The following is a 129,593-nucleotide window of genomic DNA, read 5'->3' as shown; positions in this document are numbered from 1 at the left end:
TGTGTGCAGAACTTCCAGGTTAAGATACCTTTAGACGGCGATATACGAAGTTCGTGTCGCGGGCGCTTGCAGGAATTGCTGTTAGACTGACTGCACATAGTGGTACTACTGGCATTGATGCGCTATATCTTAAATTTTCTCGCAATTACTGAGTTTCAAGAACTGTCCTTTTGCCAGCTTGTTGGCCTCATCACAAGCTTCCGAACAAGGTATAGTTTGTGCAGAACTTCCCAGGTTAAGGTACTTTAGACCGCGATATACGAAGTTCGTGTCGCGGGCGCTTGCAGGCATTGCTGTTAGACTGACTGCACATAGGGTACTACTGGCATTGATGCGCTATATCTTAAATTTTCTCAGCAACCACTGAGTTTCAAGACCTGTCCTTTTGCCAGCTTGTTGGCCTTATCACAAGCTTCCGAACAAGGTATAGTTTGTGCAGAACTTCTCAGGTTAAGGTACCTTTAGACCGCGATATACGAAGTTCGTGTCGCGGGCGCTTGCAGGCATTGCTGTTAGACTGACTGCACATAGGGGTACTACTGGCATTGATGCGCTATATCTTAAATTTTCTCCGCAAACCTGGGTTTCAAGACCTGTCCTTTTGCCAGCTTGTGGCCTCATCACAAGCTTCCGAACAAGGTATAGTGTGTGCAGAACTTCCAAGGTTAAGATACCTTTAGACCGCGATATACGAAGTTCGTGTCGCGGGCGCTTGCAGGCATTGCTGTTAGACTGACTGCACATAGGGGTACTACTGGCATTGATGCGCTATATCTTAAATTTTCTCAGCAACCACTGAGTTTCAAGACGTCCTCCTTTGCAGCTTGTTGGCCTCATCACAAGCTTCCGAACAAGGTATAGTTTGTGCAGAACTTCCCAGGTTAAGGTACCTTTAGACCGCGATATACGAAGTTCGTGTCGCGGGCGCTTGCAGGCATTGCTGTTAGACTGACTGCACATAGTGGGTACTACTGGCATTGATGCGCTATATCTTAAATTTTCCAGCAACCACTGAGTTTCAAGACCTGTCTTTTTGCCAGCTTTGGCCTCATCACAAGCTTCCGAACAAGGTATAGTTTGTGCAGAACTTCCCAGGTTAAGGTACCTTTAGACCGCGATATACGAAGTTCGTGTCGCGGGCGCTTGCAGGCATTGCTGTTAGACTGACTGCACATAAGGGTACTACTGGCATTGATGCGCTATATCTTGAATTTTCTCTGCAACCACTGAGTTTCAAAACCTGTCCTTTTGCCAGCTTGTTGGCCTCATCACAAGCTTCCGAACAAGGTATAGTTTGTGCAGAACTTCTCAGGTTAAGGTACCTTTAGACCGCGATAGACGAAGTTCGTGTCGCGGGCGCTTGCAGGCATTGCTGTAAGACTGACTGCACATAGGGGTACTACTGGCATTGATGCGCTATATCTTAAATTTTCTCCTCAACCACTGGGTTTCAAGACCTGTCCTTTTCCAGCTTGTTGGCCTCATCACAAGCTTCCGAACAAGGTATAGTGTGTGCAGAACTTCTAAGGTTAGGATACCTTTAGACCGCGATATACGAAGTTCGTGTCGCGGGCGCTTGCAGGAATTGCTGTTAGACTGACTGCACATAGTGGTACTACTGGCATTGATGCGCTATATCTTAAATTTTCTCAGCAACCACTGAGTTTCAAGACCTGTCCTTTTGCCAGCTTGTTGGCCTCATCACAAGCTTCCGAACAAGGTATAGTTTGTGCAGAACTTCCCAGGTTAAGGTACCTTTAGACCGCGATATACGAAGTTCGTGTCGCGGGCGCTTGCAGGCATTGCTGTTAGACTGACTGCACATAGGGGTACTACTGGCATTGATGCGCTATATCTTAAATTTCTCCGCAAACACTGGTTTCAAAACTTGTCCTTTTGCCAGCTTGTTGGCCTCATCACAAGCTTCCGAACAAGGCATAGTTGTGCAGAACTTCCCAGGTTAAGGTACCTTAGACCGCGATATACGAAGTCGTGTCGCGGGCGCTTGCAGGCATTGCTGTTAGACTGACTGCACATAGGGGTACTACTGGCATTGATGCGCTATATCTTAAATTTTCTGCAATTACTGGGTTTCAAAACCTGTCCTTTTGCCAGCTTGTTGGCCTCATCACAAGCTTCCGAACAAGGTATAGTGTGTGCAGAACTTCCAGGTTAAGGACCTTTAGACCGCGATATACGAAGTTCGTGTCGCGGGCGCTTGCAGGAATTGCTGTTAGACTGACTGCACATAGGGGTACTACTGGCATTGATGCGCTATATCTTGTATTTTCTCCGCAACCACTGAGTTTCAAGACCTGTCCTTTTGCCAGCTTGTTGGCCTCATCACAAGCTTCCGAACAAGGTATAGTGTGTGCAGAACTTCCAAGGTTAAGATACCTTTAGACCGCGATATACGAAGTTCGTGTCGCGGGCACTCGCAGGCATTGCTGTAACTGACTGCACATAGGGGTACTACTGGCATTGATGCGCTATATCTTAAATTTTCTCCGCAACCACTGGTATCAAAACTTGTCCTTTTGCCAGCTTGTTGGCCTCATCACAAGCTTCCGAACAAGGTATAGTGTTGTGTGCAGAACTTCCAAGGTTAAGATACCTTTAGACCGCGATATACGAAGTTCGTGTCGCGGGCGCTTGCAGGCATTGCTGTTAGACTGACTGCACATAGGGGTACTACTGGCATTGATGCGCTATATCTTAAATTTTCTCTGCAATTACTGATTTCAAAACCTGTCCTTTTGCCAGCTTGTTGGCCTCATCACAAGCTTCCGAACAAGGTATAGTGTGTGCAGAACTTCCAGGTTAAGATACCTTTAGACCGCGATATACGAAGTTCGTGTCGCGGGCGCTTGCAGGAATTGCTGTATGTAGACTGACTGCACATAGGGGTACTACTGGCATTGATGCGCTATATCTTGTATTTCTCCGCAACCACTGAGTTTCAAGACCTGTCCTTTTGCCAGCTTGTTGGCCTCATCACAAGCTTCCGAACAAGGTATAGTGTGTGCAGAATTTCCAAGGTTAAGATACCTTTAGACCGCGATATACGAAGTTCGTGTCGCGGGCACTCGCAGGCATTGCTGTTAGACTGACTGCACATAAGGGTACTACTGGCATTGATGCGCTATATCTTAAATTTTCTCCGCAACCACCTGGTATCAAAACCTGTCCTTTTGCCAGCTTGTTGGCCTCATCACAAGCTTCCGAACAGGTATAGTTAGTGCAGAACTTCCAGGTTAAGGTACCTTTAGACCGCGATATACGAAGTTCGTGTCGCGGGCGCTTGCAGGCATTGCTGTTAGACTGACTGCACATAGGGGTACTACTGGCATTGATGCGCTATATCTTAAATTTTCTCTGCAATTACTGGGTTTCAAAACCTGTCCTTTTGCCAGCTTGTTGGCCTCATCACAAGCTTCCGAACAAGTATAGTTTGTGCAGAACTTCTCAGGTTAAGGATACCTTTAGACCGCGATAGACGAAGTTCGTGTCGCGGGCGCTTGCAGGCATTGCTGTAAGACTGACTGCACATAGGGGTACTACTGGCATTGATGCGCTATATCTTAAATTTTCTCCGCAACCACTGGGTTTCAAGACCTGTCCTTTTGCCAGCTTGTTGGCCTCATCACAAGCTTCCGAACAAGGTATAGTTTGTGCAGAACTTCCCAGGTTAAGGTACCTTTAGACGGCGATATACGAAGTTCGTGTCGCGGCGCTTGCAGGCATTGCTGTTAGACTGACTGCACATAGGGGTACTACTGGCATTGATGCGCTATATCTTAATTTTCTCCGCAACCACTGGTATCAAAACTTGTCCTTTTGCCAGCTTGTTGGCCTCATCACAAGCTTCCGAACAAGGTATAGTTTGTGCAGAACTTCCCAGGTTAAGGTACCTTTAGACCGCGATATACGAAGTTCGTGTCGCGGGCGCTTAGGCATTGCTGTTAGACTGACTGCACATAGGGTACTACTGGCATTGATGCGCTATATCTTAAATTTTCTCTGCAACCACTGGGTTTCAAACCTGTCCTTTTGCCAGCTTGTTGGCCTTATCACAAGCTTCCGAACAAGGTATAGTTTGTGCAGAACTTCCCAGGTTAAGGTACCTTTAGACCGCGATATACGAAGTTCGTGTCGCTGGCGCTTGCAGGCATTGCTGTTAGACTGACTGCACATAGGGGTACTACTGGCATTGATGCGCTATATCTTAAATTTTCTCCGCAACCACCTGGTTTCAAAACTGTCCTTTTGCCAGCTTGTTGGCCTCATCACAAGCTTCCGAACAAGGTATAGTTTGTGCAGAACTTCCCAGGTTAAGGTACCTTTAGACCGCGATATACGAAGTTCGTGTCGCGGGCGCTTGCAGGCATTGCTGTTAGACTGACTGCACATAGGGGTACTACTGGCATTGATGCGCTATATCTTATATTTTCTCCGCAACCACTGGGTTTCAAGACCTGTCCTTTTTCCAGCTTGTTGGCCTCATCACAAGCTTCCGAACAAGGTATAGTGTGTGCAGAACTTCTAAGGTTAAGATACCTTTAGACCGCGATATACGAAGTTCGTGTCGCGGGCGCTTGCAGGAATTGCTGTTAGACTGACTGCACATAGGGGTACTACTGGCATTGATGCGCTATATCTTAAATTTTCTCAGCAACCACTGAGTTTCAAGAACTGTCCTTTTGCCAGCTTGTTGGCCTCATCACAAGCTTCCGATCAAGGTATAGTTTGTGCAGAACTTCCCAGGTTAAGGTACCTTTAGACCACGATATACGAAGTTCGTGTCGCGGGCGCTTGCAGGCATTGCTGTTAGACTGACTGCACATAGGGGTACTACTGGCATTGATGCGCTATATCTTGAATTTTCTCCGCAACCACTGAGTTTCAAGACCTGTCCTTTTGCCAGCTTGTTGGCCTCATCACAAGCTTCCGAACAAGGTATAGTTTGTGCAGAACTTCTCAGGTTAAGGTACCTTTAGACCGCGATATACGAAGTTCGTGTCGCGGGCGCTTGCAGGCATTGCTGTTAGACTGACTGCACATAGGGGAATACTGGCATTGATGCGCTATATCTTGAATTTTCTCTGCAATTACTGGGTTTCAAAACCTGTCCTTTTGCCAGCTTGTTGGCCTCATCACAAGCTTCCGAACAAGGTATAGTTTGTGCAGAACTTCCCAGGTTAAGGTACCTTTAGACCGCGATAGACGAAGTTCGTGTCGCCGGCGCTTGCAGGCATTGCTGTAAGACTGACTGCACATAGGGGTACTACTGGCATTGATGCGCTATATCTTGTATTTTCTCCGCAACCACTGGGTTTCAAGACCTGTCCTTTTTCCAGCTTGTTGGCCTCATCACAAGCTTCCGAACAAGGTATAGTGTGTGCAGAACTTTTAAGGTTAAGATACCTTTAGACCGCGATATACGAAGTTCGTGTCGCGGGCGCTTGCAGGAATTGCTGTTAGACTGACTGCACATAGTGGTACTACTGGCATTGATGCGCTATATCTTAAATTTTCTCAGCAACCACTGAGTTTCAAGATCTGTCCTTTTGCCAGCTTGTTGGCCTCATCACAAGCTTCCGAACAAGGTATAGTTTGTGCAGAACTTCCCAGGTTAAGGTACCTTTAGACCGCGATATACGAAGTTCGTGTCGCGGGCGCTTGCAGGCATTGCTGTTAGACTGACTGCACATAGTGGTACTACTGGCATTGATGCGCTATATCTTAAATTTTCTCAGCAACCACTGAGTTTCAAGACCTGTCCTTTTGCCAGCTTGTTGGCCTCATCACAAGCTTCCGAACAAGGTATAGTTTGTGCAGAACTTCTTAGGTTAAGGTACCTTTAGACCGCGATATACGAAGTTCGTGTCGCGGGCGCTTGCAGGCATTGCTGTTAGACTGACTGCACATAGGGGTACTACTGGCATTGATGCACTATATCTTGAATTTTTTCTGCAATTACTGGGTTTTAAAACCTGTCCTTTTGCCAGCTTGTTGGCCTCATCACAAGCTTCCGAACAAGGTATAGTGTGTGCAGAACTTCTAAGGTTAAGATACCTTTAGACCGCGATATACGAAGTTCGTGTCGCGGGCGCTTGCAGGAATTGCTGTTAGACTGACTGCACATAGTGGTACTACTGGCATTGATGCGCTATATCTTGAATTTTCTCAGCAACCACTAAGTTTCAAGACCTGTCCTTTTGCCAGCTTGTTGGCCTCATCACAAGCTTCCGAACAAGGTATAGTTTGTGCAGAACTTCCCAGGTTAAGGTACCTTTAGACCGCGATATACGAAGTTCGTGTCGCGGGCGCTTGCAGGCATTGCTGTTAGACTGACTGCACATAGTGGTACTACTGGCATTGATGCGCTATATCTTAAATTTTCTCAGCAACCACTGAGTTTCAAGACCTGTCCTTTTGCCAGCTTGTTGGCCTTATCACAAGCTTCCGAACAAGGTATAGTTTGTGCAGAACTTCTCAGGTTAAGGTACCTTTAGTCCGCGATATACGAAGTTCGTGTCGCGGGCGCTTGCAGGCATTGCTGTTAGACTGACTGCACATAGGGGTACTACTGGCATTGATGCGCTATATCTTGTATTTTCTCCGCAACCACTGGGTTTCAAGATCTGTCCTTTTGCCAGCTTGTTGGCCTCATTAAAAGCTTCCGAAAAAGGTATAGTGTGTGCAGAACTTCCAAGGTTAAGATACCTTTAGACCGCGATATACGAAGTTCGTGTCGCGGGCGCTTGCAGGAATTGCTGTTAGACTGACTGCACATAGGGGTACTACTGGCATTGATGCGCTATATCTTGAATTTTCTCTGCAATTACTGGGTTTCAAGACCTGTCCTTTTCCCAGCTTGTTGGCCTCATCACAAGCTTCCGAACAAGGTATAGTTTGTGCAGAACTTCTCAGGTTAAGGTACCTTTAGACCGCGATAGACGAAGTTCGTGTCGCGGGCGCTTGCAGGCATTGCTGTAAGACTGACTGCACATAGTGGTACTACTGGCATTGATGCGCTATATCTTAAATTTTCTCCGCAACCACTAAGTTTCAAGACCTGTCCTTTTGCCAGCTTGTTGGCCTCATCACAAGCTTCCGAACAAGGTATAGTGTGTGCAGAACTTCTAAGGTTAAGGTACCTTTAGACCGCGATATACGAAGTTCGTGTCGCGGGCGCTTGCAGGCATTGCTGTTAGACTGACTGCACATAGGGGTACAACTGGCATTGATGCGCTATATCTTGAATTTTCTCTGCAATTACTGGGTTTCAAAACCTGTCCTTTTGCCAGCTTGTTGGCCTTATCACAAGCTTCCGAACAAGGTATAGTTTGTGCAGAACTTCTCAGGTGAAGGTACCTTTAGACCGCGATAGACGAAGTTCGTGTCGCGGGCGCTTGCAGGCATTGCTGTAAGACTGACTGCACATAGGGGTACTACTGGCATTGATGCGCTATATCTTAAATTTTCTCAGCAACCACTGAGTTTCAAGACCTGTCTTTTGCCAGCTTGTTGGCCTCATCACAAGCTTCCGAACAAGGTATAGTTTGTGCAGAACTTCCCAGGTTAAGGTACCTTTAGACCGCGATATACGAAGTTCGTGTCGCGGGCGCTTGCAGGCATTGCTGTTAGACTGACTGCACATAGGGGTACTACTGGCATTGATGCGCTATATCTTGCATTTTTTCTGCAATTACTGGGTTTTAAAACCTGTCCTTTTGCCAGCTTGTTGGCCTCATCACAAGCTTCCGAACAAGGTATAGTTTGTGCAGAACTTCCCAGGTTAAGGTACCTTTAGACCGCGATATACGAAGTTCGTGTCGCGGGCGCTTGCAGGCATTGCTGTTAGACTGACTGCACATTGGGGTACTACTGGCATTGATGCGCTATATCTTGTATTTTCTCCGCAACCACTGAGTTTCAAGACCTGTCCTTTTGCCAGCTTGTTGGCCTCATCACAAGCTTCCGAAAAAGGTATAGTGTGTGCAGAACCTCTAAAGTTAAGATACCTTTAGACCGCGATATACGAAGTTCGTGTCGCGGGCGCTTGCAGGCATTGCTGTTAGACTGACTGCACATAGGGGTACTACTGGCATTGATGCGCTATATCTTGAATTTTCTCTGCAATTACTGGGTTTCAAAACCTGTCCTTTTGCCAGCTTGTTGGCCTCATCACAAGCTTCCGAACAAGGTATAGTGTGTGCAGAACTTCTAAGGTTAAGGTACCTTTAGACCGCGATATACGAAGTTCGTGTCGCGGGCGCTTGCAGGCATTGCTGTTAGACTGACTGCACATAGGGGTACTACTGGCATTGATGCGCTATATCTTGAATTTTCTCTGCAATTACTGGGTTTCAAAACCTGTCCTTTTGCCAGCTTGTTGGCCTCATCACAAGCTTCCGAACAAGGTATAGTTTGTGCAGAACTTCTCAGGTTAAGGTACCTTTAGACCGCGATAGACGAAGTTCGTGTCGCGGGCGCTTGCAGGCATTGCTGTAAGACTGACTGCACATAGGGGTACTACTGGCATTGATGCGCTATATCTTAAATTTTCTCCTCAACCACTGGATTTCAAGACCTGTCCTTTTCCAGCTTGTTGGCCTCATCACAAGCTTCCGAAGAAGGTATAGTGTGTGCAGAACTTCTAAGGTTAAGATACCTTTAGACCGCGATATACGAAGTTCGTGTCGTGGGCGCTTGCAGGAATTGCTGTTAGACTGACTGCACATAGTGGTACTACTGGCATTGATGCGCTATATCTTAAATTTTCTCAGCAACCACTGAGTTTCAAGACCTGTCCTTTTGCCAGCTTGTTGGCCTCATCACAAGCTTCCGAACAAGGTATAGTTTGTGCAGAACTTCTCAGGTTAAGGTACCTTTAGACCGCGATATACGAAGTTCGTGTCGCGGGCGCTTGCAGGCATTGCTGTTAGAATGACTGCACATAGGGGTACTACTGGCATTGATGCACTATATCTTGCATTTTTTTCTGCAATTACTGGGTTTTAAAACCTGTCCTTTTGCCAGCTTGTTGGCCTCATCACAAGCTTCCGAACAAGGTATAGTTTGTGCAGAACTTCCCAGGTTAAGGTACCTTTAGACCGCGATAGAAGAAGTTCGTGTCGCGGGCGCTTGCAGGCATTGCTGTTAGACTGACTGCACATTGGGGTACTACTGGCATTGATGCGCTATATCTTGTATTTTCTCCGCAACCACTGAGTTTCAAGACCTGTCCTTTTGCCAGCTTGTTGGCCTCATACAAGCTTCCGAACAAGGTATAGTTTGTGCAGAACTTCTCAGGTTAAGGTACCTTTAGACCGCGATAGACGAAGTATAACGCTTGCAGGCGTTGCTGTAAGACTGACTGCACATAGTGGTACTACTGGCATTGATGCGCTATATCTTAAATTTTCTCCGCAACCACTGAGTTTCAAGACCTGTCCTTTTGCCAGCTTGTTGGCCTCATCACAAGCTTCCGAACAAGGTATAGTTTGTGCAGAACTTCTAAGGTTAAGGTACCTTTAGACCGCGATAGACGAAGTATAACGCTTGCAGGCGTTGCTGTAAGACTGACTGCACATAGGGGTACTACTGGCATTGATGCCCTATATCTTAAATTTTCTCCTCAACCACTGGGTTTCAAGACCTGTCCTTTTTCCATCTTGTTGGCCTCATCACAAGCTTTCGAACAAGGTATAGTGTGTGCAGAACTTCTAAGGTTAAGATACCTTTAGACCGCGATATACGAAGTTCGTGTCGCGGGCGCTTGCAGGAATTGCTGTTAGACTGACTGCACATAGTGGTACTACTGGCATTGATGCGCTATATCTTAAATTTTCTCAGCAACCACTGAGTTTCAAGACCTGTCCTTTTGCCAGCTTGTTGGCCTCATCACAAGCTTCCGAACAAGGTATAGTTTGTGCAGAACTTCTCAGGTTAAGGTACCTTTAGACCGCGATATACGAAGTTCGTGTCGCGGGCGCTTGCAGGCATTGCTGTTAGACTGACTGCACATAGTGGTACTACTGGCATTGATGCGCTATATCTTAAATTTTCTCAGCAACCACTGAGTTTCAAGACCTGTCTTTTGCCAGCTTGTTGGCCTCATCACAAGCTTCCGAACAAGGTATAGTTTGTGCAGAACTTCCCAGGTTAAGGTACCTTTAGACCGCGATATACGAAGTTCGTGTCGCGGGCGCTTGCAGGCATTGCTGTTAGACTGACTGCACATAGGGGTACTACTGGCATTGATGCGCTATATCTTAAATTTTCTCTGCAATTACTTGGTTTCAAAACCTGTCCTTTTGCCAGCTTGTTGGCCTCATCACAAGCTTCCGAACAAGGTATAGTTTGTGCAGAACTTCTCAGGTTAAGGTACCTTTAGACCGCGATAGACGAAGTTCGTGTCGCGGGCGCTTGCAGGCATTGCTGTAAGACTGACTGCACATAGGGGTACTACTGGCATTGATGCGCTATATCTTAAATTTTCTCCTCAACCACTGGGTTTCAAGACCTGTCCTTTTTCCAGCTTGTTGGCCTCATCACAAGCTTCCGAACAAGGTATAGTGTGTGCAGAACTTCTAAGGTTAAGATACCTTTAGACCGCGATGTACGAAGTTCGTGTCGCGGGCGCTTGCAGGAATTGCTGTTAGACTGACTGCACATAGTGGTACTACTGGCATTGATGCGCTATATCTTAAATTTTATCAGCAACCACTGAGTTTCAAGACCTGTCTTTTTGCCAGCTTGTTGGCCTTATCACAAGCTTCCGAACAAGGTATAGTTTGTGCAGAACTTCTCAGGTTAAGGTACCTTTAGACCGCGATATACGAAGTTCGTGTCGCGGGCGCTTGCAGGCATTGCTGTTAGACTGACTGCACATAGGGGTACTACTGGCATTGATGCGCTATATCTTAATTTTCTCCGCATACACCTGGTATCAAAACTTGTACTTTTGCCAGCTTGTTGGCCTCATCACAAGCTTCCGAACAAGGCATAGTTTGTGCAGAACTTCCCAGGTTAAGGTACCTTTAGACCGCGATGTACGAAGTTCGTGTCGCGGGCGCTTGCAGGCATTGCTGTTAGACTGACTGCACATAGGGGTACTACTGGCATTGATGCGCTATATCTTAAATTTTCTCTGCAATTACTGGGTTTCAAAACCTGTCCTTTTGCCAGCTTGTTGGCCTCATCACAAGCTTCCGAACAAGGTATAGTGTGTGCAGAACTTCCAAGGCTAAGATACCTTTAGACCGCGATATACGAAGTTCGTGTCGCGGGCGCTTTCAGGAATTGCTGTTAGACTGACTGCACATAGGGGTACTACTGGCATTGATGCGCTATATCTTGTATTTTCTCCGCAACCACTGAGTTTCAAGACCTGTCCTTTTGCCAGCTTGTTCGCCTCATCACAAGCTTCCGAACAAGGTATAGTGTGTGCAGAATTTCCAAGGTTAAGATACCTTTAGACCGCGATATACGAAGTTCGTGTCGCGGGCACTCGCAGGCATTGCTGTTAGACTGACTGCACATAAGGGTACTACTGGCATTGATGCGCTATATCTTAAATTTTCTCCGGAACCACCTGGTATAAAAACTTGTCCTTTTGCCAGCTTGTTGGCCTCATCACAAGCTTCCGAACAAGGTATAGTGTGTGCAGAATTTCCAAGGTTAAGATACCTTTAGACCGCGATATACGAAGTTCGTGTCGCGGGCGCTTGCAGGCATTGCTGTTAGACTGACTGCACATAGGGGTACTACTGGCATTGATGCGCTATATCTTAAATTTTCTCTGCAATTACTGGATTTCAAAACCTGTCCTTTTGCCAGCTTGTTGGCCTCATCACAAGCTTCCGAACAAGGTATAGTGTGTGCAGAACTTCCAAGGTTAAGATACCTTTAGACCGCGATATACGAAGTTCGTGTCGCGGGCGCTTTCAGGAATTGCTGTTAGACTGACTGCACATAGGGGTACTACTGGCATTGATGCACTATATCTTGTATTGTCTCCGCAACCACTGAGTTTCAAGACCTGTCCTTTTGCCAGCTTGTTGGCCTCATCACAAGCTTCCGAACAAGGTATACTGTGTGCAGAATTTCCAAGGTTAAGATACCTTTAGACCGCGATATACGAAGTTCGTGTCGCGGGCACTCGCAGGCATTGCTGTTAGACTGACTGCACATAAGGGTACTACTGGCATTGATGCGCTATATCTTAAATTTTCTCCGGAACCACCTGGTATCAAAACTTGTCCTTTTGCCAGCTTGTTGGCCTCATCACAAGCTTCCGAACAAGGCATAGTTAGTGCAGAACTTCCCAGGTTAAGGTACCTTTAGACCGCGATGTACGAAGTTCGTGTCGCGGGCGCTTGCAGGCATTGCTGTTAGACTGACTGCACATAGGGGTACTACTGGCATTGATGCGCTATATCTTAAATTTTCTCTGCAATTACTGGGTTTCAAAACCTGTCCTTTTGCCAGCTTGTTGGCCTCATCACAAGCTTCCGAACAAGGTATAGTTTGTGCAGAACTTCTCAGGTTAAGATACCTTTAGACCGCGATAGACGAAGTTCGTGTCGCGGGCGCTTGCAGGCATTGCTGTAAGACTGACTGCACATAGGGGTACTACTGGCATTGATGCGATATATCTTAAATTTTCTCCGCAACCACTGGGTTTCAAGACCTGTCCTTTTGCCAGCTGTGGGCCTCATCACAAGTTTCCGAACAAGGTATAGTTTGTGCAGAACTTCCCAGGTTAAGGTACCTTTAGACCGCGATAGACGAAGTTCGTGTCGCGTGCGCTTGCAGGCATTGCTGTTAGACTGACTGCACATAGGGGTACTACTGGCATTGATGCGCTATATCTTAAATTTTCTCCGCAACCACCTGGTATCAAAACTTGTCCTTTTACCAGCTTGTTGGCCTCATCACAAGCTTCCGAACAAGGCATAGTTTGTGCAGAACTTCCCAGGTTAAGGTACCTTTAGACCGCGATATACGAAGTTCGTGTCGCGGGCGCTTGTAGGAATTGCTGTTAGACTGACTGCACATAGGGGTACTACTGGCATTGATGCGCTATATCTTAAATTTTCTCTGCAATTACTGGGTTTCAAAACCTGTCCTTTTGCCAGCTTGTTGGCCTTATCACAAGCTTCCGAACAAGGTATAGTTTGTGCAGAACTTCCCAGGTTAAGATACCTTTAGACGGCGATATACGAAGTTCGTGTCGCTGGCGCTTGCAGGCATTGCTGTTAGACTGACTGCACATAGGGGTACTACTGGCATTGATGCGCTATATCTTAAATTTTCTCCGCAACCACCTGGTATCAAAACTTGTCCTTTTGCCAGCTTGTTGGCCTCATCACAAGCTTCCGAACAAGGCATAGTTTGTGCAGAACTTCCCAGGTTAAGGTACCTTTAGACCGCGATGTACGAAGTTCGTGTCGCGGGCGCTTGCAGGCATTGCTGTTAGACTGACTGCACATAGGGGTACTACTGGCATTGATGCGCTATATCTTGAATTTTCTCTGCAATTACTGGGTTTCAAAACCTGTCCTTTTGCCAGCTTGTTGGCCTCATCACAAGCTTCCGAACAAGGTATAGTGTGTGCAGAACTTCCAAGGTTAAGATACCTTTAGACCGCGATATACGAAGTTCGTGTCGCGGGCGCTTTCAGGAATTGCTGTTAGACTGACTGCACATAGGGGTACTACTGGCATTGATGCGCTATATCTTGTATTTTCTCCGCAACCACTGAGTTTCAAGATCTGTCCTTTTGCCAGCTTGTTGGCCTCATCACAAGCTTCCGAACAAGGTATAGTGTGTGCAGAATTTCCAAGGTTAAGATACCTTTAGACCGCGATATACGAAGTTCGTGTCGCGGGCACTCGCAGGCATTGCTGTTAGACTGACTGCACATAAGGGTACTACTGGCATTGATGCGCTATATCTTAAATTTTCTCCGGAACCACCTGGTATCAAAACTTGTCCTTTTGCCAGCTTGTTGGCCTCATCACAAGCTTCCGAACAAGGCATAGTTAGTGCAGAACTTCCCAGGTTAAGGTACCTTTAGACCGCGATGTACGAAGTTCGTGTCGCGGGCGCTTGCAGGCATTGCTGTTAGACTGACTGCACATAGGGGTACTACTGGCATTGATGCGCTATATCTTAAATTTTCTCTGCAATTACTGGGTTTCAAAACCTGTCCTTTTGCCAGCTTGTTGGCCTCATCACAAGCTTCCGAACAAGGTATAGTTTGTGCAGAACTTCTCAGGTTAAGATACCTTTAGACCGCGATAGACGAAGTTCGTGTCGCGGGCGCTTGCAGGCATTGCTGTAAGACTGACTGCACATAGGGGTACTATTGGCATTGATGCGATATATCTTAAATTTTCTCCGCAACCACTGGGTTTCAAGACCTGTCCTTTTGCCAGCTGTGGGCCTCATCACAAGTGTCCGAACAAGGTATAGTTTGTGCAGAACTTCCCAGGTTAAGGTACCTTTAGACCGCGATAGACGAAGTTCGTGTCGCGGGCGCTTGCAGGCATTGCTGTTAGACTGACTGCACATAGGGGTACTACTGGCATTGATGCGCTATATCTTAAATTTTCTCTGCAATTACTGGGTTTCAAAACCTGTCCTTTTGCCAGCTTGTTGGCCTCATCACAAGCTTCCGAACAAGGTATAGTTTGTGCAGAACTTCCCAGGTTAAGGTACCTTTAGACGGCGATATACGAAGTTCGTGTCGCTGGCGCTTGCAGGCATTGCTGTTAGACTGACTGCACATAGGGGTACTACTGGCATTGATGCGATATATATTTAATTTTCTCCGCAACCACCTGGTATCAAAACTTGTCCTTTTGCCAGCTTGTTGGCCTCATCACAAGCTTCCGAACAAGGCATAGTTTGTGCAGAACTTCCCAGGTTAAGGTACCTTTAGACCGCGATGTACGAAGTTCGTGTCGCGGGCGCTTGCAGGCATTGCTGTTAGACTGACTGCACATAGGGGTACTACTGGCATTGATGCGCTATATCTTAAATTTTCTCTGCAATTACTGGGTTTCAAAACCTGTCCTTTTGCCAGCTTGTTGGCCTCATCACAAGCTTCCGAACAAGGTATAGTGTGTGCAGAACTTCCAAGGTTAAGATACCTTTAGACCGCGATATACGAAGTTCGTGTCGCTGGCGCTTTCAGGAATTGCTGTTAGACTGACTGCACATAGGGGTACTACTGGCATTGATGCGCTATATCTTGTATTTTCTCCGCAACCACTGAGTTTCAAGACCTGTCCTTTTGCCAGCTTGTTGGCCTCATCACAAGCTTCCGAACAAGGTATAGTGTGTGCAGAATTTCCAAGGTTAAGGTACCTTTAGACCGCGATATACGAAGTTCGTGTCGCGGGCACTCGCAGGCATTGCTGTTAGACTGACTGCACATAAGGGTACTACTGGCATTGATGCGCTATATCTTAAATTTTCTCCGGAACCACCTGGTATCAAAACCTGTCCTTTTGCCAGCTTGTTGGCCTCATCACAAGCTTCCGAACAAGGCATAGTTAGTGCAGAACTTCCCAGGTTAAGGTACCTTTAGACCGCGATGTACGAAGTTCGTGTCGCGGGCGCTTGCAGGCATTGCTGTTAGACTGACTGCACATAGGGGTACTACTGGCATTGATGCGCTATATCTTAAATTTTCTCTGCAATTACTGGGTTTCAAAACCTGTCCTTTTGCCAGCTTGTTGGCCTCATCACAAGCTTCCGAACAAGGTATAGTTTGTGCAGAACTTCTCAGGTTAAGATACCTTTAGACCGCGATAGACGAAGTTCGTGTCGCGGGCGCTTGCAGGCATTGCTGTAAGACTGACTGCACATAGGGGTACTACTGGCATTGATGCGATATATCTTAAATTTTCTCCGCAACCACTGGGTTTCAAGACCTGTCCTTTTGCCAGCTGTGGGCCTCATCACAAGTTTCCGAACAAGGTATAGTTTGTGCAGAACTTCCCAGGTTAAGGTACCTTTAGACCGCGATAGACGAAGTTCGTGTCGCGGGCGCTTGCAGGCATTGCTGTTAGACTGACTGCACATAGGGGTACTACTGGCATTGATGCGCTATATCTTGTATTTTCTCCGCAACCAGTGAGTTTCAAGACCTGTCCTTTTGCCAGCTTGTTGGCCTCATCACAAGCTTCCGAACAAGGTATAGTTTGTGCAGAACTTCTCAAGTTAAGGTACCTTTAGACCGCGATACACGAAGTTCGTGTTGCGGGCGCTTGCAGGCATTGCTGTATAGACTGACTGCACATAGGGGTACTACTGGCATTGATGCGCTATATCTTAAATTTTCTCCGCAACTACTTGGTTTCAGGACCTGTCCTTTTGCCAGCTTGTTGGCATCATCACAAGCTTCCGAACAAGGTATTGTTTGTTCAGATCTTCCCAGGTTATAAAGTAATTTCAATATTTTACCCCATTTGTGTTTTAAAGTTTTGAATTTTCCTTTTATTTAACTGCCACTTAAACTAAAAACTCACAAAATCTCTACTTATTGAAAAAATGTATATATGTTATTATATTCATCTGGGTACAGAGTCAGGCTCTGTAGACGGTTTCCATGACGATTCAGCAAGATTGGTAAAGGTATGGCCATGTATCTGGAAGATGGACCTGACACCTACCAACCCAAAGGCTAAGAATAACAGAACCTTGATTCAGCAGGACGTTGTTTAACTTATTAAAAATGTAAATAATTTTCAATTTGCCAAGACCTACCAGCTCAACAGAAGTTGGACAATCATAACTTAACTTCTGTTTTATGATTTGGCCGATGGCTTTTCAAGACGAGAAATAAGCTGTAACGTTAATGATGAGCAACTTTTCGGAAAAATTTCAAAATAAACATGTACAAGTATATATATTTTGTTTGACAGTAGCGCCCTCTATAGTTGGTTTCCATGGCAACCCACGGTGGCGGTGGGTTTGGGGGAGTGCACTAGGACCCCCTTTAACCTACGGACTAATGTACTTAATTTTTTTAATCTTGCCTTTAATTTGCATCGGCGCGACTCTAGCACGCCTGTCTGAACCAAGGGTAGCCTAGTTTGATGGATCTGAACGGTTTCCTTTTTTGACGATAGGTGAGACGTTAGCCATAAGCCAGTCGCCTGGTAATTCCCCGGTATGATGGACTTCTGGAAAAATTCGTTGTATGAGTGGAGCAACACTGTCAGCACATTCCTTCTGAATCGTTGGAAAGATGCCATCGGGGCCTGGTGCTTTCTGTGGTTTTAACTCTCTCAACAGCTTTTTGATGCTCGCAGTTGTAATATTAAAAGAAGATATTTGCTGAAACTTTAGACTGTCAAGGCTTGGGATAATGTCACAGTTTTCCTTTGTAAAAATGGACTGAAAATGGCTATTTAAGGCATTCGCTTTGTCAATGGGAGTTGTAGCAATACCATTAGCAGTGTTGAGTGTTGAAACAGACGACTTTGCCTGAGACCCTTAACATATCTCCAAAAGGGCTTGGCGTTTTTGATGTAAAGTTTTCACCAAAATCCAGCAGATGGTCACGTGATTTTCTTAAATTACAGTCTAAGAAACGACGCAGCAGTCTGAATATTTACCAGTCAGAGGTAGCACACGTGCTTCTGGCTTCATCGTAGGCTTACTAAAAGGGCTGGGGCGACTCCCTGCCCCCCCCCCCCACCTCAACTTTTTCCGCGATAGCCTTGATTTTTTTTTTCGCGACCCGAGCTGTTTTAGCTGACTTTTTAGCCTCGAGCCTTGCGCATCTTTTGATACCAGATACACACACACAAAACTTTCCCCTATACGTCGTGTACACAGAGCACAATTACAATTCTGACATATGCATAATATTAGCCATAATTCCAAAACCCTTTGACCTATAGTCATGAAATTTCTTGGGTATGTTCTTGATGAGTTGTTCTATGCATGTACCGACCCCCCCCCCCCCCTTCTGAGAGGTGGTCAAAATAACCCGGCTCTTTTAGGGTTAATTTACGCTTATCATGCTGCGTTTGTGGGAATGTTTAAGCCAAGAAAGGCTGCTGTTGGTACTTGTTGGTTGAAGTAACCGACTTAGTTTTACAAAATGTTGGGCGAATGGGTTGTTAGTTTTATAATAATGCCGGTCAGCATATATATATATACCAATCGCCTACACTCTTGGGCAAATTCTGGCCAACATATTGGGCAAATAACATTGGCTATTTACCCATTTTTTTTAGTGAACTGTTCTCATGTTCTGGGCGGGGTCCGGTCATAAGTCTGACGCCTCACATGTGCGATATATAAGCCTTCCGACAAAATCGCATCCCCTAACCAAATAAAGGCCCATAAGTCCGACCCCCCCCCCCCCCTTCTGAGAGGTGGTCAAAATAACCCGGCTCTTTTAGGGTTAATTTACGCTTATCATGCTGCGTTTGTGGGAATGTTTAAGCCAAGAAAGGCTGCTGTTGGTACTTGTTGGTTGAAGTAACCGACTTAGTTTTACAAAATGTTGGGCGAATGGGTTGTTAGTTTTATAATAATGCCGGTCAGCATATATATATTCCAATCGCCTACACTCTTGGGCAAATTCTGGCCAACATATTGGGCAAATAACATTGGCTATTTACCCATTTTTTTTAGTGAACTGTTCTCATGTTCTGGGCGGGGTCCGGTCATAAGTCTGACGCCTCATATGTGCGATATATAAGCCTTCCGACAAAATCGCATCCCCTAACCAAATAAAGGCCCATAAGTCCGACGCCTCATAGGTCCGACGCTTCATAGCTCCGACACCTCGTAGGTCCGACAAATTAAACGCCTTGTTTTCCGACGTCGGACTTATGAGGCGTCGGATCCATGAGGCGGAATAAATAAATATTATGCCTCATAAGTCCGACGCCTCATAAGTCCGATGAGGCGTCGAACCTATGAGGCGTCGGACTAATGATACGGCCCCTTTTTTAAACGAGCAGCAGACATTGAATCGTCGACTTCAATTTAATGGAGTGAAGTGTGTAAAGTTAAACTATTTTGACCTTTTCGGTTCACTGTGGTACCCGTGTAATCATACCCTGTTCAAAGATCAAGTCCCCCATCAAAGGTCCCCAATTTTTTATCCGTGCACTGTACAAATTAATGTTCCAGTATCCCAGGCAAACACAAATATTCAGTCATCAGGCGTAGCAAACGTAGTGTGAAAAAGAACTAAATCTGATAATGTGAGGGTTCTGGACAATTCGAATTTCCAACTTTTATCAATGTTCAAAGGGCCCAGAGCAGTTTTTGTTTATCCAACTGCACTGCCTAAGATAACGACCAGCACTTGACATTAATTCAATTCAAAATCCAGAGCCAGTAGTAATGATTTCTATTGCCATGTCGAAAATCCTTTGCTTATTAACACCTTAAATGATTTTTGATTGCACAAAACATAAACAGAGGGTCTGATGTGTTTAGATCCCACACTGTCTGAAGTATAACTGAGAATTCCTGGTAGTTGGGACGCCAGGACCATCATCCTGCAAAAAAACCGTAGAGACAAACAGTAAAACCACTGGCGTACTTAGGGGAGCATTAATTGTGTCATGCCCTCCAAGGCCTCAACGTCGATAGGGTTCAAACAATACGTTTTAAAACAGGTGATTCACAGCTTTGCGTGAACAAGCATTTCATTCACTGTGTGGACTTCCTAACAAAAGAGGCCCACATAAACCAGGTAGCAGCGACGTTGCGTGGACTTGCCCACGTCCACACAGTGTTTCCCCCTCTCTGGAACACAGGTTTAGAGGACATTTTTTGGTTAGTTTTTATCAGTGGCAAAATGAAGAGAAACACTAAAGGGAATCAAAGAAACAACATTGGGTTGAAAGAGTTTTCACAGTGTGCGCAAACTTCTTTTTTTTCCACAGGCTGTTCTTAACTACACGAAAACAAAGGAATGTCCACACTACGTATGTAACGTAAACAATTCTGCGTTTGCGTGTGTTTGATAGGTTTTACCCAGATCCGTGCAGAATGATTGTGCTGACGAGAGGGGGGGTGCATGCAGCCCACAATCTAGCAGACGCAATCAGTCGTGTTTTACTCATTCGGACCGGCCCCTTCATGTCCCTTTTGTTTGGGCCCATTGTTGTCGCACACACCCCCATTGTCCCAAGTCCTCAGTAGTACAGGATAACCTTTATACACAAATACTTCAGCACACACACAAGAAGAAAAAAAAGTTCAACTTGAGGGAGTTCGATCGTGTACAATTTCATTTTTCCCCATGTAATTGACATTAAGCAGTACAAAGTACACAAACTGTGAAAAAAGATACAAAATTAAAAACTATTTTTGACATTACAAACTTTTTACGGACATGTTTTTTTTTTACAGTACAGCAAGATACAACATTTCGTCGGACAAAGATTTGCCTCCCCACTGAGGTGACCTCGATGCTCCAAAGTTGACACCGGCGCACTTTTTGCGATAAAGTATCGATAAAAATAGAACAAACATTAACTCTTAGGGATAGAAATATCCACCTTGGGCAATGTCCGTTCACGAATGTCTTCGCTTCATGTCAGTCAGTGCAGTGTCTGATACAGATCCAGCACACAGGAGACGTCGTACACCGTTTCGAATCAAAATGGCGTTGTGGATATTCGGTGATTCTTTTTCCGTGACTTGGACCCTCGCAATTGGTGCCATCCTCATCTTTTTGGCGTAAGAGTTTTTTAAGCTTTTGAATTTTAAATGAGTTTCCGAAGATTTAAATTGTTAACCGATTTGTTTTAATCCTGTTTGATATTTTTTTGCTTATCCATGGCAACTTCGGCATATATGTGATCCTTTGCAATTTATCCCAAAAGTAGCCTACCGAATTGTTACCAAAAAGACTTGGATTAAACATCGCACTGGTACTAAACACCCCGTGAAATTATTCCATCTGGCTTTAGCTATCATTTAGAAGAAATCAAGAAATGTAGGTGATTTCCAACTATCTGTCAACTGACAGATTTTTGGAAATAAAGAGTGCTTTAAACGAATTTGTGTTTCTTGATCAAAAGATTGTGCATGGTTTTTCAGTTTTCTCGAACAGGATTAATGTGCACTGAGCTGAAACTTCAATGTGTTATTGGGAACGAACAAAATGCATGAAACGCAAATGATCATATATATGCCTTTAATTTACTTGTCTTTATTTTAGATATGGAACTTACTTGACCATTACCAGTAATTATACAGACTACAGTGGTTTGTGTTGATCCCATGCTCAACACATTTTTTTCACATGCAGCTATGACTGGTGGTGCCATCAGTTTTTCCAAAGGGCGGGAATTCCTGTGGTCCCATACTACCCTATCGTGGGCAATGCCATCGACTGGTTGAGGGTAAGTTAAACAAATTGATTAGCACACGGCATACGTTTTTAATAAATACGCATAGTAAGTTAAGGGTAGGAGGGGGGAAAAGAAGAAAACTAGACGTATATGGCGTTTGTTTTTGTGACAAGCGCAGAGTGATGGGGGTGCGACGACAGTGTTGTACGGTGTTTCAGTTCAGTTATGAATGACAATGTCAATCCCGGTTTTAATAGTCCAAGTTGATCAGTTTTGACCAAAGACATCGAAAAGAAAATATTTTTCTTCGAATTACATGAGCGTGTGTTTGCATGCATTGATGGGCATTTCACTTTTGGTTTGATGACGTCACATGCAGCATTTGGATGCCCAAACAAACAGCAACAAAATTTAATGTTGATGATATCCACATTAATTTGGTTTCATATTTATCGATTGATGAATTTAAATTAAAACAAAACTATATACTCCTTTCAGAAAGGCAACAACCTCTATGCCGAGGAATGCGTCATAAAATATGGAAAAGTAGTTGGGTAAGATTAATTTTGTTCCCATTCGTTCTGCGAAGAATCTACTTCCATATAGACCTGATCCTAAATGTAACTCGAACGAGACAGAATACACATGTATGGCTTTGTGATAGAGGACAGACAACACAAAGGGAAAACAAAGAGATCCTTTCAGTCTTCGAGCGTTTGGTCTTTTGTTGAAAACGGTCCTCGATCGAACGGTTATGTGCTTACAAGGACAACAAGAAACACAAAGCATTGTCCTCGGTTATTTTGATCCCGCTATTTTTGGCATTGCTCAAAAGCAAAGGCATTAGAATCTCTCTGGAATCCAAAGGCCTGTAAGTACTAAGATGAAGTAGAAAATAAAACCAAAGAATGTGTTGAAGCTTAATTGTTGAAGGAGTGAGACGTGCAGTATTAAACTGGACTTTTCTTCTCCTTGCAGAATATACAAATTCCAATACCCGATTCTCTTTGTGTCGGATATTGACATCGCGAAAAGGGTTCTGGTGACCGATTTCAACAAGTTTCCGAACCACTGGGTAAGATTAATTGGGCCCAAATAACAAACTGAATATTGCTCAAAATTATCCAACATGTCGTATAGTTTCCGAATCACAGGTTAAACCTTAATTGAACCTCTAGATATCCAACTGAATATCATTCAAATATCCAACCCGTCATGTTCCCGAACCAATGAGTAAGATTAATAGGGCCTAGATAAACAAATGAATATCCTTTCAATATCTAACCTGTCCTGTAGTTCCCGAGCCACTGGATAAGCCTAAATTAGGGACTAGATATCCAACTGAATCCGACAGATATCTAACCTGTACCTTAGTTTCTAAACCACTGGGTAAGATAAGGCCTTTATATCAAACTGAATATCGTACAAATACCTTTGACCAGTGTTGTTCCCGAACCACTAGGTAAGCCTAATATAGGGCCGAGATATCCAAATGAGTATCGTACAAATACCCAACCTGTAGTTCCCGAACCACTGGGTAAGCCTGATAGGGCCTAGATATCCAACTGAATATCAGACAGATATAACCTGTCCTGTAGTTCCCGAATCACTGGGTACAGGCCTAGATATCCAACTGAATATCGTACAAATACCTAATCACATTTTTAAATTTAATATATATTCCTTTTAGTAAATAGTTTGATTGTAAAGCGCCATGGAGCATTTTTTTAATGGATTCGGCGCTATAGAAATTTACATTATTATTATTATTTATTATTATCCGTCCTGTAGTTCCCGTTCCACTGGGTAAGCCTAATGGGGCCTAGGTATCCAACTGAATATCATACAAATACCTAACCCGTCCCGTAGTTCCCGAACCACTGGGTAAGCCTAAAATAAAGCCTACATATCCAAATGAATATCGTACAATATAAATACCTAACCCGTCCTGTAGTTCCCGAACCACTCGTTAAGCCTAATATAGGGCCTAGATATCCAACTGAAAATCGTACAAAATTAGTACGAGATGAAAGAGGGTTTTTTTTAATGTATTTATTTCTTTGCATACTGCATATAGAATGTATACTGCATATAGAATGTATACTGCAATACATCTGTTGGTCATTTAACTCTGTTGACCCATAACAGGACATTCCTGCTGCCGGTTTCCCACTGAATGGTACTTTGCTTTACATGAAAGGCCGACGATGGAAAGACGTCCGTGCCATCATCACACCAGCATTCACAACAAGCAAGCTCAGACAGGTAAACCTAGGTGGATACGTGCACTTTGTAAATACACATTATATATGATTAGGCCCTATTATTATTATTTATGCCTAATTACACGCATGTTCAGGTACAGAGGTTGTACCTACTGCGAGTGCAACTTCAAGTAATATGGTCGACAATCTGCCAACATCTATGGGGAAAAAGTTTAATATGTAGTAGATCATTTTTTTTTAAAATGCATTCAGCAGACATCTTAGGGGTGTGTTTTGCTAAGTCAATGCACTTACAACGACTGCACAAGAGTATATCCCTGGTGAGCAAAAGCACACACCTCAAAGATGGCAGCAGTACAAACGATCTATTGAGCGATGTGTTTAGTCGAAAGGTATACAACCCACCGTTGTTGCCCAATAGAAACGTTCGATAGAAAGGATATTTTGGATTGGTGCAACTAGATTCCAGTCGGACAAACTGGTTGGCGTACAAGACATACACCATAATCACTATGGAATGGTGTCATACTTAATTATTTTGCTACCTTTCTGGACTTATACTCAGATGGTGGAAATATTCAGCGATTGTTGCGGCCCTCTTCTGGACAACATGGGAAAGTCTCACGCCGAAAACAAACCGCTCAACACAAAGAAGTAAGTGCGGGTCTCTTCCAAGAACAGAACAAGTTATCTAGTTCCTTGGATGGACCAATTCTTCAACCAATAAAACCAAAGCATTTTTCTCATGCAGTTAGTTTAGATAATCCACTACTCAACTTTTTAACGTCTTATTTAAAAACAGGGGTTTTTTTGCTGAGATGAACTCTTTTTGGCAAACAAAAATAAAAAGAAAACAGCAAAAAGCAAAAAAAAAGCTAATTGGTTTACAATGCATTTTTGTGCCCTGTAATGTTTCACTTACCATTTCTGTCTGTATTCCCAGGAATTACCTGGGCTTCTTCATCCAAACCATCATGGCTATTATCTACGGTCTGGATGTCCAGTGTCAGGCCAATCTTGACCATCCTTTCGTGACCAAGGTGGAGAAAGCATTCCAACCATCCATGGTCACGTTGATCCCAAGTAAGTATTAGTTTTTCATAGGAACCGTGCAGACTACAGACACAAAACTTGGTAAGCCGTGTCTGAACTACTTTGATACGGCTTGCAATTACACACACGTCAATGTGAAGTGGCTACAGCCGGCTGCACTGCTTCCCATAGAAACGTGTGTATACATGTAATTGCAAGTAGCCAATTAATATTGTAGACTAAGTACGTCAACCTAGTCTCAAAACAAAGAGGTTCAAATCTTCATTTTTACCATGGGCTATTCAGATTTTTACTCAATTTTCGCCAGATAGTTTTATCCCTACACCTGTTGTGTTTTTATTTCTTTCAAATGCCCTACAGATAAGTGGCTTTTAGCTATTTAACTATGTTTTGCTATACCTATTCTCAGCCCTGCTCCTCCCTACACTACCCTACCCTGTTCCAATGTTTCCCTTATCAGGCTCCCCCCCCCCCTTTCCCTTCTCACCCCCCCCCCTTTACCCTCAATCCTACCCTACCCTATACATGACCCAACTGTTTCCATCCTGTCCCGGTCCTATTTCCTCATTTCCTTCCCTAATCAACCCTCGGCCTGAAATCCTACTTTACTGCTCCAATAGTTTTCATGATTGTATAGTCGTAATTGTGTTTTTGTGTATATAGGGCCTACATGTAGTAATATATTTCTGGCTTTGTCATATTTTTGGGTGTATTTTAAATTATTGTATGTATACCTACTTTTTAATTGTACACTGGGAAGTCAATTTCATCTAATTTTGAGCATGACAATAAAGACATCTAAATCTAAATCTAAATCTAAATCTAAAACCTCTCAGTGTCTTTACTCATATATTAGATAAATCCAAAGCGGTCGGACGACATAATTATTGGAACATATTCCAAAATTAGTTATTTCCTTTAATAACTCGCCAATAATTGGTGTTTTTCCTTCTTCTCTATTTACAGTAATCTTTCCAATACTGGGACCACTTTTCGAAATGATGGGGTCCAACATTATCCCTAAAGACGCGGTGAACTTCTTCAAGCAAATCATAGAGGATTCCTTTCAAGGAGGAGTCCAGATACGACAGCGGCGCGAGGGTGCCGCAGGGGTAGGTAACCCCCCCCCCCCAAAAAAAACTAACAATGATGACCAAATTGATGCCGAAGTGACTGTTAGTTACTTGACAAAACAAAGTCACGGAAAGCCACACTGACGATGTCATAAGACGACATCATCTCTTCAGTATACGCGTCTGAGATAATGTATTGAGGGGAGTTCTCACTGTCGGTATGCGAGATATATAACGTTCTCTGAGCAAAGCTTCAAAGTGACCAGAACTTTACTGTCACCTAAAAAAGAATTGCTGCATGTAGCGTTTTCCAAATCTAGGATATGAAAGCCCAATTGACAAGCTTTGTTTTGGTTAAAGAATCATTCAAATCGCTCATGTACTTTTCCTAGTTATGGAATTTTGAACACAAACACCGTTTTAACCTTGTCCACGGATCACATTTGATGTACGTGATATTTCAGTACAAATGAACCATGTCGTATCCTGAAAATTATATCACAATAATCCCATAGGTCTCCATGGTAGCCAAGTAGAAGGCAGGGCAAGTCTTTAAACCCTTGACATTGTAAAGCATGATATTTTAACATTGGAAGCAGCAGGTTTTTAAATAAATGTTATGATAAGTGCCAGTTATCATGGTTATGAAGGTGTTCTGCAGTGATATGGGTTTTTTTGGTGTGTAAATAGTTTTCATTTTGCTGAAATATCACCTTTATTGTGATCCGTGGACAAGGTTAAAAAAACGGTGTTTGTGTTCAAAATTCCATAACTGGAAAAGTTCACTTAAAGAAAACTTCACTAAAAGAAAGCTTCACACACAAAAAAGTTTTCTTTTTTGTTTTACTCACCCTGTACTCAGTCACAATTTGAATTACAGAACTTAACAATTTCGTTCCTGTATATCCAGTCTCATTGTTATGACTAATCAGTGAGGTGTCATCTGCATATTTTTGTATCATAGAACACATAGGGTCTGACTTTTATTATTTGTTCCTCTATCTTACAGTATGTTACCATGAATGAAATGTACCAGAAGAACACAGAGTTTCCAGGAGATGTTCCGACTGAAGAAGATCTGGCCAATGAGGCTGCCGGTAAACCGAAGAAACTTACCTACAACGAGTTCCTCTGCGCGGTAAATGTTCAATGAACCGACTTCAATTACAAATTGTGTCAATGGGCTGCTCATTTGGATAATGCAAAGTTTTCTTCTCCCAAGATCATTGTGACATTATTGCTACATAATAATGCATAAAATACAGTACAGTAGAATTTGTCTTGATTGCTCGCAAAAAAAAAAAAATCCCGATGGTTAAGAATTAAACATTTAAAATACACTGATTTAAAAAGTTAAGACACGCCAAATACCAAATATAATTTATATAACAGAAACATTAATTAAAACACAATTTACTTGAGTTAGACGACACACAAACATCACAGTTATTTAAAACTCCCATTCAAATATATAATCGCAGTATTATATAATGAGTGATTTGATCGCTTAGTCCGTCCCTTGAGTGATCTATATTTGTGTCTCATCATCTGGAAAAGCCATTAGCAGGATGAGATTCGTCTGCAGTTAAAGATTCGTCTGAGATTCGTTTGTACTTATCCAGTCAAATTCACCTTGCCGCTATGTAAAATGTATGTAAGAGTTTGCATCAAACAAATGCAGATAAACTGATATTGGACAAAAACAAACGGCAACACCAGCATAATCCACAAAATGCTAACTTTCCTAAAACAATTCCGCTCTAAATTTATTTTTTGTACGATCCTCAAAGAATCATGCCAAAAATCTCCTGTTTAATAACGCAAGCAAATTTTCTTCTTCCCTTTGCACTCTTGAATGCAATGCATTTTGTTCGTTTTCAATAATAACGCCGCTCAAAATCCAAAGAAGATTGTTCCAAACCTAACCTGTTGACATTTCAGCCCAGTGGATATACATGTGTTACATTTTTTCGAGACAACTGTGCATTACCATGCACAACCTTTTTAACCAGAAAGCATTTGTCCTTATTTCCAAAAATCAGTCGATTGACTAATCCTTTGGATTCACCTTTAAATCATGCCTTTAAAAAAAGATTCAATGCACTGGTGGGACTTTTTTTGCCATTGTCGACAGAATGTTCTCTTACTGTCTGGCGGTAACGAGGCAACGTCGACATTCCTGCTGTGCGCCACCTATCAGCTCGCACTGAGTCCCGAAGTACAGGACAAGATGATTGAAGAGATCGACAGGCTTGCACCGACACCCGCCGACATAACCTACGAGACCATGAGCAAAATGACGTACCTAGAAATGGTGATACAGGAGTGCTTCCGCATGTACCCACCAACCTTACTGTGAGTCCCTTGCCATTTTTCAGAGGCAGTAGGATTTAATCCAAATTTTGGGTCCCAACAATTACGAGATGGTTTTCTGATTCTAGATGCTCTGTGGTGCGATCTGAGTCAATTTCTGACCACTTTAACCAAATCGTTTGAGGAAAAGATGGTGGTGTACGCAGTGCCTGCCTTTATTGCGACGTTATTTTGAAAAACAACTTTACGAATTTTTACAAACAATTTTTTGTGAAGTATTTCATTTCTTTTGTTTGCTTTTTTTCTTTAAATTAAAGTTTGGTAGTTGTATTTAATGGGAAACGTAGGGGGCCCGTTTTTGGTCAATTTTCCGGGGACAGATCTACCGACCGACCGACCGACCGACCGACCGACCAACCGACCGACCGACAAGGAAGTGACCGTAGAAGCTCCTGCCAGAGCTTAGATATACAATTTTCAATATAATTTGTTTTTCTGATTATTTTTTATTGTCGCTAGAGCTGACCGTGTCTGCGCAGAGACTGTAACCTATGGCAAGTACACCCTGAAGAAAGGCCTTCTGGTCAACATCCCGTTTTATCCCATTCAACATGATGAAGAAATCTGGGCAGATCCAGAGAAGTTTGATCCGGAAAGGTACGGAAACCGAAGAAAAATATGAAACAATGAAGTAGCAAACTGGGTTTTGGGCAGCAGCGTATCCAGGTTTTGTGTCGGGGTGGAGAGTGGGGGGAGCAAATCATAGGCATCGCCTGACCAATAAGCAAGATACAGGGTGAGTAAAAATAGTGGAACCCAAACCCCAAAAAATATATTTCATATTTTAAAAAAAGTATGTAGCACCAAACACAATAATGACTGGAAAGCCAATTTCATAAGGTACTTTTAGGTAAAAAAAAATAACTGAAATTGCTCAATCCGTTTAAAGAATATCACCATAAACGCAATGACCCTCAAACCTGTTTCGTCCAAACAAGCAGTTTAGTGTGTATTCCGACTGTTTGGAACAACAAAGAAAATGACTCAGAATAGTTGTTTCAACAACTGTAGTACACAATATCTTTATTAACAACCCTGGTTAGGCAAACAATAACTATAATTTATAAAATCCACCTTTTTTTTTAAAGACGGGCCTTCAAAAGGACTTTGTTGAGTATTTTTATCTTTTAAACTGAGATTTTATCGCTGGTGATGTTTAAAGACAATCGTGACGACGATTCTTGAAATCGCATTTTTGGACGAAAGAGGTTTTAGGGTTCTTGTGTTTAAATGGTGATACTCTTTGAACGGATTGGGCAATTTCAGGAATATTTTCATCTAAAAGTAGCTTATGAAATTGGCTTTCCAGTCATTATTATGTTTGGTGCTACACATTTTTTTAAATATGAAATATAATGTTTGGGGTTTGGGTTCCATATGTTTTGACTCACCCTGTATGACAAAACAATTGTTGGCTGTTGTGATGTGGGATTTGGTGTTTTTTAACGCCCCTCCGGGCGCATAGCGTTCACCTCGGATGCTATATGTTTTGAAAACCCTAAATCACAGCAGTCAACAATTATTAAATAACACTGTACACTACATGATGCCATAGGGCAACGTAGGATTACGTCAGCCGGTGAAAACATATTTTCATATAAGCACGTGTACTTTTACATGTAGCTATGTGTACAGAACTCCAGAATTCAGTTTTATAAAAAAAAAATCGGTCTAGGCACAAAATAAGGAGATTTCAGAAGTTTCTGAATGAAACTATTCCCCGTTTCTAAATTTTCAGGTTCAGCCCCCAGAATAAGGACTCCGTTCACCCTCTGGGTTGGATTGTCTTCGGCGCCGGTCCGCGTATCTGCATCGCCGTCAAATTCGTCATGCTCCTGGCAAAGGTCTTCATGACCCGCGTCTTCCAGAAATACCGCTTCGAGGCATGCCCTGAAACGCCGGTAAGTTAGGATATGCTTTCCTAAAATACCAAATAGCTTGTCAGCAAATTTGCTAACTGGAAAATGACTCATTTCTCACGTCTTGAACATTGTACTGCTTTGAGAACATCATTATTGTGGTCTACAACTCTTGGCCATTACTCGCAACTCAGTGTTCACTCATTACTTTCAAAAAGTATTTTCCGGTAAATTTGCTTACAGATTCGAGGCCTTTTTTAGCAGCGGGTAGCAGCTCATCATCATGTCTCTCCGTTAGTTAGTTAGTTATAGTTTAGTTGACATTAGCTATATTGCTCCTTGACCGATTTCAACCAAACTTTGTCAAAAGTATCAGTAGCCCAGCTGCAACATGTCACATGACCAAACTGGGGTCAGTGGTCATCATGAGGTCACTGGGGTCAAAAGCCTGATTTTTTTTTTACTCCGAACTTACATTTCTTAATGTTGATCCCCATCTCATGACTACGAAGTCACGATGACGATATTAAAGCAATTGGCAGTGGTACCAGACGGCAATTGGTAGCAATTGTTGCCTGTCTGGCGTTAATTGATACAGTTCAAGACGTATCAGTCGTTGAAAAAGAGACTGTTCACGGGAGAAGGGCCCACATATAATTTTTATTCCTATGCGGTTCCGGCAGCCATCCAAATTCCACCCCCTCATCTCTCGTCTTAGTGTTCAGTGCGATGTGCTTCTTAAAACCAAATACAGCTGTATGTTTTAACTAAAAAAGGGCAGTATCAAATAAAAGGGTTTGGTAAAGACGTCATCACGCGAACACTGCATTCAAGTTTGTAAACAATAATTGTCTCATGATCTAAAACAACATATGACTTACCGGTACCTTTTTTTCCTCCTTTTCATGTAGATTCCTCTGACGTTCGGGAAGATGACAATGCTGGAGCCACAAAATGTCTTTGTTCGTGTGATGCCAAGAAAGGATCGTTAAGACTCTCCGAATTCACGGGAAAAGTCTAAGACGCGACGGATGAGATGGCAGACGAAAGATTAAAAGATTGGGTTACCTATACTACAGTGTGTAATATTTTTCAATGAGAACAAATCAATGCATATTGATACAAGGATGTATCTTACCTATGAAAACACTTTTGTTAAAAATTAAATGGTTATGGATTATGAAGTTTTCATTGATTTGTTTAGATTGAGCAAAAGGAGTGACGTATTACACTATTATCTGTCTCGTAGAAACTCCTTAAACTAGTGTCTAGAAAACAAATTCATCCCATTTTTGTTTTTGACTATGGCATGTGAGATGTCATCAGAAGCTTGTAACGTTGTAACGTTAGGGTAAACATTCAATTTTGTGTTCAATTTCGAGAAATTGACCATTATGCAAAATGTGTACACTACAAATGTTAGTTTTTACTTTTACATTTGCGAATTTTCTTTGCTAGTGATCATACACTCATACTGTGCCTTATTTTTAATGAAAAGTTGGCTGCCGTTTTAAATTTGTTGAAATAATCTGACCTTTGGGTTTATGCAGCTATTTAAAGAAAATATCAGCAAATCACAGGACTGCAAAAATGTTATGCAAAGTATAAATTACATGAGTGAAATGCTCAACTACGTTTTCCTAATTGAATGAATGTAAGTACCATGCGAAAAAAAAACAATCCTGAATCCTGTATTCATATTAACAAGTTTTTCGACTTGAAAATACAGGATGCGAGAAAACAATGATTAGGCCTAATCTCTTCCGATTTTTCTCAGAACTTGCTCAAATGTTTTGCCGTTGAGAAAGGTCCTGCTAATGACCGAAACAATTAAGGCCCTCTAATTTTGTTCTTGTCTTAATTTGCCCAATGTTATGTTTGAAATTGATAAAATTTTGTAGTTAAAATGTTTGCTCTAATCGGAGTAGTAAATAATGACGCACTCTCCTAACTTGTTTATGTGATCGAAATTTGAGTAATCGTTTCAAATACCGGCATGAGTAAACCTTTTGTGCATGCGTTATTACTCAAATAAAATAAGCCAAGAAAAGCATCTGAGATACCTGCAAACTACTGTAGTCTTCGCGTCAAACTTCTTAATCATGCACAATTTCAAACTTAAGCTAATTACACACTATCCCTTCCTCGTGGTCACTACGACGGACCTCCTCACAGGCACGACGGAGCTCCCCACACGCACGACGCTCTGCTCACAAACACGACGGACCTCTCCACAAACACGACAGACCTCCTCACAGGCACGACAGAGCTCCCCACACGCACGACGCTCTGCTCACAAACACGACGGACCTCTCCACAAACACGACGGACCTCCTCACAGGCACGATGGAGCTCCCCACACGCACGACGCTCTGCTCACAAACACGACGGAGCGCTCCACACGCACGACGATAACAGATAAGTGTCTTTTATAGAACACCATACACTACAACCAGTTTGTGAGCTGAGAGAAATCCAAGTAGGAAGATTTTTACCATTTGCCCCCAAATCTGAAAACTTCGCCATCACCAAAAAGGTCAATTTTGGATCAAAAAATAAAAAAAATCTCCAAATCCCCTCAAAGGTTCAAACATGCTACAGTGCAGTGAGGCCAGACATAAATCCAGGCTGGCGTCTCCTAGTTCCCGAGTTACATTACAATAATGCCTTAAATTCCATGTAATGCGCATGCATGGGAAGATTATTTATTTCATTCAACGTATAATAATTTATTTTATTCAACATAATGATACCCTAACCCTTTTTTAACTGGCTTTTGGGCTATCATCAATCCAGATGTAAATTTATGCACAACTAAAGAAGAAACTGCTGATCATGATGTCCCTTGTCAACGTGAGGACAGTCACGCTCCTCTATCATGTCTATTTTTGTACCGCTCGGGCAGAAGGGCGCCCTCAAACCTAAGCTTCATAAAGAATTTTTCAAAACTTCGGCTTGCTATGTAGTTTGGCTTCAGTTGGATTTGTTTTAGGCCACAGTTTCCCACAAATTAAGGAAATTAATAGGTCCCTTTGTGGTATTTAATGAGGCTCAAATGTACAGTATTTCTGTGTGGTTCGAGCTTTAAAGGCTTTAAAAAGAGTCTGAACCCTGAGAAGATCTGATCCGGCTTGCATGATGCGAAGCCATGGTTTGAAAAACCGCCATAGCGCTAAACAAGATGGCGCAGATTTCGTCTCCCGAATCGCCCACTAAGTTGGCAATAGACGATGAGTACGATATCATGCAGTATTATGTCGTAGACGGGGTAAGGTTACCCCCGTTTTGCAGAGGAAAGATGGAAGATGTGGCCACCTTCCCTGTAAGAAAAGATGACGTGTGGATTGTGAGTTATCCGCGTGCAGGTACGGAAGGGCCATGTCGAAAGATTCCTGATTTACTAGCTGGAGTTACCCAGCCCTGAGTTTTATCATTGGGTTGTCTATAAGGGCTGGAGCGAATTTTTCTCGTAACTTGTAGTATGTGCAAAAATTTTTGGAAAATGTTCAATTCTGTCCCCGTTACACACTAATTGCAACTGCAACTCACCCCAAACTTGCCTGGAATAACCATTACACAGGTCCTTGAAGTAAAAAACGATCCACGATGAAGATTCAGCCTACAATTGCAGTGAAAACAGGAGGAATAACCGCTAACTTGACAACCTTGCTGGATTGACCAGGACCGCCATTCGTTTGTGCACAAAAAAAATTGTGTACAATGAATGGCGGTCGATTAACAGGCACAGAGAGAGCGATCGCTGTCAACTACTCGTTTTGCCGGCTGCGCTGGCTGTTGGCGCATGACGTCACGCGGAAGCGTATGACCCGATGACTGTTTCATGCACTATTGGTTGCGGTTCCAGTACCAAAGCTGTGATGCGAGTGGTAAACCTCATATTAGTGCATAAAACAGTCATCGGGTGTTACGCTTCCGCGTGACGTCACGCGCCATCAGCCAGCGCAGCCGGCAAAAACGAGTAGTTGACAGCGATCGCTCTCTCTGTGCCTGTTAATCGACCGCCATTCATTGTACACAATTTTTTTTGTGCACAAACCAATGGCGGTCCTGGCCAATCCAGCAAGGTTGTCAAGTTAGCGGTTATTCCTCCTGTTTTCACTGCAATTGTAGGCTGAATCTTCATCGTGGATTGTTTTTTACTTCAAGGACCTGTGTAATGGTTATTCCAGGCAAGTTTGGGGTGAGTTGCAGTTGCAATTAGTGTGTAACGGGGACAGAATTGAACATTTTCCAAATTTTTTTGCAAATACTACAAGTTACGAGAAAAATTCGCTCCAGCCCTTATAGACAACCCAATGATAAAACTCAGGGCTGGGTAACTCCAGCTACTGATTTACCATGTTTAGGCCCTACCATGTTTCTGTTGTGCACTTTCTTGCAATTTGCGTAATCTTAAGAATGGGCGCGCATTCTTAAGAACGAGCGCACATTCTAAGAATGATCACTCAAATTTTAAGAATGAGCGCTCATTCTTTAAGATTGCGTGGAAATATTACGTGCGCAATTTACGAATTTTGCGCAATCTTAATAAACGTTGCACTGCATAATTTTTTATGTTAGGCCTTTTAATGTTTTAGGGGTTAGGGGAAAATGTTCATAGGCCTATATCGAGAAAAGAAAATGATCATCATGATCATTAGATGCTTCTGTATACTCCTAGAACTATGAGGCTCCACGTAGAGCCTCATAGTTCTAGGAGTAGCTTCTGTACTTGTTTAATTACGATATTATAATTTGACATAAATTAATGCTGTTATTAATGCTTTTTTCTGCCCCCCATAGGGAGTTTTGTAATAATTGAGGACTGGAAACTAGTCTGGGAAGTGCTTTGTTTAGTCTAGACAAGTTACAAGTCAATAAAACCAGCTGGCAGTCATGGCAGTTCTTCAACGCGAAACAGCGCCATTCCCCCCCCCCCCCTACTTTTGTTATCCCAAAAATCATAATTCTTTCCAGTACACTATCAATTATTATGTCTCTTTTATGATTTCTCCCCAATATGTGTTTATTATTACTTTCATCTCTCTACTTTTCAGCGTTACAACTTTTCCCTAGTGACCGTGCATTGCAACGGTATAATTATTTAAGTTCTGCCTAGCTGGAGTTGCCCAGCCCTAAATTTTATTATTGGGTTAAATGACAACCCAATGATACAATTTAGGGCTGGGTAACTCCAGCTAAGTACTGCCCAAGAATCAGTGAACAAGGATGCAGCTAGACTCTCCAAGCGCAGCCGGTGCTCGGCATCGAAAAGATCGCTTCTCTTGTTACGCATTCTTAAGAATGTGCGCTCAATTTGGAAGAATTTTTTTCGAAGATTGTGCAAGGATCCAGTTGCACAATCATTTCTTTGATTGCGCAAATCACAAGAAAGTGCACAACATTTACGTTATTGTTCTACATTTGAGTCGAGAGTAGGCCCTAGTGGACCATTCAATTTAAAACAATAAAGGAAGAAAACTCATACTTTTGGGAAAGTGGGAAGAAAAAAACAATATTAAAATGATTGGCACGGCCGGGTCGAACTCGGGTCACCGGTTCAGGCAATGTCGTTAGCTAGGACGTTTGCTTGGTTGGAGATGGTAACATTATCTCATGTGTGCATGTCATTGTGTAAATCTATACCTCCGCATGGCACTGAACAGAGAAAGTGCTGGCACAAGAGCTGAAAAAATGAGGGACTGGTTCACAGTCCTACGACGTTAATTGGCTTATATTTAGCCCCATGAATGTGTCACAAATATTGGACTTTCTCCGTAATTTGGTCAGAGATGAGATAATCAAATACAATGCGTTTGTTGACCTGTCAATCCCAAAACTAACTTTCACCAAATTAAATCAAGGTTCAAAGAAATAACCCTTTTTTCCCCCTGGTTTTTATTTGTTATGCCATTTCCAGATCCCCATGTGGTTGTGCTTGGCTCGATGGTTGCACGTGTGTAATTGTCTTTGTGCAGCGCCTGCTCCATCCATACAAGTGTATCCGTGTTGTTGAGTACCATGCATGATTGGAATTGTGCTGTATTTGTGGTAATGATTTGTTTTGGTTTATTTTATTTTCAAGTGATAGATTATTGTGTACATGTGTCATGTGTATTTAAAGTAATACATTCAAGGTATGTCAGATCATGCATGGTCAGATCATTTGCTGGTTGTGTATTGTTTTCGTTTGAAGCAACAAAATAAGTTGGGTGCATACAATGTAACACTAACCTGTTGAAGTGTCAACTCAGTGGATACTATACATTTTGAGAAAACAGACAGAACATAATTATTGCCATAACCAGGCAGCATATTGCAGTGGCCATAAGACTACTGTAATTATAAGCTCCCATTAGGCTTGCCTGCAATCTCGTTTTTGTTTTACCTGTAATTAATTATTTAGCGTTATATAAGATTATTATTGTTAATTATTATTGTCTGCAAGCTTGCATTTTGCCTTCAAGCTTGCTTGCATACTTGCCTGCAAGCATGCTTACAAGCTTGCTGTAAACAAGCTTGTAAGCATGCTTGCAAGGTTTCAAATATGTAAGTCAGGGCAAGCTTGCAGGCCTGCTCACCAGCAAGCTTGCAGGCAAGCTAACAATCTTGCCTGCAATCTTGCCTGCAAGCTTACCAGCAAGCTTACCCGCACACATTCTGGTGAGCTTGCCTACAAGCTTGCCGCGGCAAGCTTGCCGCAAGCTTGCCGCAAGCTTGCCGCAAGCTTGCCGCAAGCTTGCCGCAAGCTTGCGCAAGCTTGCCGCAAGCTTGCCGCAAGCTTGCCGCAAGCTTGCCGCAAGCTTGCCGCAAGCTTGCCGCAAGCTTGCCGCAAGCTTGCCCTAATTTACATATTTGCAACCTTGCAAGCTTGCAGGCATTCTTGCAGGCATTTCTGTAAGGGTATCATGCACAATTATTTTGGGGTCTCCTAATTGGATACCAAACTGACTACATGTACCTTAAGTCCATATATTTGCAAATTGTAGTACCACGTATGTGATTGTGATGCTTATTCTTGTGTAAATATTCTTGAATATTTCATTCAGTTTCTGCTCTTTAGCTGTGTCCACTTTTGTATTGCATCGGCCATACAGAATCCTCTTTTGTACCTCACTGAGTGACTGACTGTCACTTGTGATTCAAGTCTCACTTGGCCCACAATTTTGACTTTGCTGGTCCCAGAGAGCCAGACTACAGTTTTTTTTGCACCTATCTCTCTGACTGACCGATTGACTGACCATCACTTGTGAATTAGACTTGCATAAGTCTTTCACTCAGTAAACTATGTAGACACCTTAAACCAAAAAGACCTTTATCATGCTGCAACCATTGCAGTCATGTTCCCTGTATCCAATAAGAGTACTGAATGATGATGTTTTTTGTGCAAAAAGCAGCCAGACTATTTTCCCTTCCAGCCTCGCTTTGGTGGCATTGATTTGAATGGGAAAAAATCAAGATGGCCGCAACATGATAATGGTCTATTCGTCTGGGGACTGCTTTACTAGACTCGCTGCCTAGTCATTTTTAACCCATTATCAGCTGTACTACATTGTGTTAGTTCACTGAAGAATCAATAGAAACCATCCGGTTCGTAAGTGACTGCGTCATACACGTGCGTGCACCACTGATTACTTTTGGCTAAACACGCCACTTCGCACTACTTCCAGTTCTGTTGGTTCCAGTTCTACACCGTGTGCTGTGCGCACGGTTAAGTTGAAATAGTGTCACACTTACAAACCGGATAGAGTGCTCAGGTGGCTTTGGGCGCTACAGAGAAAAATAGGCAGGTCAGTTTCGGGAGCTACATTGACGAAAGGGTAAAACACTTTTCCTTTCCCAGGGGTGTGGCTACAGGACCTGATCTATCTGCTCCTAGAGGGGGGAGATCTCAACACGACAGACCTGAGCCTGGAGTCCGTGGAGGATTCCATCCCCTTCCTGGAGGCCCCGAGCCCCGGGATGGAGTTACTGAAGACGCTGCCCTCGCCCCGTTACATCAAGTCCCACCTGCCATACGGACTGCTGCCAGAGGGCGTCAGGAACAAAGAATGCAAGGTAAACAAAAGAAGGTAGTTCGTGTGTGTACTTCATAAGGATGCGAATGCCAAGTGACGTCGACGGCACAAATCACTCGCTGCGAAATAAGTTGAAGTTGAAGTGCGTTCAACTTGTGCAAATTTACAGTGCAAAAAACTTGCCATGGTGTCACTAATTCGCTTTCATGTTTGCTTTCATGCTGAGTATGAACTGGCCTGTTATGTACACCACACGAATATATCGTACTTTATGCGCCAGTGTGAAATGCATTGTAAATTGGCAAGTTTCATGTTTTTTCTGATAAGTCATTCAATCGGGTATGATTTGACTGAAAGGAGATGAAATGCTGTGACCATATATGTGCCATTTGTCGTGTTTAGGTTGGTTCATACCTCACATGAATGTGTATGCCAAGCAAATTTGACGTCACGAAGCATTCGCAGCAGAATTCACCAGAGTTGAAGTGTGTCAAGTTCGCAACTTCACCACGTGAAAACTTGAAAAGCGTTAGCGTTCACTTTTGCGTTGAATATGGAGGAGCCTTTTTCAAAGTAAGATTTGCAGCAGATACAAGGCTTTCATTGGAGGCTGCTAGTTTGGATTACTATTTTTATTGGTAACCTTTCCAATAACTAAGGGTATGCGTACAACATCAAATACAGTTAGGGATAGCTTAACGTATGTGCACACACATCCATTCGAATGTGAAACCTCTCTTAGCTGGCATGTGCAGGTGCGGCAAAGTGGATGTAATTGGTTTTGTTTTTTTAGGGTATCAGGTAGTGAAAGGGTTTTATCAAAGTTATCAATTTGTGTTTTGGCCCAGGTGATCTACATTACCAGGAACCCCAAGGACGTAATGTGCTCGTTCTATGACTTCCATCGCACTGTCCGCATGGTGCACTACAAGGGCACTTTCCATCAGTTCTTCTATCGCTTCATCAACAATAAATGTGAGGTTTGGATTCACCTTCAGGTTTTTGACTCAGAGCACCATGGATGTGAAGGGCTTACAGAAGAATTGAAGACTGTGCGAAGAAATGTTGTAAAAGAATAGAACAATTGAAATGGATCATCATTCTTTGCCAGTCTGGGACCAATTTCATTGAAACACAAATATTTGCTAAATAAATTATTTGCTTATGAAAATCTGGTTAATTTGTAATCAGCCAACTTTCAGTTATTGGCTAATCGTCCATCGAGTTATGATATTTGGTCCTGTGCTATGCCAAATTCACGGACAGGACACACATTTAGGTATCTGCCAGTCTATCATAGCACACAAGCATGGAGTCATTTTAGAGCTTGTCGCATTTAATACCGTATCGTGTATTGCGTACTGTGAACACTACCCTAGCTACACAAAAACATATGGCGAAACACGCACAGCATCGTTATGCCGAGATAACTGATGTATAACTTGACAACATTTTGCTAATATGTACGAGGTATTGTCAAACAAAATGAAACACGGTTTATTTCTGGTGGATAGTCCATATTAACTCTCCTCAGTTTGGGAAGGTTACAAAGTAGTTTCCTCAGCCTAGTTTGTCAACTTCCAAAATCTTGGGGAGCTATTAATGACTACTCACCCTCAAGCCATGTCATATTTGTATATTGTTGTCAGTCATGTCAGTGACCTGGTTGTTTAAAATTTGTTACCGTTTTATTTTTTTTAGTGGGGTATGGTTCCTACTTCAGACACGTGTTGGAGTGGTGGGAACAGCGAAAGGACAACAATTTGCTCTTCCTAAAATATGAAGATGTCCGTCAGGTGTGTAGATCAAGTCCGTTTTTGGAAATTAACCCATTATCACCTGTACTACATCATTTTACTTTATTAACCCTAACTCCCAAAGCGTCTTTTACTGGGAACTGGACCAAATCCATCAAAATCCATCAATCACTGTGCGTCTAATACAAAACTGTACATGACATAATGGAATCCACCACTGACGTACTGGTTGACATTCATGGACTTGCTACACATGGCTTTTATCACAATAGCAGTACAGGAAGCTAGGCAAAATCATTCGGATACCCCTAACACTGCTTCAGGCCCAAGTCCATCATGCTCCATCAATATTTAGTCACGCCAGGCCTTCTAGACCAAGTCCCCCAAAATCCACCAAAAAAAGAGGGGATGGATTAAGATGGAGTTGGGGTTGTTAGGGTTAATTCCCTGAGGAATCTATTTAGCCATACCTACTGGGATGGTTTGGGGAGTGACTGACGGGTTGAAAAACTTACTTTAATTATAAACTTTTTTTTCTTCCAAATACCTGCATTTCAGGATATCAGATCTAGTATTGAACAGCTGGCAAATTTCTTAGAGCGACCTTTGACCCCGGCCGCACTGAAAAGCATCTACACCCATTTTGAGGAGGAGGCAGCATACAATCGCAAAGGTAAGGTGGAGTTGAATTGAAAAACTGTGCCTTACGTAACAATTGAATGCAAGTTTCATATAACTTTGCAAAGGATATTAGTGGTGCTGCACTAAAAATGCCAAATATCCACGTATTTGATCTTTCACTTTCAGCGTACAGGGCGAGTCAGAATGATCTGGACCCAATTCAAAGTGAATATTAAAAATATGTAGCAATTATCAAAACAAGTGCAAATGAGATATGTTATAGGCTGGTATTTTGGACATATTTGGTGAAAGATTCATGTAATACCATTTTGAAGAAAAGTGCTAGCAAAGAACACGTGCTAAAAACACTATGACTACGATTCCATGTTTCAACAAATTTATTGAAATCGCGTACTGATGTGAAGCAGTGTAATATATTAAAACCTAGTCATGGTGACTGACTCACTTGAAGTTATTGACATACTTAAAAAAGGCAAAACCAATTCTGTGTGCAGACTGGAAAATGAGCAACTTTAATGAAAATGGCATATAACTCATCACCACAGCCACTAATTTGAAAAATTCAAAATTCCTGTGGAAGACAAGTTAATAACCATTCACATGAAATACTCAAGTTTTTTTCTCATTATACTCTATTTCCCACCAAAAAATTGTGAACTTGGGTCCAGATCATTCTGAATCACCCTGTATATCCAAATATCCCGTTACCAAATAGAATAATTTGGAAAAAGTGAGAAGTCTCGAGATGACGACAAAACAGAAGTGATGTAATTTTATTCATGTAAGTTGAGTGGTTTATTGTGTTTGTCAAAGGCCACACTTTTGTCAAAAGTCACTTTTCACGGCACGATTGGAGAGTTTCCATGAGGACTATTAGCTCAAATTTCTTCTATAAGCCAAAGTGAAGTCTGTTTTTTTTGTATCGTTATTTTAATTGCAGAGGATCGTGTTGGGTATTGGAAGTATTACTTCACCGTCCACATGAACGAGAAGTTTGACAAGTTACTACCAGATCGATTACCCGCTAGCACAGGGCTGGACTTCCAGTACACGCTCTGAGCTGATTGGCTGTTCATGAAATAACAACAGGTGTACTCAGTGAGCTGAGTACATATGCTGAGTGCTGATTGGCCAACCTAGAAACTACAGGTGCTTCTTGCATTGAGATGTTTGTGCAGGGTTATAAAATGTATACAGTTTTTATCGGGGTTTCATGGTTATATAGAGCGTGCAAGTCCCACCAGTTCACGCTCACTTTTCATTTGAACGTCAAACACTGACTAGTCTAGTCACAGACTCCCGTGAATTAATCCAATTATCTGCGAAGTTGAGGTCAAATGTTTTTCTTTTTTTTTTAGTCATCAATTCGCAATATGTTCAATATGTTGTAAATTGTAATGCTTTCTTTTCTTGCGCAGAACCCTTGACAGGATAAACCTTGCCAGGACACAAAATAAATACCAAAAAATAGGACGTATTACATGTTAGGCCAAAAAAAAAATTAGTCGGTCTCTGGTCAGCGCGCGCGTCGATTTTAATCATGCGCGTCGATCTTTTTTTTTTTCCAAAATAATCTGCGGTAGCTCCAACAGCGCCCTCTATTTCCGCACCTCCTCAATTTTGTTTACCAAAGAGCACCAAGGAATGGGAAATTGTACCAAGGCAAATGATCGAAAGCACCAAGGCAAATTATGGAGGACACCAATGTACATGAGGACACCAAAAAAGCAAAATAGTACCCCACCTTGTCTGTACAATCCAAGCTTGAAGAAAGGGAAAAAAAGCCAAAAAAAAAAAAAAAAGCCGCGTGGCCGCGTCTATTCCGGAACTTTGGTCTGACCAGAGACCGAATATTTTTTTTTTGGCCTTATAGCTCCTATGCATGGTGCCCGGATGTACTGTATTCCCATAAAGTCTCGCAGATTACTGTATTCCCATAAAGTTTCGCAGATTTTTGAAGTATTAACTTGTATGCTCTACCACAGTGGCACCATTTGAAATTATTTTGATCTGCAATTAATTGATTTTTTTGGGCTCAAGTTGATTTTTTGGCTCGCGTTGTAATTTAGATAACATACTACCTACACGTGACAGAGAATTTGATTTTGTCTCAAACAAACCCAATGAGAAAAATGCTCTGAATAATCTATCATACTGGGAATCAACTAGGACTTTTAACATATCACCAGCGTTCCATTTTCATTGGGTTGTCAAATTGATTTACGGGCTCCGTGCCTGAACAAGAACAGGTGCTTCTTAACCATTTTTGAGAGCCCCGTGGGCGGGATACTGCCGCGCATGCATACTGGTTCGTGCGCGTATGGCGCGAAGTGCGCACTTCTACATTGTTCTGATAGTACACAAAGCCATAGGGTCTTCGCGCCAGTGTCGGGCGTCTTCGGCAATGCCGCTCCAAGTGGTTTCCCCCAACTCTCCCTTCCTTACCGTAGAGGGGGTATACTTGTGCACTGGGCCCATAGACCAAAAAGTAAAAACTGATTGGGCCCTTAGGCCAAAAAAATATATATTCGGTCTCTGGTCAGACCAAAGTTCCGGAATTGACGCGGGGACGCGGCTTTTTTTTTTTTTTTTTTTTTCTTCAAGCTTGGATTGTACAGACAAGGTGGGGTACTATTTTGCTTTTTTGGTGTCCTCATGTACATTGGTGTCCTCCATAATTTGCCTTGTTGCTCTCGATAATTTGCCTTGGTGCAATTTCCCATTCCTTGGTGCTCTTTGGTAAAAAAAATTGAGGAGGTGCGGCAATAGAGGGCGCTGTTGGAGCTACCGCGGAACATTTTGAAAAAAAAAAAGATTGATGCGCATGATTAAAAATCGACGCGCGTGCTGACCAGAGACCGACTTATTTTTTTTTTGGCCTTATCTGAAAGGAATTGGCGGAAAGCAGATCACATTTGACAAACAAGGGTAGGCATGGTTTGGCAGAAAGATCAAACTAGCATGTTTTTCCCAATTGTTCATTTATAGTTCATCCTGTGTTGGAGTCTTAAACAGCATCATATACAGAATGCTCACTATCTCTTGCAGAATCGAACTTTTATCAAAGATATTTTCCCATCGTGTTGCTCGTGTAGCCCCTTGCCCATGCACGGATCTCATTTGATTTGAGTTTATTCGACTAGATTTTCTTAACTTTATTATTAAAACTGCTTTATATATGTACAATATGTATGTTTTTATTTAATAGCCGTTCATGATAATATTGTTGCTATATACGTAGTGGAGTATAAGGGCACCATACACAGTCTTTCACTCTTGTCATGCTCTTGAATTTTACTATTGCCAAACATGTGTTTCTACAGACAAATTTGTCGTCCCACTTTGCGTTCGTAGAACTCGGAAAACATAGTGTGTCTGTGTTCTATATGCCACTTGCAGTGACCTCTTGCAATGTCTTCTGTTTTGAGGTGAAATATCATCCTGAGCCCACCGTATCATAAAAGTCTTCTGTGGATATTATTAGTTGGCTTCCTGTTGTGTACAGCTTTCTCAGGAGCTGTGTTCCTGCAAAAAAAACCTTCTCTACAAAAGGGGCTCACAATACAGTCATGAGGGCTAGCAATTCTTCAATATAGACTAATCTGGCGAATTCATGTAACAGAGATAGAATACAAGAACTTTGCAGTGTGAAACACCTGCTGCTTATACAGTATGCCATTGACTTTCAGCCTTTGGAACTTAAAAGGTTTTACATACTCTACATTAAATCTTTGATGCTAAATATTTGACATATCACGGAAGTACTGAATACTGGATTGATGTCTTCAGTGTTGTATCCGAGGGGGTCCGCTCAAATGCACAAAGTCCGACGCCTCATAGGTGGGATATCATAAGTCCGACAAATAAAGGTCCATAACCAAATAAAGGTCCATAAGTCCGATGCCTCATAGGTCCGATGCCTCATAAGTTCGAAGCCTCAAGCTCCGACGCCTCAGAGCTCCGACGCCTCAGAGCTCCGACAAATCAAATGCCTCGTTTTTCCGACGTCGAACTTATGAGGCGTCAGACCTATGGGGTGGAATAAAAAAATGTTATGCCTCATAAGTCCGACGCCTCATAAGTCCGAAGTTTCGGACTTATGAGGCGTCGGAACCTATGAGGTGTCGGACTTATGATACAGCCCCGTATCTGAGTCCTTTCACAAGTCCAGTCACAAGTCCAGTCACAAGTCCAGACACAATATACAAGTAACGGCCTAACAGGATGAACAATGACAAAGGAATGCTTTTTTCATTTGAATAGCTAGTAACTTGACTTGCGACTGAAAGACTTTGTGATGGACTTGCAGGGATTCGAATACAACACTGGTAGTGGGGCACATAGGGGAAATATTTGGGGGAATTGTGCCTTTGATGATACAATCATCACAATTGGCACCAGAGTATGTCTTAAGAAAGGTATTTGGCTATAGGACCATCACAGATTTGTCCTTTGAAATAATATAGGTCGAATAACAAGCAATTTTCAAAATGGCTGCCATAGTTTGTCATTCTACCAATATTTTTTCAAAGGACAAATTTGTGATGGCCCTGTAGCTAGATATCTTTCTCATGACATACTCTAACTGTGTGCCAAATGCCATGCTTGTATCATCAAAGGCACAATCCCATCTCCTATCTGCCGTACTATTGATATTTTAAAGTTTCATAGTGTAAATGATATATTATTTATTTAAATTTTCAGTGCTTCTTTAGACCTGGCTATTACCAAATATATTGAATGTGTTTGTTTCTTAGATGTGATATTTTTAAATTATATTAAATGTTTTACAAGAATTGTTCCATTTATTTATTTATAAGGGTGTAATTATTTTATTTATACTGCTTTAATGAACCAAAACCAACCACTCACCTTGTTGCTTTCATGTTTATTTAATTACCAATTACCAACCATTTTATAGGTTCGTATAAGTTTTGTTTACCTTATTAAATGGAAAATATTAAAAATACTCTAAGCATGTGCGGTGCTCTAAAGTGTGTATGCAAATGTAGGCAAAATTACTCATCGTGTTTTGTGAGTGCAAACTGTTAATATTTAACACACGCAGTATAGGACTATAACTATTTAGTTATACATGTGCTGCCACGTACAGCCTGTCTCCAAAAAAAATGGTACAATCGAAAACATTTTTTTTTTTCAATATTAAATCTCAACATAAAAAAATAAGTCGTTTTGAGCATCACATTAAAGAAAAAAGACCAGGCTGTCCAATACTTTTTGTTTGATCTCATTTGCTTTTGTCAATGCAGAGATAACTCCAGTTTACTGCGGAACACAAAAAGTGGCACAAAATCGATTTTGGTGTATCGCACAAAATTGATTATATCTCTGAATTGACAAAAGCAAATAAGATCAAACAAACACTATGGAAAGCCCAGTCTTTGTTCTCTAATATTATGCCAAGTAAGAATGACTTATTTTGAAATTTCACATTTAACCAATTTTTTTTCTGATTGTACCATTTTTTTGAGACAGGCTGTACATTGCCTTTATGTTTACGTGTATGACATTATGTTGAGGAACATTAATACATACATGTAGTTCCCTAAACCAACTCCCAACCCACCCACCCCCAAAAAAATAAGAAAAAAGAAAGGAAAAAACACTTGAATTTAAAAGTATGATCATTTGTAACCCATAGTATGTGTTAATGTTATAAGACGTACATAAAAAGCACGCGGTCGTCACTCTTAAGTATTAATGTAATAGATATTTCACTGCTTCAAAAATATATTCATGAAAACAAAAATAATATCTCTTGGGTATTGTGGTCACAAAAAAAAGTCTCTTTCTAGAACCCCTTAGAGTTTATATATAGACACAAACATTAATCTATGTTTGTGGACATGCTATTTCAAGCGTAAAATGTGTCAGTTTTTGTGAAATTTAAATAAGCTGTAAAAATATAAACACTCGTTGAAAACCAAAAAGAATGATAGAAACAGCACTGTTTTAGCAGTGGTTTCCAAAATTTGTTTATATTTTCTTTGACTTTGATTACAGACATGAAAAAAAAGATGAATTGTACAAATTACAAGCAAACAGTTGCCGATTTGTATTTCGCTAAATAAATAAAAAAAACCGTTTCAGCTTGGAATTAAATGGATGTGTGCAATGAAAAAAAGTTGACTACAAAAAGAATAGTTGGCTCAATTTTGTCTTCGTTGGTTTTTGTCAATGTTCTTTCTTCTTTTTGCGTGTTTTTTTCTTTTTCTCGCCAATAATTTCCAGCGGCTTTTCTTTCAAACTGAACAATGCATGGCGTTTAAAATTGGCATGAACAACCCTGATACAGTGTGGTAAACTTTAAAAAAAAAAAAAAAAAAGTCACAATGACGTTATCATCCAAAAGGGTGCCCTCTTCTAGCGGCACGTTGGAAAGTTGATTTTTTTTTTAATTTAAAAACCATTTGTCAAAACAAAATTACCCATATTCTTTGCAAAATAAAACATTACTTTGCAAAGTTTCACAATCAGACAGCGTCATCAGACATGGAGTTATTGTAGGGTAACTTTGAAATGATAATATTGTTCTGCATTTTTAAATTAAAATTCATCATTGTTGCCAAAATGATAATGTAAACTTCAAAAATGATGACGACCACACCCTAATGTTATGACGTCATCAGACCGGAGGTTGGCTGTCGTTAATACATACACATTATGTCCGTGTTACATGTATTTATAAATTTTCAGAATTTCTTTTCACTTAACTCACATGAACTACGTCAGTACATACGTTGATGATGCCATCAAACCCAAAGTGACACGTGGTTAATAAATGTGTCTGGAATCTATCGTTCCCTGAAGGATGCATTTGTTCAAAATCATAAATGATAAAAACCAAAAACGTTCATTTGAATTTCATGCTCTTCCTGCTTTTTGCTTGAAACAAATTTCATGAAAAGTTCAGCGCCCATCACCCTGAGTTTGTTACAAAGAAAAACGCAATTGCTCTAGTTGACGGGTTTTTTTTCACTTGAAACATCTAAATTGCCCCTGGATGAAGTTTTTCAGTATTAAAAATTGATAAATTGGTGCTTTCGGGGTACAACAGTAAAAAAAAAAAGCTAATATAATAATCCCCCCCCCCCCCACACCAGCACAATGACGAAGCGGTACCAACTCTTTACAAATTGATTATGGGTCATATTTGTATAATGCACCAATTGTTTTTATCAAGGTTGGGATGGATTTTTTTTAATTCTTTATCATTTATAAGAATTTGGAGGAACAAGAGCTTATTGTATTTTATTAAACAAAAACTATGACAAATCTATTGAACCCCACTCAAAAAATTTTTTTTGAAGTTCTCCCCCCCCCCCCACCGAAAAAAACATGATTGTTAAGTAACCACAATAGAAACCCAATTTGCAGTATTCTAAAACCCTACCCAATCCTCCTTTAATTCAGTGAATATCTTTCCACTAATAAAGATCTTCGGGTACATGATTTTCCATTTTGGTGGGATATTTTTATTATATTCATTCAGTGTCTGTGTTATCCCGACTGCGTCTGGCCGTACAGTACTACCGCAAGCTCTGTAGTACGAGCTTGCGATAGTACTGTACGGCCAGACGCAGTCGGGCTATGTCTGTGTGTACATCATACATGCATCCATTCACTAGAACTATAAACATGAAACAGAATGAAACAGCCGTCTGACGCACTGCTTGGCAACCACTCAATCAACTGATTGATCACGTGACCAATCACTGGCAACTTGTTGTTTGGCTGGTGCACTTCATGTTCAACGTGTGCTTTCGTACGAGATAGCCATGTGTGACGGGTACCACCCAGGAAACTTCCTGCACAAGTTTACGTGCGGATCTGGAAATTAACTACAGACGGACGAGATTTCTTGCAAAGATCCGATGAATAAATAGTCGTAGTTCTTGAAAATAAACAGGTAAACTGTTGCTTTGTATATTTATGTGAATATCAGATAAAATGTAAGTTATTTTAGAGCGTTTTTTAAATTGATTTTCATTTGGGTCGACTTCAAGCTACGCCGAAATCCGTCATGTCCGTGCGTCTTTAGCTTTCATGTCATGTCTTTTCGTGCGGTGAATCACTGATGCGTATATAAAATGTGTTGCTGCCGGCTTAGTCTCCAGGGCAGCAGGCCGTGTTAAATCCGAGAAGAAAAATCCCAGTAGGGCCTCGGCCTTATTTTGAATTTTTGTAGACTGCATTTTCGAGACTTTTGCACGATCGATGTGCTTTTGTTGATTTCTCAGTTCCATCAGTTTTTTGTGGGCCCTATTTTTTCTCAAGGGGGGGGGGGGGGGAGCGTGGGCTTGTTGAGAAGTTATGATCTTGATAACTTATTTTATGAAAGTTACCTCACGCTCGTTTTGTAGATATTCCATTTCGGAAAAAATGTTGCAGCCTGATCGACGCCACTTCAGCAGTTGTCAAGAAAATTGGAGAGTCAAGAAAATTTTCAAAGACTAAGTATTTCCTGACAAAATTGGAAATGTTTCTCAGTCCCATATTCATGTCTTATCATCATGTTTGCAATGACTGACCTTCAAAGGCTTCATTGAGATGATATATGAAGAAGAAAGTGGTGTCAGGTTGCAACATTTTTTCCTTCATTTCTTTAGTAGTGGCTTATTAGTAACAATTGTATTAGTTATTAATTATTACGGCAACCTGGTATAACACATTACGGACACACTCTCGCAAAATGTGGTCCGGGTGCTTTCTATACAAAAACCTCGTTGGCTCGGGGTTTTGTACGTAAACCTTATCAGTCAGCCGATCACGCTCAATTGACTTCGGCCAAACTGCAGTCCCATCATAAGAAATAATTTAACAATGTTATCCGGACCATTTTTTCCGAGAGTGTGTCTGTAATGGTTGATGGGCTTTAAAAGGAACTTTTGCAAATGGGAAAGACACTTTGGAAAAATCCAATCAGTTTGAATATGCTTCATGAATTTCTTAATAAACGAGCACATTTTTAACAGTATTTAATTACTATTATTTTTTTGGTGTGGTGGTGGGGGGGAGTGGCTGGCTGGGGGGGGGGGATGCCAGACAGAAGATATATCAGAATGGCGCAATAAGACCGACAGCGGGCGCAATAATTTTGATTAGGGTTTCAAAAATTTCTACGCATCCAAGTCGTTAATTTGCATAAAAAGTGCCCCCACAATTTTTTGTAAAAAACGAGACCGTCTAGTTTAAAAATCGGTGGAATCGTGCAAATATAGCCGAGGATAATCTCCCTAGCTTTTGGGCTATTATCTAAGAGCAGATTTGATAAAATTAGGGTCCAAAAAGGGGTCCTATTTGCAGTAGGGATGCCACTGGTAACTTTGGCAGTATGCAGGCTCAGCATTACCGGCAGGCTTCAAGCATTACGGACACACTCTCGCAAAATGTGGTCCGGGTGCTTTCTATACAAAAACCTCGTTGGCTCAGGGTTTTGTACGTAAACCTTATCAGTCAGCCGATCACGCTCAATTGACTTCGGCCAAACTGCAGTCCCATCATAAGAAATAAGTTAACAATGTTATCCGGACCATTTTTTCCGAGAGTGTGTCTGTAATGCATAACACAAATTTCAAACAGCTTAGTCCACATTTTGGAATGACATGACTTCACTTAGACTCCGATTGCCTGGTGCGCAGGCTCGCATAAATTTGCATGCTTAGATATATCAGACGTTGGACCGGAGACAGGGCTCTGTGGACAACGGGTGATACTCAGACTATTGCTTTGGAAGGTTTAGTTTAAAAAAACAAAAAAAACAGATGGTCAACTGCCGTAACAATAGCCATGGCTTTTTTTTTAAACCAAGTAAATTTGTGCGTTTGCAGGTTTCATGAACTAATTAATGGCTGGTCTCTAAATTGGTCTATTTCAAAAATGATTTGAACTGTTTTGTTTCCAGAATCCCCTCTGGAGTGACAGGTCATGGCGAGCCCACTAGTCATAGGCTCCGGTATGGGGGGTCTCCGCCCAGCCACCAGTGGCGTCATGTTCACACCGAGGGATATCCTGAAGACGTCCAATGGACTCCGTACCCCAGGCAGTCGGGCATCCAGGGGGTCATTTGAATACGGACGGATAGAAGAAAGGGTTCCCTCTAGAGGTTTGTTGACATGTCTATTTCTCCGTTCGTATCTGAACAGATATGTGTATGTTAGGCGTAATCGGTCGATCTGCGCGATTGGTCGATCGCATTACGCGATCGGTCGATTTTGTAGGATATCTTGGACTTTACTTACTTTAAAAAAAAATCCTCCAGAAGCGTGAATTAGAAAGAAAAGATGTTTGACTGGTGGCAGTGGGATCGACCGATAGCCATGGGCGTCGCGAGGGGGGGGCAAGGGGGGGCACTTGCCCCCCCCCCCCCTGGAAAAGCAAAAAAAAAAAAAAAAAAAAAAAAAAGAAAAGAAAAAGAGGCGCGAAGACAAAGTGGTGTAAATTTAATGAGTTGGGGGGGGGGCAAAATGTCCCTGCCCCCCTTTAAAACTGATAAATCGAGAATGTGTTGAGAAATACAAGCATTTTTTGGCAAAAAAATGTTTTGCCCCCCCTCTAGAAAAAATCCTGGTGACGCCCATGCCGATAGCGTCATAATCAACGGATAGCGCAATGCGATCGACAGATCGCGCAGATCGACCGAACGCGCCCAACATGTACGCATGTGTACGCATGGGAGGGAATGGCATAAACTGATTCACAAAGATCAGATGTAAACAATCTGGATTGTGATTTCACTTGTAAAGACTTGATGGCCACTTTTGATGTCTTCATGTTTTATTTCTGTAGCCTCATCTGCCCCTCTGACTAACACCGTTCTGACAGCCAATCCCCAACTCAGTGTCATTGAAGTTGAGCAGCTCATCCGAGAGAAAGTCCGCCAGCATTACCACGACTTGAAACAGGTACCATATACCTTGCTAAAATTACTCTTCTTTAAAGGTAGAATACATCATTTGCAGCTATCCAAAAAGTAACTGACGAAATTATTGCTGAAAAGCTTACTTGGTTTAAAGATAGTAATGGCACTGAACTCCCTGTGAAATGATACTTTCTGGCATGCTGTCATTTTGAATAAAACAATAAAAGAAGGTAATTTCCAAAGATGCGTCTAAAGATGACACACAGGCGCGCGGTTGCTATCATTTGTCGGTTCAGTGCGTGACATTGTGTATCTGCAATCAGCTGAATGTGAACATGTCCAGGATGCTGATTTCGGGCACAATTCAAAACATGACTCGGCAACTTTTGAATTGAAACCTAGATCCTAGAATATTGTTTTCTCGGAATATATAGCATTCAAGGAGCTAAAACTTCATCAGGTTAGTTGTTATTATAGCACCCTTCTTTCGATTTTTAGCACTTTTGTTCCCAAGACATCATTTGATTCATCTTGTTAATAGGACTCTCGGCTTCTGTGGATGCATCACCATGCTTGATAGGGACTGGTTATATTTGGAGAAGAAATTCCAAATACAGCTTTGGATCAAGACTACTATGAAAATCGTCAAAATTTTAAAAAGTGTGCCGAGAGGCACACTTTTTTAACTACATGTACCTGCAATGATTGTTTTCTTCGAATTATTATTTCAGGCAGAATAATTTCACAGGGTTCACTTTTGTTCCTTTGAGCAAGGTTTTTCTCATTATTAAAATCAGTAGCTTTGCTACAAGGTTATTACCAATGCCTTTAACCCTTTAATCACTGTAGCGCTTAAAACGGCCCTTCCTATTGCTCTCTGAAGTGTCCGAAACTGCCAAAGTGATCTATGGTGTTATTGATTCTTCAGTGAATAAACACAATGTAATACAATGTAGTACAGGTGCTAGTACAGGTGCTATTGGGTTAATTTAGCTAATGTAATTCTTGCTCGTCTTTTACCCTAGGCCTGCCAAAACTACGACATCGACCAGAGCCTGACAATCACCAAGGGGGAGCTGCGCCGGGTCCTAGACATGTACTGCCAGCCCCTGACGAGGGAGCAGTTTGACGCCGTGGTGGCCAAGGTTCCCGTCAGTGCCAACGGGACCGTCAATTACTGTAACTTCCTGGACAGGTTTGCCAGCAGCGGCGAGGGTTCGCGAGAATCCTGGAAAATGACCTCGGGTCATAGGTCAGTTGACTCTGCCAAAATATGAGACTGAATGCCCACAGTGTGGATTACAATTATATCAAAGATTTAATTTTTGAAAATTTGAACAATCAAATTGCATTTCATAAAATCATTTGTAAAATGGTTTCTTGATTTTAAACAGTACAGATTCCATACTTCTTGCTGGTCCATTTTCAAGTCAGTCTCCAAGCTGCAGCACTAGTTACTCCATAATTTTATTTCAGTTACTATAAGTTTCTCCAGTATGTGAAGACACTGGTCTAGTAAAGTTTCTTCTTGAAAAGCACTTAAGGAAAAAGCCTTCCCATAAAATTGTTAAGCTACTATTAAAGCAAAATATGATCATGTGATGGTTGACAGTACAGGATCTGGTCTGGGAACCATTTTCAACCAAACCACAAAAGGGAAGTGCTGGGGAGGTTTTGGGCAGTACAGGGAATAACAGGCAAGGCAGTTTGTGGTGATATTGGTACTAATGGGTTTAATAGTCTAAGAGGCACTAGTTAGAAGCCATAAACTTACATATGCTCACTGCAAACCCCAAAATTTCGTTTTGTTTCCCCCTTGCACAGATACAGCTACACTAAATCTCCCCAGGACATGGGTATCGACGTCTTGGAACGCCAGCTGAGGGAGAAGGTGGCCGCCAACCTCAAAAACTTCCTGAAAGGATTACAGCTGTTTGACTACAACCGGGACGGCAAAGTGCAGAAGCACGAGCTGCGTAAGGTCATTGAGAACTACTGCTTCAGGATGTCCGATGAACAGTACGACAGGTGAGGGCTGTTTTCTAGGGCTGTGATGACTGCTGAATATATGCCAAAGTGGAGTGCCATGACCTCGTGGTCTGGAGCATTGAACTCATGGCCTGCGGGTGTTAATCTTGCTGGTTGTGGGTTCTAGTCCAGCCTGGGGTTGTGGTACGTGTGTCCTTGGGAAAGGCACTTTGTCACTCATCGCTTCTCCCCACCCAGGAGTAAATGCTTATTGTGGTTGATTTTAGCTGCTTTGCGCCGAGATGGCAGCATCGAGCTGTATACTCCCCTTGGAGCTGAGATTGTCTTTGGTATGTTTCATTGGCCCAATGAGCAGGGAATTATTAATGTTCAAATATCCAAATAGCATTTTTCTAGTTTGAATATTCGAAGAAAAATGTGTTACTTGAATCGTATAGTTGTGTGGTTTTACAAATGCTAGTTTGTTTGACAATAATATTAGCTCTATTTACGTGTCTTAAAAATCTGTCAGCTATTTTGATGTATTTATAAAATACATCAATGAAGGGCAAAACCCAGTATTGAATTTAAAATTCCATCCTATGAAGCAAAGTAAGCGATTAAAATATACGCTCAAATAAGAAACATGCCCAAACTTCTTGCAAACTCTTGAAACACATCTTATACTGATGTTTGTAACCTACATGATCGGTGCATAATGTTGCTGGATTATTTTTTTCTCCTCTAGATTATGGTCACGGTATGATTTCCACCACAATGGAGTCGTCAATTACAAGGAGTTTCTGCAGAGGCTTGGCGTCAATGTCAAACGTCACGATGTCATGTTTCCTGAAAGCACAAAGCCATGTGAGTACAAAATTCAATTAGCAAAAAATTCTTACAGCCATAGACAAATGTTAAAATCAGAAATGAGCACAGTTTTTTTTTCTCTTTGGGGCATATTATACAAATATAACATAGTTTGAGGGTGTATAGTTGATATTAGCTGCCGGAGGTATTGGAAGTTGACAAATTAGCTCTCGAGCCTCAGGAACTAGTTCGCCAACTTAAGTTGCCAAACTTCAGATGGTTCGGTCTGAACCATAGTAAGTACTAATGCAAATGACAGCATTAACCAGTTCGCGCCGGGATTCTTTTGACATTGACCGGACCCCGGCGTGGGATATCACACAGATATTTCCGGCCTCGCTCGTTGCGTGTTTATCTGTCATCCGTTCCGAAAATTTGCTAAGATTTCACAGAAAGATTGATACTATTATTTACTAACAATCAAGTAGACTATTTAATAATATTTTAGCAGTTTCATTTTGAATGTTTGCAAGCGGTTTACAGTACCTGTAAATTCTCAGTTTCAGTGATTGATCTTTTTTTAGAATGTACCTGACTCAGATTGTTTTTTCACTATTTTTCAGTATCCTTTTCTGAGAGAGAACAAAACAGAGCCAAGCAAGTGGAACAGCTGGCTGTCTTCAACGGATCCGATGACTCAGTCCGAGGAATGACCTTCCCTCAGATCGAGGCAGAGCTCCGCAAAAGGGTAATGATAATATTTTTATTTTTACATTTTACAATTGTGAGTGCCCCCAGGAAATACCGCGGAGAGAATAATATTCACAGTACATCATGAGCACAAAGTTGCTTCACTGTGCCTCTTCAACATATCTGATATCTTTTTCCTGACAAATTTTTAATTTGTATATTATATTTAAAAGGGAGGTAGCTACTTCTCTTTTATGTTAGACGTTTCAACCCTCTGAAAATACGTCTCTATTTTTTGTTGATTTTGTGGCCATAACGCAGAAAATTTACACCTAAATTATTGTCAGGCCGCAAATAATTTGAAATTTTTGACAATGAATAATATAACTAATGTGGGCGGATATATTTTGTTCGATTTCTGATTTAGAAGTGAATAACTTTTGCACTGAAAAAAATCAATTTGAAAACAAGAGCTATTTTTTCAGGGTGAAACTTGGAAATAGCACAGGGAGAGCATATTTCAGCAAACTATGTGATGTCAAAGTGAGGAGAAATTGTGAAATGATTTTGGTTCACTTTAGCCACGATAGACCTGAATTTTGTTTTTAAGTTTTCTATATTTTAAATGCGAAGTCTGACATTAATTTCTGCATGTCTTATTTTCTACATTTTCTGGTTTATCGTTATTTGCAGCTGAAGGAAAATTACGTGAATCTCAAGAAAATGTTCATGGCATTTGATGCCCGGCAAGACGGCTTCGTATCCTTGGACGATCTGAAGAGCATTCTGATCCAGTTTACACTGCCGATGTCCGATCAGTTGTTTGCCCAGCTTATGGATAGGTAAGATGTCGCTACACAATCCCTAGTGGAACTAAATTTTTCCCAAACAAACAAGACAAATTCTATTTAGTTGATTCAGCATGGCTAAAAATGTTGTAGAGTAATGGCTGTACTGGTAACGTGGTGGAAATGAAAAATCCACTTAAAGAGGTTGTGGAATGCTCGAAGACATTTCCGTCATTTTTTGGGTATATGTAGCCTGAAATGTGATGAAATAAAAACGACTATTGTTTCTGTCATGAAATGAGTACAAAGGGTACTTTTGAGAGCTATTTTTCAGGTCCTGTTTCGACCCAAACGTGCAATTTGTGTAAAAGTCGTCGTTGCGGGCAGCAAACAAAACACAGTAAATCGTGACGTAATAAACAGGACTCGTTTATGCTACTCTGCATCGGGAGTCCTGTTTATTACGTCACGATTTACTGTGTTTTGTTTGCTGCCCGCAACGACGACTTTTACACAAATTGCACGTTCGCGTCGAAACAGGCATGACAGGACTTGAAAAACAGCTCTCAAAAGTACCTTTTGTACTCATTTCATGACAGAAACAATAGTCATTTTTATTTCATCACACCTTAGGCTACATATACCCGAAAAATGACGGAAATGTCTTCGAGCATTCCACAACCTCTTTAAGTTGTTTGCATGGAGACTTGACTTATTGCCTAGACATGTATCATGAAAGTGCATAGGCCAGATTTAGCAAATTCAGTTGTGTTACACGGTGATGCTACACACTGCCCGGCTCACTAAACAACTAGGCTATGTCACAAATGACAGTCAGTGAGCCAGTCAGTCAGCGGTACAAACGGGTCACTAGGCTGGCTCTCTGGTACCAGCAAAACCAAACAAAGAAATTGATTAATTGGAGTGGAATTTGAATGCATGCTTATTTTGTTCTGTGCTACCGTTAGGTTTGGATTAAAGGCCTCCCATAAGATTCCCTGGGAACACTTCTTGGAGAAGTTCCAGAATCCTAGGATTGAAGGCAACGGACAGACTCTTCCAATCAAACCCAACCACAAGTAAGTCATAATTACTATACTGATTTAAAGATATAGTCCATCATTTGTAATTTGTGCATTTTTTTTGTTTGAAGCAACTAAAGTGTTCAAAATCTAATGAAGGATACTGAACAACTAACCTGATGAAGTTTGAGCTCAGCTTCAGCTGTATATTCTGAGAAAAACAGCATTCTAGGAGCATTCAATTTCAAATCAAAAGTTGCTGAATCATGTTTTGAATTGTTTTGAATTGCAGCTATATGCGATGTCGCGCACTGATCCGACGAATTATAGCAACCGAGAGCGCGTGTGCGTCATGCCAATGCTTGCGCGCGCTTCGCCGAATAACAAAACGAACTACTAATTTAAATTTCCTACGGTGCGTCTCGTTGGAAAGGCTTTCTTTCGTTGATTACTTCAAAATGACAGCTTGCCAGAAAGAATAATTTCACAGGGAGTTTAGTCCCCTTACTATTTTTCAACCAGGTATTTTTTTTAACAATAATTATGCCAGTTACTTTTCGGATGGCTGCAAATGATGGACTATAGCTTTAATTATTAATATTACCTCACTCATGCGTATTCATGACCGAGAGTTGAATCCTTAATGATCCATTCACCATCACGTGTCTGCCACTAGTTTTACTGTTTACCTTTAGGCCGTTTCATATTACAAATTGTGTGGCTAATTTGACACTATTTTCACCGTCCTTGAAATATGTTCAAGTTTGCGAATTCGCAGCACGAAAACTTGCCATGACGTCACTAATTCACATTAGCATTTGCTTTTGTGTTGGGTATGAACTGGGCCCGGTGCTTGCGCATTCACTTGGTATATGGGTCATTCTATGAATTTAGGGATGCTACCAATGTTTGACATTTTTCCTGTCCCTGTTACTTGGAACTTTTGCCGCTCAAGATTCATTGAAAATGAGTTCAAACAATTCTCATTGGTTGTGTAGGTTTTTTGCTTTACATAATCTTAAACTAAAATTATTTATTTACTTTAATTGTTCATTATTTGTAAGCGCTGTGATTTAGTTTACTAAATAAGAGCGTTCTTAAATGCCGATTATTATTATTATTATTATTATTGTTATTATAATCACTCTTAGGGGAAAAGACATTAAGGAGTGCATCTAGAATTGCACATGTCAGATGTAACAGAGACAGAAAAAAGTGGACCCCTAATTTATAGAATGACACATTTACCAAATTTGCAAACCATTATGAGTATGATTATCTTAACCACTTGTTCCCAGTGCTAATTGTTTTTGTTTCCGTTTTCCATGTATAGAGTGAATCCAATCCGGGAAGGTGACAGTGAGATGGAGGTTGAGGATATACTGGAACTGCTGCACAAGCACGTCACCAACATGTACCCTTCTATCAAGGAAGCTTTCTTGGCATTCGATCAGGTAAAAAGTTAAATTATTCTGTCATGAGCCGATATGGCCCACCAGGCCAGCGTTTATCTCCAGATTCCTTGGCATGAAATGACTTGAGAAGATTTCTATTCCCCCTGGATAGGATGCTAGTCCATCGCTCCAGCTAATGCCGGTGCCCAATTACTCCTGGGTGGAAAGAGGCAAGTTGGGGTTAAGTAGCTTGCCCAAGGACACAACATATGACCTGCACCTCGATTTAAACCATGATCCTCTGAACATGAGTCACGAACCCTGACCACTAGGCCACACTCCCCCATTTAATCAGCTACGCTATGTTAACTTTGTCTGTGTAAGCGGCATATAAAGGATGCAGCAGCTGATTTTACAAAAAGTACATCTGTGCAATAAACTTCTGGTCAATTTCCATGAAACTACGCACAGCTGCGCAACGTTTTAAATATTTTTACATCTTTGATGAGCCCATAATTGGCCACAGAACCTTCATTGAAGCGTTCATATTGGCTACAAAACAGTCATTAAAGTGCCTATACCTATAATTTTGATATAGTGTTGTTGGACTTTCTTTGAAATCAGGCTCTTAAAATTCCGTAACGAGTGAAATAGCATTTTATGCTTTTATTGCTAACTGGGTTTAGTGGACACCATACCACACCAAGAAGTAGCGGATCGTGTATAGACATTGTGCACATGTTGATAATTGTTTTTGCTGTCTTGTGTTTTGTAGAATCGGGACGGCAAAGTCACAAGAAAGGAGCTACGCAAGATCCTGGACAAATTCACCATCCGTCTGAACGAGCAGCAGTTCAAGGGACTGGTGGCAAAGCTGGACCCCAACAATGCAAACAACATCAATTACCACACGTTCCTGGACTTGTTTGAAGTCCGAGAAACAAAGGTAAAACATGGAGAATAAAGGCAGGGGCTTCGCCAGACCATTTTGAATCGGGGGGTATGACAACAATTTGCTGAAGGGCCATCCATGCTGGAAGGTAGCCTAGGTTTGTTTTTCGATCACCCAGCCACTGTTAAATTAAAAAGGATTTGGTATGGGGGTACACCATCTGGTTTCTTGGTGTGCTGTTCAAAGCGGATGATATCGAACACTATCGGACAATAGAGGGCACTATTCATTGTGGAATATTTACTGACAGATGCGCAATTTATCCCACAGGACAACCAATTTACAAAGAAAATGATTAATCACATGTCATGAAGTTTCAGTTGAAGTGACAAAGCTTATCAAAATGTACTTGAACAAAGACATGCCTTTGTTATTGTTTCCCTGTTGCTTGTGGCCTGACTTATGATTAGTATATGGAATAGTAGACGCTTGCATAGCAAGCGTCTATGCATGATGCAGATTATGCAAAATAAGACTGGGTCTTGACCTCTAGATTCTGATCATTCAGGGGGCACATTCTATCAGGTTTTCTGTTACCCGATGTTGTATGAGAAAAACATGGCAGCTATTGACCAATCAACAGCTTTGGCAAACTTCTGCTCCAAATGACGTCTTAACTTCTAAAGGCGGCTCCGATTGGCTGGTGTGGGGTGTCATATGACATTTACATGCTCGGATATATCTGACGTTGTATTGCTTTGCTGTCCGCACACGTGAACTTATGATTTGACTTGTGACCCGATGTACAATTGACTTGTGCTTGACTTAGGATTCGATCGGTGATTTGACTTGTGATTTGACATATGATTGACTTGTGGTTTGACTTATTATGACTGACTTATTGATCGAGTTGTAATTTGACTAACGACTGACTTCTGATTGACTCGTGACTTTCCTTGTATTGTGCTTGTGTGTGACTGCATTACAACTGATTTTTATCTTAGGAGGGTCATAAATGGCTGGACTCGGAGCATCGCTGGAATGACCGGGCGCCAGCTAACCTAGCCTGGTCCACGGTAGAGGACATCCTGCGAGAGAAGATCGAGGAGTACTGGAAGAGCGTCAGCTCAGCCTACCGTCTGGCCGATCCCGAGAGCACGGGAGCCATCGGCTATAAGAGTCTGAAGAAGATCCTCAATCGACATGTGCTGCCTGTCTCCGATGAACACTTTGACGTGTAAGTCCTTTTGAAGTTCAGGGGTGGTTCCAGCTTTGGCTGAAGGGGGAGGGGTGTAGCTGTCGGAGGAGGAAAGGGGGTTAGCAGGCATGTGCTAATTTTTTTCTACAAGACTTTCCTACTTTTTTACGGCCTTGGGGAGATCCAGATTGCGAACTCCCAAAATGGTGACTCAGCAGAAATTTTCCTGTGTGCCTTCTTTACTATATGTGACTCTCAAAAACTAGCATAAAGTTGGACGTTTTAAGAGTTGAGAAGTTTTCTGATATTCAGATTCCTCAGAACTAGAGCTTTCTCATGGTACATTTTGGGGTACTGAGTTGAGTAACGGAAATATATACCATTTATAATTAAACTGAAGTTGTAAAATAAATCTTTGAGAATATGCCATTGAAAAATCCCGCTGTTGTATTACAGCAAAAGAGCATTCAACCAGTAAAACAGGATGGAAATATATGTTAATGATCTTTGATAGAACCAACACAATTAAGAAAGATAGAACAGATTGAGGCTTACCCAAAAACAAAAAACAATCAATCACCAATCAGATTTTGGCTTTGCCTGACTGTACTGCAAAATGGCAATTTCCGACTTTAAATATTAAGCAGAACTTTTTCGCTAAACCTTTAAACAGCTTTAGGAGATCAGCCCATTGATATGATGGACTGCACAATATTTGTAATTCCAGAGGAATTTAATTTTAAAATAGAAGATCTGAATGTCTGAAATTTCAGTTCTCTTTCAATTCATGATCCACCCTTGAACTTTTCCCTGACAGGTTGTGGAGTCAGTGTGAGGAATCTCCAGACGGTAAGATCTTGTTTGCCGAGTTCTTGCAGAAGCTAGGCGTGGACGTCTCCCCGGGTGACCTGGTTGGGCCAAGCACTAGGATACAGGTGCTGAGTGATCTGAGCGAGCAGCAGAGACAAGCAGACTTGGATATCAGGTATTAACATTGTGTATGCTTTAAAATCTGTTGATTAATAATAATTTATTTTTTGAAGTTGAACGAAGGAATCAACTGGAGCAAATTCCTGAGGGTGTATTTAACATAGATCTTTACCTTTAGTTTTATATTTTTTTTTCAAAACATAAGTACAGTGGAACGCCGCTATAAGGAACATTGCAGGATCCACGGAAAATGTTTGTAATAGCGATCGTTCGTGTAGCAATTTTGAGACGCCGGTATTTAAAATGGCCTCTGTTCATGTATATAGCTCCCTTTTGTGCCCTACTTGAGTGGGCCCCCTTTTGATTGAATTTGTCAAGTCGACAAGAAACTTCAGCAACGGGTGGCTTTTCCTTTCTATTCCTTGGGGAAATAATAGCCACCTGTTACATCTTCACCATTCAAAGCTGATATAAGCATGGGCCATTTAATATTCAGGAATGAATTAATAAAAAAATGGCCCAAATACATGTAGTGTTTAAAAACCGGTAGATTTTGTTTAATCTGTTGACTTTTTTTCAACAACGATATGTTCGGTACGTTTTGTACACAAGAACCGGGAGCCAAGGATGATGTTCAGTATAGCTGAATGTTTGGTATAGTTGTGCTCAGTATAGCGACGTTCCACTTTACCTGAATGAAGTGTTGTTGTTATTACAGGGTTCCCATCTGTTCAGGAAATGAGGGAAACCTTGAAAATAAGCTTCCATATTTCTAGTCAGGGAAATCTCAGGGAATTTGACAGTGACCCAGAAGGGAAAGGCTTTCGCCAGTTTGGCGAATGTGCCTCTTGTGCCATGTGTCCAAGTTGTGTTCATTGACTGACTGGCCATGGTGGCTTTTTAGTGTTTATGCAGTGTGAATATTACCCACATCTCTCCAGACACTAACAATTGGCTGTGCAACACCACCTCGTGACTTCACAGCAGCCTGGTCAAAGTGAAAATATTTCCCATGGAATATGGAATTTTTTCTTGTAAATATCAGAGAAAACTCTGGGAATTTTGTTGTCATAAAGTGCTTGGAAACACACATACTGGAATTTGTATCCTTGTGGAGTCATTTGTTTGTTCTTGTGTACTAAAGTTTTCGAGTTTGAAAGTGTACAGTTTTCAAAATGCTCCTATTTTAACCAGAATTAATTTCCTGGGCTGAAATTCGGACTTGATATCCCTTACATAAAATACTTCAATTTGCGATGGATCAACACACCTTAGAAATTCCTAGTTTTTGAGTAAAGTCCATATATCTATTTCGCAATAACCTTGTGGAGATGTATTCACCTATAGAAATTGCTCTGTGGAGACGTATACAATCTTTTGTTCCCTATTGTGCACGTGTCTCCACAGGGTACCGTGTACCAGATCCCTGTACTATTGTAAAAATTTATTTAGAATAAAAGAAATTGGTATTGTGAAGGGTTCCTTTAGCGAAATACAAACGTATACCATGGACCCTACCTAGCTCTTGGGCCCACGGTGACCCCCAAACCCTCTGCCAATTATTCTATCTTTTTATTTTCATTTTTCTCCTATCTCTGTCTGGGTAATAATTATCTGTTTATTTGTCATTTACAGGCTGACCAATGTGCAGCTGAATGCTTTAGAGAGAACCAGCCAGATGCCGGCTGATGAGGTGATGGTCAAACTAAAGGACCGCATGGCTCAGAAATCCGGCCGCATCCGAGAGAACTTCCTGCGGTACTGCAAGAACAGGAGAGGCAAGCTCTACAAGAAGGAATTCAAAGAGGTATGTGTGGGTTTTCTGATGGTATTTTTTTCCATGTAGCATTGATTGAAGATTTGTTGCCTATTGGGCAATTCCAATTTTTTGGGGGTACTTTAGGAGCTCAGTGAATAAAATTGAACATGTCCTTTTCAAATCTTATACATCCATCATCTAGTATTGGTCAAGGAGATTACAGACGTGGAGTTTTGGATCATTTCTCTGAATCATTCATTAGATATCATGGTTAATTGGCTCTGCCATTGTTATTCAAAAAACTATAAAGATGACTATTCCTAGATGATAGATGTTTAGGATTTTAAAAATACATTTTCTGGTTAATTCACTGAGTTCCTAAAGTAAAAAAATATTGTCTGATTTGATAATGTCAGAAATGCTGGAATTGTCCTGAAACAAATATTTGAAGCGTTCTGGCAAAAAGAGACAGAATTGGGCAGAAGTTGAAATGAGGGTTTGCAGGTATTAGGATTCTCCTTACAGTACTATTTGTTGCGCTTCAATTGGACATTCCATTTACAAGCTATGGCTGTTTAAAGTTTGCATTTTATCAACATGTTAAAATAGTAAAATACTGAGAAAAAGGCCTTTAAATTTCGACTGTTTTGTAGTTGTGACAATATAAGATGCCAGTTGTTTTTCCTTAAAAACACTTTAGTTCCACTATTTGAATACTATTTGTTAAAAACGTGTGCAGTAGAAATTTCAAAGATTACAATTATCAATAAATTTGGGCTCAGTTCCATTTCATTTGGCCAGAACGCCTTGGCAGAACGAAGTTGGCGTAAAATATCCAGTCTAGGAGCTTGCGACACTAGACCGACGAGAGTGCCTGGCAACGTTCCGTAGGCATACGTCATTTATGTGTGCACGCATGTTTGACATTTGTGCATTCATGTCAGACATAAATCACGGCTGTGATTGGTCAAAATGTACAGGACGGGGCTTATTGGATCATTGTATAGAGTACCGAAGTCTGACGTCATCTGTCTTTGTTCTGTTAACGCGCTGGTTCGCGTGCAGATGTCTTCACACACTTAAAGCTTTGCACGTGAACCAGAATACGCGGCTCACTTAAGTACACTATTAGTCACCTCATTACCTTTATATTTCAGGTCCTGAAATCTTTTGGGATGTACATGTCCGATGAGCAGTTCAGCAAGCTATGTGAGGTCATCGGCTTCAACCGGGGCCCTCTAACTTACTCGGATTTCGTGGAGCAGTTCGAGGATCCCAGGGTCGGAGGCCCAGGGGAGGAGATCACACGAGTTCCCAACCACCGCTACACGGAGCTGCCGCTGTACAACATGACGGCGGAGGAAGTAGAAGGCCAGCTCATGGACAAGATGAGGCAGGCGTTTGGGGTAAGTTTGAATGATTGTTGTTTTTCCTAAAATCTCAGCTTCAGCTTAGGGCCTTATTTTATAGTTCTGCTTATGGCAAAACTCCCCGCTTACTGTAGCAGAAAATGCTGTGGTTACAGTAAGCATATTTCACATGTTAGCGAGTAAGTTTGGCTTATGTCATGTATGTGTATGCGCACATCCCGTAACAATGGAGTCTGTACTTGTAGAGTTAGCACAGAATAGTGTTGATAGAGCTGTTAGTAGAGAATGGTGATTGTAAGGGTGAACTCTATGGTTAGCAGAGCATTGAAATTCAGCCCCAACCACATCTTCAGCAAATTTCAGGACTCTGACTTGTTGGAAGGGGTGGCTAAATATGGGTGCTTGCCTTGAGGAAGACAGAATTTGAATTTTGTTCCCCTAATGCAGCCTCTCATCCCTTGCTAGCGCAGTTAAGCCTGTCATGGCTGTACAGGGTGCTGTCAACTTGATGAATCAAACCCATTGTGACGTGGCTTGTTACCTGACTTGTGATTTAGTTTTGACCAGATTTTGGATGACTTTTGGTTAGACTTACGATTGACTTCTGACTAGACTTGTGATTGACTTGTGGCTGGCTTGTGATTGACTTGTGACTAGACTTGTGATTGACTTGTGATTGACTTCTTACCTGTGTGGCTGACTTGTGATTGACTTGTTACCTGTGTTGCTGACTTGTGATTGACTTGTGACTAGAATTGTGATAGACTTGTGATTGGCTTGAAACCTGACTTCTGAATGACATATGACCTGACTTATGATTTACTATTGACCTAACTTGTAGCTTGATTGACTTGTGGCTGATATGTGATTGACTTGTGACCCGACTTTTGATTGACTTCTGATAGACTTAATCATAACTCTCTTCAAACCACAGAGCCTACGCACCACCTTCTACAAGCTGGATGACAACCACGACGGACTCGTTGAGCAGGATGACTTCCGGCGGCTGATGGACGCGCTGATGTTCACCATCTCAGACGAGGAGTTCAAGCGATTGATGAGCAAGCTGGCAATCAACAAGAGGACCAAGCTGAGCTATAAAGACTTCCTCGAGCGCTTCCAGGTGGTTGATGCACCGGGAAGTCACAAATGGCTGGACTCGGATCACAGGTACGCTGTTACTAGTACCAACGCTCTCTCCTTGGGATCCTTGGCCCACAAAAATATGGTTTGTTTACAAAAAAGGCCTAACTGGTTAATTGCTGCCAAATTGCCGACCTCAAACTGTGCATTGCCACATTTGGCCAACAATTTAAAATAAAAAAATCTTCCCTAGGTGATTGTTTTTTGTGTGCTGGTTAATTAAATATTAAACAGTACTGTTAAAGGTATCCTAAAGTAATAATAATAATAATACCGGAGTCTTATATAGTGCTCGTAACTACCAACAATTAGGTACTCAAGGCGCTGGAAATTATTCAAAGTATAAGTATAAAAGACCGACATACAAACAAATAAAAAAGTGCCCTTCACCGACGTATAAATACTGTATACTCAGTATGAAAGGGAAAAATCTAATATTTAATAGAAAACTTTACAAAATAAAATTATTTTCCTACAAGGGCGTGTAGTACACACAACGTTATTATTCTGAATGGGACCATACCTATAGTGTTTGCATGAGCAGCAGATGCGATGGGCAATGCTCCGTGCATGAACAGTAGATTATTTACCACTTTCGAAAGCTCTGCATGGCACGAAGTACGCAACCTTCAATTTGTTCAGAATGTGCACAATCCAATAGCGTCTTCGTGTGAGCGGCAGGCGCGATGGCCGATGCGTTCAAATGTCCCTGCCCAGCGGTTTCCCCCAACTCTCCCTTCGTAACTTTTGAGTAGGTGTTTGTGCACGGAATCCATATCAAAAATGTTTTTTGCTGATTTCTTCACAGGTTCAACAAGACCATAGACCCAGTCCAGCTTGCGGCCGACCAGGTCCACGATATCCTGGTGACCAAGGCGCAGAGGCAGTACCAGGACCTGGCCAAGGCCTTCATGTCTATCGATAAGAATGGTAACGGTGTCATCACCAAGAAGGAACTCCGAGATCTGCTCTACACCTTCATGCTTCCCATGACCAAAGAGGAATTTGAGGTCCTCTGGAAAAAGTAAGTCCTAGAATTCTTCAAAGGGCTAATGTAATTGAGCTTTTTTAAAGTTGTGTTCCCCATCCTTTTTGTTTTGACTTTCGTCCTGAAAAATAGATTGCTTTTTTAAGTTGCTATTTTTCTAGCAATACCAAACTTATTCACATCGACTGAAATTGAACTATTGCTTTTAAATTTTGAATTACTTGCGGCCTGACATTACTTTTGTTCTTGCGGGGTAACCTTGTTCCTGCCCCACAATCAGTATTGATAATGTACTGACTGGTAACCAGCCTACTTACAATGCAGATCTGATAAAAGATACATGTTGAAAACTTATTGAGAGGAGAAAAATTGAATGTGCTGAAGAGCACGGGGAAAGGAAGTCTGATGTAATACTTCAAATGCAACCTTGTGTTCAATTTAAAGTTATTGCCATTTTTTTTCTGGCCTGTTTTAAGAGATATTCCATGCCTTTCTGGTTTTTATGCAAGCGGTTTGCATATTCATGAGCAAATCTGTGACGTCATTCAAGATGGAAGCTTCAGTGTTACAGCTGCTTCAGCATCAAAGGTTGCCAGCATTTGAAAGACTTCTGCACTAGTAATCAGGAGGTATTGGGTTCGAGTCCCACCTGCGTAGTTTGTGAATTTTCTTTTTCACAATCACTCGGGACAACACTGAGTATAAAGTGTTCATAAAAATACGTCAACGAAGGGCAAAACCCAATGTTACAGATTTCTGTGGGAATCCTGTTGAGGAATCCTTGGTTTCAGTTGTGATTCAGTTTTGCTTGTGCACCTGCAGGTATGACGTGAACAGCAAGGGGTACATAGACCACCAGCATTTCCTGCGCATGATGGGCAAGTCCTTCGCTCCTGGTGACGATGCCGGGGTCAGTCGTAGGATCGTCGAGGATTCCTACGAGGCCCTGGAGGACCATCACATCAACCAGATGGATAAACAGTGAGTACACCACTTGGCGATTTGCATGTTGACCAAGTGAAATATGCTGTAGCGCCCTGAATTTCTTTTGGTTAAAGATGCTTTTCCCATGATTTTTTTAAGTTTCAATCTGAAAAGATTTGTTTTTAAATTGCTCTTTTTCAAGCAAAGTCATTCATCTTTGAAAGAGACATCGAACAAAAAATCCTCCCGCGTTAATAAACAATTACTTTACAATTTTTTATTATTTACGGCTGGACAATAATTCAGATGTATCTTTTGTGCGTTATTGGTACAAAACGAATCCCCAAAACAAAGGCATGTTTTCAGAGGTTTCAGAGAGTCAAAAATGAAAAAAAGAGTAGTTTTCCATTTAAACAAAACATACAAATTGAACATCGGTTCTTTTCCGTACCACCACGTTCTCACGAAAGAGAGATTTCCATGGTGTACCCTCAAGCTTATTTCACTAGATTAAACACTCCGTTATGGAAAGCTTCAAACAACACTTAAATTGAAAATTTGTTAGGAAAAAGAATTGAATATGCTGAAGAACACGGGAAGAGCAACTTTAAAAGGAATCAACCACAACATTAGATTTTTAAATGAACTTTCCATAAATTTATTTATTTTTTCCTTCCCCCCCCCCCCCCAGAATGAGCATCACAGTGAACCAAGCCAGCAACGCCACCTTCATCTCAGCCAGTCAGCTAGAGCAGGGCCTGAAGGATCGCTTCAGGGACCGCTACGCCTCCTTCCAGACCGCCTTCAATCAGCTAGACCTGAGCAAGACGGGCTACATCACGGTCAAGGAGCTCAAGCGAGTCCTGCTGGATCACAACTACCTGGTGGATGATGATACGTTTGCTGAGTTCTTACAAAGGTATAAAGATGCACATTTAGCTGGACTTTTGCCCAAAATTTCATGTTTTGGCATCAAATTGTAGCAGAGAGCAAGTTAAGATGAGAACCATAAGTCGACAAGCAGTTGATTTGTAATGATATTACGCCAGCCACTTACAGCAACATGCGAACACCTCTAGTCAAACCATGGTCAAAACTTCTTAATCCTGGATCCCTGCTGTGCATTGTGATATGTGTGGCTATTAGTAACCAGGGAAGTAACCGTGCCCTGTGGTCTGGTTCATGAAGAGTATAGTCGCACCATCCTGCATTGGAGTGAAGTTATACGAACTATGGTTAACCATTAGCCTCACCAGGGGCCGATTTCACAAAACGCTGAGACGCGTCTTAGGAATGTTAACTCGTTTTACCTCACGGCTCATCCTAGGATTGAATTCACCAAACTTAAGACGCATTCAACACGTCCTAACTTACTTGGCAATGCGACTGAACTCGTTTTAACTTAAGATCGTCCTGAGGGTCGTCTTATCTCATTAATGCGTGTGTTAATTTGTATATCGTCTGGAAATCATTGTCGTTAAAGACGAGTGTCGACCTAGAGTCATAGTTTCAAGGGAAAAATATTTAAACACTGTAGAAACACATTTGAAAAGTGAAACTCTCCTACAGTAATGAAATAGTTTGGTATTCACAAGAGTACAATCATACAATCCAAAGTCAAGAAGTTTAATTCTTTTGGCTTTTTTTAATGATTTTTTTTCCAATAAATGGAATACAATAAAGCATGGAAGCTATTATGCCAAAACAGAAACTTACATTCTCGGGTGAGGGGAGAATGCAAAATAAACACGCACTAACTCGAGGGTTTTCATCACGGTTTTGCAAGGTTTTTATGGGGTTGAGCCTCGCGTAAGGGTTTGTTGAATTTTGCATTCTCCCTCAATAACCAACATACAATCCCTCAATCATTGCCTGGTGCTTGTTTCCCTCCAACCTGTGATCTGCCCTGTTTCAAGAGGAATGTTAATTTCTGCTTTTAGTTTTCCTGAGTACCTGCTCTTCTTTTTTAATTCTTTTTTTAGCCCTGTACCATGAATAACCTTGTTATGCATGAAAATAATTCTCACATTCTCTTTCAAAATGTAGAATTGGAGTGCAGTCAGAAAGGGGTAAACTGTCCTACATTCAATTCCTGGACGCTTTTGACGAGGCAAGGGAGTCGCGCTATCGGCAGAAGAACCACCCAGTGGTACGACCAGAGAGCTTCTCTCTGCTTGGCCCAGACAAAGCCATGAAGAAACTCAAGAGAATGATGAGCACTCAACTACCGGTCCTCAGAGCTGTAAGTACAAGGGCAAAGGACGTGTGGGGACATTGTCACACTCTGTGATTGACTTGTGCTGGACTTACAATGGCATTGTCACACTCTGTGATTGACTTGTGATCAACTTACGATGACATCGTCACACTCTGTCTTGGACTTGTGATCGACTTATAATGACTTTTTCAAACTCTGTGATGAACTTACGATCCACTTGTGATTACATTGTCACACTCTGTGATGGACTTACGATCGACTTACGATGACATAATTAAGTCACACTCTGTGATGGACTAACGATTGACTTATGATGACATAGTCACACTCTGTGATGGAATTAGGAATGACTTATGATGACATAGTCACACTCTGTGATGGACTTACGATTGACTTATGATGACATAGTCACACTCTGTGATGGAATTAGGAATGACTTATGATGACATAGTCACACTCTATGATGGACTTACGATTGACTTATGATGACATAGTCACACTCTATGATGGACTTACGATTGACTTATGATGACATAGTCACACTCTGTGATGGACTTAACGATTGACTTATGATGACATAGTCACACTCTTTGATGGACTTATGATTGACTTATGATGACATAGTCACCACTGTGATGGACTTATGATTGACTTCTGATGACATTGCCACACTCTGTGATGGACTTAACGATTGACGTATGATGACATAGTCACACTCTGTGATGGACTTATGATCGACTTATGATGACATAGTCACCACTGTGATGGACTTATGATCGACTTCTAATGACATTGCCACACTCTGTGATGGAATTACGATCGACTTATGAAGACATTGTCGCACACTCTGTGATGGACTTGCAATCAACTAATGATGGCATTGAAGCATTCCTTTCCATTCATTGGTCCTTGTAATAAAACAATTTTATTTTTTTCACTCTTTTTTTTACCCATTGTAGGCCTTTGGGGCTTTTGACAAGGACAAAAGTGGACGCATCACAGCACCCCAGCTGCGTCGCGTCTTGGATAACTTCTGCTTCAAGCTGACGGACAAGCAGTTCAAGCACCTCATGTCAAAGATCCGTGTGAACTCCGACCTGACCCTCAGCTACATGACCTTCCTGGAGGAATTCTCCACCAATGAAAATGAGGTCAGGGTTTTGTCCTCTTTCAGGATTCCCAAAGTCATGGAAAAATCCCGTCACGGAAAAATCCAGAAAAATCCTGGAATTTATCAATCTCATGGAACATCATGGAAATGTCATGGAATTTCGTGGGGTTTTTCTTACAAGGAGTCATTGAAAGTTAATAATACAAGAAAAAACTCATGGAAAAAGTCATGGAATCCGGCACAACCAGTGTGTGATGTATGTCCCTACATTATTGAGGTCTACCCCATAAGAACTGAACTTTAAATAGTACTGTCTGACCGCAAATTATTTAAATTTTTGAAGTAATTTTTCCATAACCCACTGTGGGAGGATTTTTCTTTGTGTAATGGCTCATTCAAAATGTGAATAACTTTTGTATTGTTAGGAAACTAATGCTTTAAAAAGAGATAAGATATTTTTCCATTTATTTTATTTTATTTTTTTTTGCTTTTAATAACTTATTGTTAGCTGTCGACCAAAAAAAGTTTCCTTTACTGGGCACTAATGTAACATAAAATTGACTTGAATAAAACTTGAAATTAGCACGGACAGTACATTTTCCACTTCTAAATGACTTTTTTTTTTTCCTTTTCCATTTATCCCCATCCTAGATTGCCAACAACTGGTTTGACTCCCTGAACAAGGTGGAGGAGGACACCTCCCAGTCCCCGCCCCTCTACACCCTGGAGGACCTACAGCGGGACCTGAGGGAGACAGTCTCGGCCCGCTTCTATCGATTCGCCGAGCGGTTCGCCGAGATCGACTACGCCAAGATTGGCGTGGTGTGTAAAGAAGACTTCAAGATGGTGATGGACGAGATCGGCTTCAGGATGAATCCAGACCAGGTACAACAAAGCTGACAATTCCTCACTGGGTCGGGCCATAAATGTAATAGTATTCATACGTTAAGAATAGTTAAAGGTATAGTCCATCATTTGTAATTTGTGCATTTTGTTCGTTTGAAGCAACAAACGTGCCCAAAATCTAAAGAAGGGTATTGAACAACTAACCTGATGAGGTTTCAGCTCAGCTTCAGCTGTATATTACGAGAAAAACAGCATTCTAGGATCTTGATTTCGAATCAAAAGTTGCTGAATCATGTTTTGAATTGGGCCTGAATTTAGCGTCCGAGACACGTTCTCACTTAGCCGATTGCAGCTACGCGATGTTGCGCACTGATCCGACAAATTATAGCAACCGCGAGCGTGTGCGTCATGCCAATGCTTGCACGCGCTTCGCTGCAAAACAAAATGAACTACTAATTTAAATTTCCTACGGTGCGTCTTAAGAAGCACCCTTGGAAATGCCTTCTTTCGTTGATTACTTCAAAATGACAGCTTTCCAGAAACAATAATTTCACAGGGAGTTTAGTTCTGTTACTATCTTTCAACCAAGTATGTTTTTCAACAAGAATTACGCCAGTTACTTTTTGGATAGCTGCAAATGATGGACTCCAGCTTTAATAGCTATGATTATTATGAAGTGATCATATGATCATTTGTTTGCTCAGGTTTTGTTCTTACACAGTTATTTGTTTTGCTTACCCCAGTTTGACAGTCTGTGGAACACGCTGCCAGTCAATGAGTTTGGCAACGTGGAGTATCGTCGCTTTCTCAAGCTGTACATGGTGGATAACCTGGACGTGTCCAAGTTTGATTCGCTGTCTGAGATGCCCAGGGCTGGCTCAGTTCATCCGGTGCGGCAGATCTACACCAGCCCGGCATCACGGACACCCAGCAAAATGGTAGGAATCGTACAATTGATTTTTGTTAATCGCACCATGGTAGTGTGGCCTAGTGGTTAGAGCTCATGAGTAGTGACTTATTATCAGAGGGTCAGGGGTTCGAATCCAGCTGCTGGCCATGTGCTGTGTCTTTGAGCAAGCCACTTCGCTCCCACTTGCCTGTCTCGAACGAGGAGTGTACATGTGTACCGGTTTTAGCTGGGGAGTAACCTGCAATGGACTAGCATCCCATCCAGGGGAGAATAGCAATATTCTCAGCTATTTCATGCCACAGAAACTGGAGATAAAGTCTGTCACAAGCCATGGGCCATATTTGTCTGAGTATCACCCGTTATCCACAGAGCCAAGTCCTGTATAATATCTTATATGTGAAGACATGCAGATATATGCAAGCCGCGCACCAGCCAATCAGAGTCGACTAAATCGTGTTGTCATTTCATTCCTATAAATTATCAGGACTAAATGGTTTGATTGGTCAATTGGACTGCAATGTTTTGTAATACAACAACAGCCGGGTGCAATATATGGCGTAACATGATACAGAGCTCGTGACACTTTTTTTTTATCCATTGTCTATGACGCACAACGGGTGAATGACCAAAGACCCGATATAGAAAGCGCCCGTTGATTGGTCGAAATCTACGAGGTTAAGAGGCAGGGTCTTGCCTAATTAATCAGCTTTCGCCATGGTGTATTACATAGACTAGGGCCATATTGGCTTGTGACAGACTTTACTTACTTTCCCCACACCACACGACACAACGCACAAAAGATATGCTGAATTATTGTCAGTCCGCAAGTAATTCCACATTTATAAAGAAATTGTACCGTAACTAAACATGAGCTGGTACCGGATGTCTCATAACTTTTGTATTGCTTGAGAAATAGCGATTTAGAAAGAAAGAAAAACTGTTTCTTAGGCCAAAAAAAAAAAATATTCGGTCTCTGGTCAGACCAAAGTTCCGGAATTGACGCGGCCACGCGGCTTTTTTTTTTTTTTTTTGCTATTTTTTTTTTTCTTCAAGCTTGGATTGTACAGACAAGGTGGGTACTATTTTGCTTTTTTGGTGTCCTCATATACATTGGTGTCCTCCATAATTTGCCTTGGTGCTTTCGATCATTTGCCTTGGTGCAATTTCCCATTCCTTGGTGCTCTTCGGTAAAAAAAATTGAGGAGGTGCGGAAATAGAGGCCGCTGTTGGAGCTACCGCGGAACATTTTGGAAAAAAAAAAAGATCGACGCGCATGATTAAAATCGACGCGCGCGCTGACCAGAGACCGACTTATTTTTTTTTTGGCCTTAGGCCAAAATTCAAAATAGCTCAGGGAGAGCATTTTTTATATAGCTAGTCTTAGTCCAGACGTCCAGAGGATATTTATAGCCCTAAAGAGAGGCAAGGGTTCTCCATTTGCTAACCTGCTTTCCCTTTGTCTTCTCTAATTGTAGTCTGGCAGGCTGACTGGTCAACAATCTCGTCTGGCCACACCCCTCGTCAACGCCCACGGGGCGGAGCAGAGACTCAAGAGCCAGATAGGCAAGCAGTGGAAGGATGTCCAACGTCTCTGCCGACAGAAAGATCCTGACAGTACGGGACAGGTTAACGCTGAGGACTTCAAAGGTATGCCACTGAGAATGTCGGGCAAACAAGCTTTAAAGCCCATTTTCAATATAACATGTATCCGAGTGCACGTCTTACAATATTGGCTCTGAAGTGGCTCTGAAGGGGGCGTCACATAGTTACAACTTTCTGTCTTGACATTTTCTTCTTGTAAGGGGGGGGGGGGGCGAACCTGTGTTTACAGGAACAGATCTCTCTTTCATTAGCGATTGGGCCAGACTCATATGCTGCTGTGGGGGATCACCACACCTCCTCCACAACGAGTCTGTTACCTTAGCAGCATTGAATAAACCGGGTACCCATTTAACGCCTGGGTTCAGAGGAGGAATTGAGGTAAAGTGCCTTACTCAAGGGCACAACACGCTTGGCCACGGCGGGGCTCGAACCCACTATCTCGCGATCATGAATCCTATGCTCTACTGCTAGACCACACGTGCCCACATAAACTTTTTTCTTGTAACCTTGCAGTATAACATCTGTTCGATTTGATTATAGGCAGAAATTCAACTTTCAAATTTCAGAACTGAAGCCATTATATTTTCAGGAGCAAGTTCAGGCGAGGACCATTTGTGGACAAGTGGTTGATTTGTGACGTAACTCACGCCTGCGCACTAATAGCATCGTGCAAACATCTTTAATCGATGGTCAAAAAGTCATTACAAAGCGTCTTGATCCTGGCTCCCTGCAGTGTGTTATGCTCCCTGCGCACGGCTACTGGTAACCAGTGATGGAACTGTGTCCAGGGCTTAAGTTCCAATCAGTCGACTAGAGTAGTGCAACCATCCTGTGTTCGAGTGAAGTTGATTGAACTATGGTTGGCCGTAGTCCTTCCTCGAACTTGCTCCTGGCAGTATAGATGTGTACTAACAGTATGTTTCTGGGTCCAGAATTGTAAATATTAGAATAGTTTGGGAATATTTTGAGACATTGTTTGATTTCTGATCATCGTCTCTTGCAGCTATCTTGGAAGGTCTTGGGTTCTCATTGTTTGGGGAGGAGTTTGATCAGCTCACCACCAAGTACGACTTGAAGGGGAACGGAAAGTAAGTCTCCGTCTATCAAATATGCTCAAAGAAACTCATCACCTCGCAGCGCAATCTGACATTCTGCGAAATACGGGAATCAATGAGTACTAAGAAGTCATAACTGATTTCATGCAAAAATTTAGCAAGCCACCGCAAACCTATTTATGCATATTTTTTTCAAAACGACTCAAAACTGAGTTCTGACATTTTTGCACTGACACGACAAATTGTTTGTGCTCACTACTAATAAAATTAGTCGTGCGTTCTTTATGCTATGTGCAAGCAAACCAATATGCACACGCGGTGATTTCCATCTACTGGGTTCTCAAAACTTGTGAAAAAGCGTCTTCTACTGTCTGTGCACGGAGACAAATAATAGTCATTTTGCTTTGTACAAAGCTTGTGTAATGTTTTTGAGACTGTCACCAAATACGTGTTATTGAAAGTTTTTTGACCGAAGTTTCCTGCTCATCCCCTCCTAGGTTTGCTTATCTGGACTTCCTGAAGCATTTTGTGCTGAAGCTGCAGCCGGTGGCCGAGGAAGGAGACAGGACACTGACGAGCAGACAGAGGATACATCCATCTAAGATTCCGGTAAGGATGATAATAAGGATGACAATTTGGATTATATAATCTCACACCGTGGGGATTTATAAAGCTCAATGCTGTCATATCAGCGCAATTGGCTTAATCAAATACATGACTATCCAAAATGTACTGAATATTCTAATATTTGAATTGCATTTTTTGTTTGAATATTCAAAACATGTAAGCGGTTTTGAGAAGGTGAAAACAACATCCATGATTTTATTCTTTTTTAGGTGCGTGGCATTATTATCTGTTAAAATGGAACTTTTTTTGCCGAGTCTTTTTAGTGCATGACTTTGAGAGATACTGTGAAGGCTACTAGCACCCAATTGCAACTGGAAATCTTGCAATTGTCAGTTTGTCAGCTTTCTTTAAAAAATATATGTAGCGATACATACATGATGTTCTTGATATTTATTTCATATTTACAAGCGCACGCAAATCCTTATAAATGGCCCATTTTTATACAGCGCTATATGCAGTTATGGCTGGAATGTGTAAAAATTGATTGGCACGTCAAATACTCAAATTTGATGTGAAATCCAAGTTCAAAGAATTTGATAATGTAAAGTACTAATATTCATGATTTGTTTTTTTTATTCCCCCTTCTTTCTCAGACCAAGCCAGGCTCATCCAGCACCGACATGATCGAGGCCATGCTGAGGGTCCGCGAGTGCATCCTGGACAACTGGAAGCAGATGCGGCGCGTGTTCCGCGGCATCGACCCGACCGGCACCGGCATCGTGACCGCCGCCGAGTTCCGCTCGGTCCTGCGACAGTTCAACATCAACCTCTCCGAGGACGAGTTCTTTCACCTCATGACCTACTACGACAGGTGTCTGGAAGGCAAGATATCATACAATGACTTCCTCAGGGCGTTCCTTCAGTGAAACCTACGTTGCCAGTGGTGTGACATCAAACAAGGATTTTCCATCCTTGTTCATAAAGATCCAAATTCAGGGGTGAGATTTGTGGAAAATGAAAAATCCACGAGGTAATCGGCAGAGGGTTTGAGGGTTGCCAAGGGCCCAAGAGCAATGGTATGTGTATATATTTGTATTTACCTAAAGGCAACCCTTAAAATACCCATTGTGGTGTTACATTTAAACTTTTATAGGTAAAACAAAACTTCACAGTAAAACCTCAGGAATTCCAGATTTGAAAGGGATTCTTTAAAAATACTGAAATCGGGAAAAATCCTGACCACAAATATCCTGAAATCAGGAAAATCCTGACAAAATCCTGACAAAATCCTGCCAAAATCCTGACAAACTTCACCCTTTGTCAAATTGCAGTTTTTAAAAGCATTCTGCATTTAGATAAGGGTAGACAACCAAAATGTGTTTGGTTGCCTACCCTTATCTACTTTGGGCCAAGATGGGAATGTTGCACGGACTGTGTCTAGCCTTTCTTGCGGAGGGGCCGAGTGCTTAAGATTGGTAAGGAACCAAACTTGCATGAAATATGTCTTTGAACTCTTTTTTAAAACCCTAACATACCGCTGCATGGTATGATAGATAATTAACCTATCGCGGTAGAATCGCGTCAACGCAACTTGTGAAATATTGTCCAATTACATGATATACAAATGGACGCGGAATGCGCAAAATCTGAGACAATCAAAACTTAACGTACAGAATTCCATAGGGTTGTCTAAGGGGCGTGGCTAACTCGCAAATGGCGATAGGTCAATTGTGCTAGTTATGGCCTAATTTTAAACTATGCATGGATTTCGTTGTGGCGAAAAATGTAATGCAAGACAAGAGTTTTGAGACTTTTTTGCTGTAGCTTTAAGCCCGGTTCAAACTTCACAAGAAAGCAAGTGCGATGCGAAATTCATGTCATCAACAATGGTGGACGCGCTTCGAAGGTATTGTCGACGTCACGAACTTCGCTTCGCTTTCGCGTAAGTATGCGGCGAAACTCATTTAGGGTTGCATGCATCCCACTACAAAGCCTATTTAAAACATATTCCACAATTACTTTTTTTTCAAACCTATGTTTACATATTAAAATTTCTGTTATTTCAATCCGCACATATTAAAATTGCATCATCCTGTACTACATTTGCTATGCTATTGAAACAGCGGTTTCAATTACAGTTTGTTTAAACTTTGGTTGAAGTTGACAGAAACACAAAAAAGCAAAGGTCAAATTTTCCTTTATTAATTGAAATCTCAAAAAGGTTTTTTAGTTTTGCATACATTTTCTGAAACATATTACACATGTAGCTGCGTGAATCACACATTTTGAGAAATGACACTGTTTACATATTAACGGTAGCTTACTGAAACTTAGGCACACAGTTGTAGCACAGCGTTAAGTTTCTATTTGAGCAAAGCACTAGCCAATTTTAAGATATGATACACACCATAGGAGGGCATTAGTTGGTCTGGGTAAACTATTTTGTGTTTACCCAAATTTACCCAAGCCAAAATAGCGTCTTCCTATTGTGTCTGTCATCTCTCAAATAGGCTAATTGAAATTATGCTAGAATACTGTGTATAGTTATCATAAAAGTATTACACATAATAAGCATCTATACATAAGCTCACCATTTCCATGCATAATTTAAAAATGTGGTGTTATTTTATATACAAAATATAATGTAGAACATGAGTAAAATATAGTAGTACCCCTCACAAATGGTATACAATAGGCACACACTACTGCTAGTTTTCACAAGATGTACTAAACTTAACAGGTAAAACTGTTGCAGGCTTGACCAAGCTTGTAACAGTTGCCGGAAAAATTCTGGCATAAGAACTTGTCATGATTTTTCTAATTCATGATTTTTAATGTTCAAAGCATGAAAAAAAAAAACACAACTTTTCATGCCCTAGCTGTGATTTGTTTAATGGGGATAAGAGGCAATTGTACCACTCATCGTATCAATTGGAAAACAGAGGAAGTGTACCCAGAGGTCTACATATTACCCTGTAAATGCTAACCCATATTTGGTTAGTATATCTTTGCTGTTAAAACAAAAATAATAAAAAATAAGCTTCATTGTAAAGAATACTGTATATAAAGTGTGTAGATGCATGTATCAGTTCATAAAAGCAAATATAAAATAAAGTTAAACAATTATTATATGAATACACTGTACTTGTAAATCACCTATTTGTAATTTATGCACTTTTAAACTTGTAAAATGATGTATTATTTTTCAATTCTTGAATCCTTTGGGAGCATAAAGTGTGTGTGATGTGCTAAATATGGTTTATGACATTTTCTTTTTTTTGTACGTGAAATGTAAATAAAGCAAGCATTATTATACAATGCATGGCAAAATGATAAAAGTAGTCTCGTTTTCTGATTTTGCAGCCTGTCCGTAAAGAAACGATGAAAAGGAAATAATTCTTCATGTGCTTTATTATGTCACGTTATAAAGGTACAAGTCTTAGTATACAAACTAAATAGGCATGTAGTATTTTTAAAATACGTTTAAGTAAACAGGTGTTGAGTCAATTTGTGCCAGTCTGAGAAATTAATAGATCTTAGTGGTTACTGTCCTCGCCTTCCACTGCTTTGGCCTGGGTTCCATTCCTGCCCGCACCACATGTGGATTGGGTTTTCAGTCCCTACCTAATTCTGTGGGTTTTCCCCAAAATATTCTTCTGGGGTTTTCCTCCCACCTCTAAAAACTGTAATGCCTGCTCATTGTCTTCTCTCTCTGCAGTTTCAACAAGCTTTTGAGCTACGTAGTACCTAGGGCACTTGTGAGGAATCCTTGATTTCATTACCAGAAAGAAATAGATGAATATAACTATTTCGCATGTATGTAAACTGGTTTCCACGCGTATGACGCGAACTACGTACAACTAATATGTTACACTGAATATGCACAAATCCGTAGCGTCTATGTGTCAGCGTCAGGCGCCACTGACAATGCGTTCAAAACATCCCTCCCAATGGTCTCCCCCAACTCTCCACTTGTAACCACATGAGGGGGTACTTCAAGTGCACGGAGTCCATAGATGCAAATGGAATCAGACATACATATGAGACGTTACTCATTGCCAATCCTGATGGAAGGCAGTTTGATCCTGTCCACGCGGTGAGGGTACATGGGTGTCTGCTGCTTCTTACTCCGCCTCATGAACTTGAAGGCTCGGACCAGAACGACAAGAATGATGAAAAGCAGGAGGATGGTTGCCGTCAGCATCGGTAGCTCCACTAGGGAGAAGTTGAACTGACTGGGAGCCAGCATCACTGGGTTTGCTTGGTTCACTGTGTCTGGAAAAAAAATGGAATGAAAACTTTGTGACGTTATTAATTGCAACAGCACAAGGAATGCCAAAGAGGATCTCAAACGGATACCCCATGCACTCGGATATGCTGGACTAATGAACATTAAGGACAACTGTCCTCCCGTAGCACTCTTTAGTGTTGGAGGCAAGTCCATGTTATCTGAGTCCAAGTCAAGATCAAGACTAGACGAAAATTTTCTAATATGCGAAGATCTCAATGGGCCAGCATTACTGTTTGCAAAAAGAGGCAACTAAACTGTTATCAACCAGTTGATGCCGTAGGACGTGTAAACATGATCTGGCAATGTATACTGTGTGTCCCGTCCACTGGGCTATCAAAAGTGGTGAAAATGCGCCCTCTTTTGTTGGCGCATGGATTCCATACACGCACACTCTTCATGCGCGCTCAAACTTACTGGAATTTGTATCTTTGTGGAGACATTTCTTTGTTCTCGTTTTCAAGTTTGAAAGTGTAGTTTCAAAATGCTCTTATCTTAACCAGAATTAATTTCCTTGGCAGAAATTCGGACTTAATTAATATCCCTTTTCTAAAACTCTTCCATTTGCGACGGATCATCATACGTTGGAAATTCCTAGTTTCTGAGTAAGGTCCATATATCTATTTCGTGATAACCTTGTGGAGACGTTTTCATCTATAGAAATTGCCCTGTGGAGACGTATACAATCTTTTGTTCCCAATTGTGTGCATGTCGCCAGAGGGCACGGTGTATCAGATCAATATTATTATGCAATGTGGTATATATGGGATGTTTTATATGCAAGGCAGTGTATATGAGGTAATTTATATACAACACAGCGTATATATGACGTAAACAGTCATTTTTTATAGACTGGACATGCGGCCGTTCTAGACCAATGACATTGCAGTGTCAAACCACAATTTAACAAATCGTAACGACCTTTTGTACTATGCAAGCAACAGCGTGGAATAAATGTTCAGTAAATCAATAAAATACCTTTCTCTCCGGTATGGATCCTAATAGGCCCATCTGTGTTTGGATAGGCTTTGGAGGATGAGGAACCAGTCTCGGATGTATCTCTCCTAGCAATAGATGGAGTTTCCACGCAGCCCCTGGCACATTTAGAATCAACGTCCTCCGCAAAGCACGTAGCTATGTCACAGTGAATGAATACCTGTAATTGTTCATATGAAAAGAAAATCTTATTAACGAACTCCGGGCAGAACAAGTCAACAACAAAAACATGTACAAAAGTCGATGGAGATAATGGCAACCAACTAACCATATATGCAATCTGTAATTTTCCATGCAATCAAAAAGTTTGGGGAAAAAGTTAGACAGCTCTTCTTAAGTTTTCTTTAATTTTTCATACTTATTAAACATGACACATAGCCAGTCCAGTGTTTACAGAATTTTGTACTTACATCCTCAATGACTCTGTAAGTAGCTGGCGGATATAATGGTTTATCCCAATAATTTTCATTCATTTATAGCTGTTGAATAAATCACCTAAATTGAACATAATTAAAACAATGCGCTATGACTTTTGGGCCAATACATTTTGAGCCAATATATTATCTCGTCACACACACACAGAGTTAGGTCTGAGATAGTTCTTTGTGATAAAGATGTTTTGGAAAAAAGGTTACAATAATGGTTACCGATCCATGAAGGTTGTGGCCGATGAAGGCGAAAGCCTCGATGGAAAACCGCTTTCGTATGGTGCTGGAATGATGATGGAACTCGACAGTGTCGTCAACCGGGCATCTGAAATTTCATTCCAAAAGTCTTTCTTATTGATATTGCAAACCTCTATCGTAAGTTTATTAAAATGAATATGTGAGGCATTCTGGAAAAACAAGATGGAACTGGGCACAGGCTGCAGTGGAGAAAAATGTAAAAAAAAAAAAAAAAAATTTCAATTTTCAGATTTATTGATATTTGTAATCTTTGATATGTCTACTACACATAAAGAAAAAGTATACAAATTTTGGAATAAAAGTGTTTTTAAGGAAAAACAATTGGCATCCTTCATTTTCACAACTACAAACTTTGAAACTTTAAGGGTCTTTTTCTCAGCATTTTACTTTTTGATAAGGTCGATAAATGCAAACTTTAAACAGCCATAACTTGTCGACGGAATATCAGATCGGTCAGTGCAACAAACAGTATTGTAAGGAGAATTTATTCTCTTTCCTAATACCCGCAAACCCTCATTTCGACCTCTGACCATTTCTGTCTCATTTTGCCAGAACGCCTCATATATATAATAATAACTTTATGAACATCAATATTTTTATGAATCATTTTATCACATCCAAGAATGGTTTCAAAAAGAAGTATGTACTCAAGTTTAAATTTACTACATTGAGACTAAGTGTACGAGCATTGAATCCTGCACTAAATACATTAGTCCTTTATTTCTCTTTCTATTATGCTGATCGCATTTCCTGAGAATTTGCGATCCTCACAATATATCAAAGCGAATTCTACTTCACAAAGCGTGTTTGCTGGAAAAGTTGCCAAAGCTGAAATGTGCTCAACACGTGTGCAAAAACTTTTACTTGACGTCACAAATTCGCATTCACTTTTTAGCTTGGGTAGGAAACGGCCTACGGGTTGTATGGCCAGCCGCTGGATTAGAACTCTATTACCCTAACCACTGGGCTACACTCTTGATTGTTTACCCTTTATTGATGAAGATGTAGTGTGTTGGATCTCTTGGATTGGCAGTTGGGGTCGCTCTGCAGGACTCCAGGAATACAGACATGTCTTCATCGGATATGACCTTGGCTTCAAAGTACAACCGCTGTCGCTGGTACACATCAATAGGGTAACTACTAGGCTTGTACTTAGGCCCGAAGGTTGTGTCATGGAACATCCGCAGTTGGAAGTTGAAGGTCCCGTAGCCCGTCTCATGGTAGACAATGGTGGTGATGTTGGGGTCAAACTGAGCGTGGGTGACCTTTGCCCCCTCCAGGCGGCAGGTCACGTGGACCTCGATGTTGTTGTCTCTGGTGATGAGGGAGCCGTTAATCAGGGGTTGCGGAGGAATGTGGACAATGTTCTCAACCGTTTGAATATTGCTGCTTTCAGACTGTAAAATAAAAATAGATATTACATTATGCCATTTATGCTCCTATCAATCTGATGCTGAAGTGCGACGTCACCTCCTCCCAAGGCTCTGCTCTGCTCCTGCACATCAGTTCACTGTCATTCCTTAATAGGACCATTTGCTTTAAAATGTATTTTGTATACTTCCAATAATAACACCACTCAAAATCAAAAGAAGAATGCTCAAAACCTAATCTGTTGTACACTTTCAGGTCAGTGTATATTACACTTTTTGAGAAATGAGTGAAAAACTATGCACAACCTTTTTATCACAAAACACAATTCTGTCAATTATTGACTGATCGTCTACATTTTTTGATTTCTTCTTATATGACAGCAAGCCAGATGGAATCATATCACGGAGTGTTAGTCAGCCTTATACATTTGGGATACTATGCAAATGATCCTATATGCTTTTAACAACACATTCCACGTACATTTAACACACACAGTAACAGACAGCAATTTTGCATCCTTTTATAGATTTTTTGTTGTTTTTTACAAATAAGAACCTGAAAAGGGAAAAGGACAGCAGATTGTCATTACACCAGTCACAACTACAGCTGTACTTATTTTTGCACCTCATGAGGAGATTTGAGCCAATTATAAAACTTGGATTTAAAACTGTGATAGTGAAAACACTGTAAAAGCATTACATTCACTGCTTGGACTTCCGAACAAAAGATGTCTACACAAACCAGTTTTCTGAACTTGCCCACATCCACACAGTGTTTCCCCCTGCTCTGGAAAACAGGTTTAGAGGCATTTTTGGGTTAAGTTTATCCATCGCAAAATGAAGAGAAACAGTCAAGGGAATCAGAGAAAAAAAATTGGGTTGAGAGAGTTTTCACAGTGTGAGTAAAATGAGTTTCTTTCACAGGTTTTTCTTAACTACACGAAAACAAAGGAATGTCCACCCTAGGTATATAACGTAAACATAGGTGTGGTTATGTGGGCTGCTGCAGGAAGATTGACCCCAAGACCCCTGGGAGATCGAGGTGCATCATTCATGCACGGAACCAGAATTTTGTTCGTATTAAGGAGAGTCGACTGTATGGTTCCTTGTTGAACTTACTTCTACAACGGTACCACACATGTCATGTGGTGCCCCAAGGACGTAGTGTGTCTCGTTGAAGTCTTCTCCAATGCATAATGGGTCATTCAGGTACATCCCAGCCGGGTCGGTGAGTGAACTGACGGTTGCAAGCCAGGACTTAGACACGTAGATCAGCATGAAGCTGGAGAAACATTCCGGCACGGCCGTGGGGGTGCGTCTGATCTCCTCGGGAGAAAACCTGGTGGCCGGGAGGGAACGGTCCGCTGAGGAAGCAAAAGAACAATGGATTTCAATGGTGTCGATTGTAACTAAACAAAAGAATAATTTGCAAAAGTTTTTTGTCAAAAATTCAAAAATGTACAGCCAGCTATCAAAATCTACAATAAACTTTGAGCACTCTCTTCAACACTGATTGTAGACAAAATCTGTTACCAACTAGGAATGGAATTTTAAAACCTGATGGCTGCCAATATAATAAGATGTTTGTGTTTGTAATCAAAAGAAATGTCTACATCAGAGTTGAGATGTGGGAATGTTTTTTTAAAAAAATCCATCAAATAATTGGCAGAGAGTTTGAGGGTCGCCCAGTTCCCCAGAATAACGTAGGGTCTACGGGCAGACCTTAAAATACATGTCTTTTATTCTTTATAAACTATTATGCATATTAAAACCACCTTTACAGTAAAACCTCGGGAATACCAGACTTCAAAAGGAATTTTTTTTAATTCCTGATAAAAAAATCCTGAAATCAGGAAAAATCATAACAAATCACACCCTTAATATGTGCCCTAGTTCACCAAGAAAAAAATATAAAATCCGGCCACAAAAAAAAATGATTAGAAACTATCATATTATAAGATGGGATTTTTGCATCGGGGTGATATCAATCAAATTAGGTTTTGCCCTTCACCGACGTTTTTAAAAACGTACCCGCTAGATCCTGCTGCTATGTACATCAGATTCGAACCAGCCAACCAATCCCATTAGCTCGGTTGTAGAGTGGTAAGACATCTGCACTAGAAAGCAGGAGGTCGTGGGTTCGAGTCCCACCTGAGTGATTTTTTCCAACTTTCACTAGGGAGGTAACACACTGAGTATACAGTGTTTAAAAACGTCGGTGAAAGGCTAAACCTGATTTGATTAACCATCATATTGGTGTACAAAAAAAAACTATTTCACTCACGCCCGGTCTCAAAGTGCCACTCATGAGCAGATGAGAGGGACTTGCAGTCCGTGTCGCTGCGAACAGCGCCCTCGTGCACCCGCAGGATGTACTCCGTCTCCCCCTCCAGGATGAACCCGGGGGTGTTGAAGACCACAGTGTCCGACATGGGAAACTGGATGTTGGGATCGGACTCGGAGGCTAGGTTCACTGTGTGGACGGGCTCGCCCGTGTCGGCTCTGATGAAGGACACGATGGCACCGGCCTCGGTGGTGTGCTGCATTATCTGTGGTAATCATTGACAAATGAACAGGAATTATGATTGCATCTGGGTGGGATGACAATGACATATACATACAGGAATGATTAAATGTATAAGGGGATGACAGTGGCAATGATATAAGTGACAATCGTAATTAGGCTGAAAAAAAAAGGTGTCTTTCCTATATTTTTTATTAAAAATATATAGGGTGGATGGGTATTTAAAATTGATTTCCTTTGTCCTAAATTTTCATAACAAGAAAAAGGTATCAAATTCAACCTTTATTTAATTTTTAAAATGTGACATTATTACAAACGGTTGATAAATTAAACAAAGAAAAGGAGACAAAAATCTATCATTGATGTTTTGTAAAAACTTTTTTGGCATGTTCTCCTAACAGTTAACATGTGAATTACTGTTCATTCAACGTTTGCTGTGGTGTTTACAGGCTTCGCTGCATGGTGTATCAAGTCTGCATTGCTGACCAACTTACAAAAAAAAAAGAAATCCAAATTTCCAAAAAAATTGCAGGACTTTGTCTGCAAAACCAGGGTGGGGGGACGGCACAAAACCTTTTTACAATTTTTTTTTCAAATCAAAAGATAAATTTAAGTTCTGCATGATTTTGAACGTTGGGTAGGTTATTAGAAAACAGGTACCAAGTAATTTGTTCTTGGCCTTATCGCTATATGTAATAATCAATATGATGATGGAAATGACAATGAGTTGTGATGATCATATTAAAACGAAATTTATGTATACCTTTTTATGTTAATAATGAAAATGTGAGTGAAAAAGATGACTGTTTACTGACGAAGATTGACAATGGCAACATGGATAATACATCCAAATGGGCGTCGCAAGGAGGGGGGGGGGGGGCAAGAGGGTGCTTGCCCACCTTGCCCCCTGGAAAAGGGAAAAGAGGTGCAAAGCCATATTGCTGTTTATTTGATTTGGGGGGGGGGGGGGTAGGGCAAATGTTCCCCTGCCCACGGTCGCAAAAAATAATAAATTGAGAATATGTTGAAAAAGTTAAGGAGTTTTGGGGCAAATGCGCCCCCCCCCCCCCCCCCCCTCCCGCCTGGAAAAAAATCCTGGCGACGCCCATGCACATTTATGACAAAATTAATAATTATCACATTGACAATGATAGAAATTACAAAGCTGATTAAAATTACTACAGGGGCGTAGTAATTTTAATGTGCGAAATTCTGAAAAAGGCACCCAAAACTGCAGATGCCTCAAAAAAGGGCACCACTTCTTTTTTGAAAAGGGCACTTGTTCAGAAAAAAAGGGCACTTCGTAAAAAAAGGGCACTCTTTACAAATTATTGGGGGGGGGGGGTAAGCCTGTTGAAAAAAGGGCATTTGAATGGAAAAAGGCAGTCTTTACAAAATATTGGGGGGGGGGGGGGTTAAATACCCCCCTTACCCCCAAAATGGCAATGGTCGCAGATTTAAACCCCGCTCCACTCAATTTTGTTGTTCCACTTAAGTAGTTTCCTCTCTGCATCACCTTACCGTTGAATTGAAATGGATTTCCCACTCCTGATTGGATACATCCACAATGTCTCCTGGCTGTGGACTGGAAGTCTCAGGGACTGGGTGTGCAACCAAGGCTGTGGGAAGGAAACATTATCCAAATTATTATTGTTATTATACATTTATGAAAGGGGAAAATGGGAATGGGAAATGATCGGAGAAATGGTAAAAAGGACAAAGTGAGGCACGCAGGGATTACTGCAGACAGAAACACTATGTGTGGAGCAAAGGTAAGCTTAAAATAATACGGTCAATTTTTCCTCACCCTTCAGCTAGCAAAATTATCTGAAATATCTATAATGGTCATTCTGCAAATTTAGGGCCGAAGTGTGACATTTTTTCCTATCCCTGTAACCTCTGTACTATGGCATTTGCCTTTTATTTAAAAATGATGTCAGGCTAATTTTTATTTGTTTGGTAAGTCGATTGCTTCACATAATTACTCTCAGATGAAGCAAATATTACAGAGTGCATCCAAAATTACAAAAACAAATCTTAGATTTCAGATATAACAGGTACAGGAAAACAATTAGACTCTTAATTTGTATCGAATGACAGATTAGGCAAGCATTAGGTTCTAAGTGTTTTGGCTTTCAGTTATTAACACTATCATGGAGGTTGTGTATTCAGGACTTTTGCAACAAAATATGTTGATTTTAATAAATCAAAACTTTTGATGAAAAGGGAGACTTATCAGTACAGTTTCAAGCTTGGATCTTACCTCCAACATAAACGTTTATGCAAACTTGATCAGATGCAAATCTACAAAAAGAGAGAGAAAGAATATGACACCATCAGCTGTGCCTGCATGTACATTGTGTTTTAAAGTATTACATTGTACTACATTGTATTAAATTGTATTACAATGTATTACAATATGTTTATCTCCCTGGTAAATCCATACACTTGGGTGGTTTAGGACCAGCTGTGCAGTGACTGAAAATAATCATAACACCTCATAGATAGAGTACAGTCAGTTATTCTAATTCTTTCTATCCCAAAATCAAGGAAATGGACTTTCTCATATTGTACAAAAATACAGAGTACGCAGCTTTTTCCAGTTGCTAGAACTTCAAAGAAAGAAAAACATTATAATTATGTCACATTACATTAGAAATTGTATTTTATAGGCACCCCTATGCTTGTCAATCCAGCATGGAAATCACAGTATTTGAGAAAAATTACAGACTAGTTGCATAACTTGCATTATGCATAATAATTGAAAAGTGGAAAAAAAGAAATTGACCAGAGTGAGGTTTGAACCTGCGACCTCTGAATTGCCGTTCCGGTGCTCTACCAACTGAGCTATCCAGTGCTATGCTGCCAACTTTGTCAATGTCTTTCATCAAGGATGCTCAGAGGCCATAAACCTGTATATGTCATGTAGCCAGGGATCACGCCCAAAGTCACAATGCTAGTAACATTAGCAATGCCGCACAAACCTGGGAAATGATGATGAATATTCATTACCTGATGGGGTTTGGGATTCCACTTCTGGTACTTGAACAAGGACCCCCAAATGTCTGGGTCCTTTAGGCACCTGATTTCTAAACTGTCCATCACGCATACTGAAATTTGTATTCTTGTGGAGACATTTCTTTGTTCTCGTGTAGTAAAGTTTTCGAGTTTGAAAGTGAAGTTTCAAAATGCTCTTATTTTAACCAGAATTAATTTCCTTGACTGAAATTCGGACTTAATATCCCTTTTCTAAAACTCTTCCATTTGTCACAGATCAACCCACCTTGGAAATTCCTAGTTTTTGAGTAAAATCCATATATCTATTTCGTATGAAGCCCGGGAAGGGACAGGGTGGAATTTTTTTTTTGAGTTTGCTAATTCGTTCGCACGAATTACTAATTCGTTCGCACGAATTAGTAATTCGTTCGCACGAATTAGTAATTCGTTCGAACGAATTACTAATTCGTGCGAACGAATTACTAATTCATTCCCTCGAATTAGTAATTCGTGCGAACGAATTAGTAATTCGTGCGAACGAATTAGCAAACTCAAAAAAAAAATTTCACCCTGTCCCTTCCCGGGCTTCATAATTTCGTGAAAATCTTGTGGAGACGTATTCATCTATAGAAATTGCCCTTTGGAGACGTATACAATCTTTTGTTCCCTATTGTGTGCACGTCTCCAGAGGGCACGGTGTATCAGATCACGCAGTCAGGTGTATATACACACACACACATTAAGAAATATGGTACAACTCACTCTTTGTTGTCTTTCCGATCAAATGCCGCGAAGCAGATCTGATGGGGACCAACTTGGTTATTGCGGGGAACCCAGCCTAGCTCGATGAAAAAGGTCAAGGGGTCATCTGGGTCAGAGGTCAGAGGTGAGACTTCCATTCCCAAAGGCAGACCAAAGGTGGAAATCCCTGAAATTCTGTGGATGAATGAATGTTGAAGAAAAAATGCATTATAAATTGCTGCTCATAATTTATTAATGTACGCCCCACTAAACATCGTCTACTACGCCGAAACCTTCTAAAACACTTTTCACAAACCCCACACTTTGAACACAAATTTTCGTCAAAGATTTACACAATTAAATTGCACTCAAATCATCTGAATCACCTCTCTCCCCTTTATCTGTTCTCTGTCAATGAAATGCTGGGCCAACATTTAATTTTAAGACTCATCTTTTACTCGTCTTGACATTGTGACTATAACAAGAATTGCAGTGTTTGACTACGAAATACACTGAACGGATGCATGCCTATGCATGGTTTAGTAAGGGGTTGGTACATTATTCAGTTATACCCTTCAACTCTGTCAGTATAGTTAAATCATAGAAGTTGATTTTGTTTTCTATGTTTAATTCAATTGTGCTCTGTTTTAAGTTTCTATGAATCCTGTGTTGCATGAATGGCCAAGTTCGGGCAAGGACCATTAGTCGACTAGTGGTTGATTTGTGACGTACCTTACGCCTGCGCACTAATAGCAACGTGCGAACGTCTCTAGTCAAACGCTGGTCAAAATGTCATCGCAAAACTTCTGGATCCTGGCTCTCTGCTAGCGTTATGAATGCGCGCGGCTATTGGTTACCAGCGAAGCAACCAACCTCAGTAGGCTGGTTCCAAATAGTCGACTAGCGTAGTCAACCATCGTCGACTAGACAGAGTTCGGGCAAACGTTAGTTAACCATTGGTCAACTATAGTCCTTGCGCGAACTTGGCCAATGACTGCTGCACCGTGTTAAGTGAGCATTATCTTGACTAGCTGTTATACAAGGGAGAAATAGGCAATTTATTGACTCAAATATAAATAAATATGTTGAAAATATTGTACACCCCAGATTTGAAATACACAGTATGTCCCCAAAAAGTGTCCGTCCGACTATTTTTGAAATAACAACAAATCCATGAGGTCAACTTTGATGCTATTTTGGTTGTGCAGATACTCCTTATCATTGGCCTCAACCCCCATTGGTTTTATTTCATTTCAGTCATGCATCAATACACAATTGTCAATTGATCACTACAACATTTTTGGACACTGTGACCAAGTTCCTTACCTTATTCAATTTCATTACTGTGTTAAGTAAGCTGTTTAAAATGTTGTTGTGCTCAATTGGCAATTGAGATGTGATGCATGACTGAAATTAAATGAAACTCATAGGGGTTGAGGCCAAGAATAAGGAGTATCTACACAACCAAACATTTTTAAAATTGGCCTCATGGTTTTGTAGTTATTTTAAAAACAGTTAGAGGGACACTTTTAGGGGAACATATCTCCCCAGCTCTAGCTGTCAAATTTCCAATGAGAGCCGGGGTTTCTCAATCTAGTTCAGAGCTAGTATCTCCAAGGCCCCCTTCAATGGAGAAAGCATTGTGGTAGCTATTGATCAGATAATCCATCATAGGGCAGTTGCTTATTTGGACGATACTCCCTCACTAACTTACGTGTACCGTGAATCCTCACTCCTTGCAGCCAGCTTGATGGTCTTCCGTTGGCCCACTGCGGCCGGCAGACAGTCGCCGTTCTCAGGGGTGGGGCTCACAAATTGAGGCTGGTGACAATTATCATCAGTCGCTGTCACATTGATCAAGAAATGAAGCGGTACCTATGGCAGGCAAAAGTGGAAAAAAAACTGTTTTATTTTAGCACAAATAGATCCACCTTACAAGCAGACTGGCTCCCAGTGTGAACATTTTCGGTACTGATCGTGGAGTCACACCAGCCTACCCCATAAGAACAAAATTATTGACAGGCTACAAGTTATTCAAAATAACTAAGCGTGGACCACTTTTTTCAGTCAATGTCTCATTCCAAAGTGAGGAACTTCTGTACTAAAATGGCAATTTAGAAAAGGAGTCCATTTTTAGGGGGGAACTCGAAAATATGGCACGGGACAGCAACTTAAAAAAAAAAGAAAAACGTATCTGTTTCTCATCTGTTCAACAGTTCAAGTTTCAATTCATTTCTAGTCAAAGATTTATTCTGTTGGGTAAATCTTTTTTTTTGCTTCATACATTAATCACTTTTATTGCAAATTTCTCATTCTAGATATATAACCCAACAATCATTAAAAAAAAAAAAAAAAAAGTGTGAGGATCTGATAAAAATATTATTTTAGTATTATTTCTATTTTGGTATTTTTTTTGCAGTGCTTGTTCAGAAATCTACAAACAAGACAAAATCTACAAACATAAATTAGGATATCAAAGTTGCAATATATTCTGGCACATGATGAAATAAAATGCAAAAGACAAAGGTAATGGAAGCATTTCCCCTCATATTTGTTCTGCGGCACATTTCAAAATCGGTTCGTAGCATTTTCTTAAAGTAAAACATCTCTAAACTTTTCTTATTTCACCCTGTGAATTTCAAAGCATAATCAACATTCTCTCTACACCCACTGATAAAGAAACAGCAACAATTCTCTCACCCTACTGAGAGGTCTACGACTCCTTCTTCTGTTGAAGTCCTCAATCATGATGGTGACTGCATACCATCCCACAGTAGGCGAGGAACCATCGTAAATTAACACACACTCATCCTGAAAGAATGTATTAAAAGTTTGTGCATAGAAATTAGATTCACTGTGCATGACTTAAGAAAGTTGAACACACAAGATATTAGCCACCATCCCCCAATTGCCCCCAAAACAAACACAACCAAACTCACACAAGTGTGTATTTGCCTGCAATTGGGAGCCCCCTATTGTCCCTCTTTTGTTTGTACGTTAAATTTTTAGGAAGACCTCCCAAATGTTTTGTACACAAATCGAAATTGGGGACCTCTTGGGAACTGGGGACCCTTGTCCTCTATTGTTTAAGGTCCTCTATTGTATGCAGAAACAAACTCACCAACACAAAACACAGCAAAATACAGTTGTGTTTAAAAAAAAAAAAGTCCCCCCCCCAAAAAAAAACACTGTACATATTGAATCAAGGCAATCTGAAGTACCCCTGAGTTTTCCAGGTCGGCATTGGCCAGTGGACCACAGACTTTGAAGCACTCCCGGTTTGACTCGTCAGCGAATCGGCATCTCACCACATCACCATCTGGGTCACTCACTACAAAAAAAGACAAAACAAGAATGGAACTAAAGCCATGGGAACAGGACTCAAAGGAGACCCACAAGTGAAAATAAGAGGAAGCCAAGGTGTTGAGTCCCTTTTGATGCATTTGGATCTAAACACTAGGCCCTCATAACTTGAATGATTTTAAGAATTCAAGTCAGTTCAGCTGAAGAAACAGTTAAAGTTTCATTCTTATTCCAATTTACAATATAGTTTGAGAACAATAAAATCATACATGTACAGTATACAGGCGTGGATCCAGAGGTGTTTGGGGGTCGAACGGTGCCTTTCATAACTTTTTCATAATCGATCTCTATTAAAAACCAGTCAATTTTTTTTTTTTCAAATGTGAACAATATTTTTTTCTTTAAGAGTTTAAACATAGAACACTAACAAACTCAAACCAAAACCCCCACATTTCATAGAAATTTAGTCATAATGCGGGTGCCATTTTCATGGGTCCAAATGATAAAATTCAGGAACTACCACTGGTATTGAGTTTCCCTTCATTAAATTAGAACAAAATGATCAGAGAAAGAAATTTTATAAATGTGCCCAAAAAATTACCTGGTATCCGAATAACATGGGTGCACCCTTGCTGAACGAGCTGAACCGGTACGACAGCACCGACTGGAGAGGAGTTTATGATACCGCCCCGATTGTTCCGAGGTGTCAGGTCCACTGTTGCGTTCAGTAGATAGTGCCTTGGCACGGGGTAGTTCTCCAAATTCACCCAGCAACAACTCCGAAAACTTGTACCGAAATGTAAAGAAAAGTAGCAGTACTTGGTTTTTAAAGGAGAAGATTGAAAGAACTTTGTAAGCTTTGTGTGGTGATCAGTGAATTTCTTGTATTGTGACTTGAAGTCTTCGATTCTCAAGAACCTCGCCTTAGTCGTCGATAGTGCTCCATTAATTGACACTAGGCAGGCCTGCTAGTGGTAGCTAGCTAGCTCTACGGGGGTGGCTGGGTTCGGGCGTTAACCCCTCCCTCAGGCAAAGTTGGGACGCAAAAAGGGAAAAATTACAGGAAAAAACAGCACATGCCTGCTTAATACCCATCTTGACAGTCAATCCCTCTTGAGCCAGACCTGGATGTAGTACTTACTAGCCATTGAAGTGTCACAGAATTCAAAACCTCACGATGAACTAAAACATTGGGTTTTTTTCAAATTCTAAAATGTTTGAGTTTGTTTCAGAGATTGGCACTCGGCCCCCTTGATGTTCCTTCTGAGATAATGTGTCACTGAATGACAGAAAACTTGAAACTTTACTAAAAATCCACAGATCAAAGGAGTTTTCCCCGCCTTTAATCGAGTTTCCGTGTTTATTAGGTAAAAGGTCTTGGGACGATGCAATACCAAGAAAATCATAACATCTTGCGAGTAAGCCTGTTAATAGGCCTATATCTCTGAAAGATGGAAACAAATTTTATCTTCCCTTCTTACATCATTTCTTCCCAGCTACATTCTCCAGACATGGGCGTCGCGCTAGAGGAGATGTGGGGTTAGACACCCTCCCCTTTATTATTTTTCAATGGTCGGATGACCTGAACTTTTGGCTACCTTCCAGCACCCATTGTCTGACGTACGTGATTTCATCAAATTAATGAAAATGTGACGGTACCTGATATCGAACGCATCTGTTCCGTCCGGGACGGCGATGGTATGCGAGCCCTGGCCCGCAGCATAGTCCCCGGCCGCGTTGTAGTCGGTGCAGACGTAGTCCATATCATGCAGGCAGACCTCCTCGCCGCAGTACAGCGACTTGCCGGTGTACAGCGGCGTCTGCTCCACCACGGTCTGCGGGGTGCAGACATCAAACAGCCGTTCGCTGAAATCCTTCTTCCAAGCCACCCAGTAATTCACTTGAATCTGACGAACAAGACGAGGCGAGGCTAGTAATTAAAGCTGGTCCCAGAGCGCGCAAATTTCTTTTCAATTAAGTCAGAATGGCTGTTCACTGAAGTCTTGTCATGCATCTGGTGTTTTATGGGCTTTAATAAGGGATAATCCATTTTCAAAGTTTTGGGCCAAGGTGGCACGTGACATATTACGTCACGTGTGACGTAATATGTCACGTGTCACGTGTCATAGAGGACTATATATAGGAGGTTGCACCCCCCCCCCCTCAGCTGACTAATACTATGAAACTACAAGTAGTTAGGGGGCCAAAAATAATTAATGGAATGTAATGCAAAGTTCCTAACTTTATTCTTGAATTGCCTTAGAATGCAGGAGAAATTGTAGATTTCTAAATGTTTCAGGGGGCATGCCCCTGGACCCCCCCCCCCCAGCAGGACGTGCTGACGGCAGGCCTTAGACTCACCCCCCCCCCTTATATATCACCCCCACCTCCGTTTCCTGAAAGCTAGATCCGCCCCTGATTTTTAATGCATGATTGTGAAAAGAGAAAAGAAAGATTCCAAACTTTCCCAATTAGAAATTTGTTTAATGAGTAAGTAACCAAACTGAAACAAAACTTTTCCAGCACAAGGGGCATATGCCAACATGCTAACGTTCAGACCAAAAAACATACCGATCGAAAAAGTAAAAATCTGTAAATAACGATTCACTTCTTTACAAAACTCTTAAATGGCAAACACATAAAGGCGTTCTTATTTGTGGCAAAGAGCTAAAGGGGAAATTTCCGACGAGTGCATATTTTTTTAATAAATAATTTATAATTTTCAACCAATTTCCTTTTGTTTGTTTTTGTTTTTGCGAAAGAGTCGATGTAATTCGGGCGGTAAAATGGTTCGGGCAAGGTGGAAAGGGGGTGTGAAAAAGTAGCAGCAAAAACCTGAGGCTAAAACTCTGTTAGTTCTCTTATTTCAAAGGAGCGTAATTAGAGACCATGCGGAAAAGTGAAAATCGAGTGAAAACTCGTTTTTTTCCCCCAAAAAAAATCGGATGGAGGTACTTTTCACTAGAATCGAATGAATTTTCAATCTTTGGGGTAAAAGAGTGCAGTTCCCATTCTCATGGACACCTGTGGCCTACCTGACTTTCGTCACGTTCTGCCCATTTCGTTTTATTGTTTTTGTTCTTCAGAAATTTAAGCCCCGAAGAAATGATCCGGAATCCTTGACTCCACGACCTTAGTTTTATTGGCCCCCCGATGTGTGGCTGACGTGCGCTCTCCGGCGTTGCAATTGTCTCATTAACACTTCAACGCATGTGAAATCAGTTTCTTTCTTAACAAAAAAATATAGGCCTATTATATTGTTAAACACGTAATACGTGCATATTCTCAAGTTTAACCGACCGCGAAAAAATATATATTTTAATCGCTATTTTATAGCAGTACAGAAGTTTTCACTTACTTTTGGATAAGACACCAAACTAAAAACTCCGTCCACTTTAAGTAGGCCCTATGGGATACTTAGTATACAAATTTCGAACAACAAGTCCGAAAATATTTCAAGTTATCTGTTTTCTAAAACAGAGGGACCATAGTTGGATCTTGTCACTGGATTCCGTTGCTAGCGCATGTTTAAAAAAAAATGTGCCTGCGGACACACTTTTTAAAAACCACGTTCAATTACTGTTTTCTTTTGATCGAAACACTTTCTGGCAAGATAATATCACAGGGTATTTGATACCAGTGCTATCTTCACTTTGAGCAAGTATTTTCTCGTTAAATCAGTAGGTATATTTCTGGGTAATTAGGCCTACTAAGTTTTTAGTTTTAAAGCTTTGTTCCCGACTGAAAGGGTTTGCTCTGCTACAACTAAACAAGCTAACAACAACCCCCACCCCCACCCCCACCCCAACCACCTTCAACCCAACCCCACCCCATCCCACACCTCCCCCACACCCCCACACCTCCCCCACACCCCCACACTCCCTAGTCTGACTATGACCCGTTAGCATTCGCCGTGGTATGTAACATAAACTACTTTCCCACGACTTCAAGAGAGAGGACGTCACTTTATGTCCTTCATTCGATAGATGGCATACCGGCAGGGGGTTGGACTTTTGTCCCGGACCTCGAAGGCTTAATCGACCTTTGAACGCTGAATGTCCCGGGCATTACTCGGAATTGTTTTTGATTCAATTGATAAAAAGCCGAAAACAAATTGAAAGTGTTCCAAAACAACAGCCAAAAAATAAGCCGCGGGAGGTGATGACGTCGTTAACATTTTGACAGCTGATTTTTTTTTAACCCCGAAGAACTGTCATAAAGGTGCCAAAAGACTGGAGGTTTCATGTTCCCGTCAAGCTTAATCTTATTTTGCGGGACAAATTTCCATACAATTGTTTCTCATTGCTTCAAACGACCCTGAATAAAATGAATGTTGACAACTCGGGGTTCCTTGCGTTTCATGATGTTTTTTTTTCCTTCGATACAAGGCGTCAGTTCGAAAACAACACAATGAAAGCTTTGGATTTTTAAAAGGTTTTTTAGGCTGCATGGGGCAATACTTTGCCATGAAAATCAAATGAAATCTGGTGTGAAAAAAACTTTGTCGTGTGAGAAAACAGTTTACTTTCATTTTCAAAAAAATAAATCCGTTGAAGTTCAGATTTAAAAAAAAAAAGGTTTATTATAGGTTTCCCCGGCTATTTAAAAAAAATTCATTCAAATTCACCAACTCTATCATTCAATTTCATCCACGAAAAAAAATCGCTCGCTTGAAACAAAACCAATTTAGTCATTTACCATTCACCCTCTTGAGAGACCGGGGCGAGAATATTCGTCATTGCAGATCAAATTCGTCTAGGACGTTGCCAAATGGCAGCATTTAGATATCGAATTCGTCTTATATAAATCAATTATCCGAATTTGATTTCTAAATAACAAGGTTTGGCGCAGGCGAGACAAAATCAAATACTATGGGACGGAAACGTGTGCTCATTGTTTGAATTTGCTCGAACTGAATTGGAAATTGTCGGACAAAAGACGAATTTAAACATTTGGAAGAGCACTAAATCGATGTTGATGGACGAATTTGAATATTTGAAACGGCAAATTCGAATAATAACCGTTTTAAGGTAGCCGGGAAAACCTTTTGTTTTAAGAGACTTTAATTAATCTTAAAACTGGTTTAGGCTATGTGGACATCTTTTGTTGGGAAGTCCACGCAACGAATGTAGGCCTAATGCTTGTACACAAAAAGAGATAAAACGCCAAATCAGAAACTTACCGATCTTGGCTCAATTGGTAGGGGCTTCCAAGTGAGAATTCCTCCACGGAAGTGAAAGCCGGACACCTGGTACGATGCGGCTGAAAATACCAGGAACCACAAGGAAACTCGGACTGAATACTCCATGCCTTTCTCTTCGTATCAGATCTTCCAATGTATAAACAACTCTTTCATGAAAAATTCAAGAGGCTTTGATTATGTTCGTAGATTTCTCGCCAAATAAAACAGAAAGTTCCGGTCCGTGCTTTTATAGTTTTAAAACGCTTTAATATTCCAAGTTTTTCCATATTCATTAGAATTTGGTGACGGTGATATTACTGCCGATGTCTCTGTGTTAGGACTGTACCATTTAAGTGACGCGTGTGCCACTTTATGGACAAGAATTAAGTTACCGTTGTTGCTGCACACGTGCATAGTTATTTCCGTAAACAGTCCCTCCCCTCTTCTGAAATCGGAATGGCCCAGAAGCTTTAGCCAATGAGCGCACAATAGAACCAATGACGTTACAGATGGCACGGTGAGGTCACATCTGAGGTCCTGGTCAGTACCAACGGAATTGTTTCCCCACGTATACTTTGTTCTCTCTCGCTGTTTCATGTCGAAAAAACCACAATTTGAATTTGGCAACAAAAGGAGTGCTTAGTGGATACAACTTATAAGGTACGAAAGGCGAACTAGATGTTATATGTTGATAATAAATTTACTAGCCATTACGCGTGTTGAAACACCCATTGTTGTCACGGATCGAGATGAAAGGGAAGTGATTTTCAAAGGCAGGATTCAATAATCTAACATAGCCTGAAATTAGGATAAGTACTACCTCTGTCTTTTATAAATGTAGAATTTTGTGAGCTTTACATTTGATATGAGGAGTAAGAATATGCTTATGTATCAAAATTTGGACGTGTAGGCCTACTCATGCCTAAAGGGTTTTTAAAGAGTCGGTATAGACAAATGATTTTCTGTAATTGCGGCGGCTAATTTTCATATTTAGGAATAGGCTGACCATTATTACTTTGAAAATGCATTAATCCCATTCTCTGACCCTCAAAACAAAGGAAAAGACACCTCTTTTGTCGATTTTTACTTGCCAGAACACAGAGTTATTGCAGAAAATGGCTCAGCTTAATGTGATAAAACGGTGATAATGTGATAAAACGGACAATATATTCAGGGCAATACAAGCTTGAAATTAAACAACAAAAGCACCCGGAACGGCAGATGGCAAAAAAAGAGCACCACTCCTTTTTAAAAAGAGGGGGGGGGGGGTAAACACCCCCCTCCCCTCCCCGCTTGCTACGCCTATGGTGTGTGGAGGATAATGAGGGTGGATCGATGATGGAGTTGTTTGGAGGGGGTAGGGGGAGTGCTATAGCGGAATAAATCCCTCCCTGGTTATGAGTACAAGTTAATGTTTTGGAAAGGAAGGAGGGATGGGGGTGAACAAAATAACTGTTGACAAAAGAGAAGTTTCTTATGAAAATATGTAACTTCATTTAAAGTCATTTAAGAAAGAAATGTACAGATTTTCGTGTTTGAACTGAATCCGTGTTTAAAAGTGACGCAGTCATTTGAAATACCGGTATAGTTAAGTTGGTACCTTGATCCTGTCGCAACGTTCGGGGCTTGCCGTCGCTGCCGACCGAAGTTTATTAAAAGTGATGGAGAGTAATAAAAACCGTCTATGATAAAACCGGACCCCCGGTGTAGGGGGTCTTGCATAGGCTTTTTACAACAATGTGTCAGTAATATTGAGATGTGTCCAAAATTTGCAATTTGGTGGCCATTTTGTTTTATGCAAATTGGACGGTAAATGACCCAAAATTTCGCTTGGGAACCAGGTTTATCGAATTCAGCATACCCAAAGTCTGGTTCCCAACTTTTACCAACACAATTCCCCTTGACTCTTATATAGGTTTTCCTCGAAAATTCCACTACATGTAGATTATTATGCAGTGGTGGCAAGTAGTGGCAAGTAATATATGCATTGGCAAGTATTATAATATTATGCAGTAGTGGCAGTAGTGGCAAAAAAAAGAAGTGGACTTCTCCACTTGACAAGCTTGCTTTTAGGAGAAGCCCATGGGCGCCGCGAGGGGGGGGGGGGGACAGTGGAGGGGGGCACTTTCCCCCTCTGGAAAAGCAAAAAAGGGGGAAACAAAACAAAAAAAAGAAAAAAAGAGGCGCGTAGTGATATTGCTGTTAATTTAATGGGTGGGGGTGTTAAATGTCCCTGCCTCCCTCCTCGAAAAATGATAAATCGAGAATACGCTGGGAAAAGTACAGGAATCTCGGGGGGATATGCTTTGCCCCCCTCTAGAAACAAATCCTGGCGACGCCCATGGAGAAGCCCACCGCTTTATCTTATCCATTTATCTAAATTGTTGTCTAAACCTCTTCCCATCAAAATTTTTCATAATTTTTTCGACACAGTTTTCAAGACAAGTGAACACCCCAAAAAGATGGATTTTTAACGAACATACGATAATTATTGAAGAACAAGACTGGTACTGGACACATTGTCCATCAGTTCTAGTGTGACTGTGTACGTGCGAGGTCACACGTTTCAGTCATTGCATGACATGATACAATCTTTCTTGCACAAAGTTTATTATAATTTGATATTTTTTTATTTTAACAAAATATAACAATTTGGAAATTCCTTAAATTTTGATTCCATTGTTGCCACATTTAATCGACATTTCATTAAATTATCATCTGGAGTGAAATTCCTTGAATGTAGTGTTCCATAATTGAGGCAGAAATACCTGTTTTAATAGATTAAAAGTACTTACTCATTTTAAAACAAATTCTACTTCAAACAGAGTTGGTAAAGTACCGCCAAACCAGTCAATTCAAAGGCAAGCAGATCTGCAAGGCAGAATTTTTGAATCATACGAGCCCCATCACTGATTTCAAAATGACTCATCGAGTTTAGGATGGTGTGCAACATTCCTTGAGTAAAGTAAGACTTCGCCAATCCCTTTACCCCACAATAATGAAAAAGAGATATTTAAACTATTCAAATAATGTTAGTAAAATTTCCGATTTAGATTAAAAGTCATTTAAACTCTGTTAAGCGCTACTGGTAGTCTTCTCTCCAGCCGCGTATTGTTTCATATGCTGGGCACAGATGAGCATCAGCAGTAGGACTATGACGCTTCCAAGCATTGCGATTTCTACAACGTCGGCGTTGAATCCCGCGGTTGCATTTGCATCTATGGGAGAAATATGGACGAAATTTGTATAGGTTGCACACACTCTTAAAAAAAGGGTGAAATGACTTGTTTATTCTTTAGAACTAACTGGGAGTAAGTCTTCTGGCATAAAAAACAACAGGCGAATCGTTTAAGCTTCGGACTAGAATCGCACTTACTGTGGATTCCAAGTAAAACTTGAATAATTAATACTCGAATAATTATCATTATTTGACCGAATTTGCGGCTGCACGCAGCGTAAGTTTGACTCCTGTTTGGCGGTCAAAAATTCAAGAGTGCCAAAAGTTATGGAAATCGCTCCCTTTTTCGAAAAAATTCAAATTTGAAACTTTAAAAGATCATGGGCCTAATGTTAGAATAGATTTGGAATTAGAAAATTGAAAAAAGAAAATTGACTGGATCAGGGTTTGAACCTGCAACCATCGGAATACCGTAACGATACTCTATACCGTTTTTCCTCGAAAAACTAACACAAAAATTAATCCGAAATACACACCTAGGTTTCCCTCTGGGTTTAGTCGTCTCGTTGCTATGTGCTCTGTTGCCTGGGGAGATTGGTCACTGACGTCACGTCTTGACCTGCGCACTAAATTGTTGCCGGTGTCGCCGTCGATGACGTCAACCGACTCCTCTGATTCCATTGGCTCTTCACAGTTAACGTCACAGCTTGATTCGACGCCCTGGGCATTGCACTTACTCATTTTGCAGTGAACATAAACCTGCATTTACGAAGAAACACAAATTAGCTTAGTTTGTTTCAGGAAATGAAAGGGGAAAATACGAAAAGTTTTTACTGAAACAGAAAAAAAGAGAGACAGTAACATAAGACAAACTTACCGGGTTGTAGATGTGTTCATCGAGGAAGGCAAATGAATGAACGGAGAATCGCTTTATGTTACTTGAAGGCGATGGCAGGAATTGTATGGTGTCATCTTTGGCACATCTAGAGACAAACAAAATGCCGAGTATGTGAGAATATTTAATCAGCTATGTTACGTTTACTAAATTACCACTTTTCAAATTCAAAACAAGTCATAGTTTTAGGGAAAGAATGTAGAAAATTGGAACATGTAGTCAGTCGCGGCGCTAAAAGTCTATCATGAGACTCCTTAATGTCTGCCCTGTGCGCGTTTAGTTTTAGTGTCTGTCTCATATACGGGGTGAGTAAAAACAAAAGGCAACCCATATGGCAGGGCATTTTTTTTATGAAGTTCTGCATGTAGCAATATCAAAATCTAGGATATGATAGCCCAAATAATAAGCTTTCTTTTAGTACAAGATCATTCGAATCACTTATGTACTCTTTAAGTTACGGAATTTTAAACGCAACGTGGAAAGTGTTCTATCAGCAAAGCAAAAACAAATCACATAGGGATGTGTGTGTCTTGTTTTCGTTTTTGCCAAAAGAACACACACCTTTTTTGGTGATCCGTGGACAGAACTTTAAAACGGTGTTTGTGTGTAACATTCCATAACTTGAAAAGTTATGGAATAAGTGATTTGAATGATTTTTGTACTAAAAGAAAGGTTATTAATTGGGCTTTCATATCCTAGATTTTGAAAGTGCTACGTGGAGAACTTTATTAAGAAAATGGTCCTGCCATTAGGGTTTCCTTTCTTTCTTTTTTACTCACACTGTATGGTATCGGTCTTGTTATGGCATTCCTAAATCAACCTCTTTATTTTTTGACTCTGTCATTGTTTGCAATGGTGCATGCCAAAATTCACAAAAGCTGTTCATGATACTGATTTCGTTAAAATTATTGAATTATTTGTAAATAACTGTTGTTGAACTGAAATTTGAGATGAGACCAATAAAAGAATCCTTTTTTACCCATTCTTTATGAAGACGAAACGAGTGACGTCGAAAGGGTTGGTTGTGGGCGTTGCCCAACAGCTATCAATCATCATGACGTCACTGTCGCAATGCTTCTCTGGATCGCAGTTGATGCGGGCCTCAAAGAACACGGGCTGGTCGAGTTGAACGGGCACCGGGTGGGCGTGGCGATCGATGGGCGTGGCGTAGTAGACATCTTCGTACATGTCCAACGAGAAGTCAAATTTCCCGAAGCCTTCTTCGTAGTAAACGATCGTGGTGACGTTGGGGTCAAAGGCCACGTAGCCGACATTGTCGCTATGGAGACGGCAGGACATGCGTATTTCGATGAAATGATCTCGCGTAATCTCGCTCTCTGGGGTGTACGGTTGAGGTGGGATGTAGACCGTATTCTCGAAAGACACGAGACCAACTTCATTGGCTGCCTATCGGCAAAAAAATACAACTTCAAATGTAAATTTAAATCTTCAAACGAAAACAAAACTTGTTTTGGATAAAATTGGGATATAAACTCACGCAACTGCAAGAAAGTCTAATTTGTTTCCAATTTTAATGAAACTGATTTTGTTTTCCGCAAGCCTCACCTGTACGGATGTTTGGCACATGTTATACGACGTCCCGATGACGTAATGAGTGGCGTTGTATTCTCTGCCGGTGCATGTCGGGTCGTTGAGGTGCATGGCGGAGGGGTCTAGTTCCCCGACCAGTTCCTTGGAGACAAACACTTGCATGAAGTTACTGCGACAGTCTGCCGAGCTGGGCTGCTCAAGAACTGTGTCGGGGCCTTCCAGTTTACCGGGGAGTTTGCGGCCTTCGGAAATTAAAAAAAATTGACTATTTAATTAAGGAAAGGTGTTATCTTTCATGATAATCATTAGTTATGGAAATCAATTACACACAGAAAAGCAACCACACATTCTAAAAACCCTTGAAATTCATATGCTAAGTTCTGCCTGCCCGCGCTCTGATGGACAATTTTTTTTTCGAATTCCACCCTGCTGAAGTACAACTGAAAAACACCAACTACATTATTCTACGTGAATAAATATTTGTCAACATGTTTTTATTATGTTTACATTTTATTATTACATATCAAAATCAACTGGAAAACAGGATACCTGAGTTCCATAGTGAGGCATACGTGAGAAGAAACTGGATGAATTAAGTAATTTGTCAAAGTCATTTGTCAAAGTGTTTTATGACTAAAGCTCATCAAGGATTTCGACCTTTTTATGAAACTGAATGAAAAATTGAAAGCTATGATTCATGGTAATTTATCAATATCACACAAACTAATGGCTCACCCATCCATGTGAAATTCCATTCGTCAACAGAGGGCGCCGACCCACACCTTTCAGTTGGCCTGACCGCCTGCGCCTCAACCCGTATCCTGTAGGCGCTTCCGTACTTCAGTATAACGTCCGGCGGAAGAGAGAACATGAGAATGTTTCCCTGCAACTCGACTTCCGTTTCTGATGAAGTGTCTGCCCTGAAAATGACTTCATCTTCGGCGTCCAGGATGGAAATAAAAGCTGCCTTGTCCGGTCTTGAAACCTGTTTTTATAGCAAGCAATACATAAAGTAATTTGGAAGTAATATTTTGTTATTTTGTGATTTGGAAGAATGTGATATAACATATTTACATGACAACAAGTGGAATTCAAGTTCTGTTTACGAACAATGAGAAAAATCCACTATCTTAATAGCCTACACAAATTAATGTTTAGATTGACTATGTATATAACTTTGAAAAAAAAAGTTATTTCTCTAACGCCTTGTCCTATAGTTTCAGCAAAATACACAGCGATGGACATGTATTAAAAATAATATTTCACAACAGTTTTGACTGTAACAAAGAATCTAATTGGAATCTCATACCTGTTTGTTGAATTGTATTCGGAAGTTCCTATCTGTTATTTCCGAACCTTCTGCGGGGACAGACGACGACTTTAGCACATGCAGTGGTTCGTAGACATCAGGATCTGCAATGGCATGACCAACAGGTTGTGATTTGGATATGTCTAGTGTACTTCCATATACCGCAATTGAGGAATGTTTTGCCTATGCTCACACCTGGCAATTTTTAGGTTTAATGGATTTAAATGAATTTCACAATGAATAAATAAATTTTTGGAAAAAAGTAACAATTACGTCATCACATACAAAGGACCGTCACTTCAGGATTGCAAAAAGATAAAAAACAAGTTTTACTTTTTATTTGATTTGGTGTTCTCCATAGATAATCGAGGTGTATTTCCATAATGCTTAAAATTGGCGATTTTGAAAACGTTTGCACAAACTCGGGTTTTACCGACGAATACAGAAAGTTTGAGTGACAATCTAGTATACAGGATAGTATAAAAAGTTAGAACAATATGATATTGCATGATCATGGTCTTTTGTACATCTTATAATGCGGAATAATGACTCATAATGTACTTAAGGACTCACTTTATTATGACTCACAACTCGTTTTACATTATTATTTCCTCATAAAGGACTCATAATTTTTATGTGTTAATTTCAGAGTTACACTACAACATTTCCTTCATTTTTGTTTAACCACACATAAAAATAAATTCTTTTGGAAATTCACCTACCGACAACATTGATGTAAACACATGCCATGTCACTGTAGAAACGTCCTTCCTCTTCGGCTTTATAACAGATCACGTGACGCCCAATCTGACCAATGGATGGCGTCCAAGACAACATGACGTAATAGTCAGTGTCGGATCCTTCTACTTTGGCAACGGGGGAAACGGTAATGCCGAGGGGCTTTATTGTGTCGATGCTTTCAATCCTGTGAGGATGAAAAAAAATCAACAAAATGCTATATTTTAAACGGTTTCTTTCTTCCCAAAGGAGACGTGCATTTTAATGATTATAAACTAGTTTTGTAGTCGACGATAGCTACCGTCTCTAAAAGAATCGAATTAAGAAATTCGAGTATTTATAATTATTTATTTCAAATATGGAGCATACTGATATAAATGAAAGAATTGTCACGAGTTAATGTGGTAAAATATTAATTAATGGCATAGGCCTATAGGATCATTTGCATTTATCCCAAAAGTATCCACCAAATTGTTATCAAAAGCTTACTTGGATTAAAGATCGTACTGGTACTAAACACCCCGTGAAATTATTTCGTCTTGATTGCTGTCATTAAGAGTACTCTTTAAAAAAAATTATATTTTTTGGAAATCAAGAGTGCTGTAGACGAAATCGTGTTTCGTGATCAAAAGGTTGTGTATGGTTCTTAACTATTTTCTTAAAAAGTGTAATATCCAGATGAAACTTCAAGGTTTTGAATATTCTTCTGCGGGTTTTGAGTGATGTTATTATTGCAAACAACAAAATGCATGAAAAGCAGATGACTAGACGACTGTCTGTCAATGTAATCGATTGGAAATGGGCAAGTTCACTTCTTATGTTGGGGTCGGTTTTGCAAAAAACAAAAGGCAACATTTATAAGGTCCTTTACTTCACTCACCGAAAGTCCGGGGAAGAGCTCCGAGCTGTGATGGATTTCTGCATGGGTCGCCCGGCCGGGATCGTCACGCACGCCCCGTGCACGTCCAACATGACTGGCTTACGGCACTTGCCGTTACGCGGGACCACCGACACCAGAAACTGCAATGGGATCTTACTCAAGGGCGTGGTCAAGTCCGAAGGGGCGAAGTCCTCGATCATGACCGACATGGCGTAGATGCCTTTAGGGTTCTTCGAGCGGAATATCAGCTTGCAGGTGTCCTGAGGGTGCGAATTCACACATCACCAATTAACTGGAGGCATACAGTTCATAGAAGTCGACTATTAATCGTTCAGGAGCAAATTTAAAGGCGTCTAGGAACATTGGTAAAACGCGGGAACGGCCCTATCTATTTAATGAGAAAAATAGTTCTCAAAATGAAGATAGGAATGGTACCAAATACCCTGTGAAATTATTCCACCTAAGATGGTATCAATCGGGACTTTCAAAATCTTCATAAGCTTTGTTTTAGTACAAGAATCATTCAAATCACTTATGTAATTTTCAAGTTACGGACTTTTAAACACATGCAAGCACCGTTTTAAAGTTATGTCCACGGATCACAAAAAAAGGTAAGTATTCTTTCAGCAAAACGAAAACAAATCACATAGGGATGTGTGTGAATTGTTTTCGTTTTGCTGAAAGAACGCACACCTTTTGTGTGATCCGTGGACAGAACTTTAAAACGGTGGTTGTGTTTAAAATTCCGTAACTTAAAAAGTACATCGGTGATTTGAATGATTCTTGTACTTAAAGAAAGCTTATGAATTGGGCTTTCATATCCTAGATTTTCAAAGTGCTTCATGCAGAACTTCACTAAAACAATAGTCCCGACATTTGGGTTTCGTGTTTTTTGACTCACCCTGTATTTATGCACAATTCATGTATAAGACTTAATCTTCTTTTCGTTCGTTCTTCTTGCTTCTTATTGTTTTGTCCTTTGTTCTTCCCACCCACCTGTTCAAGCTCCGCCCCAATCTTCCTCCTCTTCGCGTCCACGTACAGGGGACCGCACACGTCGCCATCCTGGTTGTTGCATTCGTTTCTGTCGGGGTCAGTCCAGCGACATTTGACTATGTCTGCGTCATTATCCCAAGCTATAGATAATTAGAAACTCTATCTAATTAGAAATATTGATAACACATTAAATGATATAAGTTCTTTTGTTTAATTCCGACCAAGAATAGCCATTGAGGAAAGAGCACAACAGTCATCTGTGATCAAGAAATGTATCCTTTTTTTTCTTAGCACCATTGGATTTAAAAAAAAAAATGATTCTAGAAGATGCGGATTGAGATACCTTTAGTTCGGAGGGCAAGTTGAAAAGCTGTTTTCTGAAGTTTTGAGTTTTAGATGTGAAAGTGATATAAATAGCCCAAAATGTCAGATATAATCGACTTTTTTCACAAATCATAAAGTTACACTTCTGTATGCACCCCAAATGTGAGGAGCAAGGGTAAAAAAAAATCGATGAATAAGAATACCATTGAAGCTCCTTCCAAGATAAAAGTCTTTTTTTGTCTAATGTGGTAAACTCACCCGGGATATACAAGGCACTCTGGCATCCCTTGTTCATCTTAAAGACCGGGATGGCGGCAGCCATGGGCGGGTTGTTGATGGCGTTGTTGTCGGGTCGAGGGCTGATGTCGACCGTCGAGGCTAGGTTCCAGCCCCGGCCCTCGCTCACCTGCTTCCCGTTGTTAGCAATGTCCGTCAGCCAGCAACATTCCTCGTAACTGATAAAGAAACATAAGGTGACAATATGATTTCATGCCACAAAATGCGCATTCCATTATTATCTCATGCGATTTCCTCACCTTACGAATTTTAAACTTAGATATTTGTAATACTATGTTTTTAATAGTTCTACGAAAGAACTACATTTTTTTTCATTTCTGGCGTCTACGGTCCTCTGGGATACATGTAATGGCTTTTTATCTTGGGTTGCTTTTGCGTACACATTCGCCCTGCAAAAAGACTGGTTCCCGTCCGTATTATTACCGATATCATTCTAGATTATGGCGCAGAAATTAGTCTGGCAAAAATTATTGTCGGGCCTAACATAATTAGATATTGGTGAAGTAATTATTCCAATAATTTAAATGAGGACCGTGCTTTTTCGTTCGATGTTTCATTCAAAACACATTGCTGGAGATATTGCAATTAAAAAGAAAGAAATCAAGATCAAAACGGAACATAGCATGGACAATACATCTTCGAAACTTCAGTTGTAAGGCAGGAAAGGCAGTTGTAATGGCGTTTTGATCCTAGCAGAATTTTCTTACAAGGCAACGCATTTCTGCCTGCCAGAAGGCCTATATTACCTCAATGTTAATATAATTAGACTTACTTGATTTGGAGGCTGGTCTGGCCCGGCCTCAAAGTATGGGCAAAAGTGTAGGTACCCATACTCCAGTTATCGACTTCGTCATAGGCCGAGCAGACATACTTGGCCCACGTCACCCTCTCGCCATCAAGCTTGAAGGCCCCCTCCGTGTTAAGCACTTCTCTCCGCTGGATCGCCGCGTCCGTGCACGGCTCGTGCAGGTAGCCGTTGGTGTAGCTGTGCTTGAAGTTTAGCTGGACCGTCACGTTTATCTAAACGGGGAACGAGGAGAATAATGAGGCAGGTCCGATGTGAAAGTCCCTTGGTTTTCTAATTTTAAGGGTTCATACGCCGAAATTTAAAGAGCCAATCCAGATAGTCACAAACGTCCAAAATGCAAGAATTAATATTACTTTTTTTCCGTACAAACATAGAAATTGAAAAATTGGTAGAGGAGAAAAAAATCGAATTGATCGTTGAGGAGCATGGAGAGCAAGTTTAAATAATGAAAGGTTTGCGGAAACACCATGTGCGAATAATTTCTCAACTAGGACAATGGTTCTGAAAAGAACCAGAGGTATAAACTCGACGTTCCGGTCAGTATGCTCTGGCCGTCTTCAGGAGAGCAAGTTTAACCATTTTAGTTTGCATGCCTTTTCTTGCTTAGAACCGTTTAAATACGCTGACTAAAAAGTGGCGGCTGTTTCATGAAGCATTTTGTGCGCCTATACAGTTCAAAGAAATTGTTCCCAGAGAAATTGTATCAGTGACAAATACGTTTTTGCTGTTGCCAGAGGGCCAGCCTTTAGGCCTCTATTTGTACATATCTCATTGACTGACTCAATGACTGACCGCACTATAAGTTATGATTTAGCCTGGTTTTTGGCTGGTGAGGACTGCATCGGGTTGCCCCGTAAACGGTCGAAATCCGGCCCATCTTGTAAAGACTAAGTAAATAGCCATTATGAATCGATTGACTAGAATATTGTTGTCTCTTGGACGAGCTTTACTAAGTTTGTCATGTCTTGTGTTGGCTAAGGTGCCTCTGACAGAGTTTTTCTCTGGAAATGATACCAATGCAATCGCCCTGAGAAACTTACATTTTGAGGATGTAGCGGATCGGCTCTCCATGTTACGGTTCCTCCTTCGTAATGACCCTGCGAGGCGTAACTAACGCCGACGAAGCTCAGCACAAACAACAGACACTTCATGCTTGCCAATGTAGTGAATAGTTACTGTATATACGCAAGTGCGCTAAGATAATGTGTGATCGGAATGAGGAATACTGTCGATTGCTTCCTATTTATGGTCTTCTGGAAACATTTCAAGGGAAGTGGAAATTCATAATAGGAAGTCAATATCCCGACCGCAGGGGCACGGACGCTTCATGCGTCCTTCGCGAACACTAATTGTCTCAATGACACGTAGGCCTATATTGGATCATTTGCAATTACTCGGAAAAGCGCCTACCGAGTTAATGTCAAGGACCTTGCTCAAGGTTTAAATAGGACTGGTATCAAGCACCAAGTGAAATGAATGGGGGTGGGGGCCTGACACCACATTACACTAAGGGGCGCTCTTCAGGGTATAGATGTATATATCATTATGTACATACTGGCATTAATTAGGCGCATGTTAAAAGCTTTTGTTCTTCGTTTCACAACTTTTCAGTGCTATTGAATACATTTTGGTTGTTGGGATGTTGAGAAATTACCTCAAAATCAACATTTTTTTCTCATCACGAAAAAGTGAGGGGGGGGGGATGATTCAATAGCCCTTCCCCGGTCAAAAAGTGTGGGGAATATATACCCCCCCCCCCGGATTTACGCCCGTGCCGCCTGAAATTATATCGTTTGGAAGAAAAGTAACATTGAAGGTGGTTTTAAGATCGGTTGTCTGGTGGCACACTCTTTTACTTACATTCGAAACGGTATCCAGTTATGAGAATCTGTTTTCTCAAAAAATGTATAGTAAGCCTATCAACTGAGCTGAAACTTTAGTTTCGCTGTAATGTACCATTCTTAAGATTTGTTTTTGCCACTTTGTCACTTCAAACGAAAAAAAAGGCACGAAAAGCAATAGATCCTACGTACCGTACCTTTAACCGGAAGTATACGCAGGATACTGTGCATTACGAATGACTAGATATCATGTGAGTGGTCTTGGAAAACAAAGTTTCTGTGTTGAAAAGAGGAGATGCAACTATAGGGTGTACATTGTGGCTGCATCCCATAAAATGGGTCTTCTTGACAGTTTTTTCATCTATAAGATTGTCATTGCCCCTTGAAAGGTCAAATAATTGATAAAAATAAACGGTCTCGAAAGGTCTCGGAAAATGACCCGAATACGTCATTGTCGGCTTGGACCGTAGATATAACTTGGTCAAGGTTGTTATTAAATTATACAAAAAACCTCCATATTGCTGTCAAGCATAGAGTCTAGTACAAATCTGCTCCAATCCCATGCTGAAGCAGTGATATCTGGACTACAGTCTGTGACTGTCTGTGACTATACGTCTGAAGATTGGACATTGAACTTTCGGAAACATGTACTTTGACAGCGATCCCAACCGAAACGTGTACTGTTTCTATAGGCCTAACCACACTCCCATTTCATTGGTAAACTTTCTACACTGCGCAATAAATTTTACCAAAGTTTGATGACAATGGACGTTTCCGCTTCCGACGTTGTCATCTTTAATTGGAAAAAAGTAAATGGTGACGATCGAGATGTATGTGTGGGAGATGTTAGGGCATGCCACTCCGAAGATCACGGGAAGTGGTCCGTGTGGAGGAAGCGTCTCGAGTGGCCAGACGCGACGGGGGAAGACTCGGGCGAGACTGCCGCGCCGATGGCCATGCGGTGGATCAAATGCGGCGCGCGCGGTTTGTGACGTGATTTCTCGTGCGCACAAGAATGGCCCTCGTGGTCAGAAAACGTGGCCTTTTAATCAAGCTTTGACTTGTTTACCCGTGGAATATCCTGTATTATGGTAAATTGACCCATGGTATTTGTTAATCGATTTCTTAAAAATTCGTTTGTTTTCAGTACTCTATGTTTTGTAAGTGCACACGAAATGTACGTGTAGCCCATTCCGTTAATCACTGCAGAAAGCGACGTAGGCCTAAAGCGTATATCCAAACAATAATTACTATTGTCCGTTTCCATTGGTAAATCCCTACGGACTTTCAACCCTACATGACTTTCTGTACAGCTTGTACTGGTCGTAGTCACGGTTTTGTTGGCACATCCGTGCTGAAATGTCGACATGTTTTTTTTTTCACGGGACATGACACTTGGCCTCCATAAAATCAAATCGTGGTGGTGGTGGTGGGGGGGGGTACCATATTCATAATGGGGGCGCTCTTCAAAACCGGCCATTATGCAAACTATACATTATGTGCCCATTTTCAGGGCGCACTTGTGGGTTTGGGGGCTTGGTTTTCATATTCCCCGTTCATATCAGAACTCTCTATACCAATTTGGGAAATTATTACTGAAAACAAATTATCCGAAATTTTTAGGGCCAGTTTTATTTTCATCTCGAGGGGGCACTTATATGTCCACAAGAGGCGCACTTGCGTAAATCTCGGGGCAAGTGCCCCTGCCCCCCCCCCTCCCCGGGTCCACCGCCCCTGGTTGACAGCGTGATGGTTTGGTCCTTACCATCACCAGAAATTTTTAGCATAATGATATCACAGGATTCTTAATGCCATTATTAACTTACAATCAATTAGGATAGGCCTATTTCATGCTATTTTGAAAGTTCCATTTTTAAATGTTTGCAATAAAATCCACTATTTTATCTATTTAAAAAAACATTTATTATTGTCATGAACGTTTCTGTTTCATTACATTGTACTCACAAGAGCAAATTATTTATCAAACTTTATAATGTTGTGAAGCGTAGATTTATAGGCCATATAATACAGCAAATATGAGAGTGCTACACGTGAAGACATTTTTTTAGTGTATAAACACCAGAACAATTCCGTTTATTGATGCATTTATTGATTACTTTTTCTTACATATGAAGTATCATTTTTTTTAATATGTTAGTTTTGAGCTGTAGCAAAATGTAAACTTGCGTCGATTAGCTTAAATTCATGTCTAGTTATACCCGAAAATGCCTTGGTTAATGGTTACCGCGCCCCCATTCGGATTGGTATTTCATTCTCTCAGTTCCATATGGTGGCCTTGAAGGGACATCGCGAACATTGATGTCAATATTCACGACAAGAATTTTTTTTGATGCGAATAGTGACGTCAATATTTGTGACCGGAGGGCGAGACGTGAATTTTTTTGGGGTGGTGAATATTGACGTCAGTATTCGCGATTTGTGATAGGTTATAGGCTAGGTTATACTTCCCCTTCTAATGTCCGAAATACCAAAAAAGTAACTACCAAAGAAAACATCCTTGACCCCAAACTGAAGAGAGCAAATAATGGAAAATGCAAAACTATCGTGATTTCAACTATCAGTACCAGGGGAATACAAATAGATGGGCTCGATCTTAAACGCTTTTCTTCCGCGAACCAAGCGTTTGTAAAAAAAAAAAAAAAAAAAAAAAAAAAAAAAAAAATCGCTGGCAAATAAAATGAAGAAAAAAAAGAGCAAGTTGATACCAATGAATTTCATTAAAATTGACAATCCTCTTTTGAAATTGAAGAAAGTGCAAAACTGATTTACCCACACCAATAATTACGGCGAAACTGTTGATGCTGATGGATGTACTTGTTGACAGCATGAAAAAAAAACGATTTTGCCTATACACGAAACTAGCTTTATGAGGGTAGAGTGCATAGTGCATGAACAATCCAATTGTACCACGATCACGGAACGTCTACGTGATAACTAAACACGCACTGCCCCAGGGCCCAGTTCACATTGGAGCGAGACAATTGCCCCTCAATATAGGCATACACCGAGAACTGGAGTACTCGGGCAACAGCACTGTAAAAGCGCACCCAACCATACTCTTGGAAATTGGCAATTTTATGCTGAAAAGTTTTGCGCGAAAGATTTTTTCCGGGTACAAAATTTTGGGCCTCATAAAAATCGGGCCATTACAGCACTAGTCTCGACTCCAGCCTTGGTTTTTTTTTTAATGTCTGTTCAGTATTGGTGTAGGACCCGATTTTCCACAGTAAACTGTCTCTTGTTTAGTATATAGTATTATCCTGTGCCAGTGTGACAATAGATTTGGATCATAATATTCCATGGTTAATTCACTGCAAATACATCATAATAGGTTATACAGGGTGGATAAGAAAAAAACGAAACCGAGATATTATTGCTGATTGGAACAGAAGTAGGGCACATGTGAATCAAAGGGAGATATCCTCTTTTAGGGTTAAATCTCCTCTTTAAAATGAAACCCTGAGCAGTGACCAATTTTATGAAAGGGTCTATTTAGAGAATTGCGCCACTTTTTAATTGTGGTTTATGTGGTGTCATTTGTCACAAAAAGCCTAATGGTTGCCAATCAAGGCAAGTGGGGGAAAAAAAGAGATTTCACCATGAAAAATGGCCGGGCGCAATTCTCTTAATAGACCCTTTCATAAAATTGGTCACTGCTCAGTCGACCGTGAATGTAAAGACACGACCAGGGTGTCATCTTAAAGAGGAGATTCAACCGTAACAGAGGATATCTCCCTTTGATTCACATGTGCCCTACTTCTGTTTCAATTAGCAATAATATCTCGGGTTTGTTTTTTGATCCACCCTGCTTTAAGCCAAAAACAAAATGGCCACCATGTCAGATGTAACAAACACTGGTTAAACGTTGTCTTCTTAAATGAAGGACATTATGTAGACTTCCTGTGACAGACTTTTGAAATGCGGTATTTAAGGGAAAAAACAACTTCATATGCCATCTCCACACGAAAGTACACCTTTAACAGCCGTATCTAATTGTTCATTTTCTTCATACAGATACACTATGCAAACACAGTCGTAAAAAGAAATCCTCAGTTGAATTGCCTTCTAGTAAGTACATTCGTTGTAAAACAGCATATCACAAAACACACGGGACTTCACCTTCTGCTATATAACTTTTTTTTATAATTCAAGCAAAAAAACAAAAACAAAGAATGTTAATTAATAAAGTTTCTATTTTTAAATACTTCAAGACATAAAGCAAGCCCTCTATAAAGAACATAAAATTAACTGCTTATAGAAGTGAGAACAAATCAGTATGATATACAAGGATATTTCACGACACTAAATTATCTTTATACGACTCAAAAATCCTCCGAAGTGAAAATTCTTTTTTTTTCTCTCTCTCTGAAAAACCAGACATATTGGAATGACCATTGGAATTGCACACTGTTTAGAATTTCTGAAGTCTGCGTCAAACCGGTCTGAGTAACACCAAACTTATGTCACAACAGTGTTAAAGACCGTTTTAAGTTTTAAGCTATTTAATGACATCTTACTGTAGGCTTTTTGGAAAAAGTTCCATACCTGGACATCATTTGCACAAATTTTATGAGACTGCACTGGACCGAAAAAAATTCTTTCTCAGAAAATACTTCAATATTTTTCCTGCTAAATTTTGTGGTTTTTTTATGACATGTAATCGCTTTCTGATGGCTAATAGGTCACTGCAGGGAAAAATTAATGACACCCAGGTATGAAATTCTTCCCGGACTTTTTTTCGCCTTTGGGATTTTCATCGGTCTTTCAACATTCTGTGACCAGTTTTCCTCCGTTTCAGAAATGATGTTACTTGAAAGGACTGGTAATCTATCAGTAGCGCTGATTATACGATTTTCTGTGGGAAGGTACCTGTTTTTTGTTGCAAATTTGTAGTGATTTGTTCCAGTTTTGTCATTTGTGACGAATATGTTTAATTTAATTGAATGGTTAGATCTTTAGACACGAAGTTTAAGGATACAATCTAAAATGTACGCAGGGGCTGTCAAGAAATGAACAAAAGTGTTAAAAAAAAAATCCCATCCAGGTAAAAAGCGCTGACGTTGCTATGATATACTAGATTTTTCATCCGAAATAAGGCAATGACAAGTTTAATTGCAATTGATCTTCACACTGGTTCTCCAAAGACAGGCAATCGCACGTGACACTGTTATTGGAAATTGTGTGAGCAACTAAAAACAACAAGCTTTGACCCTCAACAAATATATAAATTCAACGTTTCCCGAAAGTATGGCAATTAAAATTTAAAATCGTTAAAGAAAAATCTTATCTGAAGAACAAATTTCTCAATAAACTATAAATGAAGTCATATAAAAAAAATGTATTAATCGAAAATATAAACTATTATAAAAGATAGAGGTGGGTGTTCCATGACCCGCAAAAAGTGTTCCTTCGATATTATTAACATACAGTATATAGAGTGCATAAAATCTGCCGCCAAAATCGGACAATGATTAGGGGGTAATAATAATGTAAAGCGCTTTGATCTTAGTTAAAAGCGCTATATAAGAACCTGTTATTATTATTATTATGATATACTAGATTTTACATCCGAAATAAGGAAATGACAAGTTTAATTGCAATTGATCTTCACACTGGTTCTCCAAAGACAGGCAGTCGCACGTGACACTGTTATTGGAAATCGTGTGAGCAACCAAAAACAACAAGCGTTGACCCTCAAAAAAATAATATAAATTCAACGTTTCCCGAAAGTATGGCTATTAAAATTGCCAACCAAAAAGAATGGTTTTGGTAGCAAACTGCGTACCAATAAAAGTCATCTAATTTCATGTCAAGTCGAACATTCGAAACTTAAAAAAGCTGCTTCTCCCATCGTTAAAGAAAAATCTTATCTGAAGAACTAATTTCTCAATAAACTATAAATAAAGTCATATAAAAAAAATGTATTAATCGAAAATATAAACTATTATAAAAGATAGAGGTGGGTGTTCCATGACCCGCAAAAAGTGTTCCTTCGATATTATTAACATACAGTATATAGAGTGCATAAAATCTGCCGCCAAAATCGGACAATTAACCATTAAACGGCGAAGTAGGCGCATGCCTGTAGAGAAGTTACAAAGTAAAACTATTGGAGAACGTTCTTTTTTATTAATTATGGCATTATTAGGAAAACACAAATAATACAGCTGCAGTAATTTATACTCAGTGACTTACTATTCTACCTTTCATCTTTTAGATACAAGTACTTCATTGGATAGATTTCTTTAGAAGACTGAAAGAAAGTGAAAAATATTAAGTAACCTCCACCAAACAGGAAACTTTCATAAAATAGGAAAACACATCTTTTGTTTTCTTGTTCATTTCCATCAACTCGACTATACTCGGAGATCTCTTAATTGCCGAAGCCTGATCCAGATCCATCAACCTGATCGTGGTCAGACACCACAGTATTACTCAGGCCAAAGCCAGATCCATCAGAGTTATAGTGGTCAGGACCCAGAGCATTACCAAGGCCAGATCCGGATCCCTGATCCTTATAGGGATCAGAAACCAGTGAATTACCAAGGCCCGACCCAGATTCCTCATCCTCAAAGAGGTCAGGAACTAGTGCATTACCGAGGCCAGACCCGGATCCTTGATCCTTATAGGGGTCAGAAACTAGTGCATTACCGAGGCCAGAACCGGATCCCTGATCCTTATAGAGGTCAGGAACTAGTGAATTACCAAGGCCCGACCCAGATCCCTCATCCTTATAGAGGTCAGAAACTAGTGCATTAACGAGGCCAGACCCGGATCCCTGATCCTTATAGAGGTCAGAAACTAGTGCCTTACCAAGGCCAGATCCGGATCCCTGATTCTTATAGGGGTCAGAAACCAGTGAATTACCAAGGCCCGACCCAGATCCCTCATCCTTATAGTGGTCAGAAACTAGTACCTTACCGAGGAAAGATCCGGATCCCTGATCCTTATGGGGGTCAGAAACCAGTGAATTACCGAGGCCCGACCCAGATCCCTCATCCTTATAGTGGTCAGAAACCAGTGCATTACCGAGGCCAGATCCGGATCCCTGACCCTTATAGGGGTCAGAAACCAGTGAATTACCAAGGCCCGACCCAGATCCCTCATCCTTATAGAGGTCAGAAACTAGTGCATTACCGAGGCCAGATCCGGATCCCTGACCCTTATAGGGGTCAGAAACCAGTGAATTACCAACGCCCGACCCAGATCCCTCATCCTTATAGAGGGCAGAAACTAGTGCATTACCGAGGCCAGACCCGGATCCCTGATCCTTATAGAGGTCAGAAACTAGTGCCTTACCAAGGCCAGATCCGGATCCCTGACCCTTATAGGGGTCAGAAACCAGTGAATTACCAAGGCCCGACCCAGATCCCTCATCCTTATAGAGGTCAGAAATTAGTGCATTACCTAGGCCAGATCCGGATCCCTGACCCTTATAGGGGTCAGAAACCAGTGAATTACCAAGGCCCGACCCAGATCCCTCATCCTTATAGTGGTCAGAAACTAGTACCTTACCGAGGAAAGATCCGGATCCCTGATCCTTATAGGGGTCAGAAACCAGTGAATTACCGAGGCCCGACCCAGATCCCTCATCCTTATAGTGGTCAGAAACCAGTGCATTACCGAGGCCAGATCCGGATCCCTGACCCTTATAGGGGTCAGAAACCAGTGAATTACCAAGGCCCGACCCAGATCCCTCATCCTTATAGAGGTCAGAAACTAGTGCATTACCGAGGCCAGATCCGGATCCCTGACCCTTATAGGGGTCAGAAACCAGTGAATTACCAACGCCCGACCCAGATCCCTCATCCTTATAGAGGTCAGAAACTAGTGCATTACCGAGGCCAGACCCGGATCCCTGATCCTTATAGAGGTCAGAAACTAGTGCCTTACCAAGGCCAGATCCGGATCCCTGACCCTTATAGGGGTCAGAAACCAGTGAATTACCAAGGCCCGACCCAGATCCCTCATCCTTATAGAGGTCAGAAATTAGTGTATTACCTAGGCCAGATCCGGATCCCTGACCCTTATAGGGATCAGAAACCAGTGAATTACCAAGGCCCGACCCAGATCCCTCATCCTTATAGAGGTCAGAAACTAGTGCATTACCGAGGCCAGATCCGGATCCCTGACCCTTATAGGGATCAGAAACCAGTGAATTACCAAGGCCCGACCCAGATCCCTTATCCTCATAGCGGTCAGATACTAGTGCATTACTGAGGCCAGACCCGGATCCTTGATCCTTATAGAGGTCAGAGACTAGCGCATTACCAATGCCTGACCCAGATCCCTCATCCTTATAGAGGTCAGAAACTAGTACATTACCGAGGCCAGATCCGGATCCTTGATCCTTATAGAGGTCAGAGACTAGTGCATTACCAAGGCCAGACCCGGATCCATCATCCCTATAGAGGTCAGAAACTGGAGTATCACCGAGGCCCGACCCGGATCCATCATCCTTGAGGGGGCCATTACCAAGATCAGGGCCAGATTTTTCATCCTGAGTGTGGTCAGAAACCACTGCATCAGTATGGCCAGTCCCGGGATCCTCATGTCGAATGTGATTTACCACTTCGTTACTGAGCTCCGGTTCAGATCCGCCAACTCGAGTTTGCTCCAGCGCGTTATCGGGCAGATTTGCTCCGGAGTCAGGTCCAGTGATTCGGACTTGGGATGCTTGCTTGAAATCATGTCCGATCTCATTTGAAACCAGAAAACTGTTCTTTGGATCCTGACGGAAGGATTGAGGACGCTCTTGCTCAACGTAGACCATTTGGTAGGTATCCTTGTCCTGCATCGAATTCTTGGCTTGTGTGAATTCTCTGGGTAGGCCCTTCCATCTTCGGCCTGTGATGACGTCATTTGTGACTAATTGGAAAGCTTTCAGGGGCGTCCGGGGTGCAACTCCTTGAAGAAAAAGAGGGAGAAACACAACTCTTTCAATAATTTATACACAGGAGTATAGCGGATTTCTGTTCTTAACGAAATACCAACTTGTACAGCTGGCCCCAAAGCGCACATAAAATTCTTTTCAATTGAATCAGAATGGCTTTTACTACACCTCATAAATATTCATGATCAAATTAGAGCGCGTCATTGGCCGATTCCGCCGTGCGTCCGAGAAGTAAAAATAATACGCGCCCACGTGACGTCATCCCGGTGAGTATCCAGCTCGCTGCCGTGCGGTCGTTTTTTCTGGTAGCACCAAAAATTCCCTCTGGAACCCACCTCGTAGACATGCAGTCTATAGCATGTAATCTTTACGGAACCAGTCTGTTGTTGTAAACCTTCTTACTACTGCAGTAAAGACACATTAAAGAGTGTTGGCACCAGACTATGTGATGAAGAACTTGAAATGTGCTGAGCAGCAAACGAAGGCCGTTACGGACAAGGCAATGAGGCTACTAAAAAGACAGTGAGGCTACTAAAAAGACAGTGAGGTGTAGTAAAACAAATACAGCATGGTTTATTTCTGGAAAATATTTGGAATTACTGGTCCCTCGGTGTAGGTCTGCTTGACTACCTCCCTCCGCTTGGCGTCGGGAGGTAGTCAAGCTGACCTACACCGAGGGACCAGTAATTCCCACTACTTCCCTTCAAACCGTGCTGTATACTCCCTGGACAACGCGCTGGATTCATGCCATTCATTTAGGCGTTATGGGGGTAACACCCCCCACTGCCCCATCCCGCAAAATGTTTGGCTAGCCTATAGTAAGATAGTCTGAGTATCATCGTTATCCACGGAACCAAATCCTGGAGAACGTCCGATATCTCCTGACATGCAAATTTATGCAAGCCGCGCGCCAGCCAATCGGATTCGACTTTACTAAATCGTGACGTCATTTCATTCCCAAATCAGTACTCAAACTGTGATTGGTCAATTCGAATACAGTGTTTTGTAATAGCCGGGAGCGCGTAACATGATTCAGAGCGCGCACGCCGTGACAATTTTTTTTTTTATCCATGTCTATGACGCGCAACGGGTGAATGACCGAAGACCCGATAGGCCTATGGATAGCGCCCACGCTGATTGGTCAAAATCTAGTAGGTCAAGAGGCGGGGTCTTGCGTAATTAATCAGCAAATCTGTTCACGCGTAATAGACCACGGCATTGTTTTGACTCTTTGACCGAAAGGTACAGTATGTGCTTGGCTGGTATTAAACAAGTATGTTTAAAACTGGCTTGGGGCCTGGTCCCCGATAATTACTCGCCGTGGTCTATTACAAAGACTAATGGTAAGGAGGCCCAGATTGCACAATAGTTTATTCCGTTGATTCTGCAGACTGACTAAAAGTTCGTAGAATACTATAGTGATAACATGATAATGAAAAGAATCCACTTTCGTCTCTCGCATGAAGACTTGATTTAGGACCAAACATGTTATCATAAGGGATGGGGGGGGGGGTTGTCATTTTTTTGGCGGGGGTCATTTTTTTTTTTTATTTGACCGTGGTTATACATGTATATATATTTGACCGTGGTTATACATGTATATATATTTGATCGTGGTTATAGTATAAAAGGGGTGTAATGGCGCCACCAACGTCAAAATAGTTCCCTCCATCCCCAAAAAAATTCTGTGGCCAAATAATATATTCCAATCATATTTTTGTAATCATTAATAATTATTATTGTTCATTTTTGCATTGTTGGGCCTACCATAGTTTGGTCTATACATGTATTGAGAAAATGATTGGCGGCCTCAAAAGTAATAACGCGAGGCGGACAATTTCCCGTTTGATTTATTACCTCCGCCAATTAAGGAGGTTATATTATGTTTTCATCAGATTTGGTTAGTTGGTTGGTTGGTTTCTCTGTTAACAAGAAAACTCAAACAGTTATGGATGGATTTGCTGGGGGGGGGAATTAAGGGGTGGTTCTTGGTTCAAGTGCAAATCGATTATATTTTGGAAGTGATCCGGATCTGGGTCGGGATCCAGGATTTTTTTTAAAGGATCCTTCGCCATTTACGCGGGTAGTTCATTTTTGGCGGGGAATTGTTTAGCCTTGGCGGAGGTTTGCGATCTCTCAGTGCTTTCTGGTAATTTATTTTCATTTTCGTTTGTGCAGGACTGTGTGACGACAGTCCTGCAAAGGCCACCGGGCCAGGGCTAATCTCTTCAATGGCTCCTAGTTTCAACAAATATTTATTTTGGAACCCTGGAGTGATATTTCCAACGGCCCAACTGTTCTCCTTTTTACTAGTGAAGGAGTTCCATTGAGTCCACATGTATTTTGTTATTTGTTCCCCTCCATGAACTCTTTATGACGGCGATCCCATACTTCGTCTGACCCCGTGTATGACAATGAATCTATACTCTAAAGGTTGATCTTGAAAGACCCATTTCAATTTTCGTATAACGAACCAAACAATCGTACAAGAAAAGGTAAAAAAAAAAAAATGGCGGGTGGAAATGTGGAACCTATTCAAACCTGCAGAATATTGGTACGCTGTCGACAATGAGAAATACAAGTTTTACAATAATTTTGCTCCTCGCACGGTAGGAATTGAAAATGTTAAGGAAACTACGATTACAATCGTCATAGAATAGCTGTCACCAACTGCACAGCCTAAACAACGCATAAATGCACGGCATATATCATTTGCTGTTCATGCATTTTGCTGTTTCCAATAATAACACTACTCAAAATCAACAGAAGAATGTTCAAAACCTAGCCTGTTGAATTTTCAACCCAGTTGGATATTGCACTTCTCGAGAAAACAGTGGGAAACAATCATGCACAACCTTTTTATCGCGAAACAGGATTTCGTCATTATAGCTCTATATTAAGCTCCCATGGGCGTCAATCGGTGGGGAATGGGGGCAAGTCCCCCCCCCCCCCCCCCACACACACACACACACGCACACACAGACAAACTTCTTGAAGTGGTGGATATCATATCGTTTGTGTCCCCACCCCCCCCCACCCCACCCCCCCCCCCCCGACCCCCCCCCCCCCCTCCCCACACACACACACACACACTTTTTTATTGTAGCCTACATAATGATTCTATGGCTTAGAATAGCTGATTCAATGACTCCAAACTCGAAAATTATGTTTAAAAGATGATCTTTTGCTAAAACAAAAGTGGTTAAGGTGGTCAGAAATTGCCTCAGATCGCACCACAGAGTGTCTAGGGTCCAACATTTTCCAGGGCCCTTAACCTCAAAACTTAGTGGCTGGTGAAATACTGGGGAGCTTGTCTTTGCCTCGTGAACATTTTGGAGCATTTTGTTGGCTAAAGGGTGATGAGGATGGCCTGATTTTGTTTTGCATGTTTTCTTTTTTCACTCAAGGTCTCAGTCTGGAGTTGGTCTAAGGACAAGCGCGCAAACTTCGAAGTGCTCATACCAACGAAATAATTAGGTGTTGTATGGAAGTAACAACCCCCCCCCCCCAATAATTAACTGTCAATTAAGGCAATCATTTTCAGAGAAAATCTTCAGAACCAAGAATATTTACATTCAATTAAAATTACATTTCCAGATATTTAGGATTGTCTGCAGTTTGTCATGCATCCAAACAAGATATAAATTCATGAGACAAGTCAGTCGATATTTAATTAAAGGTAATTATACAACATTTACTGCTGTAATTTTTAAGAAATGGACGGAATTGGGGGTGTGTATATTTTATAGGAACTATTGTTACACCGGGACCTTGTGTTCATGGAAGCTGGGAAACGATGTAAAAATGCTGGTCGTTATGGACATCAGGGAATTATCATGGGAAAGAATGTAGTATCCTGACGCCACTTCTTTGGTTGTGTACAACGTCAATGGAGACTCGAGTGCATTTTCAAAGTATTTTCTAACAAAATACGAAATGTGCCTCAGTCCCAGATTCATGTCTTTTCAACATTTTTGCAATGACTGGCCATCATTGAGATAACATGTGATGAAAAATATGGCGTCAGGATGCAACATTCTTTCCAAAACGTCTTCCGTTGACTTATTAACATTTATTCAACTTTCACCGAGCTGACTGTCCCGCGCGTCTGGAGCTGGCCTAAAGAATAGTGCGCAACTTCGAAATTTTCAGACCAACTAAATCCTGCCCCGTCCGCGATTTTTTTTGTCCAAACGACATCTATTTCCCTTCTCTGATTGGTGTATTAAATGCATATTATGTAATGCCCTGTTCTCCAAAACACAAACCCAAGTTAGGCTTTTCGTCTTGTAAGAAATGTTCCTTCCCCATTTATTCTAAAGGTAAAATGCGAAGAAGTGTAAAACTCTCGCTGGGATTCGAACTCGGATCACCTGATTAGAAATCAGGACTACTGCCATTGAACCAGTCCACGAATCAGCTGCCAACCGTCGGTGAAACTATTATTTCTTGTTAGACCACTTATTCTCTAAAGCCCTGGACATGCAGAATGAGAGAGCACCCCCTTTCGATATTGTCGGATCGCGTTTGGAAAAGAATAATTTGCGCCCCGCCCAAGATAAAGCTCTTCCAAAAAAAAAATCGTTCTCAGAAGCCGAGAATAAAAGTACAACCGAGCTCTAGATTCTTATGTGACCCTCCAGCACTAAACCAGTCACGCGAACCAATATTTGAAAAGAGGGCTTTTGGGATCAAAGGACATTGAATATCAAGCTTTCCACCGATACATACAATTATAGGAATATGAAAATACCTACTATTCGGTTGTTTTGATGTTTTTGAATATTTCCAAGCGAATTTGTCATGGAATTAGCTGCACCTCACAAAAATCAAGTTTTGATGTACTTACGGTAGGAAACTTACAGATAAACGTCCTTGAAAGTGAAATAGAGTATATCCATTATTCAAGCTTCTGACACTTAAATACGATTTTTTTTTTAATTTAATTTTTTGCCTGTACGATGTACTACAAGTACAATTTACAGGCTGTAGTAATGACTGTGCAACTTCCGACTAGTTCTGTGCTGGAGGGTCACATGTTGCAGGGGTATTAAAAACGGCGAATTTGTCTGTGGTTTCACTTATACCTCATAATCCGTAAGAAGAGAGATTCATCTTCATAATTCCACCCACCTTGAGGCGATGAAATCCTCAGCTTTTTCCAAGCCTGAGGCGCACCATCTTGACGAGACTCTCTCAACTTGTTCAGTATGCCCTGCTGCTGCCCGTGAGCGGCCATCAGCATTAAGGAGAGAACCGTGAACCATACCACAACACGAGCCATCTTAGCTCCTAAGACGATGTTTATGTCCCAACAGAATTATCGCAACAGCTTATGGCAAAGGAAGTTCAACAGGTCCTTCCAGCAACCCCTGCCACAAGCCCGGCCAACTGGTTGCGTGTGAACCTAGCGGTCAACTAAATGGGAAACACTTTTCCTCTGCACGGTCACTGTAGTCGTGATATCCACACATATGGTTGGGCACTGCGTAAACTACTTTTGTGACGTCACTCTATTCAATAAAGATTATTTATAAGAATAGAATAAAATTGTGCAGTTAACTGTACATTCTTAAAATTGCACAGTCATCTGAAGATAAGTTGGGAATCTACAGGCTTTGTTGTGAATGGCCCCTGCAAGCAGTTCCATGCATAAATTGGAAGAGTAACGGTTTGTAAAATGATCAAGTTTTGGGCATTTTGAAAATAAGGTTCCTGACATTAATAACAACACAAATTTTCGCTTTAGATTTAAGGAATATTTTACAGTACATGTAAAGTAATAATGTATCTTCGTGCTTGCCGTGACAAAAACAGAGAATTCAAAGAACTTTGAACAAAATGCAGCTAAAGCTGCTACTTTATACCTCTCCGAAAACTGCATAATTTACAGAGTAATAAGTTTTCGTCTCAATTGAAGGCTTTTTTAACGGCGTACTATGTTAATATTGCCTGTGAGCATTTCGGTTATTTCTTGAATTGTGTCTACACAATTGAATGTTCTCTTTGCCTTTTTCAATTTGCCGCTCTGATATTGTAAAAAAAAATTCGGTGACGATTATGGATTCAAAGTGAAATAGTATAAAATACTCTCCCTTTTTAGTTTTATTTTAATTTTATTTTTAGTTTCCAGTATTTTTAATTCTTATTCGTTTACTTACATGTATTATTTATATTTTAATGTAAAAACTGAAAATTATATTTTTTTGTTTGTCTTTGTTTTTTCTTTAATTTTTAAAATTAGCTTTGTAACAATTGTTACTGAATTTCGCGTTTTCGCTTTCAATTTTTGTGTGTTAATATCTAGTCTTAACCCATTTACTTACAGTTTTATTATAACTCTTCCTTTGTTATTTAAGTAATGGCCCGTAAAAAAATAGAACAAAAGGGACCGTTCGTTGACAATTATAGAGAATAGATACATAACTGAATAATCAAATTCAGTTATCAATACTTCTCAGATGATTTTCTAATGTTATGTAATTTCCAAACAAGACAATTCCTGTGGTGACTGAGATATTTCGATTTGTACTCCATGTAACAATATCAAGGTAAGCGGTCTTCATCTCAGTGGGCAAAGTGTTTCACAAACAAGCTGCTCGCAATACAAACTTCCTTTGGTTGGTGTTATAAATCCTCCATCCCGTACGCTCGCATCGATAGCATTTTAGATTTTTTTTTTTTAATTAAGTGTATGTGCGTAGCTGGAACACTAACATACATATATATTTTCATTGGGTTAGCCAAAGCGAGAATTTACATTTGAATGGAATCAGCGGAGTGTGACATTAAGGTGTGGTTGAACAGGCGTGTTTAAGTCACTGACCGAATTCCCCAGCAAGCAGTACGCACGTCAAATTTTCATGAAAATTTGTTAATGACTGATATTGCAATTGAATGCCTCTAATCAAGCCACTTGTTATCCAGCTTCATTATATTGACAGATACAGTAGAAGTAGAATGCCGTTAGCAGACGATTCCCTATCTTGGCAGTCAACTTTCATCCTACCAGCACAGAGACGGAAACTCAAGACCTTGAGTTCGGATATTTCTGTCTCGACACAGCTTAAACTGTCTCCAAGATAGCGACGCATCCTGAGCCGTGTCCGCGCAATGCTTGCCATCGAAGTTCGGTGTTTCCCAAATGGATTGTAAGTAGTGAGTAGGGTCTTCATCGGACAGACAAAGAATCTCCACCTTTTGAGTGTTTCTCCGACTTAAACTACGTCCCTCTCGCAACTATTGTCCGGTTTACAAGGGAACAAAAAGTGTGGATTCTTATTAATGTTTTGAGCTAAGAGATGAATTCGATCCATTGTTCAGCAATGGATAGCTGTGTATTAAGCCTTACTCCTGGGCCCTCATTATGCGCTTCAGTGTACCTTTACTTATTGTTAACCCTCTGCATGGGTGCACAGCTTTTGTTCCATTCTTCACGATGATGCATGCAGACACCATTGGTGGGTTGTAGCTCATACACACCATCTTTGTTACCTCTCTGATGTAATTATACTTATTCTCTAATTCGCCCCTCAATCGCGAATAAATTATTTTCAATGCCGCCTACCATCGTTTTTGCCTACCCTCGTATTTTCCCACCCTGTATTATCAACCTGCAAGAAAATAGGTTAACAACAACAAATAATACAATAGTAGTGAGTAGGGTCTTCATCGGACAGAAAAAAGAATTTTATGCATAATGCACAAAGACAATGGACTCATTAGCATATCAATGAAACCAATTAGCATATCGATGGATGATGTTAGCATAATAAAAGAGCGCATGGGCGTATGTAAGGTTTACCGGACAAAGGATATGGGTCTAAAAAATGTATTGGACAAAGGGGGCAGCCCACCCGGCTAGATGGAATAGCGGACAGAGGAAGACCTGAACAGGAATAGCGGACAAAGGGAGACTTGAGCCGGATTATGAATGTCAAACGTTTGAAATGACCAAGACTATCATTTGTATTCATTCAAAGCAGTGTGCAAACAGTAAATAATAAAAACAAAATGCAGGCCACACCAACAGAGCGCCAATTAAGCCGACTAGCTGGAAATCTTGTGAAAAAATGTTTTTTACTCTGGTAAGAATGGAGAGTGCGAGCGACCTTGGGAGAAGTTAATGATGAATCTCGGTCTATCAAGAGCCGCTATGTATAGACATTTAGAGGAAAACAAATTTTGTGAATGGGGGCAATGTTTTAACGCACTTATAGAGTGGAAACGACGCGAATATAAAAATGCCACGATTGAACGATTATTAAATGCCTGTCGATTTTGCGGTATTGATCATAACGCTTACAATTTTTTGCTGCAGTAAACCATTACCCTTCCCCCCTTCCAAAAGAAAGAAAGAAAGAAAGAAAAAATTATGATTGTCTAATTGAAGAATTTATCTTTTAGTAAATTATTATCGAGTACGGCGAACATCGTCTAGAATGGAACAACCCTTAAGATTTGTTGCGAATGACTGATCCCGGTAGTCCACTGTGCAATCCACACGGACAAGTTCGTGTACGTGTACAGACATACAAGAGTTTCTTCTAGTCGAGTTTTAAAAAAGTTTGCACGGTATAGTCCGATGATTGTTTTAACCATGGAGGAATTGTGTTAATAATAGATCAGAGAGCTAATGAATCCATGCGTTCTAGATCTATACGGAGACCGATGGTCGATCACCCCTCGATGACCGCACCGATCATGGAGCAAATAAATAACTCCGTGCTTCTGCACCGATACTTGCCTTGTCATATCGTGTGTGTTATCCAGGTGCAATAACAATTGCACAATACAGTCGACTCTCATTATATTATAAAGAGCACTTTTATAAAGAGGTTCTGCTTTCATAACAAAGAAGAGGTAATAAAGAGGTAATTTGGCTAGTCCCATCGACCTTGTTATAACGAGAGTCGACTGTATTCTTCCACATTACCGCCAGAACCATCTATGTACGTATATCTGTGTGCGGTGGTCGTAGAAAATACAAACTTTCAGGGTCGGCTCGGTGTGTACAGTATGTACACGTACATCTGTATTAAGGGACTGACTGCATCCTACATGTACACTGTATATTTACACCGTCCGATCAGATAGCGCTGTTTCCCTAATCCATAAAGACGTAATTCTTTCAAGACGTGTTCATTATATCGATTATCTTTCACCGACTTAACCTACCTGCATGTACAGTGGGGGATGGATTATTGAGCGTTCTAAATATCGATTGCCAGGAGTTACGCAACAGTAGTGAACGCTGACTCCCTTTATTGGACAATGGGACTTAATTGGCAGCGCGCACGGCATGTGCGGGAGCTTCAAAAATCTGTACGTGAAAGAAGTCAATGAAGTTGACTGACTAAACATGATTTCAAGCCTTAATACCCCTTTACCGTTGTCTGTACAGGAATGCACCGAACCCTAGTGTACCACCGTGCCGGACTTGTTTACAAAATCAAGGATATATATATAACTAGGTCTTTTGTGTTAAAGCAATAGTACGTACTTCTATTTTATATTGAAGATTTAGAGTGTCATAAGGCAACTAACTTTTTTTACCCCAACAAAGTCCCAAAGTTGGACACGGTGCGTGATAAAGCCATACATGAAGCATTAAAGACCGTAAACATTTCGGGGATTATTGACAGGGCGTGTCCAAACACTAATTATATGACTGCTTGACAGTAGGGCTTTCCCGATTGTTTAACTGTAAGACAACACCAACAAAGAAAAATACAACTGCAGAAAGTGTATACATGATAACATCATTGCTTTATTGACGTCATTTCTCAATGAAACACTCTTAATGTATTCTTTGCAATTAAATCATCAGTGATCTTAATGTAACGTTGACTAGTCTTTAATCGTCACTGTCTTCCTCGTTAACGTCATCTTCATCTAATTGATGGAACAGGCCGTCAAATTTGGCGTGGTGTTTAGATATGACCCGGCTGACAGCCGTGGGCAGTAGAATACCGGAATGATTGACTCTGTCTTCGATCTCGTCCACAATTTCTTGATGAGTATCATTATCTTTCAGATGTATGTAACTTGACAAAAAATCTTTGTATTTGTTGAAAAAGATTCGCTTGACTGCCCACAGGGTCTTTCTGTTGGCCTTTTCCGTGTCCTGATCTTCACTCATGCCCTCGTTGATGTACTTTTCATGTTTTTCACTCCACATCTCATCAATCGCTTCTTTTGCCTCTCCCAACCAGTCTAAATAGGCTGCATTGTCTTCCAAATCAGAACTAGACTCATCTTCATCAGATGATTCGTCATCTTCCACCTCCGTGACGGATTCGGAATCATTTTCCTCAAGATCTTCGTCTTCATCATACGTAGATTCAGTTTCA

At 41.0% G+C, this 129,593-nt stretch overlaps 7 protein-coding genes across 9 annotated transcripts; 4 read left to right on the top strand and 3 right to left on the bottom strand.

Moving 5' to 3' along the window:
- Positions 1-20,662: 20,662 nt before the first annotated feature.
- On the top strand, positions 20,663-23,845 carry LOC119741273 (cytochrome P450 3A56-like). The gene is made up of 6 exons (XM_038217026.1): positions 20,663-20,739; positions 21,314-21,407; positions 21,855-21,910; positions 22,335-22,431; positions 23,505-23,621; positions 23,837-23,845. Exons 1-6 carry the CDS (start codon positions 20,663-20,665, stop codon positions 23,843-23,845), a joined length of 450 nt encoding a protein of 149 aa, XP_038072954.1.
- Positions 23,846-25,619: 1,774 nt separating this feature from the next.
- On the top strand, positions 25,620-29,362 carry LOC119741272 (cytochrome P450 3A18-like). Its single transcript, XM_038217024.1, has 5 exons — positions 25,620-25,746; positions 26,717-26,845; positions 27,842-28,062; positions 28,540-28,677; positions 29,347-29,362. Exons 1-5 carry the CDS (start codon positions 25,633-25,635, stop codon positions 29,360-29,362), a joined length of 618 nt encoding a protein of 205 aa, XP_038072952.1. The 5' UTR covers positions 25,620-25,632.
- Positions 29,363-33,050: 3,688 nt separating this feature from the next.
- Positions 33,051-41,872, top strand: LOC119742175 (sulfotransferase 4A1-like). The gene is made up of 6 exons (XM_038218215.1): positions 33,051-33,304; positions 37,783-37,997; positions 38,806-38,932; positions 39,659-39,753; positions 40,273-40,387; positions 41,297-41,872. The coding sequence occupies exons 1-6, from the start codon at positions 33,121-33,123 to the stop codon at positions 41,413-41,415; spliced, it is 855 nt and encodes a 284-aa protein (XP_038074143.1). The 5' UTR covers positions 33,051-33,120; the 3' UTR covers positions 41,416-41,872.
- Positions 41,873-48,140: 6,268 nt separating this feature from the next.
- LOC119740468 (EF-hand calcium-binding domain-containing protein 6-like) lies at positions 48,141-78,031 on the top strand. Of its 3 annotated transcripts, none has more exons than XM_038215792.1 (27): positions 48,141-48,286; positions 50,282-50,482; positions 51,166-51,281; positions 52,264-52,490; positions 53,063-53,266; positions 53,955-54,073; positions 54,640-54,764; positions 55,400-55,548; positions 56,463-56,573; positions 57,850-57,970; positions 58,686-58,856; positions 59,807-60,039; positions 60,818-60,985; positions 62,566-62,737; positions 63,847-64,095; positions 64,994-65,229; positions 66,011-66,226; positions 67,013-67,171; positions 67,806-68,033; positions 69,161-69,356; positions 70,292-70,483; positions 71,095-71,328; positions 72,033-72,227; positions 73,675-73,846; positions 74,805-74,889; positions 75,354-75,465; positions 76,077-78,031. In XM_038215792.1, the coding sequence occupies exons 2-27, from the start codon at positions 50,305-50,307 to the stop codon at positions 76,347-76,349; spliced, it is 4,641 nt and encodes a 1,546-aa protein (XP_038071720.1). In that variant the 5' UTR covers positions 48,141-48,286; positions 50,282-50,304; the 3' UTR covers positions 76,350-78,031. The 3 variants fall into 3 exon arrangements, with proteins under 3 accessions (XP_038071720.1, XP_038071721.1, XP_038071722.1); XM_038215793.1 differs by lacking the exon at positions 48,141-48,286 and adding an exon at positions 48,310-48,329 and having other exon boundaries at positions 76,077-76,349; XM_038215794.1 differs by lacking the exon at positions 48,141-48,286 and adding an exon at positions 48,434-48,532 and having other exon boundaries at positions 76,077-76,349.
- Positions 77,604-97,841, bottom strand: LOC119740469. The gene is made up of 15 exons (XM_038215796.1): positions 97,511-97,841; positions 93,988-94,235; positions 92,930-93,114; positions 92,247-92,356; positions 91,726-91,836; positions 90,740-90,900; positions 89,047-89,220; positions 87,551-87,591; positions 86,809-86,906; positions 85,048-85,312; positions 83,883-84,127; positions 82,381-82,790; positions 81,355-81,460; positions 80,690-80,867; positions 77,604-79,698 (listed from the first exon to the last, which is right to left on the bottom strand). Exons 1-15 carry the CDS (start codon positions 97,634-97,636, stop codon positions 79,472-79,474), a joined length of 2,685 nt encoding a protein of 894 aa, XP_038071724.1. The 5' UTR covers positions 97,637-97,841; the 3' UTR covers positions 77,604-79,471.
- Positions 97,842-100,178: 2,337 nt separating this feature from the next.
- Positions 100,179-109,812, bottom strand: LOC119742036. Its single transcript, XM_038218053.1, has 13 exons — positions 109,527-109,812; positions 108,451-108,698; positions 107,640-107,836; positions 107,058-107,197; positions 106,062-106,321; positions 105,166-105,368; positions 104,444-104,547; positions 103,870-104,119; positions 103,150-103,376; positions 102,563-102,990; positions 101,566-101,671; positions 101,225-101,447; positions 100,179-100,728 (listed from the first exon to the last, which is right to left on the bottom strand). The coding sequence occupies exons 1-13, from the start codon at positions 109,635-109,637 to the stop codon at positions 100,586-100,588; spliced, it is 2,640 nt and encodes an 879-aa protein (XP_038073981.1). The 5' UTR covers positions 109,638-109,812; the 3' UTR covers positions 100,179-100,585.
- Positions 109,813-114,438: 4,626 nt separating this feature from the next.
- LOC119742009 (putative per-hexamer repeat protein 5) lies at positions 114,439-124,697 on the bottom strand. The gene is made up of 2 exons (XM_038218016.1): positions 124,375-124,697; positions 114,439-119,255 (listed from the first exon to the last, which is right to left on the bottom strand). Exons 1-2 carry the CDS (start codon positions 124,523-124,525, stop codon positions 116,722-116,724), a joined length of 2,685 nt encoding a protein of 894 aa, XP_038073944.1. The 5' UTR covers positions 124,526-124,697; the 3' UTR covers positions 114,439-116,721.
- Between the last annotated feature and the right edge of the window lie 4,896 nt (positions 124,698-129,593).

This window comes from Patiria miniata, unplaced genomic scaffold, assembly GCF_015706575.1.
Source record: "Patiria miniata isolate m_02_andy unplaced genomic scaffold, ASM1570657v1 HiC_scaffold_5, whole genome shotgun sequence".
In the NCBI taxonomy this organism is placed as follows: Eukaryota; Metazoa; Echinodermata; class Asteroidea; order Valvatida; family Asterinidae; genus Patiria; species Patiria miniata.
The sequence above is the reverse complement of the archived record's forward strand: the minus strand, read 5'-3'. Positions and strand labels throughout refer to the sequence as shown.

Excerpts from the sequence above, each read along its gene's own strand:
- LOC119740468 (XM_038215792.1), top strand. The coding sequence starts at position 50,305 with ATGGCGAGCCCACTAGTCATAGGCTCCGGTATGGGGGGTCTCCGCCCA. Across the intron at positions 50,483-51,165 it reads AGAAAGGGTTCCCTCTAGAG|CCTCATCTGCCCCTCTGACT; the intron begins GTTTGTTGACAT and ends TTATTTCTGTAG. Across the intron at positions 68,034-69,160 it reads TTTGCTGAGTTCTTACAAAG|AATTGGAGTGCAGTCAGAAA; the intron begins GTATAAAGATGC and ends TTCAAAATGTAG.
- LOC119741273 (XM_038217026.1), top strand. The coding sequence starts at position 20,663 with ATGGCGTTGTGGATATTCGGTGATTCTTTTTCCGTGACTTGGACCCTC. Across the intron at positions 20,740-21,313 it reads GCCATCCTCATCTTTTTGGC|CTATGACTGGTGGTGCCATC; the intron begins GTAAGAGTTTTT and ends TTTCACATGCAG. Across the intron at positions 22,432-23,504 it reads ACAAGTTTCCGAACCACTGG|GACATTCCTGCTGCCGGTTT; the intron begins GTAAGATTAATT and ends GACCCATAACAG.
- LOC119740469 (XM_038215796.1), bottom strand. The coding sequence starts at position 97,636 with ATGGAGTATTCAGTCCGAGTTTCCTTGTGGTTCCTGGTATTTTCAGCC. Across the intron at positions 84,128-85,047 it reads GTGGCACTTTGAGACCGGGC|CGGACCGTTCCCTCCCGGCC; the intron begins GTGAGTGAAATA and ends TTGCTTCCTCAG. Across the intron at positions 81,461-82,380 it reads TACATCTTCATCAATAAAGG|ATGCCCGGTTGACGACACTG; the intron begins GTAAACAATCAA and ends ATGAAATTTCAG.
- LOC119741272 (XM_038217024.1), top strand. The coding sequence starts at position 25,633 with ATGATGGGGTCCAACATTATCCCTAAAGACGCGGTGAACTTCTTCAAG. Across the intron at positions 25,747-26,716 it reads GGCGCGAGGGTGCCGCAGGG|TATGTTACCATGAATGAAAT; the intron begins GTAGGTAACCCC and ends TCTATCTTACAG. Across the intron at positions 26,846-27,841 it reads ACAACGAGTTCCTCTGCGCG|AATGTTCTCTTACTGTCTGG; the intron begins GTAAATGTTCAA and ends CATTGTCGACAG.
- LOC119742036 (XM_038218053.1), bottom strand. The coding sequence starts at position 109,637 with ATGAAGTGTCTGTTGTTTGTGCTGAGCTTCGTCGGCGTTAGTTACGCC. Across the intron at positions 105,369-106,061 it reads AGCTCTTCCCCGGACTTTCG|GATTGAAAGCATCGACACAA; the intron begins GTGAGTGAAGTA and ends TCATCCTCACAG. Across the intron at positions 101,448-101,565 it reads ATGAACACATCTACAACCCG|GTTTATGTTCACTGCAAAAT; the intron begins GTAAGTTTGTCT and ends TCGTAAATGCAG.
- LOC119742175 (XM_038218215.1), top strand. The coding sequence starts at position 33,121 with ATGGCGCAGATTTCGTCTCCCGAATCGCCCACTAAGTTGGCAATAGAC. Across the intron at positions 33,305-37,782 it reads TGTGAGTTATCCGCGTGCAG|GGGTGTGGCTACAGGACCTG; the intron begins GTACGGAAGGGC and ends TTCCTTTCCCAG. Across the intron at positions 38,933-39,658 it reads TCGCTTCATCAACAATAAAT|TGGGGTATGGTTCCTACTTC; the intron begins GTGAGGTTTGGA and ends TATTTTTTTTAG.
- LOC119742009 (XM_038218016.1), bottom strand. The coding sequence starts at position 124,525 with ATGGCTCGTGTTGTGGTATGGTTCACGGTTCTCTCCTTAATGCTGATG. Across the intron at positions 119,256-124,374 it reads GAGGATTTCATCGCCTCAAG|GAGTTGCACCCCGGACGCCC; the intron begins GTGGGTGGAATT and ends TTTTTCTTCAAG.